Here is a 121,896-nt window from a genome sequence, read left to right as displayed (position 1 = left end):
CTCAACTCTTGCAAGACGGGCTGGGTGGGAATCGAACCAGGGTCTCCGGAGTGTGGGACGGAGACGCTACCACTGAGCCACGAGTACGATGCTTCAAAGCGGTACAAAAGCGCCTCTAGTGAATGCGGTGTTGCCTTAGAAACGAGCTGTTTCTAAGGCGTTCGTCTCTTGCTCAGGCGCACATTTCGTTGCCGCGCCGAACGCTGCTTTGCTCGACGCTCACCGCGTCCAATGCGGGGCGCGTAGTCGCTGCCCTGTAGCCCATTGTCTTACACCCTTTGGCGGGTCGACGGGAACGCTGTCGCGTTCCACTCTTGAAGGCGAAGCAGTAATGCATGAGTTGTTTCTTGGTCTAGCCGAACCAAATATAGCCAAGGAACAGCAGTTCACCAGGCTAAACAGTGGTTCAACAACTAAAATAAAGGCTAGTATGCTTCGCATCCTGGGCTTAACCTTACCTAAGCCACAGCCATTTTTTTACCTCTTTTGTCACATTGGCACATACCCATTCTGGAAGCTGGGCTAAGAATAGGCTCACGCCCAGTGACACATACAAAATGGCTAAATTAAAGAAAATTAATTAAATAACCGAATTTGTGTAGTATAACGCTCTATTCCCTTATGAGGTCTATGTTCTTTTGTGGTACCTATGAGCCGACAGTGTATGTTCAGGTCTTAAGTCCATAGAAATTTATTTTCTTATTACGCATAATTGAGGTGCGCTTACTGACACTTTACTACACCTTACAGCAGACAGGAGCTTGTCCACGAAAGCGGAAAGCCGACCACAGTCACGCCATACACACATATTGCATACTTTACAATCCTGGCACAATCTTATTCCGCAAGTTCTCTTCTGCGGTCTGCTACGCGGTTGCGTAACGCATATCGCTTCAGGAAAAGGAAAGGGTCCCACCATTCTCCCAGGAACCTACTTTGACTAATCGTAAATGTAACAGCCGCCTTCTGGTTGATCTAGTCTTCCGTGGTTCCCTTTCTCGCCTCTCTTTCACGACACCGATCCGCAAAAGCTTTCTTTGTTATCTCGAACTTACGTCGCACGTTCGCACTTACCACGTTCTACGGACTTCGAAAAAGAGCCAGCGCGGCCGCGGGTTTTGAAAGTCTAAATAGACATGATCGTGCGTCAACCAGCTTCCACTCGAACAGCTTCCACCAAGTATCACTCGCCCGTCGCATCTTCCGCCCCTTTCCCCGCCTAAATGCTACCGCAGCAGTCGCTATGAACCAGCTCGGGTCATCGACGTGTCATTCGACTTCGACTGCACAACCGACCTATCGGGCACTGTAAGTCGACGCACGTGACCACCGAGGAGATGGCATATCGCGGCACCGCCGTAATGATGACGTCAGAAAGAGGGGCCCACGCGGCGCGGGCCGGTAGGCCGCCGTGAAAGGGAAAGGGTTTCCTCCCCCCCGGTCGACGAGGGTGAAGAGAGGCGTGCCGTCGGCTGCGGCATCTGATCTGGGTCAACGAGGAGAGTGATTTTTCGGCCCCCTTTTTTCCGGGACACGCAGTGCACAACCTTTTCAGTCGGGCCCGGATCGGAAGATCGCCGCCCGCGTCCCCCTAGTGTGCTCCGACCTGCCCGCTCGGCGGAAGTTACCGTCTGCCGCTGCTCGCCTGTTGCCCCGCGGGACGAACGCTCCACGTCGCGCGCTCCGGGACCCAGCGTCACGTGCACGCACGCTTCTTTCACCGCCGATTCGTGCACCCGCCTACGGTCAAGAGCACACGGCGCTCGCTGCTTGCCAGCCAGCGTACCTGGTAGTGCCGACTGTTCAGCAGTTACTCTTGAGAACTTCGCAGTAAACAAAAACAAAGAAAAGCGTATCTCGAGTTGCCTTGTTTTAATTTCGCGAAACTAAATCGCCACTGAGTCGTTCATGACGAGTATAAAGTATAGTGAAGCAAGCGTAGCGTATATATCGTGAAGTCGTGTCCGTACATTTGCCGCGCTATCAAAGTACACTTCGGAACGAACCACGGAGTTCTGCTGCAAAGGGCGTGTGCTGTCGGCTGAAGGCGCCTGGGATCTCCAGCTGTTCCGTGCCGGAGACAACAGTGACGACGACGTCTTCTGGATTTTTGAAAGCTGTGATCGTCTGACCCTCACTGCAGGAGGGGCAACCACATCGAAGGTGTACTTCTGACCAGGAGGAGTCACAGGTAAGCATTGCCAGCATTCCCTAGCGCGATATTTCGTTCTTGGTGCGCATGGTAGGGCGTTGAGTTCGGCACTTTCTTTTGGTTGGCGTTGGCAGATGCGCTGCAGGCTCTGCGAGAGTCATAACAAGGATTATCAGGTATATTTAGTTCCCTGTGATCAGTGCGTACATAGAATTCCAGGGCTTTATTGTGAAGGGTCAACTATTATGGCAATTAGATAAGTGTTCGCTCCACTGCCCATCTGGGGGATAAACCATAACTACCAACTGTATTTGAAGGTAAGAAAAACTACGAGATGAGAACGCCGAGACTTGAAGAGCAAGAAAGCTGAAGAATAGGGGGAAAAGAGAAGTGAAACGCAGATTTCAAGGATTTGAGGAACAGGAAAGCTACCTAGGAAATGAAAGCTTTTGAACCGCTACATTCGCTACAATGTTGTCTGTCCTCTGTGTCTGATTCGGGAAGCAGTATTGAGCTAAGATCAACTTCAGCGCGCAGTTAAAGTATAGACCTATAATATTTTCACTCTTGGTACGTTATGCTTTCATGTCCATTAGTGAACCCGTGCTGATGACCGAATAGATAGCGTTGTTTAGCTGTGTATTTGTCTGCTATGGGGATTGGCTTGTAAACGACAATACAGTGAATTAGGATTTTCGGGCCGAGAATACGCTAAGATGAGCCTATAACTGACGGGTTGGCTATCATGTACCATATGGTTCAGAAACATAAGAGGGTAAAGCTTCTATTTGCACTCACACAATCGTGCAGATTGCGATTTTTTACCAGCGTATGCGTCGGTATACGCTTTATACCACACAAATGAGAGCCACAGAAGATTAAAGCTTGAATCACTGTAAGTGGTGTAACATGGAAGTGCCATACAGTTCACTCTATGGTGAGCTAGACGCATTCGCACTGCGGCCCGTTTGACACCATTTCTAAGAACCGTAACATTAAAATGTGTGCTCAGTGACGATCGCTGAAACTTTTACGCCAACCATATCCATACGTTGTGACCTCTGTGCTTTAATGCACCCAGAAGCAACCGGAAGCAACTCTTGCCACCGAAACAATATATCTAATTAGGAACACTCTGTGGAACCTATCAAACAGAATGTGACGTAGTGATTAGATTTGCAGTGCAAAATTACGAAATGTAAGCCTTTGCATGGAACAGATAAAGGTGTCATATGCCTAGACTAAGTCTTGCTCCAGCTTAATGTTGTGCAATAGGACATGGGGCGCATATTTCGAAGCCGCTTTCAAGCCACAATGTCGCGAGGCAGCACAATTAACTTTGTTCCGTAATGTACCGGACCACTTATTAAAAAGAAGTATCGAAATTCAGGCGTGTATATTTTGTCTGCTCTTCTTTTTCATATCAAGCAACAGTTTCACATTTTCCTTCCTTTACAACCACGGATATCTGGCTGATTGGCTGCATTGTAGAAGAAAGCAACATTAGAATTCTCGAAGCATGCGATAAATATTCTTTATTTATTTATGCGAGTTGCCGCTTTCAAGCAAATATTTTTTTATGAGAATGGTTTTACACTTTAACTTAAAAAGTGTGATTAGCACTGACCATAACACTGGCTGCACGGTCACAGTCATACATGGTTTACGCACTGGAACAGCATGCAGTATAGTGCTCTGCCGCCTATAGTACCGCACTCATATGCAAAAGGTTGTAGCAAAAGGTTTTTCATGAGGCAACACAAATTCAAAAATATAAGCGCGTTCGAGATCAGGGGCACTTGCCAATGTTCCCACTGCAGTTTGGTTGAAGCGCACAGTTCGTAAACCATTTTCATGAGGGATTTTATACGCATGATGTTTAGTGTTGCTGAAGATTAGTCACAACGTCTGATCAAACACTCCAAGAGTGCCGAGGTAGGAATCGCATATGCACACATTTCCCGTGCAGAGGTAGCTTACGTTGGTCCATTGAAGCCAAAAGTGTATAGTGCAGATTATTGTTTGCCAGCCAAGAAATTTTTGTGCTAGATTTTTTAGCAGCGCTGCATCGCGTGCATTTCCAGTTTCCTTATGCAAATGCCACCAGCTTCTGTGAATTTGACAAGTGCGAGGCGCGTGAAGGTGGTTTCCATAATCTGATATTTATATTCAACGAAGTTTCTCGACAATGTGAAGGCTTTTTCTGAGCTACGAAAAAGTACAGTAATTAAAGCTAAGATCGGATTATTAGGTGATGCCAAATTAACCTAAGCCGAGTGATACAGCCTCAGTTTGCGAAGAATTCGAAGAATGTGAATTCGGTAACGTGATCTGCAAGAGTGCGTAGACCTGCAAAATATTGTCTGGATGCTAAGTCAACGAATACGTTTCCTGATGATTAAGTATATTTTGCTGCATAGCGCATTTGTCCAACTAATGGCGGCACTGCTCCCCACTCAAAGGGAGGCCAAGGGTCATCTGCGACTGCTGTCGCTTGACCAAATGGTCTATTCTTGTTACGGGAATACCGTCTATGTATTTCACCCCGTAAAATACAATAACTTCGTTACACCGCCATTAGCTGGAGAAACTGCCTTTCGTGAAAAAGTTATTAAAGTTTCATTTCTTTCTTTCTTTCTTTCTTTCTTTCTTTCTTTCTTTCTTTCTTTCTTTCTTTCTTTCTTTCTTTCTTTCTTTCTTTCTTTCTTGCAAGTGGAAGGACTTGTCGTAAGGCGTAATGACGTAAAGCACAAGCAGCTCTCCATCGTGTATTAACAGAAAACTTGCCTTTCAACCAACTGTCACCGGAACTGACAATTTGCCGTCTTACGCTCAAAGGTCGCAGTTCCCCAGTACATCTCACTTTAATCTGGCCCCGAGACTGCCAGTTTTGAACAAGGTGGAGATGCAACAATATACAGAGGCAACTGTGTTGTATATATTGCTCAGGCACAATGTATTAAAATATGTTTATATTATTGAAGCCGCTATCTGCATTGTGCGCAGTGTAACATCTTCGTCACACTTTACTGAGCTTGTGCAACTATTACGGAAAGAGAAAAACTGTAACATCTAGACCTATAACCATAAGACAAGTTTTAGTAAAAGCCCCTTGTGAGATATAATGACGCGTAGATTAACTACAAACATACAATTCTACCAATGGCAAATGCTTGGAGTTGCCCACACAGAGAGGGTACAAACAAGAGATGCTAAGATCCGAACCAGGTCTCCGTTTTCATTGCTTTAGCTGTAGAAAGAGTTATTGTTCTGTTAGGAATTCCAGCTAGAACGTGCCCGTGCAACTTTATTGACATACTTTTTGTATTGTTCTAGCTAATGAAAGCACTGTGACATATCTTCATTGGGTGTTAACTCGTTCAGTAAGCCATTGTCCGCATCCTGTCTCAATGTCTCCAATAGTATACGAGCATCGAATGACTGCAGAGTCAACAAAGCCTATGTGGCTGCGCGGTATTTATAACAGCTGGTGAAGAGAAAGTGCAGTTAAGTATGCGTATTTTCATTGCAAAATGAAAAATAAAGAGGTAAAACTTCAAAGGGACAAATATCGGCTACTAAAATGACCGGTGCCCGTTCAATGAGCCGACTTATGAGGCAGATGCAGTACGACTGCGTGGTCGTTACCCATTCCATATTTCGTAAGGTACCATCTCAGTACATCTCCTTCCTAGCAATTGGGGCATTGAGGGGCCTTCAGTGAGATACATGTATAACAAGACCAAATAGAAAAATGTTGGGTGAAGAAAGGGTTTCTCACTGCACATGGCAGACTGAAGCCTCAATCTTCGCCGGTTCTGTTTTCTTTTTTTTTTTGCTGTTGTCTTTCGATGCACTGCGGGAGATATATTTAGTAACCTGATGCTGGTGGGTGCTGGTAATCAACGTCACGTTTTGCAATGGAAGCCCGGGAAAGTCCCAGCGACAAGGAAAGTCGCATGGTTTCCTTTTCTTTTCTTTTTGTTTTTCTTTTTCTTTTGCGCAGAAAAGAGAAGTCCTGCGTCTTCAACATGTGTACACGTCTTGAGGATTACCGATGCAGGCAGCACCTGTGGCTCTCTCCACGTCCCTCTTGGCAAAAGTCATTGAGACTAAATGGGAAGCGAATGAACCTTCCGAATCCCAAGCATGACTTAGTGCGGACAGAGCGTCGTGAGGCAGCAGGGCGATATGAGGATACTCGTTGTTAGTACGCAACGTGGCCTGGTGTTTACCTCCCTGGAGTGGTGCAGCTATTAATATTGTTATAAACGCCCGCGAATAAGCGCTTTGATCATGCACGCCATGCGACATGCATGACCATGCATGATCGCCATGCATGTTTCTCAAGAAACAAAACAAACATCAGCCACCTACAACGAAATTATTTCGTCAACTTTCGAAACTGATCTTTGGCGCTGGCCAATGTTATCGTCATCATCATCGACTTTATAAATCACCCACGTCTTGCGTCAGTGAACGTCCGCGAATTTCGTAACCTTATTATGCCACTTAATCCTCTGCCGTCCTCTATTCCATTTCCCGACCTCTTGCACCTGTTTTATTCCTCTGAAAGACTACCGATTACCTGCTTTGCGCTGTACATGACCTGCTCAACTACATTTCTTCCTGTTAACTAGAGCACCTGCTACAACCGGTTTGTCTGCGGCATAATAATCACGTTCACTCCTAGACGGTGCTGGCTGAGGCTTTCAATCACTTGTCGTAAGTCTTAAAAGCAGATTGTCACCTGGAAACCACAAGTTGCTCAGATGCTGCCCGTTTATCCTGACACTTGGTACTTCTCATTCTAAGAACGTGAATGCTTCTTCAAAGATGCATCATATGGAATTGGAGAAATTTCGTCTTCTTGCATAACACTTTTCATATCGGCATTTTTCCTGCCTGCCAAGGTATGGCGTCTTACTACCGCAGCTATAATCGCAATCGGATACATATATGTACAGTCTATAATAGTAAAATATATAGAGAAATTTTATTTACAGAAAAGGCCAACAGAACATTAGCAGATATATTACTTGGCAATTCATAGTATAACCCGCCGTGGTTGCTCAGTGGCGATGGGGTTAGGCTGCTGAGCACGAGGTCGCGGGATCGAATCCCGGCCACGGCGGCCGCATTTCGATGAGGGCGAAATGCGAAAACACCCGTGTACTTAGATTTAGGTGTACGTTAAAGAACCCCAGGTGGTCTAAATTTCCGGAGTCCTGCACTACGGCGTGCCTCTTAATCAGAAAGTGGTTTTGGCAGTTAAAGCCCCATAATAAAAAAAAAATGCATAGTATACGCTGAACAATAGAATGCCGCGCAGCTTTCTCTCTTTCGATTACGATGACGGCGCGGCGTAAAGGGTTTCAAATTTATATCTAGCAGCACAAACGTTTGACACGGGTAGCCCAGGGCGCACTCTCCATCGTCGAATGGCACTTATCGGTGCCTTGGCCTCTTCTTATCAGCGGTAACACCAGCTTTCGCCCTTTTTCCAGGAGTAAGACCGATGTCGACGGGCTTGACGCTCAATATTACAGACGACGCAATTCGCCGAGTGCCTAGTTTTCAGTTCCTAGGTGTCACCATTGACGACAAGATATTCTGGCAAAGTGCTGTTGAAGATGTTGTGGTTGCGTCAGTTCAAAGGCTCAACGCACTTCTTCGCATGGCAGGTGCACGTTGGGTTAACTATCCCATGTCCATGCACAACTCGACGCTGCACTGATAACAAGCCGCATTATCTACCAGCTGTATTTCATATCACCATGAAAGAGTCAATTGAAGTGCTTGGATGCAGTGCATAGAAAGAAACACCGTTTGGTGATGGGTGTTTCTCAGATGGCTTCTCACAAACGAAGCCGATTCTCTTCCACTCTATGCCTATTGGTATTCCAAGCCTTGTTGAATTAACTGTTAAGGCTTGGTCAGCCCTGCGTATAGACAGGGTGTTTCTCTGGTGACTGTGAACGAGAACACGCTCCCACTTTCTCGCAGCCTTGATAACCTTCCGAATGTCAAGTTTCAAATATCCCAAACCCACCATGGTCTTTTCAAGATGCTACCTGCAGCGTCGTAGCACCCCAGATACCAGCGAAACGCACCATTCCAACAGCCTGTGCAAAATTTGTCGTGCTGAACCAATTGAACACAGCACATTGAAGCCACTTTCAAGTCCACGCCGGCTGGTCGGCGTACACAGAGCTGCACAGCGGCATTCTTCACACTTTCCTTTGACGTGCAGCTTTTCGAGAGTGGTCGGGAGCCCCTTTCTTGCCACATTGTAACGGGGGCAGTCACACAGGAGGTGCTTGATCGTCTCCTCGCAGCCGCAGTTGTCGCAAGCGGGGCTGTCGACATTCCAATGCGGAAGGAATAGGCGTTCGTGAATGCCACGCCGAGCCACGGGCGGCACAGGAATGTTCTTTCCACTCGGGGTACCCCTGGTGGAAGACGAAGTTGGAGACGGGGATCCAATCTGTGGATCGCCACTTAACAGAGCAAGAACTTCTAGGACATTGGTCCAGGCGGGTTTCGGCACTCAAGGCTTTAAGTGCTCTGCTCAATTAATAAAGGGAGCATGCCCTTTATTATTTCGCCTACCACCTGCTAGCCGCCTTGTTAGCTCATATGGTAGACCAGTGGTCTCGGAAAGGCGATAGTCCCGGGTTCGAGTCCCAGACCAGGACGAATTTTTCTTCAAGTGCGAAGTTTTTTTTTCGAGGAACCCCTATGGGTTTCCTTTGTAGCAGGCACCTACGTTTGGGTGGATGTCTCACTTTCCCTTTATTAATTACTTCTGTCCACCTTGCGGGTTTCCACAGAAGTATTACGCCATGCTCTGCTCAAGTTCTAAAGGGCTAGTGAATTGTGCTGCTGTCATTGAAAGTTGCTGCACGTACATCGCGTTACTGTGTGAATTTTTCTCACTCCATTTTCATTTGTTTCTTCTATCACCTTTATGCCCCTTCCCCAGCACAGGGTAGCCAGCCGGTATGCTTACACTGGCTAATCTCCCTGTCTTCCTTGCCTTTTTCTCTGTCCATCTTTCTCTTGACGTATCGTGGTCTGGACCACTTAGTTCTGTTAACAACTGTAGAAAGTGCTGCAATCACCACCGCTTTGCAAAAACAAAGTGTTTATCCTGCACAAGTTGTCATTATTCTCACAGACTCAATGTAAGCGCCACAACGATTATATAGTGGCGTACATAGGGAGATGTTGTCTTGCTAATTTCTGGCGCTTCTTAAATTTCTATTTTTTTTTAATTTTAGGCACATGATAGCGCTTCGCGCGCAAGAGCGCCAGCTATCTCATTACCTTCAATTCTAACATGATGGGATCGAAAGTAAAGCTTCAGTGGATCCCATCACACGTTGGAAATGAAAGTAATGAGATAGCTGGTGCTCCTGCGCGCGAAGCGCTATCATGTGCCCCAAAATTACGAGCTCCAAGGAATTTTATAAAAACTAAGAATGCAATTTGCAATCATTTTCGTATGCTCCACTAAACTCCACATCAAGCATGTGTGGTCCAAGGACTTACTCGCGTGACGCTACCCTGTTGTATCGCATTCAAACCAACTCTGCTTGCATCCCGGCTTGATTGTTTAAGACTGGGCGATGTGCCTCACCGCTGTGTGCTGCATGTGGTGAGATCGGTGATGTTGGACGTTTTATTTGGTTAAGCTCGCAGTTTGCTCCACATTCTGCAAAATGACGGTCTTACACATGCGAGCTATGAGGTTGTAGTGTTTCCTGAAGGGCTCGCAGTAATCAGAAAGAGAGATGCACAACTGTCCCTTGCATTCCATCGAACCATGTAGTACGGCAAAGTCTCGCGAAACACCCTTGCTCAATATGTATAAGATGCCCAGGCGGAACTGCTGCCGGCTAAGATTGGCAGTCCAAGCCCGCCTGCTGCTACACCACCGCCGCCACCAGCATCTATCGAGCCGAAACGCTACATTGATTATCGTAGTCTGGTCCAAGCCTCAGTTATATAACAGCTTCAACATTCGAGTCCTTATTACCATTGTAGTATGTATTCTGCCATGTCGTGCTGAATAAGCCAGTTTTTGTCAGAGCACCGAAGTTAAGCTGTAGTTCTCTCGATTAGAGGGGGCATTGATTGCTACCTTTACCGCGGTGCTATATATTAGTTGTCCGCTTCGGCTATACTGCTACAGTGACCACGACAGATTACACCACTCCCCAACCCATACGCCAACACAGTTGATATACGTTACCTCTCTCTCTCCTGCCATTGTCTGGTAGTGTCCGCGGTAGACACAAACGCCGGAGGATTTTTACTACCGATGAAAAAAAGTAAGCATACATAACATCGCACTGGCCCACGGTGTTGATCGATTCAAAGATGTCGTTAGAGCGGCAGTGTTCTTGGTTCTCGGTTGACTCAGTGTCGAAATGCCTGTCACGAAAAAAAAGTATATATATAAAAAAACAATATTTCTCTCTGAACCGCATTTAGAGAAGCAGCTTCCTGGAAGAACAAAAGATAATCACGTCGAAGGGCAAAAGTGCGGGAGAGGTGTCTGCATGGGAACAGCTACTCTTTACCAGAGTGCCGGTTTCGCGTTTGGAAGATCCGTGTCTCGTCAACTAAGACAACGCTGCGGGAGACCCCTCTTTCGGCAACCACTGCGGCCCCTGAAGCCCCTTAGGACGCGTGACCCACTTGCTGTGGAAGGCGAGGCGGCCGCAGAGTCAAGAGAAAGAGAGAAGCGCAAAGAGAGAGACGGGACATGCGCTCAGCGACGAAAACGAGACATCAGCTCCCGCAGGCCACACGTCGTCGTTATATTCGACGCCGTAAAAGACAGACCACACTGCCACGCGATCATTCCTGTACCCTTTCTCGGCTTCGCAGTTCCTGCTCAAAATACACATTAATAAAAGCAAAAAAGTACAATTAAACAATGAACTTGAGAGGCCGCAAAGAAAAAGAGGGAGAGAGAGTAGCGATGTTCCGACGCAGTTGCAGCTGGACAGATATAGGTCCTACGCCGCAAGCGGTCCCCTGAGCACACATACACGTGGGCGAGAGTGCGCATTCGTGCTGAATACTCTTTCTTTCTTTCTTCCTTTCTTTCTTTCTTTCTTTCTTTCTTTCTTTCTTTCTTTCTTTCCCTGAGAAGCGCGCAATGCACACACACGCACACACGTCTCTCAGGTCGGGAGCCCTTCTGAAACAAAGGCAGGCAGCCTACGCATAAAGCGCCACCTGTGAGGTTTAAATATAGTGACGGCCCGTAGGCCTGCAGTCGCTCGTCGTTAGCAAATATCTGATAGAGGCTTGCACGCAAGACCCGAGGACTTTAAACGCGGAAATGAAAGGGCTTATCTGATCGTTAACCGGAGCAAATCACGTGCGCAGTTCGCACACCGATCCGCGCGGTTTTCAGAGACCTTGCCAAGGGGTTGTATGAGACATGCTCTTAACCGTATTTCTCGGTGCCGCAAATCGAATAAAGAGCAATTGGATGCAATGAATTCAGCCTGCATAGGCCGTAATCACTGCATCTGTCGTGCCGAAAATTTCTTTTTATGGCATATAGAAGCTTTTCCTGCAGGTCTAATTGTTCTTACAGACTCTTATTATAGCTACTTTCTTGGGTATTTCTTTATAACCGGGAGACTAGTATTGAGCGATACTAAATTAGTTTAAACTAGTAAAAGTATTTTTTTTTCAGAGATCTATTTTCGTCTGTTTGGCGGGGAAAGCCTGATTATTACTGCAGAAAGCAAGGACCAAATTTGCCTTATTGAAAACGCGGGGAAATCTGAGCGCCGGTGTGACATGGTTACGTCACGTATCCCGAAGTTTTTTTTTTCTGTTTTCTTCTATGTAGGTCGCATTGCTGAGCGAAAAGTTCCCGAGCGTTGTTAGGCTGGGTCACTGGGTGTTTTAGAGTGCAGTTCACTGTTTCTTTTACCAACGAACCATTAACTGTATACCTTGGTCAACGCTGTCAAAATCCGTGGCGCCACATCGACATGTGTCGAGAACTTCAGCGCGGCGTCGCCACTCGTATTTCACTTTCGTGCGTTTTCCGGCTTGCCGATCCTCATGTAGATTACCTTAAAATGGGTTGTTTCGATATTGCAAAAGCGTACTGCAAAATATGCAGCTGAACATTGGAGCTAACCTCATCAAACCTATTTTGAGCCCCTTGTTTGAGATCACACGTCCATGGGACAAACACGAGTGCCTCTTGGCGCTCTTCTTCGTCAAGCGGTCTTGTTTGCTGCATACGCTTGACCTCTTACAAAGGCTCTTACGTGAGCATGTTCGAAAAGAGGGGACACAACTCCAACCAAGTTGGTGGGACGCATGCGTTTCACTACAATCTATCTTTAGCCGCGGCCCCCCATCGATATTGCCCGTGTGCCGTCACAGACCGAGCCGGGTCGCTCAAAGTGCGCCGCCAGCTGGAACAAAGCAGCTTCCGCCCTTCCGCCAAGCGAGTCCATTCCCATTACGTAAAGAAAACGTACGAAGCTACACGTACGTACGTGTACGAAAACTCGGAGTCGCTTCCGTGCACCGGTGAGCGCGAGCGAAAAATAGCAACCACGGCGGAGCGCTCGGACTTACGCGTCCAGCGGGATGCACCCGTAAGGTGCCCGCGGCTGCGGCTTTCCGCTGACACACGTGAAGCTGTGCGAAGGAAGCGCAACGCAATCGCAAGTTTGAAACGGTGACGTCATGTGTACGCGACGGCCCTGCCGTGAACATATTCATAGGAAAAGGGAACCGTCGTTTTCACTGAGTATACACGCACGAACGTTGGACGTGTATTCTCGAGCGCAAACTACGATGAACCTTACTAGTGTCGTTGTTTTTTTTTTCTCTTTAAAGTTGCGATCAGACAGTTGGTGGAAGATTTCGAAACTCTCCTATCAAAGATTTTCATGTTGTTCGCTATTGTTACAAAAGTAGGCTGAGAGGCCAGGGCACGCGTTGCACTGCGTATGTTTGTTTCTCTGTGCGCGTGCTCTTTCCTAATTATATAGTTTTATCATAACAGCGGATCTTTTCCATGTTTATCTAACTGTCCAGCCGGGTGTCAAGCTTTAACCAATTACATGTCAAAGCTTATTGTTTGAAGTGGCAAGGGACGAAAAACTTCGGTGAGTTTCACTCTATATCGTGTTCAGAGAGACCGTGCCAGCAGAGACCCCGGATTCTATACTGCTCATTCGTTTAGGTTCGGTGTCTAAGTAAACAACTCTGGTCCTCCTTGCGGCGGCCGTTTCGTGCAACTGGTTTATTAAATGATGTTATCTTCGCAAAATAGGCCACTGAAGGGCCGCCTATCCCAAACATTAGAAATAAACTCGAACGACTAAGAAATGTGCGGAAAAATCAAAAGAAGAAAGCACAAGTATATAGGGACCGACATCACTGCACGTAGGCATGGCACACTTTCGTAAATAAAATTACCAAGCTTAGCCGTGCTCTCCTACTCCAGTGGTATATAACACCGTCGAGAGATGCGCAGCGATTTCGACAGTGCAGCCTTCGTCATCTATTTTTGCCTAGTTGCGCTCTTTCGCTTTATCAATAGTTTCACGTTTACATGCAAACACCGTACAGCATACTTCATGTGGTAGGCACGTGACCCAATTTCCTGCTGTCAAACTGTGCATTTCTCACATTGGCACGAATGTCCCACTACAATGTTGTTAGAAACACAATGACAAACCTACGTGTAGCACAGACACAAGCCGCTTTCACTCGCGTTCTCTGGCACGCAACATCCTATCGTTCCGCTCTCGCCACCACTGAGTGGCTCTGAGTGGCGTTCCGGTCTATTTAACGAATGCCGACGAAATCAAACAGCCCTTGTAAGTTAAACGCGCGCGCTGATTAATTTCTTTACGTAGTGTTCGAGCACACATAATTATCACGTGCGGCGTGAGCTCCCGTAATTGCGCGCACTCGTTTATCTTTAACTGACCTATTTCTGCAGACTTACTAAACTATCCGCCCAACGAGCCTTCCCATGTGCGGCTTCCGCGGTAAAATTAGCCTGAAGCCCATCTATTCGTCCCCTTGGTTCGCTTTCGCCTCTTGCATGTGCGTAACTTTCCCACACTGCGCCTGTGCGTCGCCACCAGTCCTTTGCTTAAAACAAAGGAGACGCGACCGTAAAAATCCCAGTACAACCACGCGGCGATTTCCGAACGCACGCACCCATTCACAAAAGTTGATGCCGAAGATTTCCCTTAGATTGTGCCGGTGTCGGCCGTTATCTTTCGACGAACCGCCTCCCAACGAGTGTTACGCAATCAATCAATGAAAGCGCACGGTAAACAATAATTAAACGCGTCGCCTAGAGTAACGTAAAGGCAGAAAGCAGAAAGTGACAAGAAAAGAAAGTGCGCATAGGAAGGAAGCTGCGATGAAGTAACGCGTCCAGCGAGGGGCGTATAGAAGGAGACAGAGGAAGAAAGCGAATGCTGAGAGTGGACGTAATAGGAAAACGGCCGGCGATAATTTCCAGGCCGCTATGCTGTTCTTTTTTTCCCAGGAAGCGGGCAGTACGGAGCTACGCGGCCAGCGTCTTTCCTCCTTCCTCTTCGAGGTCCCTGGTGAAACTCGCTGGTGAACGTTGCTCCCTGCAAAAGAAGCCGCCACGTTTTCATTGGTTGGGAATTCTTAGCGGGGTCAGCACTGCGCACGAAATGAAGTCAGAAGTGGGCCGCGGCTGGTTGCTTTGTATAGTGAAAGTTCTGTACTCGACGTTATTTCCGGGGCTCAGGAGAAGGTCTTTCAACTTGCTTTCGGCCACGAACTCGCAGTCGTTGGAGGTGAAAACTTGGCGCCCAGTACTGTTATATCGTTCTGGAAACCAGACCTTAGCCGGATCACGTGGACAGGCTTGTCTCTGCAGGTTGGTACGTGATTGGCGCACGTGTTGTGGGAACACATAGGTTGGAGGCTTCGCTCTTTGCTTTCTTGTGTACTTACATTCACAAGTAGCACCTTGTGCGTACGGCCGGAAAAGCCTCTACTGCTTGCGAGGGGGACAAGTCCAAACTTAATCTGTAACCCGAATGAGATTGCGTATAGATGGTAGAGCTAATCCACCGATTTTTAAGTCAATATCGTATACTGTACAGCGACAGAGCAATTTAAGAGAGGTTCTATAAAATGCATGGCCCTGTAAACAATGTAGCTGCACGGAACAAGTTTTCACGTTTTTGGTAACCTCGCGATATCTCTTCGTTTCACCATGCGCAAGGCCTACCCGACAACCTTGTCGTGTCTTTTTCTTTCTTCCGTTTCTTTTCAGTGTAGGCAGCGTGTCAATTTTTTTTGCCAGCTCTCAATGACAGCTTTTCTTTTGTTTCACCTCAGTGTCGTTCGCATGCTCGTACCTCTAAGATCGCGAAAACGTCGTAATCCTCGGGTTCTGCGTTAGAGGATGCTTATCTCTCTGCCATCTGCATCGGTGCGTTCCGCAAGAGCGCGCAGCGGAGCTCCACGTAATTGGCATCATTGAAACGTCAGAACATGGCGGCAGCGTTCAGGAACAATACGGACAAGGCTGCATCGCAAGGATGAGCCAGAAATGAAAGCGGCAAGAGGTGTTTCGGAAGAGCGTTCGCTTTCTTTTCTCCCACCACAATGGGCGGGCTGAGAACAAAAGGCGTTTCCGGAGAAAACTAACGCATAGAGGAAAGGAGTAGCACTTTCCCTCGCGACGAAAAGCGCCTAGAGAGGAAAAAGAGGGTTGAGCGTAAACAGGAAACGCTCCTCGCCGTTATAAAGTGACTGAGCTCGAATCCAATGTCGCTCGCGGAAGTCGGAAGCCCACCATTTCCGGTCACGGGGATTCTTTTTTTCTTTTTCTTTTTTTTTTTTACGCGCAGCTAGCGGCGGGCAAAAGTGCGAAGCTGGGCCCCCTATAGCGCGGCACGCAGGTAGGAGAGAGCCGTGTCGGAACTTTCGGCCGGTTAGCGCCCCGGGACTGCTGTGAGGGTCCCTTCCTGCTATAGACTTTGCAGGAAGGAAAACTGTCGGAGAATGCATTCATGGCATCGATAAGATCGGGCGCCTGCTGCAGCCGCGTGCGCATACCCTGTAACCTTCTTTCTTTTTTTTTTCTGGGTGCCTGTAATCGAATGTATTATATCTGAGGGTCGTATATTGCGATTACCGGTTGCGCCATGTTGCGCAACGGAAAGGGGAATCTGAGGGAAAGATACTGTGTGCCCGAACAGGAAGGTCGCCTAGTTACGGAAGGTCTCACCATAGCGAATATCGGAAAGAGATACTTTCCACGTTGATACCGGCGGCGCCATCATGTTCGATCGCATGGTGACGCGCGGCATCCTTTGCCTCCGTGTTTATAAGAGGTGTGCATGACGCCATTTTACCGCTCAGCAAGCCTCTGTCTCGGCAGTCATCCTAGACAGGGACAGGGTGAAAGGACCTTTGGCCACAGCTTCGGAGGACATGTAAGCGCTCCTGGAGTTCATCACACCTTCTCCAAACGGCGCGAATAGCGTATACGCTGCTTGTATACTAGAAGCGGGGCTAGAGATGTATACTGGGCTATCCAAACTTTCCGCTTCTGAAGCAAATCAGGATTAGTGTCTTTTGCCTTTCGTTATCTAGTTTCAAATCAATTTGAAGCCCAGATTGTCATGTTTCTGACTCAGTGACGTTTCTCGGTGTGGTCAGGACCTTATTGTAGATTTTCTGCCTGTTCGTTCCCGGGTGTGCTCAGTTGCGGTATATTTTCTCTTAACTTTTTGCACAGTGCTTGGAACGTACATGTTCTGCACTTCGTAATAGCTTGTAGCAAAGACGAATCATCGATAGTCACTCACTTACATTGTGAACCGTCACGAAACCTTCAGCTTCGAATACTCGTGTGCTCTTGGTGTAGTCCGTCCCCCATGCTTCGGTGCATTGATTCAAAACTGTGACCAATCCCTTATCTTTGATAAGTGGGCAATATAGTGGCATAAGTTTGAGTGTGAGTTGGAAGGGATTTTTGTAGATAACGTGCGAGAACCTTGCTATGCCCGTAATTTGCGACATGTACTCCTTTTATCACTGCAACGAGAGGTACTCACTCTTGCCGACGTTCGGCGGTTGAATTCCTTTCTTTTGGAAGTTAGCAATCCAACTCTGGCAGATGAGTGAATATTTTTATGCTCTAGGCAATCCGTGCATCGCGAAGCAACGGCAACACAGGCAGTCCCTGTGAATCTGCGGTGAACTTGGCCACACAGATTCATTCCTTTCCTTAATGTGTCGGTCGCTATTTTCCATGCCAACTATTGCACACGTCTACTCGTATACGGTTCCTCAGTTTGCAGCATAAATGAAGCACAGTGCGTTAGCGATTACCCAGTTGCACTTCCTACAGCTGATCGCACAGCATAGCAGTGTAGAAGCGCTAATGATTTCGCATTTGGGCGCTTTCGCTTGAGGCAATGTTATGGACGCCGCCACAATCGCCATCTCATTTTTCTAGAGAAATTACTCCGCGAAGAGGGTTTATAGACATCACGCATTTTCATACATTATATCTAGACATGTTCCGAAACATAGGTTACACTATACCTTGTCAGAGTGTTTAATGAACTGTGAAGTCCTTGGTCGGACAAGACCTGTTGACCTTCCCATGTGCTTAATAACACGATGAAGGTTTTGTACTAACCCTGATAAACTCACTTTGTGGCGATAGCAATTATAGGGGCACTCTCGGCGCGTTCGCGGACCCATCGGCATCGTCCTGCTGTCGTGGTATCGACGACGCATGCGCGGCCCGCGGGTGGCTCGTTAGGTGTCAATAGAGAGCCGACATACGTTCAGTGAGGTTGGCTGCAAAACCGAAGAAGCCTGGTGGATGCGCCTTAACGCTCAAATGGCTTTGCGAAGAAGAGAAGGCGGCGTTCTGCTTGCGCTGCTGGAGCGAGCCTCATGCATGGAAACAGTAAAGTTCTTGCTGTGTGCACTCCACAACTTACAGTGCGTGCAGTGGTCTGAGTAGAAAGAACGGTAAAATTCTAGCTACAAAGGCCGACAGTTTTCTTTCGGCGCCATCTCATCCACCACCGAGGTGCGACGCCAAGTGGCGTGCTGGTGGCATTCCTCATGATGATGATGATGATGATGATGATGATGATGAAAAAGAAGACGAAGAAGAAGAAGAAGTGGCATGTCCTTTGAAACGGGGAGGTGACAAATAGCCACCTAGCCTGCTTGAGCAAATCAAGTATGCTTTACATGCTTATCATGCTAGCATTTTTGTGTACATCTTAAACTTGTTTGTCTTCCTCTTAACTTCACCATCTACCCTGCAACGCTACCTCATCATGTCAGTGGTATGAGATGCGTGTCGACTACCCGCGACACGCCGAACACAGCAGCAGTTGCCCGCCGCAGCAGCAGCACGCCGGGCAGTTGCCCGGCGTGCTAAATCGCGCCATCGTTACGTCCCCACGTACTGCTATAGCGCCGTCGGAAGATCTTTAGTGAGACCTTAAAATTTGCTAACGCTTTCAATGTATTGCCCTTCCAACGAAAGTACATTTCTTTTATTTTCAACTGAACTTCACGACTCCACAGCAGGGTAGAGGTTTCTGCTTCCAGAAAACCTTGACCGGTTCCAACCTTCCTTATCTCTAACCCGCTCTCAACAGTCCGGTTGCTGCGTTGACGACAAAGCAGTTCCGCACACGGGTGTACAGCGTGTCACGGAAAGTTGCCCTCCGTCTCGCCCTGCTTCGCTTGCTGCGCCGTGATGCCACGCGCTTGCGATCCACGACTCGGGGCGAGAATGGCACGCGACCTGAGAGCGAAGAATACGCACGCACTGGGACGCGCACGTTTTTTTTGCCGAGCGCACTGGTTCAGCCGGGCGGGAGTTTTAGAAGGAAACGCAGCAGGAGACGTGCCGGAGTAGAAGGAGTGTGCAACCTCGGGCTTACCACGGAAAGCGTTGTCAGGGGAGCCGTGCCGCTAAACATGCCTTCGCTTACTGTGTCGAGATTGAGCGCAAGCTCCTTGAAGTGAATCCCGTGTGCTAATACGCGTTTTCGTCGGTGAAGTTAGCGCACAGTGCTGTCTACTCCACGCGGCTTCGGCGTTTTTCGCTCCACCTTCTGGTCTTCAGTGAACCCCTTCGAAAGCGGCATGATCCCACAGACATCGCCTGGAGACGATCACTTCGACGAGCAACCTTTTCACAGTGACGGTAGCTTGGAACAAAAAGGGTGAGGGCCTATGCTTGGCGACTTCTCACGCCTTAGTGTGTCAGAAGTATTGTGGATTTTTATTTGGAGATTCCATTTTAATTTATTCAGTCTTCACGTCCAAGGCCAGCGCTCAAGGAAAGCTATTTGCTAGAATCGTTCGTAAAAAAAATCATATTTAGCCAATCCTGATGTTGGACATATTCGCAAAGGCCGCCGGCGAATGGGAAAATGCATGTGCGAACGAAAATATATATTTGTGAAATCGTCCTGAGATCTCGTCATACTTCGGCGAAACGGGTATTATTCACATGGTTACCAATGTTCGGATGCAACAATGTGAAGATACGCCAAAGTGTGCTGTCAAATAGTATAACACGCAAGACAAGTGGCTTGTTTACGAATGTGAATGTGCAGCACTTACCTGTGTTGTACGTATTCAGAGGCAACGTATCCAACTGCATGCTATCTCCAAATGAAAACTGTAATGACATAAGCACCCACGTAGCCAATTTAGAAAGGAGTTTTCACTGAACTACCCGCTCCATGCGCCTACCATCCAGTATTCCGTTTCTGGATTCATTGGATTTCTTGTGCCAATACAACTGCTAGTAACAAAATATGTCTGGTCCACTCTAGAAATAGCGCTAAATGTAGGACACTGAATTTCTTCTGTTTGTTTTAAGAAAGAATGTGTGGTGTCTGTCGATGTTTATCCTACTTTCCGTACAATGACATGCCTGTGTGTGTTGAGCCGTGAAGATGCTATATGCGGTGGCATATTCCCCACTAAAGCCAATCACATTGCTCACAGAACAGTGAGGATAGCACTGCCACCCTGAAGTCATTGCAGAATGCATTCTTATGCAACTCACTACAGCACTATGTAGAACAAGATGGCAGAATTTTCCCACTATTGAGTCCTTTAGGGGCAGCCATGGGGAACGTATAGCCAGCCTTCGTGGCATCCAGTGTCGATGCGCATATACAAATAACGCCGCGCGATGACCGTGTTGTTATAATGGTCGAAATGCGCACGGAAGTGTGTCCGCTTTAACTGTCCACTACGTGAGACGTGAGATGCATTCTCTCCAGGATTACTGCGCGATGCTGTTGCATGCTGAAGCGAACGCGGTGACTATGCGTCTTCTATACGAAGGATATACGTTGTATTTGGTTTAACTATACTTGAGTTTCTCACTTTTCAGAAAAGCCTCAGTTACATTTGGCATGGTGTATCACGTTCACTTTCTTTCTGTTCATAATCTCCCGCAAGCTGCTCAGGTCAGAGATGTACGAGTTCCTTGTACAAATACCAAAATAAAAAGAAAGTGACTGACACAAGTCTTATTTCTATTATATCAATGTGTCTTCCTTACCAGGTTGGATTTGATGGAACTCTTGACTAAGTTAATTGTTCTCCAAACAGGCGCACTAACGTTGCTGTAGTTCATGTCCTATGCCTACTTTCCCGCAAGAAATCGAGATGATGCACATGACACCCACGACGAGAGCAACGCCCTTCATTACGCAGGCGAACGCACGTACGCTACGCTTCTCGGTTTCCGTCTGCTTCTAGAAACGTTGAGCAAGCATTAGGACGTCATTACTAGAATCTCTGTTGTCAAATTTGTCCTTCCCACCAACGGTCTTAATGTCTCGTTCCACGCAGAAGCATGCCTCATCGTGAATTTATTTCGTACGTAAGCACTGCCTTGCGGTGCGACCCCCGTTCTCAAGCTGGAAATACACGCTTTCTTTTGTGTGGTACCCACCTCCGATGGATGAGGAGAACAACGAATACGCCCACTTTTGAAGCGTCTACGTAATTTGGGATGTTCGCGTGAAGGCCGTCAAAACGTTCAACGCTCGCACAATGTGACGCTCTACTCGCCAGCGCCACTCACAAAATGCTGCCAGGAGACGTTCGCGAGACAAGATGAAAAACAATAGCAATAATTGTCATGACCGCAGCCGCCGCCGCCTGTCGTTTTCTCTTATGCAGGGCAAGGTCGGCGATGCCAAATGAGCAGAGAAGTCAACGGCCGTCGCTCGTTACGTAACGAGAGACCGCGTAATCGCACTTCTGCGACGCGGTGGCCGTATGTCAAGGTCCAACGGCGACGGTGACTGTAGTACGTTGCGTGCGCAGTCGTGGGTGTGGCAATGCTTTCCGCCTGTGCCACTCCAAGTGCAAGCGGCAGTGGCTTCGCGGCGCATTCAGTTCAAGGCGAGGGTGTACGCGCTGAATGGCATTGTCTAATGAAGCGACGCATGTTTCCGCCCTCTCGTCCTTACATACGACGGCGTCCGCCTACACTGTCAAGCTGCTGTATATACATGAAACATTTCGAGACGACGACACCTTCTTCTAGATACAACCACATGAAGCAAACAGATAATAAAGCCGCGGTAAGCGCAGGAGAAATTAGGTGTTAATATAAATATAAAGTTCTAAGTAGTATGGAGAAATGTAATAAAGCAGGACAAAAATAACTTTCCGCAGGCGGGAGACAAAACCACGTATTCCGTATTACTCGTACGATGTTCTACGGCTTAGCTGTACTAGACCTAGCCCTTGTTACTCATGCAGTAGTGTTGCCCGGGGCTGGTTGATCATTGAATGGCAATATTCAAATACAAAAAATAGAACTGCACTTGTTGATCTGCGATGCGAGCGTTCGCCTTTAAGGGGACACTAAATAGAATAATAAGTTTAGCTGCATGTATTATAGTAGGATGCCCTTCCAGTGACCTGGAAAATACGGTTATTAAGCCAGAAAAGGCACGAGAACGAAAGACTCCTGGCGGCATCGCCTTGACGTTTCCGTACCAGGCCGTCTTGAAGTCAGGAATTTGGATGGTTTCTGCACGGGCCTAATTTATTCGTTATTAGTAAAGATGGGCTACATTGTAGTCTAAGAGAGACAGAGATTGAACTTGGCAAGTTCCAAGAGCTTTAACGAAGCCGCAACGGCCCTAATGCGAAGAAATACTTCGAAATTCGTGACGTAATACTGACGTAATGCTGCTGGGTTTATGGTACGAAATTAATAAAATGGAACCCTGACTTTGATTTTCTCTTTTATTAAACAACCTCTTATCACTAAATTAGGAAAAAAATAAACAAGAAATAAACAAGAAAATCCTAAAGGAATAATTTATCAGTTTAAACTGACTTTGTGTTTCTCTAGTATCCCATTAAATATTTGGATTTAGTCACTCCGTTCCTGAGATGAACTACACCTTTAACTCTGGCTTGCCTTTTGTAACATGAAGCTTTCGCAAAGCTCGCCTGCTGCATCGATTTTTAATGAAATAAAAGTTTGGAGGTGGTGTGCCTCATGCAGAAATGGCCATAGTACCTCAACGAGCTTATTTTGGATAAGCCAACGCCTACAACTGTACCTCCGATTCGTTCGTAGCCTGTCATCTCTTACTATCTCTTGTCGGGTAGTCTTCATTACTGGATAGAGCCACAAGAGGCGGTGAATGTCCGCGATAGAAGATGGAACAACCCACATTTGGTCACTCCACTGATTCTTTAGGTGTTGGACCCCAGACTCAGGTGACGGAAGATGTAACGGCTGCTCTAGCCCGTATTTTCCAAAGAGAGGCTTCCTCCACCGGATAAATATTGTGGGGATGGGAGTAGACACAGTGTGGGATTAAAGAGGGTGTGACCCGACGACGGCGAAGTGATTTTTTTTGGCAAAACGGAGAGAACTGAGATCTCGACGAAAGGCATCAAGTGGGATTTCTGGTGCCAAATATTAGAATGCATTTCTGTGCGAAAAATTGCTCTGATGGTGATGTACAATTGTGGGGTTTTACGCTTCAAAAACATGATATATTTATCAGGCACGAGGGTTGCAATGTGGGCTTGTTGGTAATGCATCTTCAAGGGGAGTACGGTCGCGCGATTAAAAGACGGGACAAAAGAAGGCACGTAGGGACACGCACAGCGCTCGCCAGTGCACGCCGTAGTGGGGCACTCCGAATATATTTCACCACTTCGGGTTCACTAACGCGCACCTATACCGTGTTCGTGAGCATCTTTGCATTTCGCCCTCATAGAAATTCGCCCGCCGCGGCCGGGATCGCACCCTTGACTTCGAGCTCATCAGCGCCAGGTCATATATCAACTGGGCTATCGCAGCGGGTTGTGCTTGATCTTACCGTATCCCTCCACCCAGTGTACATAGACGATGAATGGGGATGACCTGCGAAGATTGTATATATCTTGGCAAACACGTGACGTTTTGCAGGCTTTCTTGAGGTATACTGTATACAGCGCCATTTTTCTGGCTCTATTGGCGTACTCGAGATACTAGACCAGAGCACAAATCACCGCCTCATGATTGTCTGAAACATTAAATCGCTTATTAAAGGTTCGGGACACCTATTCGTAGGTTAACGTACCAGAAATTTTACCTGCCTGACTGCAATCAGAGCCCTTGCTTTGTTACACTCTCTGTCGATTATTGGGGAAGAGGAAGACGAAGTGATTCTCGTAGAGACCACTATTCCTTCGCGCTGCAGTATTTTCGGCTTTTTCCCGTGTTTTACTGGGAGACGCCGCTCTCATTGCCACGGCAATGGAAGTGGAGTCGGCAGAATGCCGACGCGACGTGACTGCTTCGTCAGGTACCGGCCCGAGGAAGAGAAATTGCCCACCGAGTCAAGCTGACAGCGAGGACACTGCGCTGTACTCCTACTCAAGCGATGACGCCTCAGATGACGAAGGCTTCGAAAGAGTGGTACACCGGAAGGCCAAGAGAAGAAACATCAGCGGACGGTCTTCGTCAAGTAAGTCTACCGTCATTCCACAGCGCAGGCCATCGGCGCACACAATTCTTTTTGTGCCGGACGCACCTGCCGACAACCTCAACCACCTTAATCGACAAGCGATTTCCGTTTCTCTGGAAGCTCTTCACCCAGGAGAAATCAAAGATATCAGAATTAATACTCGAAAGAACATCCTGGCTATTGACGTCCACAACCGAAGCGCAATCAATGCTTTGATGGTAGTAAAGCTCCTGGGCAACATTAATGTCCACTACCTCATTCCGCAAGACAACGAAACAACGGCCGGTGTTGTTGAAGTCACACAGTGGCCAACAGCCCACTGTGTGACTTCTGCGGGTGCAACGAAACGATCGAGCATCTTCTTTGTCAGTGCTCTCGTTTTAACCCACAAAGAACTGTCCTCTCAGCCACCTTAGACAAACTGGACAAGCGCCCTATGACAGAAGACAAGATCCTTGGAACCTGGCCTACGCGAACATCAGCGCGATCCGCTATGAAGGCGCTGCTGCGATACTTGAAAGACACGGGACTTTCTGACAAATTGTGACAGTACACTGTGTGGCGCAGGACTGTACGGTGACACTGCGTAAGACTAGGAATGCCTTTGCGGGTTGCGTGACAGTGCCCACAGAAATAGTTCGTGTGTACGTGCGTGTGTGTGCTTAGGTTTTTTTTTCCTTTTTTTTATCTTTCTTTCTTTCTCACCTATTGCATCCCCTTTCCCTTCCCCCAGAACAGGGTAGCCAACCGGAGATAATCTCTGGTTAACCTCCCTGTCTTTCCTTTGCCTTTCTCTCTCTCTCTCTCTGTCGATTATTATTCTTATTAGTACTTTTTGCTTTGAAAACGTATATACACTATAGGTGAGAGGGAAAGCGAGAAGCAGGCTGGCAACTGGCACCCAAAGGGGCACAACACCTGCCTACTCTTCAGAAAGGAGCAGAAAGAAACATAGAAATGGAAGATATGAAGAAGGGGAGGGAAGTGGAAAGAAAGGACAATATGACAGATGTTAAATAATTAAGCAGAGCACACGTAGACAGTACGGCTAGTCACTGCAGGTCGCGCCAATAAAGAACGTCAAAATAGAAGAAATAGTTTTTGAGGCCCCGTTACCCCCAAAACAGAAATAGGCTAGAAACATGAAAATAAGTTAGTTCCTTTTAGTCGATTGGGTAACTAATTCATTCACCCATTCTTCGCACATCTGTCTTCGTTTCCCAGATAATTTTGGCAATATAGAGAAGTACTCCTCTCTTATGTCAATATTGTCGGCGTTGCGCATGTTTTGTCTGTTCTTACGATGCCATACGCATTTGCTTATGAACTTCTTCCTTGGTGGGGCTTTCCGTATGCATGAAGAGGTTTCTGGGATTAGAGTATGCATGTTGTAATCTATATATGTTGCGCTCTCATCGTGCCGTCACCATGGTCGTTATTGTGGTGGTAAACTCAGCATCGTTGCCATGATACTCATTGTCCTAGTCATTCAGTCGTCCTCGGACCAAGTTCTGTCACTCACCTACGCATTTCGCTAACCCATAGCCCGTTCGCACTTTCCTAGTTTGAATCTTTCAAGTTACTAGCGACATCGTAAGGCATCCTTGAATACTAACTTACCTTTGCGGCCACTGCCTGCTTTGATATAGAGGACTACTGCCTGTTAGCATTCTCGAGTGCAAGTTAGAACTCTGTATGTGCAACACGAAGTCTACTCTTTTTGTGCCTACCGCCACGCATCTGCACCACACGTGAGAAGCAGCATCACTCCCCCCGGAGCACTCTGTTGTACAGCTCTAAGTATCTCGGTTGGAAACGTATCCCCAGTGTTCACATATTAGTCCTTGCATATTTTCCTTTAACAAATCAAGTAAAAGGCAAAAAGGAAGCAGGCCGGAAGTACTTATGATAATGCCCAGCACTGCAATTACTCTTACTGTTCGCATAGAACTAGGCGCGGCTCGAGAAATAATTGCCGAGAATTCGTGGGCACCACGGCGCCACGTTGGCCTATCCGCTCTCTCTCTCTCTCTCTCAACGAACCCGTTACACCGTTCGTTCAGTAGGTCAAACAAAACACGCGCGTTTATTATTCTACTGCATGATAAAGCACGCCAATTGCTAGAAATAGAAAATAAGAAACGAGAACAAAAGGTGAACGCACAAGAAGTGAAGCCCCTAAAAGCTTGTTCGGAAGTGTCTTTCGGCGACGTAAGTTGTTCTTTCATAGCTACGATGGTGCAAAAAGCAACAGCATGAACTGATATTACAAGCAAAAATAATGTAGCTCTTTTGTTACTTTGTATGTGGTGCGCATGCCGAAATTGCTCTCAAGGTATATATCAGATTATCGCGCTAAATACATAATCATCCACATCTCCAAAATGTGTGCACCACTTTTCCAATACTCGTGCAGCGATGCTATGTTTCTTGAACACAGCTGGGCGAAAAGCCAACTCCTTTAATGTGATCAGAAACGAGAGAAGAAGTACTCGGGGAGGCTCAGAGACGAGGAAGACAATCCTGGAGTGGGCTTTGCAACTTTTGAAAATGACACTTACCGCGATCGTGGGGCGCCTGAGCTTCTGCGACTGCGCAAGCTACAACGTTGTATTTTAGCCTACATTGACCGTGTATGTTGTCATCGTGACACTTTACCCGGGTAGGAAAACGCGCAGGGCCCGTTTGGTGCATACAAATAGTGAGGCGCCATTTTTCAAACCATTGTGCATTCCTCGTCTCGCTTATCATGTATGGACAAGTTGTCTTTCTTGTCTAGAGTTTTGCCACTCTGACACCCTTTCCGAAACTCCTCAACAAAGTACTAATAAATGGCATGAAGCTGCATCACATTTAGCGTGAACACTATAAAATGGCTCGCAACGTTGAAAAAGCAAGAGCGCGGCTGTACTATCGATTGAGCTTGTGTTTATTTTGGTTTGGCCAACAGAAATTATGTGCGGAATAGCGTCAATCGTTCCATTGTAGATATGAACCCATTGTAGAAATGTTTCCGTTGTTTCTGCTTGCTGTAGTTAATCACGTTGCCGCACAAGAAATGTTTCATGCACTTCGCTGGTAAAGTAAATTGAGACACACAAACTTTTACGTGCTTTCAATTGGTTGCCACCTAGTTATGCATGGGGTGTTCCAGATAAAAATTCGGCTTACGTGTGGGAATGCGAAAATATTATAGTCCCTTCCCTAGTCTCTGTGTACTGCATACGTAGCAGCACGCCGGGATATCTCTGCTGCACCTTCACGTTACCAATGACGCACACACTGGGCCACACCTTTAGTCAGTCAGAACCGTGGAGCCACCGTGGCGTCGGGGAAGCGTGACCCCGGAGGCCAGGGTTACGATTCCCACCCAGGTCAAAATTTGCCAAATTTTGCAATTGACTTTGTTTACAGGAACCTCCCTGAGAAATGTGACGTCAATGCGAGCGTTTTTGAGGTGCTTTTACTCTTTGCGTCATCGGCCATTTTTGGTATACCATTGCTTGGTCACGCCACCAACGACGACGCTGGGTTTTCGGGTAATGGGCCATATAATGCTATCGTATTATTAAACGTAAAATCTGGTGAGATAACGAGGAATCGGACAGCGCAGATGGCAGCCTCATTATTGTCACTGAAAGTGAAGCTGTAATGGCGTTCCGTTATGGCTTCCTGCGCTGACTTCCGTGCCTGTGCCTGAGCCACCCAACAGCTAAATCGGTCATCACTGGGTCGCAGAACATCGCAGGATATCGTTGGGCTGTGAGCTAATTGGTTCCTCGCGACATAGACATGCGGAAAAAAAGTGCGAAAATGTTTAATGGTTTGTGGAGATGGAGCTTAAAGGTTTCCCTCTTAGTGACAGGCTTGATATGCTGCTCATCGTGAGATGGTGAGACGGTAAGGGATCAATGAAAGGGATTTAGATGAAGAAACAAAAACAAAGTACACCCCAACTAATACATACAAGTGTGCAAAATACGCACAAATGTTATTTAAAGACTCTCATTGGGAGTTGTATTTCTTAAGAACGCTATATAAGCGCTTTAGCGGGCTGCAGTTCACATCCCGGGCATTGAAACGATCCAGAATCGTCACCCTGAAATCGCGTATTATCTCACATGCTTAAAGCGTTCCTCGAGACAGCCATTGAGTGAGATTGCAAAGCATCCGGAAATGTAAATTAGGTTGTCTAAGTCCTCGTCAACGCCGCAGGTCGGACACAGTTGCGCTGTGGGAAACTTAAGTTTAGATAAATGCGTAGCGTCTCGTGTAGGCGACTTACAAGCGAATGCGATGTAGGCACGCTCGATCGCACCTATCGAAAACACGTGACATGTGAACGTCACAGTTGGGGCCGAAGCGATTATGCGACCTATACTGCTGCTCCGTGCCACGTACACCACAAGCCCACTCCGCAAGAACCACGCAACGGCTGACGCAAGCGCCACTAGGTCACTTCCTGAAAATGGTATCCGGGTCGGCTTGGATGAGTCACCGCGCGGTTTCAGCTGCAAGGCCGGCTGCGCGGACGTTGCCGGCTATGCAGCAAGGAGCACACCATGGCATAGCCCGCGGTGGGTTAAACTGCGTGCCATTGTGCATGAGCGTACCCCTAGTGGTGGCTTAGTGGCTATACTGTTGCTCTGCTAAGAACGAGATCGCGGGATCAAATCCCGGCTACGACGGCAACATTTCTACGGGGGCGAAATGCAAAACGCCCGTGTAAATGGTGCGAGTTAAATAACCCCAGCTGGTCCAAATGAATCCGGAGTCCCTCACTACGGCATGCCTCATAATCAGATCGTGGTTTCGGAACGTAAAAGCCTCAGAATTTTATTTAATTGCGCGTGAGCAGTTCATTAAGTGGTGTTCTTACAGGCGTGGGGTCCTTATGCGTTGCAGAGCCGCCCATGAATTACTGGAACTTGCCCATCCGATAGGTGGCTGCTGCTAACTTCAAGTGAACGCTGCTCGTAGTACAGGCAGTTCACTAGCTGTGGTAGATGTGTCTGATGCCTTATCTTTTCTGCGATTGCAGTCTTCGCTACCGGGATCCCGATTCTGTATGGCTGATGATGCAGCCATAACCTATCCACCAGTGGAAATGTGGCAGCGAGCAATGTATGATTTGTAATATGTGCTCTAGTGCAAAATATACTCGATCTAGCCAGTGTATATATGCTTTTCTATTAATTCTAGGCATAGAGGGGGAAATGTGCCATGGAAAATACTGCCATGCTACAACTTAAAAGATGGAAATTTGCTGATATTGTAGAGGAAGCAAGCCTTGCACTTCATAATCACAAATGGCACCATGTGGATGGCCCCCGTTCTTTTACCCACTACCGCATTTCAGCGCGAAAGAGCTCCTGTGTGCGAAAAATTGGTAGTTACAGACGCCTGAATTCCGTCACGGTGCCCAAGGTCGATGCATTCTTGGGGACGTCAATACATACTCTAAATGTTTTGGCTTGGATTCCTTCAAGAAGTTTGCAGTTTGGTTGAGAGAGGCTTTGGAGGCCAGAGAGAGTATATTGACGCACGTCTTCAAAGAGCGCAATGTATACCTGAAGGATAGAGTGATCACAGCATCCGCTTGAACTGCTGGAAAGGTTCCGGAAGGTATCGGCAGACGAAACGAACTTCACCTTCAAACTCCGCACTTGTGCCTACCAGGTGGCGCATTCGTCAAACGTTACTCCCGAGAGCCTATGTTTTGCAGCATAAGGTATATGACTCCTTGCAATATGTAGAAAGTAGCGACACATATCGTTTTCTGAACGCGATGGCACAACGCTTCTCGAGCGACATTTTCTTGTCCTCGGGATAGCAGATACGGTAAGCTTAGGAAAACGCGTTGCACACTCCATTCTCGAGTCACACGTTCTGTGGTTCTGATTATTCTGAAAGTACTCAGACCCTGACTCACGCAAAATCGAAGATCGCATCCCGCATTCAATACCAATAATCAATGCACAAATTACAGATTGTTCTTCACGTAATGCCTTCTTTTGGTCGGTCGGCCATCATAAAATATCCTGGAGTGTAAAAAAGTACGTAATCATTTCCTCCGCGTTTGCTTGAATGCATGACCTATCGGTTGCCAGCCAGGTGTTCAAGCCATCACAGAAGGTCCTGTGAATTGATATAATGGTATATGAGCACATTATGCAGTTCGACGCATGTAGAGCACTATACTATATCAGTATGAAAACATCGGAGCGCTATGCGCAACATTGAAAAGACACTTTTATTGTGCGTGCGTGCAAACGTACTCGTCGACTGACGAATAGTAAGTAGGAAGCAGTTGCCCCAGGAAATGGCTTGAATGAACACTCTTTACACATTGTAATATGGCGTCAACTCCTTGTAAATGGCATAGACAAATTGTGAAGTGTATGTGTAAAATCATCTATCAGAGGAAGCAGTGGCTGTCCTGAGCAATTGCCATGAAGTCTCCGTCACTCTCATAAATGAAGCAACTCGTGATTTAGCATTTGCCTTCAGCTCACCACCACAGCGAGGCGGTCGCTTCAGCGTTGTGTCCAAGTGCCCGTGAAAAGGTGACGGCAGCGTTATCGGCCCCGTGCACGTAAGACGTGCCGTAACTCGTGCCATCTGTGGTCCGTACGCGCGTGTCCGTTCTCCGTGTTTCTTTCCTGGCACCAATGCCAATGGGAGCGTGAGTGTTTTTTCGAGTAGGCCGTTCGGCCACAAGTGCTTCCTCCGGCTTGAATGCTGCTTAGTTACGTCTTCCTGGCCCTGTTGTTTCCCGGATGCCGATGCGCAGGAAATTCTCATACTCACGTAGAGTACGGAAAACAATCAACTTTCCTGACAGCGGAACACTGGTGCACGGGAGAACAATGGGGTTGTTTTGTCTTCAACGCCGGATAGGTTGCATTTGTTTAGGCTAAAGTACACATCGGAGAATGAGAGGGCAGCGCGGTTTTCACGCTAGCCTTTTTTCCTGGAAGTTAGACGACGATGCTTGTTGATTGCATGGCGCGCTTGTTTACCCGTGATTGCATAGAGCCTTTACCATAAGTAAAATATGCTGCGCGCTGCATATTCGTGAAATTATTACCTCTTGTTTAGCAGCTGCGACGGAATGCGTTGTTTATGCTCAAAACTAGCCTCGTATCCAATGAGTATTAGGTACAGCTAAAAAGCAAGGCAATAAACAACATAGAAATACACTCCTGAGCGGTTAAAGAATGAATGATCGCCAACAGAACTATTTATATAAAAAACAACGAAACAGAAAACAGCCACAAGCACATGCATATTGGAAGCAATGTAAAACCAGCGCGTGGCTTGTGAATCTGTTTATCATGCCTAAATAATTCAGTTGGCGCCAAAGTGCACCAAATTTATTTGATGCGAGAAAGTCATCGTAGGTTTATATTGGGACAAACGGGAACGTACTCGGTGCCAATTCTTTAGCACCATTCTCAAGGAACAAAATAGGTCACATTGTACGAGAAAACGACGCAGGGCTTTCTTCTGGAGGGGCGGGGGGGACCCAACAAATTTGTTAAAGGGTTGACTTTGCTCTTTGCATAAACAACGCCAAAAGTTTGTCAAATCAGACGCCAAGAAAAGTAATGTAATATACTTGAGAGCGAGCGTTATAAACCGCCACGATGCTGTGAAGCATAAGATGATATTTAACTTCATTCACTTTCTGCCCGTTCAATGTTACCAAATTTGTTCCTGTAAAAAATGATGTTAGATTTATGTTTTGGTGGTGGGTTCGTACTTTCGTACGCTACATTTCCATTTCTGGCACAATTCGCATAATTCGTGGGCCTAATTTCTGTATGCCCTTCTTCCAGCATCGTATCCTCAGTATAGATGAGGACAACCCTACACTGACTTGCACGTTCACCCTCATTTGTGGTTCACAGGTAAAAAAAGAACATCCGCTTGTTTTTCGTTCATGAGTGTTGACACGCACGCTGTTCAGGCGCAATGAGCTCTGTGCGCATGCTTTGTTTACTGTAGGACACCATGACTTCTCTGCAGAATCTTTTTGACTTCAAGAAATAGTCCTCGGTGTGTTGGGTACCGGAAGCTTAAAGTTTAACTTTCCTTGCAGTTGAATTATTTTATAGGTAACTTTTATTACTACATTGAGTAGCACAAGAATGTATACCATAGCAATTGGTACTCGCACGTACTTGATGGCGGTGTTCTTGTTTATTTTTTATTGCGATTAGGATTCTTAGGATGCGTCATGACTTTACGGTGGCTATTTGTCTACCTGTGGGACTATCAGGGAGTTCACGTGAACCCGACAGAAGCGGGTCGAGTCGGCTTGTCGGCATGGAATTGAACTGTCGAGTTCATGTACACGCTAGCCAGCTTGGCTGAATGAGCGTCGAGTGGGGCTGAGTCAGCCAGACTGAATGGGGTAAGTTGACCAAGCCAACGCGGTAGCAGCGTAACGGCTCAGTCCGGACAGCGCTGAGGCTTGCGCGGAAGCACTGTGACATTGCGATTTATGCGCCGGCAGCGGTAATGGCATCAGCACCAGGCAAGCACAAGCGCTGCGTAGTGCAACCTAATCGTATATATATATATATATATATATATATATATATATATATATATATATATATATATATATATATATATATATATATATATATACTATAGCGATAACGACCATGAAATAGATTTGTTGCACACGGGTGCGGGAACCGGAAGCCCAGTTTGAGCACATCGATGTCTCGGCTCACGACGCTGTGTGCCGTCGTTGTCGGACTCGCCAGAAGCGAGTTATGTAAACGCGGTCAGGTCGGGCTCGGTCAGCCCTATTTATAACTCGACCCGCTCGCGTGGGGTTCATGTTAGCGTAGTCTGTGTCTCTAGTCATTGCCCCACAAACTACGGCCACTGGGTAGTAAATGGTATATTGGGCAGCTGTGCTCAGAAAACAGGGTTCGAAACCAACCGCCGGGCCAACTCGGATAACTGGGTAATGCGACACCGGGCATGCGCCGCTCTTCAATGAACCTCTTTGACCCCAACTTATGTCCCTGGTTATATGCCACTAGGTTGTTTTTCAATGAACGACCATGTCGCCAACTGGGACTCTTGTGTATGTTCCACAGAGTATGTGCCGCTCTTCAATGAACTTATTTGACCCCAACTTCGGTTCCCGGGTATGTGCCGCCCTTCAATTAACCTCTCTGAGGGCTCTTGGGTCACTGGATATGTTCTGCTCTTCAGTACACCTCTTTGACGTCAACTTTGGTTGCAGGGTGTGCGCCACTAAGTACACGTCGCTCTTCAATGCCAAAAAAGACATCAATTAAAATTTATTCTGTGCTAGGCCTTCGCTGCTTCCTTGGCCCTGGCAACGAGGCGTCGTTGTTGTTCCAGGTCCTCGGAGACGAGCTTGGCCTCTCACGTTTCGATGAGGTCTTCGCTTTCTTGTCTGGCGCTACACCAGTCTTTCGAGGAAGGCCATGCGTCTGTGTCTGGATGCCATGGGCAGAGGGCTCCTGGAATGAGGCCTCCTACCTAGAATAGAAGTGGGGCTTACCCCGGGATGCTGTTTCGAAAATAAACGTTTATTCCTCCTCCTCCTCCTCAGTGCTAGGCGGTATTGAACCCTCGTCATACATACTCAGACAATCGTGTCTCAATATAGATTCACACACGCGCCCCGCGCGAACTTCGTTACGGCGGCGCTAAATGACACATCGTATCCAGCGGGAAGCGCGACAAAGGAGCCAGGCTGCATAATAACAAATAGAGTGTGCCGACGTTGCTAGATTGCTTCATTGCTTCAATGCTAATCGCAATAACGTCGACATCCATCGTAAGATGAGTACTGCCGGATTTATTGTTTGTTTTTTACGTATTCCTTGTACAGCTGTTGTGGCTTCAAAAATTCGTAACCGGCAACAGAAATTTACATTTCTCATTGGGCTTCTTTTTTTACTGTAGCAACGATGCGCAAATTCTTACGTAGACCCTTTGGCTACTCAGTGTTACACTCATGAGTACTCAAGACTTTGCGGAGCCAAGCGATTGTCCATCTTAGCGCACGCAAGTTCCCGATGATCTGATAGTGTGATTGGTGGAGCCTTGATCGAAAATTCTGTTGGAATGCTGCGTCTTTATTTTTGCTATACATTTTTTCCTTACATTTACCTAGGGACTCTTGCAAACCCCAGACGCGTTCTCAGTTTCACACAAACTATCGCCTGTAAAACGGAGGGAGTGAGCATGGTCGTATACTCCCTTCAAGTCCTCGCATCACGGAGAAGCCAACTTTGACGAACCCTTGTTAACCAGCTGCATGGGTATGCTCGCAAGGAGTTTATGACACGCCCTCTGTGTAGCTTATAGACTAGACAACTTCGTCCAGGTGGCGCTGCTGTTCCTGGCTAAGCGCCTCGTTGTTGGAAACATTTTGCCTCGGAGGTCGTACACGGCGCTCCGTCGGAGGTTCGTTTACGTTGCGCCTGCATGCTCTCTATCCCGTTTATCGTGGCGCTCGCGCAATATGTTAGATGGCAACGTGTGGTCTGATTGGGAAGCGGCAAGGTGTAGACTACCGTGTCGTTTCCTAGAAACTGACGAATGCAGAATACTTTTTTCGCGACGGGAACACCATCAGTGGTGAGCGTCTGCTGTACCCTATCATTTACGCTGTCATAAAAAATGGGGCCGTAAGACGCTATTGCAAACGCCAAGTAGGTTTCGCACTTCAGCTACAAACCCATCTACAATATTGGGCTTTAATTATAAGCCAATTCAACGCCACAAAAGCCCCTGTGCTTACAGATGAGTGAAACAAAGACGAGTAATGTTCATTTATTTCGGATGGTAGGTTAAAGCAGCAGAAGCCAACGGGCCTAAAAATTTCTGAAACGAGAAACAAGTACTATTTATTTATTTCCGACTTGAATCACGCTGCTAGCATTCATGATGTGCTAAGCGCCATTCATGTTTTGGTAGATCCGTCTACTTGTAAACTGTCGCTTTTGTGCTCCTTTGCCTCAAAAACATTGTCGCGGTGTTTTCTGCAACCGATTTTAATGAATTTGTACACACTAGTGACATGTCTCACTACGCCTAAGTACTTTAAGACGGAAACTTCATCCCAGAAATTTCTGTTATCCGACTATAAAGTCGTTGCAGGCCTTAAAGGAAATAAAGGTCAAACACATTGTACTCCTGATCTGGGGTATAGTTCAAGAACACTTAGCACCATTTCGTAATTAAATGGCATATTTAAAATAATAGTACATTATTTTTGTTTTGACTATGATTACATGCAACTATTAGTGCAAATACTTTGAAATGCTCATGGTAACATAATAAAGTAAGCGGTAAATGATTAACTGTGTACCATTGCAAACAGTGCAATTGGTGCCGGGTAGCACACGCTCCAACGCAAAGGGGCACGCGTTCGCTCCGACGGGACAGGAGGCTATACCCTCGACGTTCGAATGTGCCCGCAACGAGAGAAATCGGTGCTGCGGTCGAGGGCAGAATTAGGGCGAGGAAGCTTGAGGTTACTTCGCCTTCAGAGTCTGTTGCCTACCGAATAATAAGGGTATATTACTCAATGACTGACAAGAAGCCACTACTGCTTCACAGTTGTAACAGTACTACAACTGCGTCCATTTTCTATGTCCGAAAGCATTACCTGACTTACAAAATGAGCTGGCCTTACGGTACAACTTTCCTCTTGGCAGAAGGCAAGCAAATTCAATGTTTTCTCCTGCATTTACGGTAACATATTGTCTTATATCATGCAAGAACAATGAACCGCATATCCGTACGCCTCCCGGTAGATGGCAATGTTGAGACTCTTAGCCCGCAGGAAGTGCTTACACGCCAGTCTTTCATTTCTATCCTGATGAGCTTCCTAATATACTTTCTCTCTATATTCGTAAACCAATAGTGTTTATGCCATTTGAAATCAATTTATTAGAAGGCAGTGTGGATTATGTTGTAAGCGGAGGTAGCCGATATTCTAGTTGAGATTAAGCGGAACAAATGAAGTTGAAGATGCCATGTAAAGCGTAGGGCAGATAACCGGCCATCTAATAGGGTCACATGATGGATACCAACTTAAGGTATGCACAGCAGAGGGCAGCAGAGAATTAGATGTTGTGAAGAAATTGGGAAATTTGCAGGTTGGGGTCAGCTAAGGCAAGAACGAAATAACTGAAGATCACTGAAAGTGGCCTTCGCCCTGCAGTGGGCATAAGATAGGCCGATGATCAAGATAAAGTTATGAAACACAAAGACCCTCTAATTTACAACAGCGTGAATGACATATACAAAGACTGGACAATGCAAGGACGCGTTCTTACACTACCAAGGTGAGGATAGCTATCGTTTGCACATTCAGAGCTGCTTTCATGGGTATGGCAATTTTCCACTTTTCGTAATCGCGAGCTCAGTATTATCGAGAGAGAGAAAAAACTCCGGTCTGCAGTAGCTGTTGGATGACGACGAAGGATGCCTGCGCGACTCTTTCTCGTCCACAAACGCTTGCAGCCGTTGCAGCGCTCCTTCTGCGTGTACCCCGGGATTCCGAAACATTTCACGCCTCCCCCCCCCCCTCTCCTCGCGCCCTTCTCCCCCACGATTTCCGCATTATCATCATTAGGCGAGCGCTCACGTGGCAGTGCGCGGTCAAGCGCATGCGTGCTGGCGCCGCAGCCGCTGCCACGCGGGACGCACATGACTTCCCGGTCGTCGCCGTCGTCTCCACCGCCGCGCGCCGCCCTTTTCGGCGTCTCCGGCCGACAGACCGGCTTGCCGGCTTTTCTTCCTTCCTTCCTGCCCCATCGCTTCCTTCCGAAGGAGCGTGCCAGCGCCCCACGAAGCACGCAGGCCGTGCGGCGCTGCTGCGGCTGCGGCTGTGGCCCTCTCTCTCTCTTTTTTTTTTATGTGCCCCTTCAGAGATACAGCCGGGCGGGCGGTGTTCGAATGCGTGGAAAACAAAAGGAGCGAATGAAAAAAAAAAAAAAAGAACGGCCAGATAGTCCGGTCGCCTTCAACCCCCTCCTTTGCGCGGTGCGAAAGCGCGTAGTATGCGGAATCGTCTATTGTGTAGTGGTGCTAGTACGAGCGCGCTCTGGGTCTCACGTGGGGGCGAGCAATGGCACCGCGTGAGCCAGAAATGGATGAAAATAGCCGGGCCCACCAGCGAGAGCCCTTTTTCTTCGGTTTGTTTCTTATTCCTTGTTTGTTCCTTCGCACCCTCTAGACTTCAGGTGCTGGTAAGAAGGAGAAAAAAACGTAAAAGAAAGGGAACGTGAACAGGCCTCCACGTCTATAACGTGCCGCGGTGCGTGAAAACGCGTCGATTCGGACGAATACGAGGGTCGCCATAAATGCCGCCGCAGCTCGGTGCTGGTCAGAGGTGTATAGATATATATAGGTATTGTGGTAGGGGGGGGGGGGGGGGGGCATCCCATCGGAGAAGATGAATGGGTTGCTCGTTCCCGCTCCAACGACTCCAGCTGTCGAAGGAATCAGTCGCTTCAGCCTCTGCGGCGATGCGTGTGTAAGCGAGAGATGTGCACACGTCACAGGGCCAGATAAACTGCAATCTCGGAAACGGATTATGATAATCGCAGCTTCCACTTCCGCACTTACCAGATGCACCGGGACGAGATATAAAAATGGGCGGAACTGCGGCGTGTTTCTAGTTACGCCAAGGCCCGTTCATCACAGAGGATGCAGGGCATACATATAATCGTTCATGATCGTGCTAACATCACTTATATATAGTATCCCAACCGGTTCATTCCTGTGGTTGAGCGCACGCTTTTGTAAGTGTGTGGGGCGAATCCGGCGTGATATTAATAGTAAACATAGCGTTTTTCTCCTGGAAATAAGAAAAATTTAAGAGCATATGGTAGACCTTTATCGTATGCGCGCACCAATGCACAGTCAAAGCTCTATGAACATGCAATCAATGTGGAAGCACTGAGTACCAGAATACGTAGCCATCAAAAGGAGTGAGAATCAACACATCGAGTTGTGCGAACTTGTAAAGAAGCGAAATATATATGGGACTGTGCAAAAACTATGAGGAAGTACGACGCGCGCCAATTTGGATTCCACGAACGTGCCACGTATGTTCGCTCATCTTTCAGTTGGAGGAGACCACACGGTTTAAATTATTCGTCGCAACATCTGTCTCCGTATTGACATTAAAAACGTAATGAATGTGCCGCTTTCATCACTGCATGTTACGCTCCCGTGCAGTCACCACGGAAACTTGTCACTTTACGGTGTCTCCTCTCACCCATCCTTTCTTCGTCGCATCTGAGTATCGCAAGCGAATTACGGGGCGCACCACGTGACACGCGCACTTATGCGCGTAACGGCATTTCCTCAAAAACGGAGCTGTACGCGTCACCTGTACCCAGAGGCATGCACTCACGCAAGCGCGATGCAATCGCTGACCCCAAGAAAAATAAGAAGAAAAAGACAGGGGGCGGGGGTTTGGATAGGAGGAAGGAAGGAAGGATATAGAGAGCCCACCATGCGTTTCCTGGAAGAGGATGCACGCATAGCCGATTTCCTAATGAGCATCTGCGAATAGCCGCGTCGGAGTTTGAGCAAACACGAGGGAGGGCCGGTTACACGTGGCCAAGCGACCGTGTCGACTCAAAACAGTGAACGACAAAAATCGTCATATCCGCGACACGGATACAGAGAGACGCGCGCATGCATTTCCCCGATCCGTTCCGCCGCCCCTGCTTCCTTGCTGTAACTCAGTCCTCAACTTCAGCACGAGTGTATCTGCCGTTCAGGCACTTCGCAGTTCTCCCGCGTATGTGCGAGCGTGTCTCCATGAACCTCTATGTCTCCTCTACGTGTTCATTGCATTCGCGCTCCGAAAGCGCGCTGGGCTGCGATGCGTTTGCCACGGTCGACGGTAGCGGTGTTCGTATACAGTTAGCACGTGGAGGGTGCGATGCGTGCAATGAGCAGCACACGGAAACGCAGGTGTCGCCGCGGCTGCCGCTGCGCGAGTTCCACGGGGAAAAGACAAAAGCTGCCAGTGGTCTCCGTAAAGCCATACGATTGTGCACGGCCGCTTTCGCGTGCTTCACGCCCCGGGAAAGCGTGGCATCTGTGTACGCGCCAGGTGTTCGCGAGTGCAGGTCAATGCTTCGCCGCACCGAAGAGATATGCAGTGGAAGCGGGAAAATCCTGCGTCACTTGGTCACGATCAGGAAGGAGAGGCGGTCTGCCTGGAGAGGTGGGGTCGTAGTGTTCGCCGAGGTCTTTCCCTTACGGCCGAGAAGGAGGTACTCGCTTTGAACGAGTGCAGAGAGAGAGATAAGCAGGAGGAAACGCCTATTCACATCTGTGAATGAAGAGATTAGCTCGATTCACAGCTGTCAATAAGTAGACACATTTGGGATATACTTAACACCATGACTCAGGAAATTGTGAGAAAGGCATGATCAACACTTGGGGGCTTAACATTGATATGCTGTCGTTTTCAATGCGTACGTACTTGTTCTTAAACAGAAGAATCGTAGTCCTTCCTATATTCTAGCCGAGTTGTCTCCATAAGCTCTGTAACGTTTTATTCCGCTTCTTGTTCTTGCTTCTCCGTTCTTCGTTGGAACGTCAAGACTCTCGTGGGATGATCGGCAGCGATGATCAAACGCATACAGGAAGGACGCGATGTAGGCCAGATGGACACCGAATTTTTATATCTAAGCGTTTACATGTAAATAGATTACGCATAAAGCACATGAATTACAACTAGAACAATAGAGCAGGCATTGTCTCACTCTTCGGCTGTCTCAGTGACTGTTAGAGCTGAGACTACTATACTGTGCCTCGCTGATCGATCAGCAAATCTGAATACAGCCCAGACTCCTTTTAACGTACACTGTACGGAGTTGCACGATCTATCAAAATCCTGATTTCAGCCACTCTGAAATAGAAGATGTCGTCCGGGTTTAAATAGGTCAAACATACAAAGGAAGCCGGTGGTAGGGCCGTTGGCCCGTCCCACAGATGCAATTACCAATGAGAGTCAAAAGTTTGTTAGGCCACAAACCACAGGGATGCACTTACTCTTAATGTAAGGGCACCGGAACATAAAACACTTTTCTTTCTTTCTATGACTACTTTTCCTTTCCCTTTTCCCCTTTCCACGTAATCAGGCACCGCTTCAGCGAGAAACGCTAGGCATGAACAATTTATTTCCATGTTATTCTAAAGCTCGACGGCGTCTCTAGTTAGCAAAGGATTCGGGAGATGGCGTCGCAACATCGGGTGCACCAGTCTCACTCGACGTTTGCTCACGGAGACAAGTAAGGACCATCAGTGGAATCCGAACTCTGTGTTTACAAGACCAAGTTCTCCGAATCCGTTCTTCGTAACCGTACCACACCTCCCCAGCGCGCACGGTGACTCGAACCCCGACACCACGCGGCCTTTTCCGAGCACTCAAAAATAAAAATAAAAATTCACGCAGACACTCCTTTCGGAGTTGTTAAGTATGCGTAATCATTGTGGCGCTTGCTCATGTCCGCGTAGCTTGGTGTCATTATCAATGCTGTGAAACTTGATCCGGCCAGTACAAACGACAGCGCTGCCGCGACATGAACTGCTGCGGACGGCGGCTCAAGGTGAATTGGTGACGCAAGCAAAGTACTCCAGGTGGCGGCGCCGGGTGCGCTGATGACGTTCCGATCATTATCAGCCGTTATCGCTATTTACCGCCTTATACATCCGCGTCGAAGCATCATGAACCGTGCTCAGCCATACACTGGCGGCGGCTGCGTATGGCACGGTCGCGTGGGCCGTACCTTGAAAGCAGTCTGTGACGGGCACAGTGAGCACTGACTGCTGATAGCTTCGCGCGCTGTGTTCTCGCCGTTTAGTTCGCGTTGAAGAGATACGCGTGAGCCGCTGTCTTGAAAGCGATCTGCGATGTGGGCAGAGTGCGCCGAGAGCTGATAGCTTCGTGAGCGCTATGTTCCGGCTGCTTAAGCGAGAAGCCACCCGAAGGTGAATTTGCTCGCTGCTGCAGGCGCTATCTTGAAAACGATCGTCCTACGGGACGGGTGGAAGGACAGACGGGCGGTTTTTCACGTTGGGTAAGCATACAAATGCTTACGAATTTAAAATCCAAGCGGTTACCGCCGGGCACGGAGTAAGACATATAGGAGGTGAAACTCCCGTCAGCGCGAGCGAGCGCGGGCGACCAGATAAAGTCACAATTGTTGCATGCGCCGACGCTACCCTATGCAGTGGCGGCACCATGCGGCGCGTCGTAGAAGCAGCAGCGGAAAAAAAAAAAAGCAGCGCCCGGCGCTCACTCCGGCGGCACCCGCTCAAAGCAGACGACAAGCAGACGACACGGGTGTTTGCTTCAGCGGGCACGCCGTAACCGAACTGCGTAGGTGCGCGCACTCAATAAAACTGTTTTGTTGTGTGCCCATCAAAAAAAGCAACACGTGTGGCAAACTTCCGCTAATCTTCCTCTTATCGCCAAGCACCTAGAGCAACTAGTTTTCGCGAGTCTTAAAAAAAAGAAAAGGAACGGAAACACATGCACGGCGGCATCCTTCCTACGCGCAACCCTGTGAGCACTAGAGCGAGAAACAAGCGGTCGCCCTTTGAGCGAATAGGAACGAGATAGCCATCAGTTTCGCAAGTGCAAAAAGCCGAAAACCGCCCGCCACGGAGCAAGATAGCCCTGGCTACAACCAGAAGCTACGTATCATTTTATAGCTGTCATGGAGAACGCGTTTTATTTTTTACTGTGCTCAAATGGCTGAAGCGTAGCAGCAGTTGCTCTTCGGGCTACAAGCGGTAAAGAAGCGCGCGAGAGTTCCCTCAGTAGAAGCAGAGTAAAAAAAAAAAAAAGTCAGGCGCGCGCGGCCGAATGGGAGCAACACTCGACCGGTTGCCCTGGCAACCGAAACAGCGGTAATTTCTTCCCATGCCGCCAGGTGCCGCCAGCATGAAAATATATCCGCGGGCTTGTGACCTTTTCTGGTCGCCGCAAACAGCGGAGTTTCCACTCCTATATTTCTTGCTCCGTGCCGCCGGGACGCGTAGTAGAGTAGACCTGTGCCACGTACACATAACACGCGTCCGACTCGGGATGCTTTGAAAGTATACTAAACAAGCATGCAACCTTACAAGTTCGATAACATTTCTAAGGTAAATTTTTTTTAAAGTGAAAAGCCTGTAACCATAATGCACCTATAGGTGCGGTACTAGGAAGGCCTCGCACGGAATAACATACAACAACGACATGTTAAAAATGGTAAATTGTGGCAAATTTTGGTAAGCCGTACCAAAAGCCACCGGCAAAGATTTAGGCAGCTGGCTGGAGATCACCCGTATAGGACATGTCTGCCTTAAGTCTGCTTTCCTTGTCCTTTTCTATGCGTATATCTCGTATATATCCCTCTCGTGATAGACCCGAGTTCCGATAAAGGAGCTCTACAGGAGCTGGGTTGGAGACTTACCGAATCGTTCTGCTTTTAAACAAGATCGAGAAGAGGTGCATGTCGTCAGTCTGCGTCTCGGTACATTCAAGCCTTAAAGCAGAGAGAACAACCTGCATGTCACACGGCTGGGAAGGCCTATTGTGCCACATCATAGAGAAAGAAGAAACACTATAGAAGCTGAAATACAAATATACACCAAGAAGTAGAAAGAACGCGTTTCTTTTCTTTTCTGAGCCGGAATAGCCTCCTCAGCAGCCGTTCACTCCGAAGTCGCGTTCAAATCAGTGAAAGGGACGCACTTGCACAAAGCGGCGTGAGCTAATGGCTCCGTCCTCTGCCCAGCCTCCATACGCACATACGGGAATGGACCATGGCCAACTGTGAAAAAATAAAAAAAATACAGAAAGGACCCCTTACGACAGCGCTCTACGGTAACGGGTTCTCAGTGTCCGTGGTGAAAAGCGAGAGGAGTGCACGCTCACACGTGAAAGAATGCCAGATACGCACAAGCAAAGACACGCAGTGGCAGTAGAATAAACGAGCACGCGTACACGTAGAAAGCGGGTCACAGCGCACACGCGACGCACCCGCGGCAGTAGAAGCCGCGGATCCGCAGGATGGCGGGACGAAAGGGGAGAGCCCGTTCTCTTGCGCCAGCGGCGACGCCGGATCGTTCGCTTGGTTTCCTGGAGTCTCTCACGCGTGAGCTTGACTATACCGCGGCCGGCCACTACGTCAGGGTCGCACAAAAAGCGAATCTCGACCAGGAGGGCACGGAGACCCCCACGACCGCGTGACCGGCGGAGCACTGCCCCAGCCGCTACGGATACGCGCCTGCGTGCACCCCTTCGCGCTAACGGCGCCGTATACTTGGGTTAAGCGAGCGGGCTGTGCCGGCGTAATGGCTCCTCATGATAGGCACCCGCGGACCTCATTGCTTTATCCACCGTATAAAGACTCATCCAAACACAGTTTTGTGCAGTGTGAAGGATCACCCGAACAGACTCGGTGGAGTAGCAGAATAATGCCAATGCTCTCGTTCAGTGAAAGATGGGTGCACCTGCTCCGGTGCGACGTTTTGGCTCAGATAAGAGCTTTCGCTTCAGCCCGGCGCACCTGAGGGCAACGGAAGAACTCGACGGTGGCAAGACGTGAAACGATGGCGTGCTTGAACTAATGCCGTTAACAGTACAACTATTCTCACTTAATTAGCGATGAGACAAACCAGGCTTCAAAAAAGTAATCATACACGAGAAAAATAAATCCAGAGCTTCTAACGCTCTTCCAATTGTTCTGCAATTTACGATTGATCTTTTTGTCGCTAGAATAAACACGCTGAGCAAAAACAGTGGCTGCTTCTAAAGCGCATCGCGCGGAACCTGCAAGTTCGTAGACCTCGCCTAGACTGTGCCAGAACTTCGATGGTCTGCGTAACCTCTGCCGAAGCCTTCTTGACTTCATCTGTAAGCTTTTGACACTTACCCCCCCCCCCCCCCCTGGCAAGGAGCATAAACGACCACTGAGCCGGTCGTTCAGTAGTCACCAGCATCCGTAGCCCTATTATACTCGGGCTGCGTGAGTAATCAGGCGGATGCCCTTGCAGCTTTCACTGTGCTGCATGCTATTACTGCGATGGCGAATAGTAGGCGCCTCATACGAACATGCACGTATGCCCAGGTGAAAGAAAGTTGACCGTGTTTGGAAAACATTTGCGATCGCCCCCACCGCTTCACCGGGCAGGGGTTCAGGTGGGAAAGGTCTCGGGGCGTGGTGCGGGGTCATCTTGCAATACTGGACAGCATGTTTCCGCATGGGCCCTCCTCGTGCCGGCAACTATTTCGGTCGGTCGCAGCACGCCGGAGGTTGTTTGCTGGGACCCTTCTTTCTTCCAGCGCTCACAGAAAGAGGAGGAAAAAAATGGCCCAGCCGGTAGGCACTTTTCTTTTCGGCACCATCAAGAGAGGGTGATAACGGCCGACAATACAATAATGGCGGCTACTACGCAGAGAACGTTCCTGATTAGAATAAGCTTCTCACCATTGTTCTTTCCGTTCGCGGACGCATCTTCCTTTATACATGGTTGTTACTTTGCACAAAGTATCGTAAAATGACGTAGGAAGCGGAACTACGCGCAGCAAGCGAACAGTGTACTTTCTGTGGGGATTCGCCGGTGGGTGAAGACGGAGTGCACTGTTACAGAGACATATATATTTCGCTGTGCTGAGCTGCAGAGGCAACGACCTATAGTTCTGCTGCTGCACGCGGTTTCAGAGGTTAGATACCCATGGCGAGGAGGTAGAATCTGAAATTAGAGTGACCTGATATTTTGAGCTGGCCCTAAAAAGCTAAAATTAATCCAGGAAGCTCCACGAAAGCGTCCCTTTTAGCCACGGTGTAGTTCTGGCACGCACAAGGTCGTCATGTATTGTACTGTCACTAACTAACAAAGTGATTTGGTCTTGGGAACAGGAGTGACACTAATGAAAGCGGTTTGAATATAGATGTATTTTAAATGTGTAATTGTTCTCGCTCAAACACGGGCAATTCTACTTTTGTCAATCTAACTCACTGCTGGATGTGACACATTTTATGCTGGATTCATGGTAAAAATTTGGCTTTCGATACGTTCACGAACCGTGGCCATGTTTCTCGAAGTGCAGGTTGCTTACCAACTAAAGTCGTTTGGTGAGAAATGCGAACATTCGGGCAAATTGCAGTAACTCTAAATGCTGCTTCCGTTATGCCGCTGTTTCCCCGTCAAAGGTGTATATATATCCAAAAAACTGTGCGTAGAGTTTACTCAAATCATGATCATTCTCAAATTTTGTTCGATCTTCAGCTAAACCTAGTTACTTTTTTATTTGTAAATTACAGATACGATTATCTAAGAAATTGCAGACTACAGATACGAATATTTAACAACAGCGTGCTTGGAAAAGCTTCCTTGTGTTCTTTATCTTTATATCTTTTAGGTTATGTTTGGTCAATAAATGGCAATATTTAGATCTTAGCAAGACCCTGCTAAGGTCTTGTAATAGATCGCACTATCAATAAATAAAAAATAATAGTAAAATATACAATGTTTATTTTTATAGAGAAAGCACAATCGCGCCGATGACGTTCCCTCACTTAAGAAAGATGATGCCAGTGCGAGTTCGCAAGCTTTGTTTTGACACCTGAAGAGCATGAAGACATCAGTGACCAAACTTAAAAGCGTTGCCGTAGGCTTAGCACGCAGTTTCGTAGCCGTCCTTCTGACTCCTGCCTTTGCGCTATGTCTTTGAAAAGGCGACGTTGAGAGACAATCACTTAGCGTCAAAGTCAAGACAAGCTCTACTAAAAGGTTGGCAACTCCATCCACTGGCATTTATAGTACATCATAATATGCCAAAATCATCGAAGCAGATATTATTTGACTGTGTTCGATTGCTGAAACGTGTTGGGTGTTGGATACTTAGGATAACTCGTACATTTGAGCTGCACTAATTCATTCAGTCTGCACGAGCAATTATACTTATCTGACTACATATTCTTATTTACGAAGTGAGAAAGCTGGATAGACTGCTGCTGAGGATTGAGAGATTTGATTGAGAGATTGAGAGTTGACTCACTGAGCAGCGATGTTTTGGAGAAATATCCGTATTCAACGTGAAAACTTGCTCAATAGGGATTAAGTAGCTGCGCCATTTTAGGGTAAAAGCATAAATTTTGTCGTCACCAATAGCAAGGTCTTAATAGACGTTGTGGTTACCCTTAATACAGCATCAACTCAATATGTCTTCCCCTTTGCCTAGGGCAGGGTAGCCAACCTGGCTACGCCTGGCTAATATCCTGGTCTTTCCCATGTCACTTTTCTATCTCTCTATCAGTATCTTTCCAGGACAATACCTGAAAATCTGTAACTCGTTTCATATTTTCTTATGCCTAAAAAGCTTGTGTGATTCAGTTTTACTTCGAAATAGAGAAGGAAAGTCAAGTAACTCGGTGCTTCTATAAGCACGTAGCCAGCACTCTTCTGCGGGGCACGAACACGCCACACTTCCCACAGTGGACCAAATGTGTTATGGAAATCGGGCTTTTTCCCGCGCGTTATTCGACTGCTAACGTATTTTTTTATGTCCCAGTTCCTTTAGTCTGAAGTCCTCATTAGTTTGCATATGCATTAGCCAATTATTCTAAACTTATTCTAAACTATTCTAAACTTATTCTAAAATTATGTACATTATGTTACATTAACACAGATTGTGCAGATTGTGTTTATTGTCCCTGCATATTGCTTTTGTATTTGTGCTCTTATTAGTTCCTCGTTCTTTTTATGAATGTATGCTCAAAAGCAGTGTTTTATGTATAATTTGCGTGCATTGTGTATAATGTACATTATGTTTTTCATTTTCTGTGCTGTACCCCAGCCCTGTAACGGCCTTCGGGCCAACAGTATGACTAAATAAATAAATAATAAAAAACTTCCGTAACGTAAAATTCAATCACCCTCTCACCATACGAATGGCAACATTCTACGCATTAGTCTGTCCGCCTGCCAGTCTGCCTGTGTTTGAGGGGTCGGGGTGGGCATCGGTTGTTATTGCGATAGCAATTATATGGACACCACAGGGGCATTTGCGCAGTCACGATGAGGTTATGTATAAAGTCCAAGTGCGATAACATCGTGGCCGGACGCCCTACGCTGTATGTATGAGTGTAAGGGTGCGAAGGTGAGCCGACGACAGTGACTCGATCTCTCGCGCGTTGAAGAGGAAGGCGGAAAGGAAGCGCGCCGTCTTCCATCGCGCTCAATGGACCGAGGGGGAGGGGAGTCGGCGTCCTACTCCGTCGGCGGCTGCACACGGCGCGGCCAAGCGGGCTCCATCTTGAACGCGATATGCGATGGGGACAGAGTGCTCCGAGTGCTGATAGCTTCGTGTGCGCTGTGTTCGTACCGCTTAGTTCGCCGTTGAAGCGAGAGCCAGCACGAAGGTCTATTCGCGCGCTGCTGCTGCAGCGCTTCCTAACGCCAGTGTTTTGACAGCGAGTGTTTGCGGTAATGGAGCGAGATGTGTTCATGTTTACTTGTGCGCACGTGACACCACGCTTTTAATTTAATTAGTAAGCGAATGCTTACAAGTTTAGAAGGCCGACAAATCTATAACCCTTGCTTCGTATAGCTGTCTAATAATTTGCTGTCGCAATCGACGCTTCGCCTTTCGCTCGAAACTGCGACTGTTTCTTTACCATGGTTGTGTAATGTCTTTTCTCGTGGGTGCGTTTGTTTAATGCAGAAGCAACACAGCGGGCCCCCAAGGCGGAGCAGGTGCCACAAGCGGGATGTCAACAAATAACACGGCCGTCGATCCGGGGGAGGAAGCCCGCCGGCGGGCCAAGGACCGCAAACTGATCAAGAAGTTCGAGAAGGAGAAGGAGCGCATGCGCAGGGAGCTGGCTATGGAGGACGATTACGCGGATCCCATCAAGGAGTTCTTGCCGCCTGAAGAAGAGGAGGACGACGACCTGCGCATGAAGGCCATCCAGGCTTTGCGGGAGTGGGTGCAGCAGCAGCCGCACTTCGTCAACTGCAGGACAGGTACGTTGCCACGTACCGCGACCATCGAGCGCGAGCTTTTCGGCACCGCCAGTCAATAGACCGTCGTTTCAAAACATCGGTCTTTGAGTACTTGAATTAAAATCTCAAACAGCATGGGTATTTATATGTGGCTGATAACACCACTGCGGCTACTCGCATGGCTACTGTTAGAGCGGTATCAAGATGACTGAACAATAGCACTCTAGACAGTCCCAGTTGCCATAAGTCTCTGTAGAGTGACGTCCGACACTCCCTCATTGTCGTCGTCACACATATGGGGCCTCCTCGTAAGCAAACAGGTGTCTGCCTTAAAGCGACTTCGGTACCTTGGCTTGTCCACTTTCTGAATATAAAAAGCTGGCATGCAAGATAACAGGAAAGTAGAGGAACACTCGTTATTACTTCATCGTTGGGAAGGCAGACTCACTGAGCGGCTACGTTAATTACTACGAATGCTTATACCGACGTGGGATGATAAAAGGAAAGCAAACAAGACAGATCCTTGCCTTCTCTTATCTCCTCGCCTAGCGTCGCGCTCAGTGACGACTTCACCTTGTGACTACGGGCAAGGTTTCGTTTCTGCTAAACAGCTGTTCAGACAAACAAAGAAAATTTGAAGTACATTGAATGGAAATGCGACAGAAATGTGCCAGAAATACGTGGCACTTCCTTTGAGGTCCCGGATCCATGATTTAAACTGCGTTCACCACACTGCAAAGTGTTGCATATCCTATCTATAAAGTGCTGACCGGCTTCCCGCACTTCACACACATACACATTTTTTCCATTTTGACACGCACTCCTAATGCTAACGCACTAAAAAGGAAAAAAAAATAAGGATTTGCTGCACCAATGCGATACTTGAACGCCATGATTTTACTATGTTTGACGCAGTTCCATTGTGAAATTTCGATTTTCTGTTACACTTGAAAACCGCAGTTTCACACTAGTAAGCGCTGGAATGATTTCACTAGCATTACTATAATGATACTTAAACCAACCTAATATTCTTTACAACTATAGATGGACTCCGACAGCAACCTCGACCGTTCCCTTCCGTAGCACAAGCCACAACTTACAGCGTCAAATGGCCTTGGTGGTGGTGGTGGTGGTGGTGGTGGTGAGTTGTAGCAACAGGCGGGTTTAGCCTGGCGAACAAGGCCGGCAATTGCTCCGCCCGAGCGTCTCGCACAATACCGCTGATGGGTTTCACCATATGTCCATCAACCCAGTCTCTCTTAGGAATTCGATCAGGAGACGTGAAGTTTCTTTGCGGGCCATCACTGATCCCTCGGGAAATATAAGGTGTTGCAAGCGCGCATGCGGAAGGTCCTTGATTTGCAAATTCTTCAGGAGAGTGTCTCTTTCATCTTGGAATTGCTGGCAGGACCACAAAAAGTGCTCAATGTCTCCTGTCTCGTTGCATGCCGTACAGTTCGGAGAATTGATTCGCCCCGTTTTATATAACCAGGCCGGTGTGTTAGCAGATCCTGTCCTTATACGATATAGAAGTGAGGCTTCCTCTCGGTGCAATCTCTTGGTTACGCAGGGCATATGCGGTGGAACCCAAAGCGACGCAAAGTGATTTCGAATTTCAGATTTTTGCACGTGGTTACTCTTTGGAGCCTTGATTTTGGGAGGATGATATAGTGCTGCGTATGCAAGTGCATCAGCTTTTTCGTTTCCTGAGATACCAATGTGGGAGGGAATCCACTCAAATTTTACTGTGAAGCCTTTGTTGTTGAGTTCTTTCACGATGGCTAGGGATTTGCGTGGTAACTTGAGGGATGGCAAACCACGGTATACTTGTTGTAATGCGGCCTTTGAGTCCGTAAGGATAACCACATTCTGCGGAGCCAAAGTCTTTAATTTGCGCAGAGCAGAAGCTATCGCTACGCCTTCCACAACTGTCGACGAGGCTATACAGTCCAGACGCCCAGACCACGTATATCTTAGAGAGGGAATGTAGTATGCAGCTGCACAGCGGTCTTCGTCTGCCTTGACAGAGCCATCTGTGTATACTTGTAGGTGATTCGGGTAAGTCGTGCTCAGGTGTTCCAGGACCAATGACTTGGCTTCTGCAGATGGAATGCAGCTCTTTGATTGCAATCGTGGTACACCTAAGTTGCATGTGATGTCCTCGAATGTCCAGGGTGGTTCTATCCTTTCCCTCGGTCTCGAGCAGCGCAATCCTAATACGCGAAGCGTGTTCAATGCTGCATAAAAATGTGAGCGCGGCCTGTTACCTATACGTCGTAAGAGGGCTCTACCGGGCGTAGACTCACTCAAGCGTAGTAGCTGGATCATCAGAGCCTCGGAAGCCTGAAGTCGTAGAGGGCGCGACTCAGCTTCGTAGAGCACTTTCTTGTTTGACGCTGGCTGAGGGACTCCAAGGCAAAGTCGTATACCTTTCCTGTGGATGGCTTCTAAGCGCTCGTATTGGCTGTCGGAGGGTGACATCAGAGGTAGCTGATACAGGACTCGACTGGTAACCAACGCTGTATGTAGCCGTAGCATTGACGTCGGGTGGTTGCCCCAGCGTATGCCAGCGACTCGCTTGAGCACATGTAGCCTGGGTGATGATGACGCCACAACGTGGTCAACACCGCGGCGCCAGAGTAGCCTGTGGTCTAAGGTAACGCCCAGGAATCGGACGTTGGTGACTTGTCGAATCTGGTGTCCGTCCAAAGTCAGCGTCAAGCGTGTAGATTTTCTTTTCACTCCAGGAAATAATATGAATGATGATTTCTCTGCTGATAGTGTTAATCCAATCGTTGCCAAGTGGCCCTGAATTGCTTTTACTGCTCCCTGGGCTATTCGTGCGAGGCGGCGATGCTGGTAGCCGGAGACCCATATGCAGATATCATCGGCGTATATAGATATCTTCACTGGTGTTCGATGGTTTAGTACTGTTGGGAGGCTACTCATGGCAATGTTAAATAATAAGGGAGATAAAACACTCCCCTGTGGCACACCACGAAATATACGTATTTCATCGCTCAAAGTGTCGCCAAGGCGAACTCTGATGCGACGATCATTGAGGAACGTATGTATGAAGTGCAAGAGATTACCCGTGACGCCTATAACTTGTAACTGGCTGATGATGGCTCTTTGAGACACGTAGTCGTAAGCTTTAGAGACATCCATAAAAACAGCAAGTGTCGACAGGCCGTCCGCACTGTAATGTTCTATGTGGCTTAGCAGGTCCAGCACATTGTCTTGAGCGCTTAGACGCTGCCGAAACCCAGTCATGCATGATGGTAGTTTTCGACCCTGCTCGACATACCAAGTGAGTCTTGTGCACGCCATCTTCTCCATTAGCTTCGCTGCACACGAGGTCAGTGATACCGGTCTGTATGAGTCCAGAGCTGCAGGATTCTTTCCAGGCATCAGAACCGGTACCACCCATGCTACCTTCCATAAATGTGGGATAGCCCCACTGGCCCAGACTTGGTTGAAAAATGCCAGCAAATCACGCCGCCTTTCAACCGGTAGGTTTGTCAGCATCTGATTACTGATAAGGTCAGGTCCCACCGCACAGCGACGTCGGAGGCTGCTCATGGCTAGTTCCAGCTCTCTGAGTGTGAAAGGAGCATCCATTAAAGACGACGACAGCGGCGGTGGTGGGTCGGTTGTGCCGGCTGACCTGCCGGAAGAGTATATTTCAGCGAACGCATTCGCAAGACAAGCGAGTGTCTTGCCTAACTTCAATGCTAGGGCTTCAAATGGCTTGTGTGGTCGATAGTTTCCAGCAAGGTTATTAACGACCCACCATATCCTTGGAACTGGTGTGAAGACCGATAGGCTTGCACAAAATGATGCCCATTGATCTCTTCTTAGTTTCCTTGTATACCGCCGAATCACTGCGTTAATCCTGTTGTATATAGTCTTCATTGGTGGGTCGCCCTTCGTCCTCATCAGCCTCCGTTCCGCTCTTCTACGGGCAGCGCATAGATTTTTCAGCTTTAGATCAGGAGCGGGGAAGTGGTCGGGTAGCTTCAGCTCAGCGGTAGCCAATATCTTGCTACGTAGCATGTCCGCGAACAGGTCTCCAGATGATTCGCTTAGGCCGTCCCTGTACGTATCCCAATGCGTCACAGGACAGGATCTTCGGCCGTTGGTTCTATATCCAGCAATGTTAATGAAGAGAGGAAAATGATCACTGCCCATTCTATCCTTGCTAGTCGTTGACGATGCGAGGATGTCCGTTGATTGTAACGTCAAGTCAATGACACTGTAAGAGGCCGGTGGTCGAAAAAACGTTGGCTGTTTGTCATTTGCCACGCAGAGTCCCTCGCTGTTTAAAGCTCTAACAATTTGCTTTCCACGTACATCAGTCGTCTTGTCGCCCCAGAGAGTATGGTGCGCGTTAAAGTCCCCACATATAATCCTCGGAGCTGGGCAGCGGCTGCAGAGGTCTCTTATAATTTCTCCCATCGGGACCTTCTGACGAGAGCTCACATATACGGAGGCCACGCTGAGACTTCGATTTCCCAGCCGCACTTGTACAGCAGTGACTTCCAAAGCACTGCTGCAAAGGTCTTGAACTGCTAGAACGCAATGTGGTATATCCCGTCTCACATATAGCATGGCGCTTCCGTTCGGAAACGTCGGAATACTTTGGTTTCCATGTGCGACATAACCAGCAATTGATCTGGAACTTGGAAGACCAGCCTCATACAGGGCCAATATTGGCACAGGCATGTTGCGTAAGAAAAGCGACAGTTCAGGTAAGTGGCACGCAAGACCCGCACAGTTCCATTGCATAATAAGTGGCACCTGTGGACGAGATGGTGAACATTGTGTCCTGACCGCATCCATATTGCTTAGTGCTTTAAGAAGAGGCAGAGCTTACAATCACTGACTCGAGAGCCAGGACTACTTCGAGCATTTCCTTCATCGAGCTCGCCGGCATCTTCTCTATGTGTGATCGCAAGGCCTTGAAGAGAGCACGTAGCACCTGCTGACAGTCCTCCTGTTGATTTTTTTCGTCGCAACGCGATTGGGGTCCCTGCAGTGCAGACACATAACTTCGCTGCTCCGGTTGTTCAGCAGTCTTCTCTTCCACGGGGCCTCTGTTCACTGATTTGACTGCTTTAGCCGGTCCGCTGCGCGATGGCACCACTGTGTCCTGGATTCCTGGAGAAGGCTTCAGGCTTGGAAAATCAGTTTCACTCTTTGAGCTCCATTTGATGTCGTCCGACTCTCTGTGACTTTCTGTCTTTTTCTTCGTCGTATTTTATGTGAAGCATATTACGAGAGCTCAACCCAGCTCCTCAGGCGCGGCGGTGTCGCCATGAAATCACGTGACACCGTGACGTCACGACAGAGGAGAAGTGGCTTTGGCTCAACTCTTGCAAGACGGGCTGGGTGGGAATCGAACCAGGGTCTCCGGAGTGTGGGACGGAGACGCTACCACTGAGCCACGAGTACGATGCTTCAAAGTGGTACAAAAGCGCCTCTAGTGAATGCGGTGTTGCCTTAGAAACGAGCTGTTTTTAAGGCGTGCGTCTCTTGCTCAGGCGCACATTTCGTTGCCGCGCCGAACGCTGCTTTGCTCTACGCTCACCGCGTCCAATGCGGGGCGCGTAGTCGCTGCCCTGTAGCCCATTGTCTTACACCCCTTGGCGGGTCGAAGGGAACGCTGTCGCGTTCCACTCTTGAAGGCGAAGAAGTAATGCATGAGTTGTTTCTTCGTCTAGCCGAACCAAATATAGCCAAGCAACAGCAGTTCACCAGGCTAAACAGTGGTTCAACAACTAAAATAAAGGCTAGTATGCTTCGCATCCTGGGCTTAACCTTACCTAAGCCACAGCCATTTTTTTCTCATCGTTTCCTGTTGGCCCCAAGATAAACGTTTTCTTACGCTTTATTGCCGCTGCACGAGTAGGACACTTGCTATAACTAGCGGGATGGCAAGCACTACAGTTTGCACATAGAAAGTTCTCGCTGCGCGCGCATGTTTTGAAATCGTGCGGTCCTCCATATCTCTTACACCGCTGCTCACCACGGCAGTACTTGGCCACATGTCCATAGCGCTGACACTTGAAGCACCGAGGTGGTGTCTCAACGTAGTCAATGGTCTCGTGTCTTGTGAAGCCCAAGTTGATCTTCTCTGGACGGTCTGTATTTGGAGCGAACGTAAGAACCACGGAGCTGGTTCGCCTGGACTCCCAATCGGTTTCGGAAATTTGGACGCGTCGCGTGACTCTCCTTGCATGGTAAACACCTTGTGGTTTTAGGTATAGCAGCAGTTCCTCGTCAGTGTACCACTTCGGTACTCCTCTAATAATGCACGTGTTTTGCAGGTACGAATTGGGCACTCGTGCTGATATTGCAGTCCCTGAGATTGACTTGCAGCTGAGAAGGGAATTCACATGCTCTTCTGTCTGTACATCTAGAAGCAGGGCTCCTTGAGCAGTAAATCGGCTCCTAACTGGCGATGTGCCAAGAATCTTTTCAATTTCCGTAGACAGAACAATGGGATTTACCTTTTTCATGTCGGCTCCTTCTGTGGCAGGGGTAATAATCACTGGATTCCGACGGTCCTCTTCTTGCGGTGACGCACAAGCCTGAAGCCTTCATCGTCCAGATCTGTGATGTCAGCTATGTCACAATCGTCAATAAGCGTAGACTCGTCGTCTGTTTCTGTAGCCTTGTATCGCTTACAACCACGGTTGCTCTCAGGGTCAGTCGGTGGCTTCTGGCCCGGTGTTCTGGCCTTGTTGATACGCTCTATCATTGTTCCCACGACCATTTCAATCGCTTTGTTGGCCACTTTCTCTCTTCATTTTCTCTAGCGATTGTTGCTGATGAGAGCAATCTACACCTGAAGCACTCTTTTATACCTTAAGGACCGCTTTTTTGGGTAAGAAACTGCATCAAAGCGACAACACCGAACTGACACACAGAGGGACAAAGAACAAAAGCAGTAATCCTCCAGATTTACAAGCATTTGAATATCTGATGGCGAAATATTACAAGGCGGAAACTGGTTGCCTTGCGTTGGCGCAGGTGGAGCTCGAATTGATGGCTGTGATTCTGTTCTGGAGTTCCAAGTTTTTTATTTACTCCACGTGCAGGGAGTTAATATTTTACGATGCACACAACGCGCGCATGCAATGTCAAGTGAAGACGTTGCCCCGGCTTCTCCAACCGTTATGCAGGCCAGTCTAAAGTTAGACTTCCGCCTTGAAACGCCATTGATCTAGAGCTGTTTCCACGGGACGGTCAATGCCCTTTCATGCATGTAAGTGGGCCCTGGAACACCATTGTTCATTTTTGCCTGCGTTCCTGCCCCTCGTAATCTATTGGCCACGCGTTTACGTCAGCATGCTACGAATTGCGCCATTGAAGGTAAAAGTCACCATTGGTGGATTTGGTGATGCTGGATTTGGTGATGGTGATTCGCCATTGGTGATTTGGTGGTGATGCGTTCGGGGCAGGCAAAATAAAAAGAAAGATTGTTCAGGATATGCACGACTGGTCACGTGTAGAAAGTGCAGCACGAGCTTAACCAAATCTTATTTATTTCACTGTTAATGACTGAAGGCCAACAGAAGCAGGCAGACAAAACTTTAATTCGCAAAGCGCTTCGTTCTTAAAGGATGTCTGTAATTGTCCGTTAGCTTTCACTTATATGTTCGCTATCTCAGTTCACTCATGCTTCCGCTCACGAACAATTTTTTTCGCAAGCGAAATTATTTGGAAAAATGAGTCCTGGTATCGGGAAGCTGTCTATAAATGAACAACATGGGGTCGGGTGTTATAATGACAAAGCAGCTGGTGTTCTAGAATAATTCGGAATGAATGATTGTAGCCAATCACTGTTTCAAACATACGATAAGTGAAGTTGGCCAATCAAGAGAAAATGGTCCTGACAAACACACTCTAAAAACTAAGAGAGTGCCGGGCACTCCCTTTGAGGGAGTAGCGGCTTGTCCCATATTTCACTCTCTTTTCGAGAGTAGATCGACCCTCTTTGAGAGAGAGTAGGTCAACTCCTGTTGACAGAGTTTTGTTACTCCACCGCAAGGGATTGCTAGTACTCTTCTGCAGAGTGATAATACTCTTTCCACAGGGAGTGCTAGTACTCTTCCGCAGAGTGGTAATACTCTCACCGTAGGGGTAATGGCACTCCACCAGACCGAGTACTTCTACTCCCCCAAACAGAGTGCTAGTACTCTTCCCAATACCCTCTTAGCGAAGTCCTGGCCACGCATGCAGGCAGGAAATCAGATCAAATTAGGGTCGCTGATACACCGTTCCCTAGGCGGCTCCTCAGACTCAGTGGCCCAATTCCAAGCGGCCTTCAGAATAGGCGTGAGCAATGTTACGCAGGATTTTAAAGTCATTTTTCCTGGCTATTTGCTGCCTACCATGAGTCGTGACTGCTCGGAATCGGCCTATGCGTCTCCCGAACGCCACTGCGGAGAAAAAAAAAGCCAATGCACATTCTATCCGCAAATTTCACAATCAGGAGACCTATATAGTCTAATTAGAACACAGTTAGTCGAGGGAATCACACTCTTACCTGGAGAACCATATTGCTCTATACATCACGTGGATTCGAACCCGCGTACACTCGCATCCATACAATTCAAAGCACACATCCTAACCATTACACCACAGAGCCATCATGCTCAGTCGTGTTGTTTTAGATCTTATATACACAACAAATGTATTTGAGGAATCTGCTGCAGTGGGTGGAGTTTCTCTGCAGTGTGCTGTGCTGTTGTGTACTGGAATACGTTTGCGTTTGCATCATTTCCATTCCTTGCTACGACTAACGGAGGAATACAACGTAGACGACGACGTGAGAACTATTCACGGCTTGTCGTCACCCCAGGAAAATAACAAATGTGCCGTTCAGCTCACGATCGAGTGCTTTTCCAGTTCATGCATTATATGTTCTCCGAAAATACGCGGATACAAAGTATCGTGCCAACCATCCACGTATGTGAATTTAAGTCGCGCGTATACTGGTGAGCATTTCTGTTTATTTTTTCCGCCAGTTCCATTCGTATGTGGTCAACTGCGACGCCAGTATCAGGCATTTCGACGTGCCTCACGCTGCCGTGTAGACGTTCTTTTCAAGTGCATTAGTTTAGAGTTTGGTTCAGTCCGCTGTGAGCTGTTGTCCTGCATTAGCAGCGGATCGTTAGCGTTTTGAAGAGCATGTATTCCAGCATTTGGAGACTGCTTATGCCGATAGCCGCGTCACATGCATTGGCACGCATGTTTAAATGGCTAATGTGTCCACTTGTTACGCGTGCACTGCTCGTATCCTGTGGCAGTGCTCGTTCTAAAAGCTTCGAAGACCATCTACATTCATACGTGTGTTCAATATATATGCACAGGATAGACTTGCCGGCTAGTTGGTTGAGCATTTTAGAAGAAACAGCGCAACACAAGGGCGACGCAAAAACATGGACAACACCACGAAGCGCTGGTGTGGTTGATGCTTTTTTTCGTCCTGGTGTTTGCGCTGTTTTTTCTTCCACGATACACGCACACCACAGGTAGGCGAAAGTTTAGGAGTATAGGGCGTTAACTTTGTTTTCCCCGTTTCCTCTCAGCGTCAATGGCACAATGCGCTGCCCGGAATTGCGCACGCTTACCACCATATTCAGAAATGCATCATAACTTGAAGCCCATGCTTGACTTGATATAAATGACGCAAGTCGTGAACGCACCAAAAGAAAGGCAGTGAGCGTCTGGGGGACGTTCGCACCAGGCGTCGTTTATATAAAGTCAAGCATGAGCTTTGTATTAATATACATTGCTGAATACGGGGGATAGTCATCTACTTCTCACAGAAAATGTCGAAGAAACGCCCACCAAAACCAGGCACATTCGTAAACCTAACTAGGCAATACGAAGCTCCATAGAAAGAGTGGTATTAAAAGCTTTCAGTATTTTTATTTACTCCAAAATGGTTGCGCTCTCGTGGCTTCAATGTACAGAGATTGTGCAGCGTTAGCTAAAAAGCATGAATTTCCGAACTCCATGCCAAAATAAGCTTGTAAAATTATTTAGGTGCTAGAAACCAGCGTTTGTAGCGATCCTTGATTTCCCTTTATTTCTGAAACCCTTTATTTCTAAAATGCCATTTTGAAGGCATTGAAAACCCTGGAATTTTTAGAAGTACTGGAAAGTCCTTAAATTTGTACACTTGGCTAGACATAGCAGACATTGCCAAGTGTTATTTTTTCCCTTCTGTGACACTCTTCGCATGTCACAGAGAATTGTCTGTGGAGGTAATAGAAGGAAAGCGACATCCTTAAAGTTGAAATTACAAAGGAGCTGCAGATACCAGTTTTAGGCACATGGAACCGGCGACAAATGTACTTGGAGGAGCAGAAGCAGGAAGCTCAACAGTTGAGGCATTCAAAGAAAAGCCGTGATGAGTAAATTGAGAGCTACAGACACAATAAAAGGAAATTACAAATGACTATTGCTTATTTGGTGGTGAAAAGCTGAGGCAACAGATGACATCCCATACACTGTCAAACCAAACAGTATTCAAAAACTGCAAATGTTGCAGGTCCAAGTAGTTCATTGTGCTATTGCAGAAAAACTGAGCGCTTTCTTGAAATGCTTCCTTGTGTGCATTTAGTGATGGGCGGTGAAAGGCAAATTAGCAGTCTTTCAAATTTTTGAAATCAGTGAATTGCGATTTGTTTTGTATTCTTTTGTTTGCATTAAAATTAACGATGTTGTTGAACAAGTTATCGCCTGTCCAAACTACTAAAAAAATCGCACGAGGTCCTTGAAGTTACTGTGTCGGGGCCTCGAAAGTTCTTGAAAACCATTGCATTTTTTTCTTCAATATTGCTACGAACCCAGTTGAACAACTGTCATGGAGTAAAAACCTTGGCTGAACAGGGGCTTATACGAAGAGCACAGGAAGACTAGAAATGCAGTAGTAGGCATGGAGGGCCCTGAAAAAAATGTGCCACATCTGCTCGTCTGCCTTATGTTTCTGCATTGACTGTCACATTTTTAACAGAAGCTCACTTACTGTTCTACTCCAATTAACGCAACATTACCAACTCCAGTGTGGGGCAGTCCTTCAGCCAGTGCAGAACTCTTTCTGTACATCCCTGTCAGCTCTGTCATTTTTTCAGCATTGTAGTACAGGATTTGTTAAACTGGTTTCGCAGAATATGAGCAGTATACTCTTAAATTAGCTGTTTATTTCTATGCACAAGTTCAGGTCCTCAGTTTGGTTGCATGACAAATTGCCATACCTCAATAGATACAAGAAAAAATGTTATTAGAGTTTAATAAAATCCAAGCAGTAATAATCACAACAATATAATGACATACATTTCTTTTGGTACTTATACAGCCCATGTCTTGGCACTGTATAAATTCAACTATACATCGCAAGTACTGTATCCTGACCACTATTATTCACAAGTGTAAAACCATCACAGCAATTCTTCAACAAATATCACAGTGATTAGTGATATACACTTTGTAACTGCTTTACATGAGCATAATCTATACAAATGGTCCCTGTGTACCTACACATGACTAGTGCCACCCGAGTACTATTACTCACAGGTGTAAAACCAACAAAGCAGTTCTTTAAAAATATCATAGCGCTTAGTGACGTACATGCTGTAACTCCCTTGTAAAAGCTTAATACGAACACATGAGCACACAGAAAGCTAGCAGTGGGCCTACATGGAAATACCACCGCCTCAATACTAATTCACAAGTGTAAAACCAACCAAGCAGTTCTTTAAAGAATATCACAATGTTTAGTGACATACATTTTGTAACTAGCTTATATAAGCTTTATACAAACATGAGAACATACACAAAGCTATCGGTGCACCTGCATAGAAGTGCGGCCATCTGAACACTATTATTTGCAAGTGTAAGCTCAACAGAACAGTTCGTTATAGTGACGCCCATTTTGTACTTGCCTTATACAAGCTTAGTGCAAGCACAAGAATGCGGAAAAAAATAAATTAAGAACTTGCTCTATGAATACACAAACAGATCAACACAAATGGTAAACACCGCTTTGAAGATACATGACCGTGACAAAGCGCAGTGCTGTGCCGGTTGAAACTGCCATCCACAAAAGTATTGAGCAATGCTTAAACCACACGCAATAAAGTGCTGAAAGACTGCGTCTCTAACGTACCTATATTAATTCAAATTTCTTGAATATAGGGCTCCCTTGCAGATAAGGCATCTGATCCAACTGACCTGATTTTACACCTGCTAAATGCATACAATGCACTCAGATATAACTGGTAATAATAATTATAAAAGGCATTTAAAAACTTTATAGTATGATGAAGATGCATGACTAGAAAAGTTCTGTCCCCCTCGTACGTGTTAAAAAGGTGCAAGTACGACACATGTTCTTTTTTTTTTCGCAATTTTTGCGTTAATGGACACCCGGGAACCTCGAACCCACAAAAAAAGAAGATACTGCTGTGTTAATAGTGTTATAATTTTTTGTGAAAGCTTTTTACAGACAAGTTGCAGTCTCGTTTCTGGAGGTTGAGCTGTATCATGCAAAATAACATGGAAAGTGGTCACATGGGAGCATGACACTATGCCATAATGTTCATTTCAGTTGACTCTCTTGCCCTACAAGTCACTGCTCACTGTGACCAGTGATGGAACAGCAGTGTCTATGTGATTCATCACACTTCTGTCCTATGCCATCCTTACCAGAGTTGTCGGCACACAGATAGCCAAATTTCGATAGTGTTGCTTTTTCAGGTGCTTGTTCTCGATTTGCTCAATATCAGTTGGCACTTCAGCTGCATCAAACTTCTTTTTTACCTCTTCTACAACAACATAAACAACAATCTTATGACACCTGTGTTGTCCTTCTAGTTGCCTACAAAGACCAGTTAATCTAACAACAACACTGACAGTCTCTACTATTTTCTAATGGGGAAGAGGTGTGTCCCACCATGTGTTCCACATTGTTGTCGCTATGTGGGCTGGCTGGGGAGGCAACAACTGTAATATGTTTTCATATCTTAAAGTGATGCTTGTTGCACACTTTGCACTTGCTGCACAAGAACAATGGCTCACAGTCGTGGTGAAAAGCTTTCGTATGTTGAGCAAATGAGTTGTATGCACTACAGAAAAAGTCACAGTGATAGCACACATGTTGCTCTACCAGGCCTGGTGCGGTTCCTTCTGACACTGCTGCTGATGCTGACACACTGCTGCTTGCCTCGTACACTGTTGCAGCTGCAGTAGACATGGCCGTCTCTGTATCTATTGCTGCCGTGCCACCTGTCATGGTAACTTCAGGTGGTATCGGGCTCACTTCTGCAACAGAGATGTCGTTTGCCCCTTGAGGGCTCTCATCATCAGGGCCAATAATTTCGTAGGCATTGTCTCCTGCATCGAAGAACCAATAACAGCGTGAATTAATAAACATAGCTCTAAAAAGTACGGACATCAAAACTTAACCACAAGCTTTGCACATCAGTGACCAGGCTTAATGAATAATACTTGCAGGAGGAGTTACACAATTGTGTGTGTACATTACAGTTAAGCCTCAGAAGAGATACTCAAGAGGCACGGGAAACATGTCTCTCAATACCAAAAATTTTAAAACACTGAGGAGCCAGACTAGATCACTTTATTATGCATCATCACTAAAGTATGTTTAGATATATCTGAAGGAATAATTGCTCAGGGTGGCTTAAAGGGCCCCTAAACCACTTCTCGACATTTTTTGAACATTTCAAGTAAACACGCGCATCAAAATCAGAATGCCGTCACAATTGACGATGCCAAACGCCACAGTGCGTAGCACTGTGGGAGCACCACAATATGAAGAAAACGACTCCGTGCGCCTCTCTGGACCTATCCTGCACCCCCCAGTTTGTCCTGACATCACCAGGCTGTCTCTGATGATTCACCAGTTTCCGGTGCTGTCGATTGGTCGAACGAAAGTGTACGACTGCCGGCAAGGCCTGCAAGCAAATACACACTCCTTCCTCGTCGCGTTGCTCGCGATGCCATTGTGGGCAGCCAATGGGGGCAAAGGACAGAAACGCCAACAGAAGGGTCTCCCTATGAGGCTCTTCAACTAGAGTCACCATACAGTTCCATTGTATTGGCGAGGTCATTAGCGCCACCCCTCGCAGGACGACGGGCCTGCGCGGCAGCAACAGAGCTCGTTGGTGATGGCCTGTCCCGTAACATTTGGAGGTGTACTAGGCGAGGAAAAGACGATACTATCCAGATGGCGTGTACCAGATGAAAGAGTAAAATGAGCGGGGACTACTTTTTGATAATCAAACACGTAGCTCCACTATTACTGCACCGTTTCGAAAAACTCTCATGGCTACGTGTTCGTTGCCTTAACATGTACAACTGCAACACCGCAAATAAATTTCAACCTCGGTGGCTTAGGGGCCCTTTAAAGAAGACATTCACAGCTTTTTAGTGACTGTAGATTGTGTTAGCTTCCTTCCTAACTTCTGGAAGTTAAACACTTCACTTTGCAAGCCTTGTTGCTCGCAGTGCCTTTGAGGTGCTCTTAGACGCTCGTCAGCTTCAACTGTCAACACTTTCTGCCCTGCACTGTCTTCGTTGCCTTCCTTTTCTAGTCCATGCTAAAGAGACATGCGCAATTGACTTGTGTGAGGATTGCGTGATCTTTACGCCCTTCAGAGCACACAAGGTGCATGAATTGAATGTGTCTGGGTTGTGTCCCTTCGAAGTAGTGAATACTTAAAAAGTCGTTAGTAACAAAGGTGTCTCTTGTGTACAGTGTTGTTAACGTGGCAAACATCGAAAAACCAACCAAACCATTTTAATATGTCTCTTACAACCAAGTGTATCTTGTAATGAGATTCTACTGTACTGAATATTTTTCATCTATGGATCATCTGCATGTACATATAGTCACAAAGACATGTTGTGTGGAATGGCGAATCAGGAAAGACCTCGTACTCTTACTTTTTGTCCCTAACATAAGCAGCTGATAACAATATGATAAAAAGCAGGTAATGAGGCTAGCATGGAACATAATCCTTCAGCTCTAAACAGTTTTTTGGGCCCACATCATTCCCTCATGACATAAGGAAACAACTTGATTGCAGTAATGGCTGCATGTGATCTGAGTTGATTGAAACAAACAATACGTAAGGTTGCCCTGTATGTAATTTTATCAGAGTGCTTTTCAGATGTCCTGCTGGCGATCCTGGCTGCACGATGTTTCTCATGCTTTTTGGCACGATTCCTTTCTTTTCCACTACACTTTTTTCTGGTTTTGTCCCCTTTCCCTTCCCCTGGCGTAAAATAGCACACCTGAAGTATCAAATCTGTTGAATTATTGTGTGTATCAAACCTGTTAACATGTGGGCTTCTCTGTGGTCAGTGTTGTATTTTTGCGCTGTACAAGTCAATTCAAAATGAAAGATGGAAAGTCCCTGCCTTTAGTTTAATTGTATATATATATATATATATATATATATATATATATATATATATATATATATATATATATATATATATATATATATATATATATATACATAGATATATATATATGTCTCTCTCATGTTTTGAAATATATGTACATTCAGGTGTGCCTGCATGCTCTTCTCCCCTGCTCCAGTGACGAAAAGGAGAGCCTTTTTATTTACCATAGTAAAACATTCACAGGTTTTCACTGTGCCCATTACATCACTTATCATATGGATCTGTCACAATACAGAGTAGCAGTAGTCCATAATACTAACCCATCCCAACATAACTATAAATTAGCACATACCGACATGCTGTGAAACAGCTGTTGCAAAGCCGCTGGTGCTGGCAATTTCCACAGCACTGCAGTGGTACAGCCGAGTGCCACCTGTATAGTGACAAATGCATATGCATGTTAGTAACTCACTAGTTGCTTATGGTTTCATAAGCTTTACACTACACAATAAAGTAATCTAGACAACTTTGTTGGAACAAATACACATAATTAGGACACCATTTAAAGACTAACACAATTAATTGCCCCCAATCTCTCACTCACTAAGGGATTCACTACTGAAACATCGGTGGAGAGCTCAGATTAACACAGCCCGTAAAGGACAAGCTTTCTTCGAGGAAAATAGCTATAACAGCGGTTAGTTTTTTTGATCATTTTATGTGCTAGCTTTGATTTAAATGTCATGCAGTACTATAAAATATGAAGTGCCGCATTTCTAGCAGCAGAAGGCGTCGTCAGCCTCATGGTACAACTGATTTTTGCACTGTTTGTATCAGTGAGCCAACACATACAAAGAAAACCGACTTCACACATACATATACAGTGCCAAGTGCACTCCTCCTTCTGAAAACGCAGCCGCCAGTTCCAATGGTGCTAAAAGGAAAGGTTATATAGAGTGCGAGACTGCATGGAACTACCACTTGTGACTGTAAGTGTATGATCTGCTGATTGGAGAGGTAGTCACATGCTATTTCTAGTCTCTTTTAGAAGCATTACTAAAGGATGAATTAAAATCTATTCATAAGTCACGAATTTCGCGCATCCACAGTTTGGTTAAATACCTTGTGAAAAAAAGACATGTTTACCTGGAATAGCAACCTTTTTTCCCGCTGCAAAATTTTCCTTCGAATTAATGAAATAACTTTACAGCGTCATAATATATTGTGTTTCTCGCAACTACTTGCCGGCAGTGGCGAGTTACAGTGTTTATATCTGACTCATTGGGCGACAATACTGCCAAACACAAATGCTTCACGAACACGAGAACACGTCCCTCGCAGAGAATAGCAACCATATATGCCTCTGTGAGACATGATCGCACCTTTGTGGTCAAAATGTACATTAGAACGACACCACCATCTTATTAAAAAAAAAAGCCTCAGTACAAGGCAGTAGCCAACTTCATAATGTGAAATTGCAACTGATGTCCACTTACTGGTGGCCTGTGTTCAAGTCACTTCTGGCAGTTGACTGGGTGCTGAGAAATGCACGTCCTGGGTTGTCCCTACAAAACATACAGGGTTATGTCAAATGTTGAAAATATATATACACCGGCATTTCATAAGTTGCAAAACAAATGAGTAAACTAATAAACAACTGTAATGTAAACAGAGTACACATGATAAGATAGGCTGTCAACAGGTAATGCATTACGCGAAAAACCTAATGCATAGGAATGACTTTATGTATACACACGAAGCTGACACACAATTTAATTCGCTCTAGGTTTTTCCGTGCAGTATATTCAAATCATTATGTCTTGTGGTTAGAGCAAAATTAGTGTAAATGACGCACTAAATTATGTACCCTGGAAAACTTTTCTTCAATATGCACCTGTGTGCGCTTCGAATGAGTAGCGTTGTAAAATTTACGTACATGGCATTTTTGCTGAACACGGATTTCCTTTGCCCTGTGTCGTGTACAGTGAGCTACATATATCTGAGCCCCCCCCTTTTTTTTTGTACTAGCCATACTGCGTGCCATTGCACCTATACGCACGTAAATAAACCTCACGACACAGAAATAAAAAAAAAGTGCCAATCACCCATGTCTGCATGTTGTAGTGGGCCTAACCTAACCAAGCATGGGCTGTTGTTTTTTATAGTAAACACAGGCACCGTGCTCATTGCAAGTATGTATCATGTCACTAAGCAAATATGCAATTTCATTGTACCACTATTTTTTTATCATATGGATGTATCTGTTGAGAGGCAAGACAAAAAGCAGTCACTTCTCAGAACTAATCAGCTTTTTTAAAACACATTTCTAACCTTTCAATGACACTTGCTGCTATGTGTTTGTCTCCAGAGAGCATACTTGATTTGACTTTCCAATCGGAGACATTACATAAATATACCATGTTAAGATGACTGCCTGGAGCACGTAAGAATTTTCATCTTGGTGTAACATACTGTATCTTGATTTTGTTCACATTTGGTCAAATGGTACACCCAATATACCCACATACTAGTTTTCTTGTCCAAATTGTATGCCAATGTGTTTTGATTTTTTGGCATTGGCTCCTCTGCACTGGCTCTTTCACATCCTCGTGTCCTTGCAGCTGCTTTCTTGCGTTATATAAAGCGGGTGCCTGAAAAATATTGTATGCAAAAGTCAACACAAGGGCATGGTGCAAAACAACATCAAGACAGTCAAGGCCATGGCAATAAAAGAAAGTCTTAGCTCTTAGTCTTCTTAGTGAAATGCATGCAAAACATCCAAATGACTGCAACAGTCAACTGCTAAATTAACTTCAATTTTAGATTTAAACAAACAAGAAATAACGGACAGTTCATCCTCGTTTGGCACGAATGTTAGAATACTCCTGCTAATGAATAGAATATTGGTCATTCTCAGACATCATAGGTCTGTCATGAGTCTGGTGTATCGCAAACACCACTTGTGACACATCTTAAGCGCGTGCCCAGTGTGCCCCCCACACCATCCCTGGTTGTGCCACTGCTGAAGCCATAATTTGAGGATTATAGCTGCAAACATGATGCTCAGTAGGGATGAAAATATTGTCCTTCAGTTCAATGGATATATGGATGTGCCTATAAAAAAGGGCAACAAGGCTTATTATGGCAAGCTTACCCACATTTCAATACTAACAAAAAAGCTCACTGCAGCCTGCATCTAAGCTTACTAAAAGGCATGAACTTATTTTCATGTATGAGGTGCGCAATGGAGTTCATTTTTGACAGACCCGACTACTGCTGCAGTTTGAAATTTAGCATTTTAGATTCTTGAAGGCATGTAAAAGTTGCAGTTAAACCGCAGTTATTAGTTTATTACACCAACCTGTTCTTCTGTGTACGACAGACTGGTAACACGGAATCAAAGCAACATTTTATTTTGATATTATTTCTCTACTAAAAATATTCAAGCGATAAACACATTTTGATCTGCCATGCAATAGCAAAATACACACATTACACTTGTAACCCCCAGAGGAAGGCTGATTTAGCTATTCATATGACATAACTCTGACACGCCAACTCATATTAGCAAATGCACAGGCATGTTCAAAACAACAAGCGTATGCAAAGCGCCCTTGCAATTGTAATTCCACACAGCAGCCGTTATATTCAATGCCGATGCATAACTAGCTGCTCGACAATTCACCGAGTTCGTAGACATAAGCATCCTTTCAGTTTCGCACCGTGCACGAAAACCGCAACAGGAGACAAAACCAGACCTACCTATAATCACACCATTTCAATACATGAGCAAAAACAGTTCAGTCTTAGAGATAAACACTGTGAGACCGATTTAGTGCGCGACGGCGACGAGCGACGGCTTCGAGCGACAAAACGGGCCGTCGCTTGAACAGATGGCTCGGTTCTGGAAATCTAGAAATCGTCGCTCGTCGCCCGAAAGTGCTATGAGCGACTAGCCAATAGCGCGAAGCCGGAACTGGATGTATGTACATCGCTCAAATACTACCGATTGTCGCGCGGAACGAGCGAATAATTCAATTTTTATACGTGCAAAAATAAGAACCTACGGCAAGACCTCCGCAAATATTTTATGCTACTTTTTATAGTAAAATACATCAACGTAAATTACTAAAGCACGCGTCACGCGTGATTGCAGCCCTCATGCCGGCAACACCGGGGAGGCGTCGCTCAATATCGTCGCTCGTACGGAGTACGACTTGTAGGCGACGAGCGAACGCGACAGCCATCTCCATCGCGTCGCTTGTAGCTGCCGCGCGCAAGATCGCTTATATATGGTGTTTATACTTTTTTCAGCATAAAACATGCATTCCTCATGCGTTTTCAGAAAGTTCAAGATAACGCGCCTAACTAACCTCTTGCAGCATGCAGCTGAATGCCTGCGGCAAAGTTCTTCTAACTAGCACTGGTGCTGCACGTAACTTCAGTGGTCGCAGATTCCCCCTGCGCGAAACACCGTCAAGCGCGCGGTTTATTTATAAAAAAAGCACGCTGCCAGCAAAACGACGCCTTCTGTTATGTGATTCCTTAGTTCAACAGCGTTCCGTACACAGTAGACTGCCAAACTGAATAAATTCAAACACACAAAATGCACGCTAATCACGCTCCGCATAGGCTCGGAATCACGGGCTGGTGAACGAACCATTTTAAGCGTCCTCTCGCCTAGCGTCTTATTGAACATACCATAGTTCTGGCAGCGTTTGCGATCTTTAAAGCTCTTACGGACAACGGCAAAGTGATAAAATCACATGCAGTTATCGCCACGACTGGCTTTTTCGATTGACATCGAGAGACACAGCGCGTATGCCTAGTCCTTTGTCAATCGCGTCGGCTAAGCGCAGCGACGACTTCCTGGCGATAGCATGACATATACGGAGAATGTGCACCTAAGTTAGAATTCACTTACCGTGGAGGATTTGTTGTTATATCCAAGGCATGACGAACGACTGTCGTGTTTTCGTGGCAACGCGAGATCACTGATACACGATCTCCCCTGGCTGCAGGCCTGCGTCGGTGCTCGCTGTACGGATCACCTTTCTCCGGTGCTGTGTTGTTCCGCGATCTTGAGCGCGCGCGCGCGCGGTGGAGAACTCCGAGTGAAAAAGTAGAGCGCTCGCTATGCATTCCTTTGAACTGCGGCGGCCTGTTCTCTTAGAAGTAAAACGATGTGTTCTTTGCTCAGCGAGCGTGCATGAATGATACATTGCCATGTTCGGGGCCAGCCACCTACAGTTGAAGCAGAAGATTACGCTACGTTTTGTTCTCTATTGCCGCAAGAGTAGAACTACTCTCTCTCTCTCTGAAGGGGAGAGTGAAAAGCACATTTCACTCTCTCCTTGGTGAGAGAGTGAACAATGCATTTCACTCTCCTCGACATTTTGCGAGAGTAAAACGACGCTTTGAAGAGTGAACCGGCCGCTTCACTCCTGCGATACCCTTCCTAGTTTTTATAGTGCAGGAACATTAGGGAATTCCGTCCCATCCACGTTGGGTGGGCACAGATTGTTAAAATTTCGCGCCATGCACATAAGAGAGCTAATATCAGAAGTTATTCCAACGTGCATATTTGAAAACGTGGTGCTCCGTGCATTCTGTTCCTAATTTCTTCTTCCGTGACGCGACAGGTTGTCATAATAAAGGAACATCGCGACGAGCTCCCACTCCATAGCGTTTGCTATTACTTCAGCCAGTTCTTCTTCGCAGAGTGATGGTCGCTCTGCTTGAACTCTAAAAGCAAAGCGCTCTAATATGGCACATCGTTAATTCGTTTGTTCTTGCTGTCTGAAGCTTCAAAGTCTTTTTACTTGCATTTTTTCTGCTTGGCTACGGAGTGGTACTTCAGGACGTACAAGCGGCTTCCATACAAATACGAAGGGCTGCACAGCTGTCAAGTACAGTAATCTTGGTCGGGGTGCGGCAAGTTTGACGTAATGCCGCTGGCTAATGTCGCACCGGCAAGGTGGCGGCATAGAAAGAAAAGTACGAGCGCTCCTCAATGTGCGGAAGTCGCACCGTACTTCCGGCAGCCGCCTCCCTGCAAGAATAGTTTTATTCTTCTTCCTTTGTTGCAGCCTGATGTTTTAAGATCAGACTTTCGAGGCTGTCCGGGCTGCCACTGTTTTCGATGTTAGGCCGACGTGCCTAACGACACCGTACGGTAGGGTAGAAGAGAAAGGACAAGTGGTAATGCGGATATATAGTATTTGAAGTTTCCACTAGGTCATTTGCCGTACTTGCTGCAGAAATGCTAGAACCTCCAGTACACTAAACGCCAGGAGGGAAAGCAGTCAGTTTCGTGGTCAAATTTCTTGATCTTTTTCTTCGCAAGCGCTCCTTACAATTGACCGGCTGCCTCCACTAACAATGTGTCCAGCGTAGTGATTGGATAGTTTCCAATCATATGAACAGTTCTAGCGTAAGGCCTTCATTCCGATAATAATTATTTAATATATGGGCACAACTCTATAGGAATGCCAAGGAGTCCTCTTCCCGAATATGGACGGGTGGCATACTGTGATTCATGCAAGGCGTTCGAAACAATTTTGGTGAAGTATACGGGGAAGAACAGCAATCGATGCATGGAATTATTCATAATGAGTGGAAAATTTACGTTCGCTGTATGGATATTCTTCCGATGAACAGATGGCTTTAGGCTCAATGCACTTCTATATACTGTGCACGCGCTCTCTCTAGCCTGTTCCCTAACTATTCCCTAATGTTTTATTTCCCAACCCTTTTGCCCCTTCAGAGTGGCCAACTGAATGACTGCCTGGTTAATACTACTGCCTTTCCTTGTTTTCGTTCTCTTTCTTCCTCTGTCTTTGCAACGACCACGAATAACGCAAAGTATCAATGACTGTGCAAATTGACTTCGCGACGTTCTGTAAACGCGTTCAGCTATGTTAGCGCCTAAGATTCCACCAGTTTAGCCTCTCAAGTTCTCAGCTTTTCTTGTCTTAAAAAAATCTCTTTCCACTCCTTTCGTGTTGCTCGAAGTTCTCGTCATCACTCTGATTATTACACTGCGTGCCTGGAGCCGGCGAATGAATATGTTTTGATTAGGACGGCAAAAAGAGTATCGTAAAAATAAAACATTAAATGACTCAGCCACAGTATCCAGTTCATTGCTTCTTGTAGTTATTGTAAGGTTAGTTATAAGCGGAAGCAGTTGGCGGTTGCGTTGTATCCAAACAACCAGAGCGTATAAGTCATCACTTGCGGTGCATAAAGGGCATAAAGGCGAAAGTTATCATTTTGTTCAAACATATTTCTCCCTCTTTTTCCTAAGTCTGTGGAAATAACACGCACACCTTGGCCGGCGACGTCTGACCTTCCTTTTATCGGTACCAAAGTTTCAGGCAGGCAAACTTTCTCCGAACACGGACACACGTGAAAAGAAGCCAGCAGACAAAGGCAGCACGTTTCTAAGTTCGGTTGCAACGCGTGTACTCAGCGGAAACAAGAAGCGGCAGTATGACTCATGCGTGCTACTAAACGAAAATCACATTCATTTCTATTCTTGTAACGCGCGCGCAGTCGACCACGCAGAAAGCAGGATGCTGTCGCCGCGTGCGTTCTGCGGCCATTTTCGTTTCCACCCTTTGTTTTCGTGCCGTTCCCTGGCTTAGCGGCGCTCTAGCTCAAAGACAGAGTACCGGCATAATTGCGGCCTCCGAAGCGCCGCCTGCTCAGCGCGCTTTTTCTACAGCTCCCGCGCCCTTTCCTAACCGTAGTTTTGCTCGCTGCCATCGAAGCTCGCCATAAGCTTTGCTCGGGCGTGTTTCTAGGACAAGCAGCCGTGTGACCGGTCAGGGTCAAGTGTGCAGTCGACATGAAAACTGAGGGTCGTCGTGGATGGAGCCTCTGCTCGTATAGCTCTGCTCGTATAGCGCTCGAGTCGACCACATGATTGCCCGTCACCTCGTGCCTCGAATGCACGAAGCACGCGCCGTATTTGTCGTTCGGATCTACGACGAGGGCGTCGCTTGCGATCACCGAGGCAGCACGTTTTCCCGGTCCTGAGTGGCGCGATCAATTCTTCCTCTCAGCACTAAACACATTCGTCCCAACTGCCTGCATGCAGTTTTTACCATGCACAGGGGCACAGACGAGCATCTGATTGCGCATAATGCTATGTGATCAGACGGCTTTTAGTGTACTCCACCCTATAGTTGCAGAGCAATTTCACACGCTAGGACGCATGTAAACTGCACGAACTTCTGTTTCATCCATTCGCCACAATAAAGCAGCGAGTTAAGAACAGACTGTAGTGTCAATCCCTCAAGGCACACTCGCGAAGCTGCCCCGAGGCGTTCTGCAGACAACGGAAATAGGTAAGGAACGCGGGCACGAGCAAGAAGGTCTGCCGGCGATAATAAAGGTGGTTCTTTTATGTCCCAAACTTTCTGGTACAGCTATAATGGATGTCGATGAATGCCCCAAAATACTTTTATCCAGCATGATTTCCTCAAGTTGTAACCTGCATATCAGTACGAGTGTTTTCGAATTCCGTCAGTACATAGGTGCGACAACATTCCCAAGTGTTCAAACACTTCAATCTCCCTTTAGAGTATGCCGTATATATGTAGGGTGTTTCGCACAGTAAACTACATAATGTTTGGGGTAAGAGATCATTTTATAAAGGCTATCACGTTATAAGCTCGCATAATTGTCAGCTGTTGATTCTTGATGCCCGTGTTGTAACGGCCGTCCCCTTCTTTGCTTTCTGTGCCAGGTCGCAATTGCTTATCTACTTAAAAACATGGGGTAAACGAAATATTTTAGGCAACATTTTTAGCGCAATCATTCTAGGAAAGAACAGCATGTTTGAGAACCGACACAAAGATATCAATAGGAGAGCGTCAATGATAGTGAAGGTTGAAATGATGGATTTTTTATGCTCTGGCCTCACGTAACTGGGAGAACTTCCTACAGAACCATCATGATTAACTGCTTCGTTTGTATGATTGAAATAACGCATGAGTGCAATCTACTATTACCTTATAAGCAACGAGCGTTTAAATATTTTGGCTCCTTTTTTTGGGGGGGCGGGGGGGGGGCATTATAAATCTGCCAGGGACACCTCTCAGCCACCATTATTTAAGGTTGTGTACAGCTATGAACCTTGCCAGGTGAGCGCCGACGTTATACATTTCGGCTGCGTGCCAGCACCGCATGTCAGCAGTTTTGTGGTTGTAGTTTAGTTGATTTGCAATGGTATACAACAGACTTCGACTATAGTGTACTTTAAAGAGTGTTAATTTAGGCGAGGTAAAACACGCAACTTGTGGCTTTCATGAACATTGTATACTTGAAGTCGACGCAGAAAAACTAAAATTGAAAACATTAACGTGTGAGTGAGCAGCAACGGTGGCGGGACGTATTTCCCACGAGTCTTAGTTGGATGTGTGGATGAGCTCCTTGGCGCTTTGATTGCCGCAACGTACATTTTGAATGCTTCTAGAACGCGCAAAGTTTCGTTACCGTGCGCGGGAAGCAGGGCTTTTCTTTTTCTCAGGGAAAATTGCCGAAAAATCTCCTTGACAATTCTAAGATTAAAGGAAAAGAGATGACATTCCTAACAAAAAGAAATCCGTAGACTTCGAGTGCTAAATATGTATTCACAAGGCAGTTTTGTTTTGTTTTCTATAAAGCGATCAGTAATGATAGGAAGCGGCCGATGCAGATAGCCTCCATACGACAATAAAAAATTGCGAAGTGTATCATTAACTCACCAATTCGCTCCTGCTTCCTGAACAAGACATCACTGTGCCTCTTATTACGTTATAGAAGCATTGACTGTGCTCGCACAATTTCTCACACTTTTGCCTACTTTCTACTGCGCTTAAGCACCAACCGAGGTTGCTTAGTGGCTATGGTGTTGGGCTGCTAAGCACGAGGTCGCGGGATCGAATACCGGCCGCGGCGGCCCCATTTCGACGGGGACGAAATGCGAAAACATCCGTGTACTTAAATTTAGGTGCACGTCAAAGAACCCCAGCCGGTCGAAATTTTCGGAGTTCCCCACTAGGGCGTGCCTCATTATCAGATCATGGTTCTCGCACGTACAGCCCTATAATTTAATTATATTATTATTTTACTGCGTTTAAGTGCGGTAGTACAGAGATAATCGCCTTCATTTACTCGTATACATAGAGGCTTACGTGCCTTATATGCTCACTTGCTCTAGTGCTCTAGTGCTCTATGCAACATTCCGTAATAACTGCTGCCTATACTGTGTATTTTATAATATTAGTACAACGTAAGACAGCATATCACCGAGGTTTCGAGGAGTACTGCGGCCGAAGCCATTTTTCACTATGGCTACGTGTCAAATGCTCACGTTGGCCCCAGATGCCGTGTGTAAAGCAACAATAACCTAACGTGTAGATAAAGGTAGTTTGGCGCCCAGTTTCCCGCTTCTCTCTCTCCACACTCTAGCTTGATTTATTCCTGTCTTTGTCGGCCTTTGGGCTTACGATTCCTCTTTTCTCTGTTTTAGATGACAAATTCCTGCTCAGATTCTTGCGGGCACGCAAGTACTGTATGAGCTCTGCGCAAGAGACCCTGGACAAGTACCTTACGGTCAGATCGACGTACCCGATCTTCTTCAAGTGCCCCGATATCTACGATGAGTCCTTGCGTGATCTCTTATCGAAGGGGTAAGCTCTGTGGTGGCGAACAGTGGACTTCACATGCACGGGGACACAAAATGCTGTTTTTCTGTTGTTGCACATTTGCAGGCAGAAATATTTCTCCGTTTAACGGGCAACAGCGTAGATGTCAAAAGTGTAGCAGGTAAAGATTGCTGCTCTAAAATCCGAGCCATGAGCTGCCGCAGCAGGGAGCAGAAACCGTTTAACAAGAACGTCTTCTCTTTCTGCAATATAAACGTTGAGTGTAAGGCCTGGACTCCGCGACAGAGCAGGAATTGGTATATTCGCATTCACATGTGCGTACCTATATATTTATTCCTAAACTAATTTATTTCAACACATTCAATGCCCGCAGATGTTACAGAAGGCAGTGACGAAAGAAGAAAAAAAATACATGTCGTAAGTGGTTAGCTCGTACAGTAACCTTCAACAGGAGATTTAAATGCGGAGACGTTGAGAAAGGGGAATACGGAGGTGGGCACTTGATGCCATTCTTTGGCTGTGTTGGGGATGAATGAATCAGAAAACAAATTCGTGCGACAAAAAGGGACGTCAATTCTATTATATTACTGCGACATGGCACAGAAGTTGGCTCGCAAAGAAGCTCATTTTTCCGAAGCGGATTATGAAATATATAGTGGAACATTAATAAACTTGACATTGGCCTGCGCAAAGAGAGGCTGGGGAGCTGCAAAGCGAGTTTCATCGACGACACAATGAAAAAGTTTCACGAAATGAAACGCGAAGTACGGTATTGTGCCGATTCTAGTTGATTAATAAGAAATTCTTTATTAGGATTTCACAAACTCCAGGAATATTCAAGCTCAGACCCTACACAAAGTGTTTTCTGTAATGTTAATTTAGGAGACGACGGTGCCCTTAAAATGTTTAGGTGTAAATAACCTACATTTCGATGAGCATTATTAACAACATAGTTAATATGAGATCGCCAAGATAGGTTAGCATTTATGGGAACTCCTAGATAACTATAAGAGGTTACGTCGTCTAGCAACAAACCGTCACTCTTGCAACAGGAGAGCTGCAGGTGGCCGATTTTCCTTATATTCTGATTACTTTACACTTTTTAAAATTAAAACTTATTTGCCATGCGTTGCAGCAGTTATTTGGTAGAGTTAAGGTCAGACAGAAGTGCTATAAGGTCAGTGTAAGAAGAAATTACATGATAAAACTCGCGGTCGTCAGCATATAGCCTAATAGATGATCGAACTACGTTAGTCAGTTCGTTAATATACAATGAAAATAGAAGGACACCGAGCACAGAACACTGTGACACACCCGAAATAACCGGACATGAAGGGGAATCGAAATCGCTAGCTCTCACAAATTGCGCTCAATTAGAAAGAATGTTTTCAATCCAGACAATACTGTTAGGATCGATGTTTAATTTGCCTAATTTGAAACCTAGTAGTGGGTGAGAGACAAGATAAAATGCTTTCTTGAAATCTAGAAATATTCGATCGATGAAACACCCATTGTCAGGAGCAGTGAATTCTTAATTATAAAAACAAATTGCTCGCGTTTCACATGAAAATTATTTATGAAATTCATGTTGTTTAGTCGTAAACAAAATTTTTAATACTCGAAGAGGTTCCATAAACTTGAGCAGGTGGCATGGTCAGAGACTTTTTAGGGGATGCTGTTAGTGACATAGGTCTCTAGTTAAGAGAACTATGAGCAGCACCAGGTTTGAAAAGTGGAATCATGTTGCCCACATTTCCCTCACCGGGTAAATGGCCAGAAACAATACACTGTGAGAAAAGTTATGTTAACGTCTTGTAACTATAGATTTCAGTGTTCTTCAGAAATTATGAGCTAATATCGTCAGTTGCGCATCAGGAAGTGAATTTCAACTTTTTTTATTAAGTGCTAAACACAAGAATAATCTGTGGGAACTGAATCTATCGGTAGGTGATTCCTTATAAAATAACTAGGAAGATTAGTTGTTAGAGTATGAGAAAAAATATGGCGACCATTTCATTTAATACAGAACAACATCGCGAATGCACACTGTAAAAAATTTCCGTAATTTTACGGGGGATTTCTGTCATTATACGGAGAACTGCAGATAAAAATACGGAAAGTATGTCAAATTTCAAAAATACGGCAAAATCTGCCGTTAATATACGGAAAGTGCTCTCCATATTCAGCTTTACGGACATTTTCACTGTAATCATATAACGGCTATACGCTGTTTTGGACGAAACAGAGAGAATCCCGTATTTTTGTTATGTGAACATCCGTATATTGTGAGAAAATTTAAGCTGTCTGAATGAGCGCTCGTACTCATAAAGTTTCAGCTAACAATACTTTATTGAACACGCAAACTGTACGCATTATGAAGTTGCGTACAAAATGTGAGAGCTAGCCTTCTACCAAAAGCTGCAATAACAGATCGTATAAATATATATACGCATCTTCTATTCCGGTCGCAGTTTGCCGCGCATATGGGCTTTGTAACGCTGATCATATGCGCAAATATATGCGTGTTCTCGCAATGTTCTCAAATTAAGCGCTTTGTAGTTAATAACGCAGCATATATGTTTAAGTGAATGAAGAGCCGGGGACATACGTGCATGCGTAAACAAGCTTGCGGCACTCAGGTGCTGGTGCACTGGGAATGACATTGGTGCTCTATACGCCAAAAATTGTGCGCACTCTAAATCAGTACCGAAACGCAGGGAGTGGTATAATGACCGTAACTGCGTTTACATTTGGCAATAAATGGTCTCGAAGGGGACTGGCGGCCTATAGATCCAAGTACAACGGTCGGAGGAAATTTTCGAATGCGGCAAGCAATTAACCCAAGTGTCAAAGGGCACTGCTGAACTGCAATGTAGTTGGTTGAACTCATTCCCATGATATTTACAAAATATCTCGTCTCTGACAATAACTGCCCATTCATTGAGACAAATCGATTACGCATAATCTTCACTGTTCATGTGTTAATTCTTGCGGTAAGATGTAATCGCAAACATTTGGCGCTTCATCTTGAAACAAGACCGGTAAGCGTGCTCGTTCTTGTACGGTAGAATAAAGAACGCGAACATGCACCGACATGTGTGTAAACTACTGGAAGGTGACTGAAGATGAAGGACCTATTACCGTGCTAGTACTGTGTATACTGTCAAAAAGAAGAAAAAAATATTTCGGAAAGAAAGAATGCCCAGTGTCGAGATGTAACGATTCAAGCTTTATTTCTTTTTGACCTAGAATGCAATACCATTAGTTCCACGTGCTTTATGCATGGGTAATGTTATGACACAACTCATTATTTACCCGTTCATTACATGCACCAACCAGCCCAAATTATCCCTGTACTAGAGCTTATGGACGCATCGCAGTGCACTGCTTTGCACTTCATTATAGCACAGGGGTTTGCTATCGCCAGTAGCGAATGCTTTGGTTGACCTCCCTGCCTTTCTGCCTTTTGAATTCTCTCTCCCTTTGTATAAAACGCACTAACTTGTGGGAGAGAATGCGTTCTCCTCTTTTAGAATTCAATTAATTGTCAAGCAATTATATTGCAGTTCCAGTAACAAGAGCAGAAATGCGAAAACGAAACCGATTCTGTTCGGTTCTCCGCGCTCAGAGTGCGACACCAGGGGGCAGCGCGCGCTGCGCGTCCGTTAGGAGTGGCAGACGGAGATGCACATGTGTAGTCAGCCGGCATTTTTCGAGTCGTGTTGTAAATGTTGTTAATTCGCCGTAAATATCTCTTGATTTGTACTCAAGGGTGGAGCAAGAGCCCAAGGAAGAGAGATTGACGCATCGGGAGCGAAGAACAGAAACGATGGATGGTTACGCTGCTTGGGTCTCGGCACGTTCGAATTGGCAAAGTTCCGAATTTGTTGCTGTGTTGTGTACGCTTGTGCGCTCGTTATTTGCCGTCATCGCGCGGAGATATTTGCGCTGGATGTCTTTCACTTCGTGTACAAAACTCTGCTCGCTGCGGCATCGAAGAAGTTGTCCTGTGTTTGGGTGCACGTATGCGCTTGGACACGGCTAGCCTGCTTGCTCTCAACGGGTGTTCAACAGTCTACGCGCGCTCGTAACTTGCTCATGAGGTAAGCCCATTTTAATCTTATTTGGTTTGCATAACGTAGGGGTTAAAATGATGTGTGGTAAGCCGGTGTCGCGAACAGAAATATTGTTTCAGAAGACCACTATGCAACGTCTTAGGGCAAAAATGACGCATGAATGGGGAAAGGGATCAACCTATCTTTTCAGATCGATTCCAGTCGTAGCGCGATTGGCTCGATCGCAATTTCCGTGAGGTACTTCTAACCTTTTGTTCACTCGCGTTAAAAGCGTAGAATAAAACTGCGTTCAGTTGAGCTCTTGTATTGACGCTTGTATTGGCTTGAGAGCATACTGTATCCGATACAAGAACTTCTGTTAAAATACGGAAATAAACGTTCGAGGCAATAGCAGTCGCTCACTACCTGTGATCGTTACTTTCTTGCTTGGGTGCACGTTTTAATTGTGACCAGAAAAAAACGTCTTGCTGCACCGTTTGCGGTGCAGCAAGACGTATTCCTTCGAATGATGTCTGGGCAGTCAAGGCATTCGTGCCACTAAGCAAGCAGTAAACGGGGTATCAGTGCGAAAAAATTTGGACATACAAGAGATGCGAATGGTATCATCATAGACTCTTTTATTTGACGAATAATTCAGTTGTATTACTAAAGCGGAGAGTGGATATGCATGAAAGTCAGATTGTATTGATACTCAGCAAAAACAAGGTAACTTATCATTACTAATCAATCCTTTTCTTTTACTGAAAGGCAAGTTGCTGTTGTGCTGGAGCTGAGAAGAGGTCTGCTGCCTGCAATGGGTCCATCTCTCTCAAGTTATTGCAGTATTATAGCTCTCAAGGTGAGTGGATTTTTTTTTCTCATAGCTATTTGCCACCTGAATCATGACCGTTTACTTAGCTGTGTAGGTGATCACTGTTAGTGACATTGGAGTGCTGGTGGACCAGCACTCCTTTATGATTGCAACGCATATGACAGAGTGCAGCTGTGGCAGTATGCAAAGGTGTTAATCTATAAGCCAAATTAGGTTCTTTGAGGTAATATGTTAATATATTGATGACATTGGATTGTGGTCTAGCAGGCAAAAATGCTAAACAAAAAGAAATTTTAATTTGCACTTGGTAAGATGTGCAAGCAATTCAGGCTGTTATACATGAAATGGGACATTTGTAGATGTCTTCTACAGTGCTGCAGTCCTGAATTGCTTCAGAGTTGAGTGATACCACTCTAATTTCTCTGTAGAGCATGCAATACAGTTTAGCATTGGGAGAGGCTGGCATCAACAGGCGTCGACTTACTGTGAAGTTCAAATGAGGTGTTACTCTTAGGGTGACTATGTATAATTTATGGTTTAATTCTAATCTTGTGTCAGGCACACATAGTTTACCCACTTGGTTAAACAATAGAGATGTAATATCTATGTATACAAGTATTACCCATTCATTTATGCCATTTAGACAATGGCAGAAATGCGTGGGTAATACTTGTGTACATAGACAATACATCACTATTGTTTAACCAAGCGGTGCCCCTGCATGTTAAATTTTACAGGGCTATTATTAAGTAATGTCAGCTTTTGTTGTAACATTAAGGCACCTTTTATATTATTACAGATTACCACCATTGTGCATCATCATAGTGTCATATTTACACTAAATGTATTTGACTTTGCTATAAAACCTTGCACAGCGGTGCATCATGAAATTTTTTTTTATAGTTTCTGGCCTCAGAATGCACTTCACGTTATATTCTTGTTTGCAACAAGACTATAATGCAGGTTTCTCTCCTTATGTTTTGTGGCACTTCATACTGCGGCGAGCTAAACCACTGGGCAGCAATACTGGATACGCTACTGCGTGTGGAGCTGTCTTCAAACACACACAAGGAATACATCATTGCTTTTTTAGCACAAAACAACGGACACAAGAAAGACGACAGAACAAGGCGCTACTCTCAACTGACATCACTTTATTGCGTCCCTCCTTTGTAGACAGCAGAATCTAGAAGAACATGGGCTGTGCAGGAACCACCAACATCTGATCAAAAAAGCACACTCATGCGACAGAATCCAAAAAAAACTATATTGAGCACTTTACAAGGTTAAAGAAAGCACACTAATGCACTGTGGCCCCAATGACTGTATGAAGAAAACTTCCGATAACTCTCTGGCAGTGGTATCACGGCTCTTTTTTCAAAATCGTAGCATCACGAAACATTGCGAACCTAAACGATCCATACCAACAGGCACAGGTTCCCATTTGGCTCAACATTGTAAAATATAAAAGTGCAAAGCCATGTTTCGTGATACTACGATTTTGAAAAAGTGCTGTGATACCACCGCCTGAGAGTTATCGGAAGCTTTCTTCATACAGTCATTGGGGTCACAGTGCATTAGTGTGCTTTCTTTAACCTTGTGCAGTGCTCAATATGGTTTTTTGGATCCCGTCGCATGAGTACGCTCTTGTGCCGGTCGTCTTTCTTGTGTCCATTGTTTTGCGCTTAACAAAGTATTTATGGATTCACACCAACTAGCCCGCCAACACATTGTGTTGCGGGCACTTCTCAAGTACTGTCTGTCCAATAACCTTGGTGGCATGGAAGCGCCGTCCACTTCTATGCGTTGCTTTCTGTTTCATTGTGGCATCACATCACATTATAATCATAATGTGTATGTACTTTTTCCAAGGGACCCATATTCCTATCCTTGTGTTATATTTGCTGTCGCATTATTTATGTGCAAATGACCAGTGCTCCAAGCTCCATTTTATCGCAAAGTAAACTACTGGTACCTAAACAGTTCTGTATATCAGAAAACCAAAGCTGAACTGCCGAACAGTACCAAGCCTTAGTGCAGTGTCAAGCAGTCAGATTTTATTGGTCATGCAGAGGTGCACAGGATAGCTCTTTATTACTTGCTGAATAATTAAGCTGTGTGAAAACTGAGTAATTATGTAGCTTCAACCACATGCTATTGGTCATTGCTCCTGCCCTCATCAAATGTAGAAGATTATCACGGCATTTCCTATTCTCTTTTTCCTTATTACAGTGGGATTACTGCATGCGTAAGTAGGAAACGGATCACATAGGCAATCAAAAGCCAACATTGTGTAAACTTGGAACATTGATTGTACAGTTTGATGACCCAGAATAAGTAGAAATACACCACAAATGATTGACAATTAACTTTTACTTGACACAGGGCTAAAGCATACAGTAAGCATAGTGTATGCTCATACGGTGTCACATCAATTTAAATTTTAGTGTAGCTTTACAGTGTACGCTTCTATTGTTGCATTCTGTCAGAGGAATGGTAATGTTTGGCGTGTATAGCAACTAGACTGTCTATATACAGTAGTAAAAATGTGTGAACTGTATTTTTTAATTATTTGATAGAATGTGTAGCACAATAAAGCCGTACAATCAATGCACAGTGATGTGACTTTCTCTGCACATGTTGCAGGTTCAAAAAAGTATGGTGGAAGCTGTTGCCAAGGTTCCGACCAGAAAAGACAGCCAGTATAAAAGGGTCCACGCCACTGATTTCTACTACAGGGGATGAACAGCACATCGAGCGCCCTCGACTGAAGCCGGCCTTGTCCCGGAAGTTGGTGCTTCACAACTTTGCGGCAGCACTTTGTTGCACGGGTGTGTAGCATTTCTTCCCCTAACATGCCTGCCTGATGTGCCATAAACTACCCAAGCAGTGTTTCGAGGTGTCCAGAATTTTTCCATTGTAGTGTCTACAGTGTCGCTAACATAAGTGGCGTGCAATGGAAACACTGGAAAATCAGAAAAAACTTGATGTAAGAGAACACTATCGTATACGGGTTCAGATTGTCATAAAAGTGCTTACCAGACATGTAGAGACCTCCTAAAATGTGAAAAACCACAAAGTTTTTCGGCAGCAATATTATCTGATCGCACGCACTAGTTAGTCCACCATATGCCCTGCTTCCAGGACAAGCGACTGCATGACATCGCATTTCCACTAGCTTCACCTGCATCCGGTGCGGTGTGCTGCATCCAGCGAAACATGTTAGAAATCAGTGGTGCACAGTGTTTTCTGTCCCCTTTCTCGACGCCTACTGAACACATGTTAAACTGTTTCCAAAGCAGACAAACAGAGGGAAAGGGTTCTGAACACATTGCATTTTAAAGTGGCTGGTACTGGGTAACGCAAGTACTGTGGCATAGTAGATTTGCACCAGGCAACCTGGGTGCCAAAAAGGCTGCTGTTTACTTGCAAATGGTCAACATATTGTGAGCATGTTGAAGTTATTTTTTTATTCTCATCGCTTATTTAGCTAACGGAGACAGCTTTCACAACTGAAGAAGCCTTGGAAGCATGAAACACTTCACAAAACCAGCTTCAATATATCGTGTCTGCATCACAATTTCATGGCTGCATGAGTGAACCCTCTGGTTAACATGTAAGAGAGTTCATGATGTTTGCCATGCATTATCCACTTTATTTACAGGTCAACCCTATCTTGAGATTTAAGCTGATGTTGCGTTTACAGAAATTATGGCCGAGAGCCAGCTTTTGAGAATACAGATTGAGCTTGACAGATTAAACACCAGAACAAGTCGTTGAGGATTTCAGATCAAGAATCTTCAAAGGCCAGTTCATTTAGTGGTATTAATATTCTGCTCGAAGTTGTTGATTGTTACGTTCATATGGTGCCCAAGCATTGCGGTAACAACTTCACTTGGAGTACATAGCAAGGGTGTATTCGATGTAAGCTGCTGGCTTTTTTTCTGTGTTTTCAAACACTGGTTTCTTCTTCAGTTTAAATTTTCAAATTTTGCATTGTTTATTAGGTGTTGTGTCTTGTTTCCTTTTCCTGCAGCTTCTTAGTTAAACATCTGAATAGTGAACACAACTTGACCTTTTGCTTGATTGCCTAGATTACATGCCCTCGATGCAAAACAATTTCACTTCAAAACTGCTTGTACCATACTGAAAGAATAACTTGAAGCAGCCATAGCCACCAATAACACGCAAGAGATGATTATGAAAATATTAATATTGTTTTTTGATCTACAGGGTGTCTTAACTATCATGCACCAAGATTTAGAAATATGTAAATGCGATGTAACTAGACAAAATGAAGGTAATGTTTGCCATCGCTTGGAGATACTCTGATTATATTGTGCATTCTGCCTAATTACACAATTCTTAATTAGTTATTAAATATCTCAAATAATTAAATTAAATGTGTCAATGAAAAGTTGTAGAGCAATATGAAAGCCTCCTGATACATTTTTTGTTACTGTTACTCATTGTGTGCTACATAAAAGTGTTTTTCCAAGGAATAAGCCTGCGAATACACATAAAGTGTCTTGAGTGGCCAGTCATGTGTCAGTTTTGTGGTGCAAAGCCACGAATACAACTTAAATGGGTTCTTTTAAGAAAAAGACTTAGCTCAGCAAATTATCTTTCTTTGTGCAGCCTGTGGAGACAAGGTTTCTTAGACATGGCCGTGGCCCTCAAGGAAGATGCCGAGGCCACAGGCAGTTCCTCCAGTGACCGTGAAAAGGTCCCCTGGGGCACAAGTCTGGTTTGGCACCCCCACCTTTCTCCTGCAGCTTTTCTGTCTACTTAGCTAACCAGGTGGGTCAATGATGGCAAAGGGAAAAAAGAATCAACAGCATCAAACGCAGAACTTGCTCAAGCTCAATGCATTTTTGGTGCGAAGTTTTTCCCTTATCATTTATCAAAAAACGGGTAATAAGTATATGATATGGTCTTCATACGGACACCTCTTTCCCACAGAGAATTAGCAGTGAAAAAAGCAGCTTATGAAGGCTTGAATATTAGCTAGGATGATGTGGCATAGATAGGATAATGATTATGAATGTTTCTAATGAAGGTCGTGGTAGTAGAGTGAATAATCAGAGTTTATATATAGATTGAAAGACATTTCGTTCCAATGTCAGAATTTTAAATCATCCCAAATAATTCTTGCATTTTATAGTCTTCATTTTATAGTTCTTGATGCTTGCTTCTTGCTGACATCATTCTTATGCTGCATAATTCACCTGTTATAAATTCCCTATTTCTCCCATTCAAGCAACTTTACATTCATCATAAGAAACCTCGTAGATGAGTTCCAGAAACTTGCTGATGAGATTAGGGGGCGGCGTGTACCCCAGGCTGAGATATGCATTCAAGAGCCTCATATCTTGCAAATGTTAGAAATACTCCTGCTAAGCAAGTTCTTGGTGTCATACAAGGTTATTTGCGAATACGAATTTGCCTGAATTTAGAAAACAGTCAATATAAAACATGTCAAGCGATATCGCTGACGATACACACACATTCCAACTGAACTAAATACAAATAAATATAGCACCAAATGCAGAATCATTGGCATGATGCCATTCTTTCAGTGGAATAAAATCTGTCCTGCATTGTAAATCTGGAATCCTTCATAATCCAGACTACTAAATACTTATGAGGGTTGTAACGTGAAATATGCATGTATTTATTCCTCGTTTCTTTACTTTAGGACCCGATAATGCTTAAAAAGCAGTGAAAGAACTGAGATCACAGCACCTAATACTTTATATTGCTCCAGAAATCCGTTTCTCTGCCGATCGCAGCATTCGACACTAACGAGAAGGCACATAACACTTAGGGTGGTGCTATTCACTTTGATTGTTTGGGAACGAAACCCGTAATGTACATGTTATGGCCCTACGTGTCATTACGTTTGAACAACAAAAAGGTAGGGGGTTTGCATTTTGCAAAACTGCATGGAGGTTTTCACTGTGTGCAATTAAAATTAGGAACCTTCCCAGCTCATACTAAATGCATTCTCCAAAGCTTTAGGTTATACAGGTGCACTACTTTACACAGAACACACTCTTTTCCCTCGTCACGGCTCACACTCTTAGGCAGAGTTACACCCTTTGAAGTGCCCCTTCTTCCACACAACGATAATTGTCATCTGCCTTTATGCATTTCCTTTCTTTAACGCTGCGAGCCCTGTGCTTTCCAGTAACGAACGGCATGCGCGTTATCAGCATGATAGCATTCCCGACAACAAAGTAGCGGGCGTGGCGTCTTCAAGAAAGGAAACGCATCAAGGCAAATAACGATTATTGTTGTGTGGCAGAAGGGGCACTCCAAAGGGTGTAACTTTGCCTAAGAGTGCAGGTGGTGATTCAGATTCTTCAAAGGTGTTTCATTGTATGGGATGGCACATCGCGCTTCACTTATTTGCAGAATATTGCATTCCAATTGTGTCATATGAGATAAATCCATTAGAGAGCTTTAGCTTGCCCTAAATTTATTACAGCTGTGTACTGTTAAACTGGCCGCAGCTTGCAGTGCTTGTGGAAAAACAATTGTAACTGCCATATTATATGTAACTGCTAGTGCACAGGCATCGGCAGCAGCAATGGTTAGGGTACACTTGTTTCTTCTATTCTGGGGTATGCATCCTCCACCAGAAAGTAGTTTTTTTTCGTCTTCCTCTTCTACCATATTGGAATGTGAAATGGGGTGTAATTTGTAGGATATACTCGTGCATAAACTTCATGAGCATTTATTCTTGTCTGTGCCACAGATCATTGTTGCTACCACTGTAAAAGAAGGGTGCCTGTTTACAGCACCCATAGGGAACAATCTGTGAATCTTTAACAAACAGTAAGGATAATGAATAATCGAATAATTTTTAGTAATTTTCAACAAATTTAGCACTCTTTGCTTTCCACTATGGTGTTTTTCAAACTCTAATGTTGGCACAAGGTTTGAGTGCAGGATGTCATTTTGTGTGAAAGAGTACACTTGTGTGCATAACACCTCATCGTCAACATTCTGCTCCACAGAATGTCATTAGCTTTCGTATGCATTGGTCACTATCTCACAAACCGGTTGCTCCTTTGTTAGTTGGAATGTAGCATTTATGTAAAGCACATTTGATGTTCTACCAAAAAGCATTGTTCCCTCTTATCCCCTAATTCTCCTCACTTGATGCCTAGTGTTGTAATAGCATGGTTGACACCATGAGAGTCAGTGGGGTGAATAATTGTGTCTGGTGGAGTAGGGGGTGTACGTTAACTTAAGCAACTTTTCCAGACGACTTGAATCAGTATTGTGGAATGCTGGTTTTTTTTTGCAATCACTGTTACCAAGTTTCACTTTGTTTGTGGCAACAAGTATAATGTAGTTCGCTAGCACTCCTGCCAACACATATAATGTGCAGGCATCTGTGTTGAAAAAAAGACCAGCTAATGGTTTGCCAGGAGCTAAGGTCCATTTAGACCATTAAATTTTGAACTTACACCGGTGGAAATAACTGGTGAATGAAAGCACACCCAGGAGAACTGAAGCAAGACTGCGAGTCGGCCTAGTTGGAACAAATTCATCTTGAAACTTATTGTGCGCAACAAACAGGGACGAAGAATAGAAGAAACACAAGGACGAGTGCTTAACATTGTGTTTCTTCTATTCTACGTCCCTGTTTGTTGCGCACAATAAGTTTCAAGATGAGCAGGAGAACTGACCATAATATTTTCTTTCATTATAACACCGCTGAAGCTTTGAACTGCATTTGAACTGGCTTGTTTAAAAAATGACCCATTTCCTTGTTCAAGTAAGACAAAGGTTCCACAGGAAGACAGAAACTTGAAGCCGTCAACAGCAGCATGAATATAAACAGCACTCGACGTTTTGCAATCTTGCACCTGGTTATATTATCCATCCCATTTTTTTCCACAGGCTGTTCTTTACTGTTTTATGGTCATATCCAGTTTAATTTTAATGTCCCTATTTTTTAATATTTGGTTAATATATGTTTTCTTCATCGGCTTTCAACCAAATATATATTCATAATGCGCCTTCATTTACCACTTGCAGTGATCCTAACCAGATGCATCTTGATACAAAATTTATTTTCCTTAATTCTTCGTTTTCCTTTTCCAAAAGTGCAAACTGTTTATCTTGATACCTATTTTGTCTTCTGGGAAGATTAGGTCTACTGGATTAATGACTGCTTACATGGGTACATCGTTTTCTGTTTTGGTCACCCCTACTCTTGGCAAGTACTGACAGCATCGCTCATACCCGCTCCATCACAATCACCACTGCTAAGCACACCCTTCCTTCCTTTATTTTAACACTTTGACTTTTCTTGACCTATTATACGCACCAGTTACTTCTCCCCCAATGAGGCTAGGGGCCAGTGAGATATGCAAAATCCAAAACAACACAGCCAAGGAAAACATTTGCTACCCTAATGACAAGCACCTATGTCAAAATGTTGGCTACAGCAACATCCCTTGTTCCAACAATGTTGATCTACTTACATGTTTTTCTAACACAGAAGTTACTGCTTTGTCGTGTTCTGTGATTAAACTTTTTTGCCGCTTTCTTTAGGATGGATATTCACGAATACTATTTGTTTCTCCTAACAGCAGCAAGTTTATCCTTGCAAGCGTTTGGAGTCAAGAACAACTTTCACCAGGAAGAAGTTCAAGACGAGTGATTGAAGAAAATAAAGTTGCTTCTGTGATCTAAGAACTTGAGGACTGAAATGTTGCACCTTTTTGTATATATGCTATGCAGTGCATTCATATCACAAAGTGCAAAGTGTTTTATCTCTGCAGCCATGTCAGTGTGTTGGCAAGACAATTTTCTCAATGGTGACCTGCTGCTTTGACTATGAGCTGCCTTCATGACATTCGCATTAAAGGAGATGTACTATCGTGGACAAAAGTACCCTGGAAGTGCGAGCGTTGACCAAATTGCATTTCTGCTCAAGACCGCTGAAAACAGTGGGTCACGTATGCACATTCCCAACGCAGATGGTGGCACGGCTGATCCCAGCAAATAGCACACCAATGAAATTCGGTCGACTCTCGCACGTCCTGGGCAATTTTGTCCCCGATGGCACATTCTTCGAATGGATATGCTCTGCAAGATGAAATACGGGAAGCACCTGTACTTTAACGGATATAGTACAGATTTAGCATACGGAGTCTATCGTTTTCTGAATACGGCAAGCACCTGTTTTTTAACGGTTATAGTACAGATTCAGCATACGGTGTGTTCCGTTTTCTGAATACGAGAAGCACCGTACTTTAACGGTTATAGTACAGATTCAGAATACAGAGTCTTCCGTTTTCTAGATACAGAAGCACTCGTATCTTGTATTACGGTCTCTTTTTTTACAGTTGTCCGTTCTACGGAAATGACCGTTCTTAATTTACGGAAGAGTGTTCGGTCACAAATTACCAGCAAATTTTCTGTAAAGTAAGGCAAATTTTTTTTACAGTGCAGGACAGGGACACCGTTACTATTGTTCAAAGTTATTGTATTATCTCTAGAACCACCTGTAATGTCGCAACACCTTTTGGGTTTTACTTTAGGCAGTGATGGAAGAGTTTTCTAGAAGAAAGCAGCTTTCGCTCCAAATATAACATGTATGTTCTAGAGCAGCGATGCGGTACTTTGCCACTGCTCAGAATTTTCGATCGCCTAGCTTTCTTTTTTTTTTTCGTTAATACGATCGCTACTTTTTTTTTATTTACAGAAGTACTGAATCAGGCCATACAATGTTTGCAGGGAATGATGTTTGCAAGAATGGTGAACTTTTTATTTCACTAAGTACTTAGCACGCTGTGGTCAGAACCTTAGAGTTTGAAATGTATTTGCAACGATGATGTACACATAGGTTTAACTCGTGTGTATTTGCCTTCTTACAGGTAAAAAAAAATATTCCCAATAACAGTGTGCATGTGGGTTCAACTCACGAAGGTCTGCCTTCTTGCTCCCTTCTTCGTTTAGCTACTTCTTCCCACTCTACGAGAAGGACAGTCAGGGCCGCACAGTCGTTTTTAATGTAGCAGGTAAGTGTGTCTGAGTCACATTATTCAAAGAACATTGCCTGTGTTAGCTTAAAGCTTCCCTGTTCGGGCATGTACGTCGAACCATGTAACCGTTTTCTGTGATTGGGTAGAACAGTTCTACCGTGCACGGGACGGAACGAGCAGCACACAGAGACGGCGCCGTGCCGGTTGGCTCCCTGTTTCGTCCCATCGGGTAGCGCTGTTTTGTTCTGATCGCGAACCAACCAGCAGGACGGTCAACCGTCAAGAAGCTTTCTTTTAAGGCTATACCTGTCGAGCATAAGCTGATTGGTAGGAGTGAGTGTTGCGACTCCTGCGTATCCTACCGTGTTTCAGATAATCGGCCACTTGTGCGCCATGTAAGTGAAGCTGTAAGCTTCGCGCTGCTACATCACCTTAAGAGATGACAAATTGCTTTAACTGATGTGGTGCAATAGTGTTCCTGTATATGCTCCCGCAGGGAGCATATACAGGAACACTATGGTGCAACGTCCCAAAGCGACATCTGTGATAAACGAGACGCCGTAGTGCAGGATTGCCAATTTATTTTGATCGTATGAGTATGGGTGCAAGAGCGTCTGCACTTTGCATTCAACAGAATACAAGCGCAACGCGCAGGCCGTTGAAATCGTGCCCTCAAGTGGAACAGTGGAACTGCTAAGCTCGGTTTTTTTCGTTACTTCTTTTCTTTTTTTGTCTTGCTTGGGTGCAGAGAATAGGTACTCATTCCTAATGTCAACGCGATGGCTGGTGCAACGCTTGTTCCTTTATCTATTCTGCACATAATGAGGGTACATTTGTAGGGCAGTCAAAATCTACCCTCAACTATCATTGCACATACAAGGAACTCACCCCATGCGAAACGGGTTTTTTTTGTTTTCAAGTTTTCTAGGATCGAAGTAAGCTTATGCTTAACTTATGCTCCTATTTCCCCTGCTCCGTGAGCACTGGACATCTTCCTACAACTTCTGAAATGTTTTCCATTTCCTATTCTATCTGAGAAATCTTTTATCGCGCTAAATGTCCAGCTCACACACAAAACAGGTAGGAAGGCGAATTTCTCTAGTCTCTAATTTTGTGTTTCTACGTCTCGAAAGACGAGATCGAGTTCTGATTCGTGGCTGCTAACCCTCAAAGGATTTCAAGGAAAATCTCATGATTGATTAGGAACTTCAGCTCTATTGTCGTAGGACCGGCGTTCGTTTCAGGACAACCTACCATGGTAGCTTAGTGACTATGACGTTTCGCTGGTGAGTTCGAGGTCATAGGTTCAACCTAAGCCGCAGCGGCCGCTTTTAAGACTGTTTACATGCAGAAATGCTCGTGTACTTAGATCGAATTGTACATTAAAGACCCCCAGATGATCAAAATCAATCCAGATTCCCCCAATACGGCGCGCCTGATAACAAGATCATGGTTCTGGCGCGTGAAACCCCACAATCTATTATTTAATATACTAAAAAAGATTTTACGCCAAAACAACATACTCAAGAAAGACGACGACACCACGGGCGCTTGTGTGGGTTGTTTTGGCGCAAAATCTTTTTGGTATGCAAGATCACCAGCTAGCCCAGCAGTTAACTCTTCTGTATTATTTAATAAGTTTGAGGAGAATACAGGAAGCCTAACTTTCCAGTTTAAGCTGATCTGCAATACAAGAACGTGTGATGTGATGAAACGTCTGCGCTTTGTTACAGCAAGGGCAATCCATCCAATGTGCAAGAAATCCCTTGGCTTCCAATCAGTCTTACAGGGGATGTCTCCGTATGAAACGGATGAAATAATTGCTGTATGCTGACAACCAAACGCACTCTTTTGAACAAAAATTCTCTTTAAAAAGGAAAGAAAGTCATCACTTTAAAAATCCTACAGATCGCGCGATTTCGTGACAGTACCTAAACTTGTCGCTTCTCCTTGCGACATTGGAGGCGGTCACCGCCCAATGCAATATAGAAATTGTTCCACACTGCTATACTTCACCGCCAATCGCACAATCTCTAAAGCAAAGAGGTGTAGCAGCCTTTATTCTCAGCGCCAAATTAACTAGCGCAAATCCACCAGTTTCGATACTTGCAAAGGATTTCTCTGCATGTTTTCCGCAATCGATGCCTACACTTACTAGAAGGATCACGTTCTTTCAAACTTGTTGAGCGCCATTTTATGAATTGTCATAAGAACATACGCTTGATATATCAAACTAAAGCCATTAAAGCATAACGATTAGTAAGAAATCGTTTTTGATAAGTCAATCAAAACCTAACATAACATAACCTGACCCTGAAACATTAAACCTGAAGTTAACTGCTAACTAAACGTTCCTTCCCTTGCATGCTTCAGCTGGCGACACTTGCTGACTTTTTGATCTCGTGCTTATTTTGTGCAGCCTGATATCAGCAGCAGAACCCGCAATGCCGGTGGACGCTTCGTATAGATATACACAATTCAATTTGCGAATAGGCAATACACTAATCACTGCTTGTAAATATGCACATTTACATCCCTTTTATAGCCAAATATTCTTCAGGAATAAATTGTGCTGCCCATATCGAATACTTGCTTGTGACAAGCACTTTCTTAGAAAAGAATGTCAAAAGCACAGCATGTGTGGTCCTGTGTCCGGAAAATACCTCAGGTACAACAGAAGGTACTTTCTCACTAAGTGAATAAATGTAAGAAATCCCTCTTCTAAAAATGGTGAGGTGGACTGTAGTTGGTTGCTGGATTTCGCATGCAATGTTTGCCGCGCGGATTTTAAAGACATCTATATACGGAGGGAAACGAGTAGACTGGACGGGTTCTGGATATGGACTAAGTTTATCTACACCGCTGAATTATATCAAACATCAGCAACAAGGTTTTTCACTGTCGCGGCCACCCGATCAAGAAACACGTGGCCATGCTACATATTAGGCAGGGAAATTTATTCCCTACAGTTGACGAATTGTCGTTGATTGACGCAGGCGCCCTGGAGCCTCGCATCCACAAAACGATCGACATCTACCGGGCGTTCTCTATGAGCTTCGAGGCGCTGCTGGAGGACGAAGACAACCAGAAGAATGGCCTCACCTACATCCTCGACGAGAGCGGATTCAGGCTAAGTCACTTGGCGCACGTCAACCTTAGGGATGTCCAGCGAGTCATGATCAACGGCGAGGCAAGTGGTGCTCTCACTGATAGCCTTGTACAACGTTTTAAAAACTGGGCGTGCAAATATGCATGTGACACCTTGCACTCCCTTCAATAAGGGGTCCGGCACTGGCCCCCACTTTTGGAGTGCCAAAAACACGAGAGGGGGGGGGGGGAGACGGAGGGGCAGGGGTGCGGCCCGGAGTTGCAGGACGTCACGTGAACGCGGAACACGGCAATACATGTATGCCACCACCCAAACTCTATTTTTTGGGTGGGTTCAAGAGGAAGCAACGAGTAGGGCACTCTTCAGTACCGGTCGAGGCGGAGGCGGGCTGAGCGACGATGGCGAATGGCAAATAGGCAGAAAGAAATAGGTCGCCCACTTGAGCTCCTCTAAATATCACTGCGACTGCCAGTTCTCGCATGAGACTGTGGGCCGCGGCACATGCCTCGGATGCAGCGACGACAGCGAAGGACATGTCAAATGACCAAACTGATGGACGAATAACAGAAAGTATCTGTAAGCAGTACCACATCATGTAAATACCATGCAATGGCATAAGTATATGATGGGTGAAACGTTTATATTCGAACCAAGTGCGAGCATTCTGAAACATGGTTTTTCAGTACCCAATAGTTGCAGCGCTTCAACAGAGCGAAGAGAAATACCGAAAGAGGCTGGGGGAAAAGACTAATTTATTTGTTTTAGGCGATACAATCAATGCAGTTACCTCCAAGTCCATATGTTTCGTACAAATCAGAGCGTCGTTTCACTTTTCCAAACTTACAGGAGTATGAATAAAACGATAGTGGAAAAGACAACATCACGGGGCCAGAATCCCACCATGCCTTTAGATATGGTGATTGTTCGCGTTAATGCCGGATAGAAACTGGTTGTACGAATCTTTCTGTTAAGTACAACTAGAATGTCGCGCTATTTCCCTTTTTCTTCATTCTTCAATTGGAGTTCCCTCTTGCTTGTTCTCCTTTTCTTTATTTAGATGAATGTTAGGAGATGTTGGCACCTTTATGGCGGCACCGGCTTGTCACTTAGCAAAGGAAACAAATTTGCGTAAACAGGGAGAAAATTGATACAAAATATGGCACTCAGTAGTACACCAGATAAATAAAAACTATACAGTCTCCTTTTCTTTTCCTTTCTTTTCTTTTGTCACGTTGGAGCCGAGTAGTAACCGGAGCTCCTAAATGCTGCCGACATCTCCTCACATGCATTTAATTAGGAAAAAAGGAAGAGCGCCACGCATTCAGATTAGTTATGCAGGTGAGCGAGTGCTTTCAAGAAAATGCACCTTCGCATCATTCAAGCATAAACTTATTTACAGCCCCAAAACACCACACGCTGTTTATGTGATTGCACGCCACCTTGGATAAAATGAAATTATTGTCCTACAAGTTTCTTGGGTAAGTGCCCAATCGTTGCAGAAACAATGCCTTCTGAAGGAAATTGTCCTTGTTTCACTCGTGCAAGAGGTGGCGATTGTACTAATAGCAAATCATTTCCAACCACGCTGGTTCAAAAGCCACCAAACACAGAAGCGAATAGACGGCCGCTATTATGCCTATTGCTCCGGGGAGACGCACTGAAATAATCCAGTAGTCTCTTATATTTCTCTGCGACACAAATATTAGAAGAAACAGTATATTCGTTTCACAAGCCGTGGGTGCCTCTATTAAAAATTAAAATGCACATTCACATCTGAAATCTTGAATATCTGCGCATCCCTCGCATATGTGCATTGCAGTTCTATTCTACATAAGGAACCGCAACTCACTTCGTGCGTTAAGTTAAACAATTAAAGATATCTTCAAAAAAGCAGTAGTGTCAGAGCACAAACTGAAAGATAAAACGAATACGTTGCCTTTAAATCTAGATGAGGACGAGAAATTCTGTTACGAGCACTTAACGTGTGTTCACATCTTTACTTCCATCAGAGATTTGCTGAACCAGAATAAGCTGGCTCATCAAGTGGCAATTAATTCCACACAACACGTAATGGTTTCACCAAAAACATATACCATTCCGACTATGAAGCTGCGAACAGTGTTTGTGAAAAGCGGGACACACTTCAGATATTTTGCAGAAAGGACATCTCTTTGATACCGAGCGGAAGAAACATGGATGAAAAATAAGAAATGTTATTGTAAGTATGTGCGACTGCTGAGAAATCTCGGATCCACCATCGACAACTGGCAAAAGCACTGATCTTGTTGCAATGTTCCTGTGATACAATACAATGTTCCTGTGATACAAAGGTTACACGGTCAAAACATACTAATTCAAGTTTACGAACATAACCTCTAACGCTCGCGTAGCTTTTTAATTTCTACTGCCATGAAAGTAAACCATCAGAATTCCTCCATTCGAGTACATCTATGCAATATCAGAATTTTTTACCTAAAATATAAGCGTGGTAATACTCATAACAAGAAAGTAGCATTCCTTTCACAAGTTCATATCTGGGTAAATATGAAGCAAACTAAACACGTCAGCTTGCGATTTCATTGGTCCCCACTAATACTGTTGTCACTGACCATAGAAAACAGGAAGCTGATGTTATTAACATAAGGAGCACCGCAAAACATGCACTCGATATATTATTGATTGTTCTAATACTCATGTGAACGTAAGGCCGCATAGCATGAAACCAGGTCTAGTACATAAACTGCATGGAAATCTACAGATACAGTAAAAGCTCGTTAATTCGAACCGCAAGGGGAAGCCGCTTCAGTTCGAGTTAACGAAAGTTCGAACTAACGAAAGTGAAGGAGAGCAACAGTACACTGCGATTTGGAAGCAGTAGGGCATGTCAGAAAGTGATGGCGTTTGCCGCGGGCACACGCCATCTTCAAGTCAAGCTCTGGGTCCGACTGTGCCCCACCACCGATGTCCACCGAAACGAACGTTAGCCGAGGCTTAACACCATCACAATGAATCGCGACGGCCGATACCTCCTAATCTGAAAACAGAGGTGCACAAACGATGAAGACTGCCGAGACAAAGACGCTGAACATGTGAAGGTGGAGAAGGCCCTGATTCGTTGGTTCTTGATTGCAAGCACTGCTGCGACGTACTTGATTCGCTGTGTTTTGGTGCTTGCCGTGCCATCTCCGCGCGACATTAGTAGCTGTATAAGATTTGTAAAGCCTCCGAGATTCGCAACGGGCAAGAAGTCTCGGAGGTTACGTAGAACGGAGAGGCGGCAGCCGCCCCTGCCTTCTGGTTCATTGCGCGCAGGTTAGATTTTTTTCCGATTTTGCCTTCTCTCGCCGTTCTCTCCGTTTCGGAGGCAATACAGCCTTGTGTGTAGGCAGTAGGCGTGTTTCTCTGGCCGTGTGCCAGGCGAGCGTAGTTCGAATTATCCGTGAGGGAACCTTCTCGCGTTCGAATTAACGGACTTTTTTATACATAGACTTCTGTGGAGCTTGGCCGGACCAAATCGTACAGTTCGAATTATCCATAAATTCGAATTATTGAAGTTCGAATTAACGAGCGTTCACTGTACAAATAATCTGGAGCACTGATCTTGTTGCATGAGTAAATATAAAGGCTGGCTGCAGTGCATGACGATTTCCAGTCAGACAGCGAGGTCAACTACTTCACTGATGTTTGCTTTCACTGAAGTCACCAGCAAAGGAAACAGAAAGAGTTAAAGCTGAAGTCATGACTGCTGTCACTGTTCTACTGGTAGAGCTGAACACAATCCAAACTAACAAGCTAAAAAAATCGCCACAGAAAACGTGTTAGTTGAAGCCATGTAAGCAGTAATGACTGGTACTAGCAAATGTGTTACTATAGACAAGCATTTGTGACCTGGCGGAATTATTTGTGTAACCTATAAAAGTAGAACGAGACCAACCAATGTCTTATATGTACTAACAGTACACGGCCACTGACAACAGCTGCTGTGCCACCTGCCTACGTTTGTTCCCCGCAGAAAGGCTGGCCCATGCGCCACAAAAACATCCACTGGGTGAACGTGCCGAGGTACATATCGGCCATCTACGAGCTGGCGCTGAGCATGTTCAGCAAGAAGCTGCAGAGCAGGGTAACAAGTTTACACTGCCACTCGTTCATAGCGCCGATTTCACGTGACCGAATTTCGTCATACAGATGTTCGCCCACTTCGAGGTGTCCAGTCTGCACGAGCACATAGACCCCAAGATCCTGCCCCTGGAGTTCGGTGGGACCATACCGGTCAAGGAGATGGCGGGTACGGAACTCAATGTGGCAGCAGATTGCACGAAGCATAACAACAATTCACAGTAGAAAGGGTGAACCCGTTGAACAGAGCAGAAGTCCAATACTGAATATTTAAAGGCCAACTGCAACGAAATTTCACTTTGGTTAAATGGATAACGAATGGGTGGTATATGCTACGGAAGCAATCTTGCCAGTGCATTAGGGCTGGTAATTGCGTAATTTTATTATTATACGCCTTCAATAGTGCCTAAACGGACGACGCCTGTCCCTGGTTGTTAGCGGGTATGACGCAAGTCCCACCACGCCGCCTCCGAGAATTCTCAGCGCGCTGCAGCCAACGCAGGCGATCCTGTTCTCGGAGGTGGTGCATAAAGGTCGACAAGCGGTAAAGGAAGCCTTTGCACTTTTTTTTAGCTTTTGGCATCAAAAATCTCTATTTTGCGAGCCTTTCATGTTGCATCTACTCATATTTCTAACGCAAAATTATACGCGGGCGTGGCCCTATATTCACACTATCTGAAATTAACCTTTATACAAAGTCCAAAATTGTGTTACCGTTGGCCTTTAAAGTGAGGAACACTGGTCAAAAGCGAACAAGAGGAATTTTCTTCATGAAGAAGACAAGTCCCCTTATGACGACAAGTTTCCTGGCTAAACGTTGCGAAACGTTGCCTCCAGCCTGAGACAATCCTTGTTCGATCATTGTTGCTCACTCCAAGTGTCCATTTTCCTGTGAACCTCTGCCCTGTTTAGCAATCAGCCTGTGCCACGGAGCTTTATAAATCAGTCGGGAGAAACCCGTTAGAAAGCAGGTCAAATTCCAGCAACTCTGTCCTTCCGTCCAACGGACGGACAAGGACGACTGGAGCGTTTTTACGCAATGCTAAGAGCTGCAAAAACTGCTGTTGTGATTTTATGCTTATGAGCTTTTACTATTGCAATAATTTCTCTTATAAAGCTACTCTTTGCAAAACGGAGAATAACCGGCACACAGGTATATCTGAAGTGCAAAAAATCCTGAAAAAGCGAACTTGTGATGCTTTTATTTGAAAATATACCTTACAAAATTCACCTGGTACAATAGCCAAGGTTATAATAAAGATTATCGTAGTTCTCGGGGACTACGTCTTCTAGATCGTATATTCAAGGCGATGTGAAATCAGCCGGGATCAATGGTTACAACTGTGAGGCTGTGTTTTGAAACTATTGTTTTGCTTATATTCTAGATTTCTCTGTATGATGCTTTGCGGTGGCGCCATCGCACGCTGCTTCGAGGCTTCTGAAGTCAGTAGGCTTGGCAAAGGTGTCCCGCTCAGCATGAAAAGTTTTAGGCGCAATGCATCTTAAACAAGTTTTGCCCCGATTTGTTTCACATCACTCGGTCGCCATACGTTGCACTTTGATATCTGTATATCTGGCACATCCCTATATACAAGATAGCAAAGCTTTACGTAAAGAAAATTTCTGCTATCGTTGGGGATTTTTTTTTGTTATTGCATCACCCTGCTAAAAACTGGTTCCGCAGCTTTATTTTTTTTTTCTTTAGCGAAGCGGCTGCAGTAAAGTACAACTAAGCAGAGAAAACTTGTGCTTTCTGCAAAGCTGATCGCCGGAAGAGAGCCCAATGAATGTGTAGGCTCTCTGTACTATTCAAGCTGTCGACAACTAGACGGGCCAATTCCCGCATGTTCTATTTTCTTTTAATTGCTCTTGAAACCGGAAGTCTTACAGGGTCAATGGTCTCCTTCGATGTTTATTCATAAAGACTTAATTAAATTAGTTACCTTCTTTGGCCAGAAACGCAGGAATGCGTTATTACCTATTCACCTAAACCACTCAGAGAAAGAAAGGAAAACAGATATTTTTTGAAAGATCAATACCACTCACCTCACTTAAGCTATCAGAATTATCTTTGTACAGAATAAACAATTATGCAGTGTTGAAGTATTACCAAAGCATTCTTTTTTAGCCGTTTCTAGTGTTTAGTGAAGATACGTGCTTCTTATGAGAAGTATTTAAACTCTTTCATGTGTCAAAGCTTTCGATTGCAAACAACTTGGCAGCGAGCATGGTTATCCAAGGATTTGCGCACATTCTGAGCACTCGTCAAATAATGGAATGCGGGTGCTTCTCTCAGCATCCAGCCCAGCGTCTGTACACGTGCCTGTCAAAGGTCCAAAGAATAAATTTCGATACAGCTGTAGATCTAATAGAATCAATGGTGCACCTTAATTGCAGACATTTTCGATAGCGTCATATATTGAGCAAAATGGTGGTGAATATGCGATGTGTTTAAATGTGGTTTGTTGGTGAAGTTCTTATAGCTCTAGCCGTCTCAGCACAGTAAAGAAACTATCATTGTAATGTTCACGTTGCGCGGTGTGTGCATCAATATCTGTCAAATATCACCGATGTTATACTGGGCATGCAAGAGAACCAGCATAGTGCGCAATTTTCATTTGTTACAGCGTAAAAAGCCCATGGGACATACGTGTGCGACAACCTGTCACTAGAACTCCCCGGTTATTTACGCTTTCTTTTATTTTTTTTAAGTTCACGTAAATGAAGTTAAGCTTTGTGTTAAGTTTGAATCAAATTAAACAATCAGCTATAACATATTGAACAACAACATCGGCTAGAACTCGCTGAGCTGTCAAAACTGCATATCATATAGACCGCAAATAAAGACGGGGACAGAGGGAGAGAACACATAAAAATGTTTATGTGTTCTCTCCCTCTCTCCCCGTCTTTATTTGCGGTCAATATGATATGCAGTAAACACCAACTAGGCCAAAGTGAAGTTCTTCTGTCAAAACTGATCAACAAGAAGAAACTAAGCGATATTCGAAATTATAACGTTGGAAAGATTGAGGAAGCAGTAGAAAATGAACGCAGCATGAAATCAGTGAGAAGAAAACTTGGCATAGGACAAGGCAAGATGTATGCGGTGAAAGATAAGCAGTGTAATGTCATCAGTAATTTCGATTGTATAAGAAAAGCAACTGAAGAATTTCATACTGACCTGTACAACACTCAGGGTAGTGATGAACAGAGGCTCCTTATATAACTAGCGATGAACTTAGAATGGCCTTGCAAAACATGACCCGCGGAAAAGCGGCAGAGGAAGATGGAGCAACCGTCGATTTAATCAGAGATGGAGAAGGTGTTATGCTGAAAAGCTTATGGCCCTTTTGCGCAATGCCTCAAGACTTCAAGTCTACCAGGGAGCTGGAGAATGCTAACATTGTACTAATCCATAAGAAGGCAGGTATTAAAGAATAGAGGAATTATAGGCTCATTAGCTTGCTTTCAATACTGTATAAAATATTCATCAAGATAATTGCCGACAGAATCGGCACAGTACTTGACTCCGATCAACCAAGAGAACAGGCTGGCTTCAGGAAGAGATATTCCACACTGGATTACACCCACATCATCAATCATGTAATTGAGAAATCTGCGGAGTACAATCAACCTCTCTGTAAGGCTTTCCTAGATTATGAAAAGCATTTGATTCTGTAGAGATACCAGCAATCATGGAGGCATTTCGTAATCAAAGAGGCATACGTGAATACCATGGGAAATATGTGCAGATATCACACAGCTACCTTAGCTCTCCACAAAAAAGTAGAAAGTTACCTGTAAATAAAGGGATCAGGCGAGGAGACACAGTCTCAGTAGTGCTTTTCACTGCATGCTTAGAAGAAGTATTGAAGCTGTTAGACTGGGAAGGTGTATGAATGATAATCAACGACGAATATTCAGCAACATTTGGTTTGCAGATGATATTGTCCTGTTGAGAAACACTGGAGATGAACTGCAACAAATGATTGAGGAACTTAACTGAGAAAGGGCAAGAGTGTGGTTGAAGAATAATAAGCAGAAGACAAAGTTAATGTTCAATAGACTGGCAAAGAAACAAGAATTCATGATCGCCACTCAGTCTCTAGATTTTATACAGGAATATGTTTATCTAGCTCAATTACACACAGGGGACCTTGGCCATCAGGAGGAAATTTGGAAAAGAATAAATATGAATCGGAGTGCCTACAGCAGGCATTTTGAAATTCTGATTGGGAGCTTACCAATGACATTGAAAAGAAAAGTGTACAATCATTGCATTCTACCAGTGCTATCATATGGGGCTTTAGCTTGGAGGTTAATGAAGAAGCTCGAGAACAAGTTAAGGCCAGCGCAAATATCGACTGAATGAGAAATAAGCGTAACGTTAAAAGACAGGAAGATAACGGTGTGGATCAGAAAGCAAACGGGGATAGCGAATATTCTAGTTGACATTAGAAGTAAATGAATGCAGCTGGGCAGGCCGTGTAATGCATAGGGTCGATAACCGGTGGACCATTATAATTACATATATATGCCAAGGGAAGGGAAGCACAGTCGAGGGCGCCAAAAAATTATCTGAGGGGATGAAATTAGGAAAGTAGCGGGTGCAAGTTGCAATCGGCCAACGCAAAAGATGGATAATTGGAGATCGCCAGAAGAGGCCTTCGTCCTGCCCAGTGCACATAAAATTAGGTTCATGGTGATGATGATGATGACGATGGATCAATAAGCATACTAATGCAATATCAATAGCTCTGTTGGATCCGCAAATGAATCTGGCCATGAAAAACTGTAAGGGTAGAATCAAACAGAGCGGGTCTTGTAGTGCTTTCTGTACACAGTGCTTCGTAGTCTTCGTAGTCTTCGTAGTCTTCGTAGTCTACGTAGTCTTCGTAGTCTTCGTAGTCTTGGGCAAAGTCCTTAAGGCTCTTCAGCAGAGCATCAAGGACTCGGTTCAAGTTTTCAAAGGCTTGTGAATTGTGCGACCGTCTTTAGATGTTGTACCGCGTAGCATCGCGTTAAAACCTGAATTTTTCTCACTTTTTTTCTCTTTATTCACCTTCTATTCTCTTTGCCCCTTTCCCTAGCACAGGGCAGCCAGCCGGTACTTACACTGGCTAACCTTCCTGTCTCTCCTCCCTTTTGTCGCTCTCTCTATGTAGTCCACATTAAACACATGTTCAGTGATATCCCTGCATCTCTTAATGCTGGCCCTCTGAATACTCACTCATCCCTTGATATCCCTTCACCCTTGGTTGCACTATTATACGCGCCTTCGCCCTCGCAAAATAGTGTTTAAAATATGCAGCCCATGGCTTGTGCGTTATGCGTATGCTACCTTGTTCCTGATGCGAGTTAGAGACCCTTTCTCTACGTCAATGCACTAATGGCGCACTGCTCTATACCCAAGCTGCCTGGATCAAGAATCTCGAGGAGAAACGGGAGCTGCTGATGTCTCTTGACCTGATGGGCGTCGACGAGAGCAAGCGGCCCAAGAAGGAGAAACGCCAGGGCTACAGCCTCATGAGGCTATGGAACAGCATCACGCGGTTAGAGGTCTACTGATCACCCACCCCGGACGGACTTGACACTGACGACACCTTCGCAGCGCCACAATTGTGCTATAGAAATGTGGACATGCGCGCCCACACTTTCTCGCTCATGTGCACACCTTCTTTTTTTTTTCTCATGCAATTGCAATACTCTCGCCTCACTGCGGGACAGCCACTCAGCCAATGCAAGGAAACGATGCTTTTGTTGATTTAGAATAATAAACATACACAACTTTTTTTCACTCTTCAATAGGACAGCTGTACTTTCTGAAAGCTCGACGGGGCCAGTGAATTGCACCGGCCAGTGAATTGGTAAGTACAACGTAAAGATAATAAAACGAGAAAAAAAATGGGGCGGGGGCAGTGGGGGGGAGAGAGACCAGTGCAAGCCCCAAAAAGAAGCCACACGTCTGATATCCGGGATACAAATAGTTCAGTTTGCTACTACCATTCGGAGCTGCTTTCGTGAAAATGCTATCCAAAAGGAAATCACTTGGACAACTTTGTTGGAGCGCTCTTTTATGTTCACAGCTGTCTGACCATGCGTGAAGTATCTGTAATGTTATTCAGTAACACAGGGGATGGTCATAGCAAGCATGCTTTCTTTACTGCTGGACCTAAAGTGTTAGTGAAGAAAATTTATACAGAAAACTGTCAAGGGTAGTAGAAATAAACAAGAAAATACAACAGCACAAGAGCTCGTTTGAATAAGAAGATACGCCCCTTGAAGAATGGGACGAAATAATGCCAGCCTGTAAGTTCGGAGCTTTTTATTGAAACACTCATTTTGGCTGTTCATCTTGACGGTTACGAAAGAATCAGATATAACGCAAATACCGACTCTACCGACTGGGCCATGAGTTCAAAGTCACGACGTCCCGGTAAGGCCATCAATTGCTCATTACTAAACACACAGCAATACTTCATGTGTTGGGTGGTCAGGGGTCCCGACGGCAAAAGGTACGTACGAGGTGTCCATTTCAAGTAGTTTAAGTTTCAAGATAGAAATAATGGGGTCAAAACGGTCCAAAAAACCTAAAAGACGAGAAATTTTATAGCTTAATTGAGGACCAGGAGAAGGAAGGGGGCAGGGAGAAGTTTCTGTTGGCGAAAGTATATGTTATGTATAGGTCGACAGGAGTCACCACCTAATCAGTACTGCTGTAAAGAATGAGTAACGGAAAGTAGGAATAGAATGAGAATGACGACAAGATGGCGACTTCGAAGTGAGCCCATCGAGTTTGCGCTGTCGGAACGACTGCACAGTCGTTCTTGTAGAACTGCAGCACAGATAACTTTTCATAATATTGTAAGACATTTCTGTGTCAGCCAAAGAATCAGATATGGACTGTCATTCTCGAGAATGTCCGAAGTGTACACGTTACTAGCAGCAAACAGTCTGTGTACCTTAACATCGTCCATTTTTCAGCTCGGACAGTTTTTATGTCCAAAAATATGCAGATTCAGTCGACTAAAAGCAACACTGAGTCTGATTTTCAGAAATTATTGAAAGGCATATGTGGTTTCTCCTTGTGCTAGATAGTAGTTGGAAGCTAAGTTTTCTCTGAAGTAGCTCGGCAACTTCCAGTTGACTTATAATACACGATATAGGCCGAAGTGTCTTATGTGGAAACTGTCGAAAGAAGTGTGCATGCCAAACTACAACATCGTCTGCTCTTTTTACTAGTAGAACTCTGCGCTCTGCGGTGAAACATTTCTATGGACAACCAGAACGCAGGAGATAATAATGGTGTGTATATTTATGTTGCACTCACCACTTCTTTTTTGTGAGTGCACGTACCTTCCCTGTGTTTCATTAAAGGCACTTCTGTCCGCGTCTAAGAGCGTCATGATGCAATTATAAGTAAACGATATGAGCTGTGCAAATATAGCATTGAACATATCGAGAAGGTGGCGGCATTCAAGGTAAAAAAAATGCTAGCTCTCCCGTAATCGACAGTAGATGTAAGCATGAAATGGCAAACGGATAAGCAGATTGGTTGCAGATGATACTAGCCACAATCTCAAAATGGGTGTAGTGCATGTTCCCAACGGCACACCCCACCACACCACGCCGCACCCCACCGCACCACGCCAAACTGTGCACTGGCCCATATGGACGCTGCCCAGCTACAAGAAAACCGGCTGAAGGCTGCACGACAGGCAGCGACAGACAACCAGTAAGACAGAGCGCACTGCCGTGCTAAAAAAGAAAATAACCAGAAGAGGCGCCTCGCGGCGTGGCGCCACCTCTCGAGGTGACGCTAAACCCATGCCGTGGAACTCACGGACTGCTGGCGTTCAAACGAGCAAAGGCAACCCCATCTCAGCGCCATAAGATGATACTGAATTGTATGGTGCCCTGCACTTGCCTTTAGAACGTCGCTATCGGAAATGACAAATAAAACTTCAGCCTACTAGAAGTTACAGCTTGAGTGATATTGTGAACAAACATTAGGAAGAACTCTGAAGCAGTATTTTTGTAACTTGTTTAGGCAATAAGTGGCGTATCTAATGAGGTCCTGTACAAAGGGCTGGGGGCCAGAGACCACTTTTCTTAAGTTTTGACTGGTCGCCCGAATGATGTAGTACTGTTCTTGCAACTTGCCCGGATTAGGTTTCTGGCTTTTGGTTCATTGAAGGTAGCGGGAAACGGAAGCTAAAAGCATTTCATGCTTAAAACTCGAAGATGCAGGCATCAATACAATAACTGAAGGAATATAAGCTCTGCAGGAAAAAATACCAGAGATAGTACTGGAATTGGATGAGAACTACGGTGACTCTGATACTACCTGCATTCAATTTTCTGGCTCTATCCGTTCTAAGCAGCGACGGGGGTGACGCTTTCCTTTCTCAACTGTTTTGTTACCCCGCTTATTCAAGTCAGTCACGGGAGATCGATGATTTCGAGTGCCAATTACTGTACATTCAAACAGTTTGGCAGACATGCATCCCAAATCTAGTAGTTATCTCAAGACACATTATATTTCCTAACAAATAGCCTACCCCCCACACCCAACCCCAAAAAAGAAAGAAACCTGCGATTATTGTCATGACGAATCATCATCGGGTTTCTGCGACCAAAGCAACAGCAGTACAACTGGACGCCATTATATAGTCCAATTTATCAGCTATTGTAGTGCCAGTAGCATTATATCTCCACTAACATTATTAATACTTATGTATTACCACTGCTGTCAATATTATTAATTAGAGGTGCGTGAATATTCTTCATTTCGAATACGAATCAAACAAACTATTCGATCCATATTCTATTCAAGAATTTACTATTCGAGATTGTGGAATATTCGATTCTTTCCAAAATATAAGGCACAACAGCACGACCAAAGTGAGAGCTTTTCCAAATAATTCTGATGCAGTAAAGCTGCGGCTGCTACCCAGAGACAAAAAGTTTATGCGCGATAAGCACGATATTTTTTTTTTCATTCACTCATGCTGCATGTATCACTATTAGGCAGCCTGTATATGAATTTGTTTTCTCCATTTAGGCAAAACATTTTATTATTTCTCTATTCGCACCATGTTTCAAGCCCTTCAAAACGCTGTGTGGTGCTGTAGCAACACACTTCTCTCTTTGACCGAACACTAATATGCGTATAACACGTGGCGTTCCGTTCCAGTTTTATTTTCATCGCTGTTGCAGCGAAGAACAGGAACGCTATAGTGGGCCATCCTATCCAGCACTTTCTAGTCGATCAATCTCTCCAGCGCTCGCGTTCGGCCAACGCCGCTCGTGCTGGGAGTCCGTGCCCTGCTCTGACGGTGCACCCAAATGCTGGTGACTAATACCTTATCAAAAGGACTCCCCACAACCTTTTTATTTTACCGTGTTTAAAAATAAAATATTCGATATTCGATTGGACATTTGCGGGTAGCCTTTTTTGTATTTGTGCATTCGTATTGAATTCGATTCGGATATTTCTGTAAGGTCGCTCTGATTGTTCGGGTTCTTAAGTCTCACGAATCGGCCTCGTGCTTTGTGTATAGAGAGGGGGTTCACTTCCCCCCATGTCAGCGGGGCGACAGTTGCTGTGTTATGTGGGGTCACAGGCAACGCGCGGGGTTAGGTGACGCGTCGCGGCAGGTGCCAGGCAGGCGTGTGCCGATTCCTGGAAGTCAGTATTGTGCGCACGATGTTGGCAGTCCGCCGACGGGTCACACAGACCAGCCTTGAAACGAACCGCTGTACAAAAGGTATTGTGGGTCTGGCGCCCGAGTCCCTGACTAATTGGAGGCGCCGCCGAGGTTAAGAAGGACTTAGCAACTCTGACTCCGTGCCGCATGCAGTGAGCATGGACCTAATCCTCTACGCGTCCGGAACGTAATCGCCAGCCTTGTTGTTGGGTGCGAATGCCTGCGTGGTGTCGAATACCAGCTTACCGTGCACGCTGTAGGAATGCGGTGCACACGTAAAGAGTGCATTCGCACGACGGCGTCTTGGAAACACGCACTCAAAGAACTTTGTCTTGTAGACAATAAGTTTGAAGGACAAGGAGGGTCATCCGTCTCCCAGACGGCCAAACTTTGAGTACAGCGGCACTTCGTGGTGCCGGTGCCCCTGCTTCCGAGACATTTGCAGCCTAGACGCCGTTGGGATTTGAAACGGTCTAGCGATAACTTGTTCGGGCCTGGCGTGTTTTGCTGAGCCGGTCACTCACTACGGAGAAATGAGAGGGCAACGGAGTTTTGGCGAAGAAGGAAAAGAGCTTTGTTTTCCAATATGTTTATTTTTGAGAGTAAGCCCATCCCTGTGGGTTGTGGCTTAACAAACGGTTGACTCTGATTGGCAACTGAACCTGTGGGACGGGCCAACGGCCCTACCGCCTTTTTTTCTTTGTATATTTGGGCTATAAAAATCGGGAGGACATGTTGTCCCTCAGACTTGGCTGAAATCAGGATTGCTGATAGATCAGTGAGCCTCCGTACTATGTACGTTAAAACGAGTCTGGGCTCTAACAGTCATTGAGACAGTAGAAGAGTGAGACTTTGTTTCTCAATTGTTCAAGTTTGTAATGTATTTGTTTTACCTGCCATGTATATAGAAAAGTTTGCCTATAAATGTTTCTTGTACATCTGACCTCATCGTTTCCTGCCTGCGTTTGATCAACAACTGCCGATCATCATCCGAGAAGCTTCAAGTTCCAACGGTGAAGCGAGGACGGAGAACGAACGAAACTTTACTATTTCTATATTACAACACCCTCACAATCATTGCATTAAAATGTTACAATACCATTAGTAATACTTATGTCACTGGCGTTCCACTGTAATCGTACTGACAGGGGAAAGAAAGGTGTGAAGTACACGTGATGATCACTGTTCACATTGCCGAGCTACACATGGTTGGCATGGTCGACGTTGACAAGTCAGATCAGCTGATTGCTTGCTACAGCGTCTTCGTGAATTGTGTGAGCTGTTGGAACGCTAGGTCATTTTCAATTACCGTGTTGAGATCGCTGTCATAAAAGAGATATTTTTCGAGAGTACCGTTGGGCCGTCCAGCGAGCCGAGGAAGCCGCTTCGAGACAAGGTCTCGGAACCGCGTCCGCGGCGGGTGCCCAGACCCACTAAAAGACGCCGGACTCAAATCTTGCGGATTTGAAATAAAAGTTTACGCTCTCTCTCGAGAGTACCGTCAATATAACCATGAAATACTGCTTCAGAGAAAGACATATTTTGACCCGTTGTCATTCAGAATCATACTCATCCAGCACTTGTGGTTTGTCATCGACAATAAAGAATACCGGAGACACGGGTCCCACCTGTTCAGATGCGAAAGAGTCGAAGCTGCAAGAAGCGCTAACACAGCGCTATGTGTACCAAAAAAACGAACGTTTCTATTTCTTTTTTTTGTCTCTTTGTTTTGCCGCTTAAGCAGTTTATTTTTGCCTCACGCCTTTGGGGAATTGCTTAACGACATTACTCCAACACTTGGACATTTTTTTAAAAAAAAAACTGTTATTCTTTAATTTTTCTGCGATGCACGTATTGTATTCAGGTTTCCGTTGACATCAGTTGTTCTCCAAGTATATCTTTCTTATATGCATTTTATTTCAACAGCTAATATGCCGGCTCTTAAATTTTTTCTTAGTATATAATAAATATTTATATTTGAATTTTCCGCGGCTGGAACAATAATTTTGGTTTGTCTAAATTTTTTAGTGCTGTTACATTACATGAAACTTTAACTGTGGCGACATAAAAAAATATATATATATTTTACGCTATTTTCTCCTGCGCATTAAGCTCTACCTATAAGCGAACTAGCAATGGGAGCGAGCCAACCTTCAACATCATCATAATTTTTGTTGGGTGACTTTTTCACACAGCTTAGCGGCTGAAAGACACAGCCCGGCGCAGCAGCGGCTTGTGGGCTGTGTACATGACTGTTTAAAAAATGGTCATTTTCGCGCAGTTAACGAGTTAATGAGCTAATCGCTGGGGAGGTATAATATTCCAGTCGATATAGTAATATCTATTCATAGGTAATTTGCAAGGGTGATTGAATGGGCATCTTGGTAATATTGCATCTTTGGTTAGCAGCACGACGATCTACATACGAAGTACGAGAAACGACAGCAAAGGGCTTTTTCAGCGCTCTTTCCGTTCAGTTTTATTACTTCTCCTGTAAATCGTCGCATGCTAACCAAAGATTCATTCACAGAGGGTGAATATTTTTGACGCATTCGGCTAAATCTATTTTTAACAAAAATCTATTATCCCCGCCTCCTTTATGTTCCAACAATCCATTGAACCTTATATATCAATTCAAAAAATGTATAACGTACGCCATTTCACTCCTACAAATACGTGAAATCCTATTAAAAGGCCGTTGTTCTAAAATAGAAAGAAAATAAAGAGAAACCGGCATACAGTGCATGCAATTCGCTATTAAACGCTACTTTTTTTCTGCGCATTAAGCTCTACCAATGAGCGAACAAGCAATGGGAGCAAGCCAACCTTCAACTTCATCATAATTTTTGTTGGGTGACTTTCTCACACAGCTTAGCGACTAAAAGGCGCAGCGCGACGCAGCGGTGGCTTGTGGGCTGTGTACATGACGGCGCGTAATCGCTAGTGGAGGGAAGTAATTCAGCAGAAACCACGAATACATTTAACCACTAGCTTAAATACATTTATTCTACAGGTAGGCTATTACGTAATTTGAATAAGCAACCTGCTTTATCTAAGGGTGAAATTATTCAAACACAAACAAAAAAATTCATGAAGGTTCTGAACTAGAAAATAGAGTGGTCAGTAAAGCCACAGGCTTGACGTGCCACATCAGATGAAAAATATTTTTTAATGATATGGTACATGTTCCATGAACAGGCTTTTTAACAATAAAATATTTTGGGGGCATAAAGTAACACATCAGTCCAACGAACTGCTCTAAAAGCATTAGTATCGTTCTTATGAAGACAGTGGCCTAGCATGGAATTTTTATAAAGAGTGATCTTGCTTGCTCGATTATTTCCTTATATTTTACTTAGCCTAGTTCCTGTTATTTATTCAAACTAATTTTTTAAAGCGATAGCTCCCATAGGCTCAGGAAAAACATATTAAAGATCACATAATCTTCAACGAGCTCAATTAAATATCTAAAGACGTCGGCAGAGTGGCTATGGAACCTTTAGTCAAGATGGCGCATCGGTTCAAGGCATCTTTGCCGGTGCTACAACAGTGCAGAGTACTGATCTTGGAGAGTATGATTGCGCCAGCAGCTGCCAGGATTGGCTAACGCCCGCTTAACATTTCTTTGCGTACTGGACATAACCGGCGTGCGCGCAATCTTCACCGTCACGTCGCCTTACCAGTTGAGGGGGTGGTCCTCAATTTAATTTTCCACTTCTACATGTATTGGTTGAGCATGTGTGCCTCTGATTAGCAGCGTACTTTGATCCTTTTTGCCGGTCATGAAAGTTCTGTCCCGCTATGGGAGAGCTTCATACGAGGCCAACAGTGACATGCGCTGCAAACAGTGAAGTATGAAACAACTGTGGTGTTAGTGTTCTATTTCAAGCGGTCGGCTTCTTCTCATGTCTGCTGGAAGGCGCTGCCGCCGTCTTGTTTTCTTCAAGAACAGCGTGAGGCCTGTTAGCTGGGTAGTCTATATATAAGTTTGTGCCGTGTTATGTGCTCTCTCTATCTCTTCTCCACATCTTTCATCCCCCCATCCCGCTCCCATGTGTAGGGTAACAAACCGGTTAAGCTAAACTGGTTAACCTCCCTGCCTTTCCTTCCCCACTTTTTGCTTCCTTGAGAAAAGCCGAACGAATCCAGCAGTGAGCAGCTAAAGCGTTGTTTCATTGGAGACCAGTGGGTAAGTTCAGCTAGGTACAGCGGAGTCTTCAGCTAGAACAGCGGAGTCTTTCCGCATCACCACAGGGAGGCGCAACTTCCAAAAACGAATATGATTCACACTTCGTTTGCTTCGCGAAGGAAGACCGCTCGTCCCGCCTGCGAATGTTCACTCCAAGAAAGACCACACAAAACAGTCTAGGACTTACTGCGCATATTATTTTGCCAGCTATCGCACAGCCGCTTCGCGTTACGGGCCAAACAATATGTATGTTTGTTCCTTGCTTGTTACGTTTTGAATATGTTCGATGTTTCTCGCGTGGTGTGGTAAAATTGCACGGAACCTCTGTCCCTTTTCTTGTTCAAGGTAACTCTCCATGTATAGCATCTGCGAAAGTGTCCTTGAACTTTGTGGCAAGGCTTTTATATGCATTCCATAAGGGCGAATTTGTTTTGGTAGGCTTCAACGCAGTATATATATGTATTGCGGTAAGAATATCGAGCATGTGAAAAGAAAAATACTGGAAAGCGGAGGCCTCAGGAGAAGCACCCGAGATTATATAAAAGCGCGCGGCGTAGGCCATCCTAGGAGCAACGGGGAGATCAATGCTGGAACCCGGGTGGTTCGTGAGCTGGAGTCGCCGACGCCGAAGCATACCGGGAGGTGTTCGCATACAAGATCGGTTTTCTGCAATAGCGTAAAGCCGATGCTATACACTTCCATCATGCAAAGGCCTCGGCGAGTCCGCAACCCGTTGACCAGTCCGTATTGAAGCTTTGGTGTCCCCGTAGCCCCTTTGTAGCCCCTTTGACACCACTGAAAAAATGGCTGTGGCTTAGCTACGGTTAAGCCCAGGATGCGAAGCATACTAGCCTTTATTTTAACGCGACAGCGTTAAGGAGCTCGCGTCGCAGAAAAGCCGGTGTCGTCGGCGTCGGCTCAGGCGTGCGTCGCTTGCTCAGGCGCACATTTCGTTGTCGCGCCGAACGCTGCGTTGCTCGACGCACACCACGTCCGATGTGGGGTGCGTAGTCGCTGTGCCGTATCCCATTGTCTTACACCCCTTGGAGGGTCGACGGGAACGCTGTCGCGTTCCACTCTTGTAGGCGAAGCTTAAGCGTCCGCTTTGCAGCTGTTATGACGTCATATGGTAGCTACGCGGCCGTGCGCGGCGCAGCAAGGAAGAGCGTGGTTGTGCAGCTAGTATGCTTCGCATAATATACTAAATTGTAACACGTTGTTTACACTTAGGACGTGCGGGAATTATCGCTTCTCTTCACCGCAATTCAATGGGTATACTTCACCGCATTTGTTTGTGCATTGAGGTAAAGCTATCATAAAATGCGGGTGAGGCTTTGGTTGTTTCTTTTGCTTCGGCCTCATGGAAACGCGCTGTTTCTCTTTTACGGCGAAGCTATGTGCCACTCGGTGGTTGGCGTTTCTCGTATTCACGTATGCCGATGTGGGCTGATCCCGGCGGAGCAGTGGCTCCTACCCAAGTAAGGCAGAGGCTTCAAGCATTCAGCAAAAGGAAGCGAACAGTATATACATTCTTTGAATCACGCATGCAATATACAGAACAGCATACGTTTCAATAATTAACAAGCACAAAACAAGCCTCCGAACCGCATAATTGGTGATAAGGCGCTCCCGATAACAATGCGAAGCACGTATCCGCACGCGTCAAGAAAATATTAGCGACAGCTTAGCCTGAGTTAAAAAAAAGGAATTAACAGTAATTTTAGCCAACAATTCATGAAATGATAATCCAGAGGCAGAAACTGAGCAATACTAATTTCTGCAACGACATCAAGAAATCTGGTACTTAACTGTGCGCGCTCATCGACCCTTGCTCATAGCAAGGTTTAGAGTGTGCTTGAACTCTTCGGATGGTGTTCTAACCACGGAGGAAGGAAAAAAGTTTCTGACGATTATGATACTCCCTAATGCGAAATTCGAGTGCACCTCGATACGCGTTTTCGTTTCTCAATATATTGAGGCAAAGAATTTGAGAGCGAAATCACCGCACCGACTGCCGCTAAGTCAGTGACTTCAGCGCCTTTGCAGAGGGAGGGGCAGTATGGGAAAGCTGGCATGATGAGTGGCATCAGGGCCAGCTGTGGAAAAAGACGGCGACGATAGCGCGAGCGAACAGCGAACAATTTTTCGGTTCCGCTGCAGATGTCTTTACAAGAAAACGAGGAAATATTACCGAATAAAATTTTCACAAGCCATTCTTAGTCAACATGACGTGTGAAGGGCCGCAGAGGACGTACTGAAGGAGCCAGTGCCGCTCATTCTATTTACTATATTTGGACAACGGTAATAAAGGTAGCTAGGGTGAAAAGTAACGTGCAAGTAATCAATTAGTTTTTAGTCATTGTTCATTTACTTTCGTGATGTTGCAATATAATTTATAACAGTAATCAATTACATTTTTGACGGAGGTAATAGTGATTCTATTCAGCAACCTTTTTTGCGTGACGTGTACAATTCCCAGTCACACATGACGCGTTTCTGTGGCTGAAATACGGTGTGTCGATGCATTACTTCAATGCTAATCGCTCTAACATCAGCGTTCATCGCGAGATGGGTTCTGTCAGATTTTTTTCCAGACAAAAATTTACTTGGAGAGGGATGAGGACGAATGATTGACCGGCGTAGGTTTCATTATAATATTCTCTACCAGCTATATTCAGTAGCTTTGAGAAAGTTAGTTACGACAGCCTGTACAAGCGAATATATTGTTCCTGAAACTGACTCAACAAAGGACGAATGCCCGACAAAGTGTGAACAAGCGGTTACTGTTTTTCTGGCTTTCATGAATAAAAAGGTTGCCACTGAACGCACTAACGATGTAGAAACTGTTCGTGGTGGCACCAAAGGAGCTCCGAATGTATTAATTTTTATACCCTGTTCATGTAAAATTGCGAGGAATAGGAATGCTTTATTGGCGCGAATTATGTTACGCAGTGTACACAAATGATCGACTCATGAAAAAGTGCAAGCCACCTGGGCTTGTAAAACCGGTCACTCCGGTTATTGAATACGAATAACAGGCGAATCGAATAGCAAAATAGCCGCTTTCGCCGCAAAATTATGTTGCTGAATCAGTGTATTTGGGCTCCTGCTGCTGAGCACGATGTCGCAGGTTCTATCTCCGGCGACGGCGGCCGCATTTAGATGGGGGGCGGGATGCAAGAACGCTGGTGTGTTTAGGTAAAGTGTCCATTACGATCCCCACGGGATAAAAATTAACCCGGAGCCTGTTAACTTACGGTGTCTCTCACAGCGAAAGTTTTGTTCTGGGTCCTTATGCCCTGGCCTGATCAATTCACAAAAGCGTGGACGCGCGGATGAAGTCTCCCTAAAGAAAAGTGTACGGTGCCGGCGCGGCTCGGGACACCGTCGAACCAAGTACTGCCACCCGTTGTCAAACTACTCGAGAGATGGCAGCACGGCAGCCGCGTTGTCTGTATTTCGTGGTATTGTAAGAAAATGGGGAAAATAATTGTTTTGCAAAGAACACTACTGACCATACGGTGTGGGCGCTTGGCGCACAATGTGCTTCCTCTAAGGTTTTTAAAACTTCGCTTCGATACTCTTTCGAGCCGTGCTACAGCATGACTTTGCTTTGAGGTGGGCTGGCGGGAAATATTTCGTAGTCTCGGAGGGCACAAGCCGCTGCGTGGTTGCACCTGCCAACAAAAAGTCATAGCGGAAATTTTGAACGATCGCAATTTAAAGGAGAAGCCTTATCTCGACACAAACTCCAAATTCCGTATTCCGCATTCATATGCATATGAAATGCAAACTTTTTTTTAACTGTAGGCAATCCTTGAACCAGTTTAAACGATATTTATGGAACTATAAAAAATTATGACTAGTGAACGATAGTCGCCACATTTTTCAACACCTTAGTACGACCTATACGCAACTCATAAAATGTTTAAGTCTTTAGAACTTCAATCAGGACATTTGCAGCCTTGCAACTAGCAAATGCAACATGACAATTGTGAGAATACAATCATATCTACACTTGTCTACGATCGATCAAGAGAATAGGCTGGCTTCAGGAAGAGGTGCTCTGCGATGTACCACATCGATCTCATCAATCAGGTAACTGAGAAATGTGCAGAGTGCAACCAAGCTTGATTGTACCAATCCAAGGCTTTCATAGATTATGAAAACGCATTTGATTGAGTACAGATACCCGCATTTATAGAAGCATTGCGTCATCAAAGAGCACAGGAAGCATACAGAAATGCCATGGCGAAGATCTACAAAGACTCCACAGCTGTACTTTTTTTCTCCAGAAGTGGAAAAGTGCCCCTCAAGAAAGGGGCCAGGCAAGGAGACACAATCTCTCTCGTGCTATTTACTCCATGATTGGAAGTATTCAGGCTATTAGGCCAGGTTATGTGTGAGGAACAACGGCGAATATCTCAACAATCTTTGGTTTGCAGATGACATTGTCCTGTTCAGTAACACTGAGGACGAATTGTAATAAATGTTTGAATACCTTAACGGAGAAAGCATAGAAGTAGGGTTATAGATATATTGATATGGAAAAGACAGAGATAATGTCAAATGGCCTGACAAGAGAACAAGAATTAGTGATCGGGAGTCAGTTCGTAGAATCCATGTAACATTACGTTTACCTAGCTCAATTACTCACAGGTGCCCTGATCATGGGAAGGACTGCATTCGGCAGGCATTAACAAATCATGAGTGGGAGCTTATAGCTGTCTTTGAAGAGAAAAAGTCTACAACAATTGCATTCTACCCATACTAAAGTAGGAGACAGAAACTTAGTGGTTAACAAAGAAGATTGAGAAGTTGATGAGCAGGCAACAAGCGATGGAAATAATGTTAGGCGTAAATTCAAGAGGTAGGAAGCCAGCGGTATGGATTAGCGAGGAAACGGTGGTACCGATAGAATAGCTGCCATTAAAGGAAATAAAATGGAGCTGGGCAGGTGATGCAATGCGTAGGGCTGATAACCGATAGACGAATAGAGTAAAAGAAGGGTTACCAAGGGAAGGGAAGCAGTCGAGCATGACAGAAAACTAGGTGAGGAGATGAAATTAGGAATATTGCGTTCGCAACTTGGAATCAGTCAGCGCAAGACACATACACAGTGACTCAACTTGGCGCGAAAAGGTCCACTGAAGAAAGGCACATAACCAGTGGCACATACCGACGTGAACGAGCAATATTTTAAGTGCTAAGCGGTTGCTTGCCTAGTCGGAGCCAAGGTCAGAGCAAGGTCACGCGCAAGGACTCGCCAATTTCGCCTCGAAAAAATGTGGGCCGATTCAGGGGATAATGCAGCTTGAAAGGTCCTTGGGCATCTAGCAAACGCCGAATATGGTGGGAATTAGGGCGGTCCGATTTACCACTAACGGACCGAGTACAAACATCGAATATAGTGCGGCTTAAAGGGACCCTGAAACGATTTTGTACAAACGGACTGAGTCGTTAGAGTAGGTCCTTCTGATCATTAATTCACGCACCTAAGTGCACCGCATAAAGCGTGTAATTTATTATAAGGTTTTAAAAATGTACGTCGCTGGCGATTGTAGCACATCGCTCGGGTGAATTTTAAGCCACCCCTACCCATTTGACGTCATTTGCCCCAATAACGTTTGCAGGGCGAGCTATTCGATTGGCTGTCCAATGCGCGTCATCAATAATTTTTCCAACTTTATGGTGAACAAATGTTCGTAATACTTGAAATGACAGTTAATCTGTTTTTATGAAAAGAAAGTAAACAGAAAGAGGATGCACATGGACAATTTCTCACTGCACTAAATTGCCAGGTGGTTGTCTTGTATGCGGGGGATATCGCGAAACATTGGAGGCGGAGCCCGGTGGAAAGGTGCAATGTCATGGGCGGGATTTTGCGAACGGTTCTACGATTATGATTGGCCCAGGCACAGTCATTAGATCCTCTGGTATCGTCACCTAAGTGAATGAACTGCTTTAAAAGCGGATACCCGCCGTGGTTGCTCAGTGGCTATGGTGTTGGGCTGCTGAGCACGAGGTCGCGGGATCGAATCCCGGCCACGGCTCCGCATATGGATGGGGGCGAAATGCGAAAACACCCGTGTACTTAGATTTAGGTGCACGTTAAAGAACCCCAGGTGGTCTAAATTTCCGGAGTCCCCCACTACGGCGTGCCCCATAATCAGAAAGTGGTTTTGGCACGTAAAGCCCCATGATTTAATTCTTTTAAAGCGGATGCCTTTGATGCAGTGAGTTTACCCCGACGTGTCCTGACGTGTGCTCACATGTGCTGACATGTGAGCTCGGGCATATATAATATATGCCTGAGCTCACATGTGTGAGCTCAGGCATATATTAGCTCGGGCATTTAAAGTGCTCCTTCATGGAGTGAGCTCCCATACCTGGAACCAGTGTGAATAATGTAAAATAAACTTTTTCCCTTCACTCCTACTCCCTGACGTTGCCGTCCCTGTGCTTGGAGAATTCCTGGTGGACACGCTACCCCGAGGCGCAACACTGGAAAGAAAACTGGTCTCATATTGCCTAATGCTATTCTCATTAAAACCTAAAACGTTCCAGTCTAAGTTGACTGCAAATATATGTCATTGTTGTGTGTTTTACCCGCGCACTTAGCATACCTTCGAGAGCACCAGGGTTGAAAGATATTGTGCCTAAACACATATTTAACATCTACCAAATTATTTAAGATGTTCGCAATATGCCTTAGCCCCCAAGGATATTTCACTTTTCTATACACTCAAGTTCTAACTATTTTTTTCAGATGCAGCAAGGTTGAATCAGATCTCAGATAATTTTCAACCATTTGCCATTCGCCATAAAATGTCTCTCTTATGTCTGTTTCACAAGTAAGTATGTCTACAGCAATAAAGTATCCCTGGTACAGCTGGAACGCCGCCTTTACTTGTCACGCAAGTCACGCTTTAACACATCCGTACTTTCACAAGCCAATCCGCATGTGGAATTATTTCCCCCATCATATTGTCTCTGATAACAACCTGAATACGTTTCGCCACGAGCATGAGGTACATTTATTGCAATAGCGCTGAAACATGGTTTCATCGTTTAAGTTGTCGCTTTGTTTTTTTTTTGCGATGTGAAGCGCATTCAGGGGGGAGGGTGTAAGGCGGGTGGGTGGGGCAACGAGGGAAGGTGTGTTAGCGTGTCGATTTGAGAATAAAGGAATGCTGTGCACAAAACCAAGGCCAGGGCCACCCCTCCCCCCCTCGCCCCCCGTCTCTCAACTATGTGTCAACGCACGCGTGTTCGCCGCAGTGCCAACGGCAGCTAACACGCCGGCTGAAAAAAATAAGGAGGAAAGGAAAAATTAAAGGGATACGTCAAGAAGCCAAACTAAGTGTTGTTGCTTATAGCTTGAAATTTAGCATAGCGAATAGATTCTAAAGCTCCCTTGAAACGTTTATGCCTGCTGGTTGCAATGTCTTGAACTTATGGATAAAGTATGATTCTCTGTATTTTCTTTCTCGTTCAGAGCGGAAATCTGACTGTAAGATGTAGAGTTTAAGTTCATCAAAGTTATGACCTGGTTGGTTTGAAATGCTCGGCGACGGCATTGGGAAACATTTTAGCTGTGTCCGCGCGATGTCCGTTTAATTTGGCTTTCATTTATTGTCCTGTTTCATCGATATATTGTTTCTTACAGAATGAACATTCCAGCATATAAATCACATCCGAACTTGTACAAGTGAAGCTAGATTTGACTTCATGTGTATAACTATTTGCGGTGCTTTTAATTTTTATGTCACTTTGAAGGTTCCTGCAGGTTTTGCACCTGGGGCGACAACATGCTTTTATTAAGGGGGAATGCTGTTGGCGGACGTTTGCGTGCACTAACATGTCTTTAAAGTTCCTGTTTCGGTGATAGGTAACCCTAGGTACATCCGGGAACGCTTTTCTCAGACGCTCGTTGCTTCATAATATCGGGTGGTATTTTCGTAGGATGTTGTTTATGTTTGGGAGTGCATTAGAATAGTTTGTTATAAAGGCCGGCGGTCTGTCAGATTCTAGTGTGGGCTGTTTCTTCGCCAATTCCGACTCTCTCTACAATCTTGACGCGGCATCGTAAGCTCTAGGTTTCTTGGCGTATGCCTTTTTTTTTTCCTTTCCTTTCCTCCTTTTTTTTTCAGCCGGCGTGTCAGACGCCGTTGACACGCCGGCTAACACGCGTGCGTTGACACGTGGTTGAAAGACGGGGGGGGGGGGGGGGGGAGGGCCTGGCCTCGGCCTTGTGCACAGCATTCCTTTATTCTCTATTCAACGCGCTAACACACCTTCCCTCGTTGCCACACCCACCCTCCTTACACTCCCTCCCTTTTAGAAGAACCCCACCAATATATACTGTGGCGATGAAAGCATACGTCGCCTCGAAGAACACAAGTCCACTTGTCAAAACGTTGGCTCCTGCTTTCACCTTGTTCTCGTTTTGCTCATCGTCTTAATTAAGCAATATCATTTACAAACTGTACACGAGTGGTGTAGTTACATTTTCCGCCGCCGTCGCTGTGGATCAGTGGACTGTGCTTGCCTGTCTGAAACTCAGTAACAGCAGTCTTGTCGACGAAAACGTTCGTGTAGAACCGAGGTCAAGCCTCGTAACTCCTGATATTGGGGCCGACGCTCAACTGACAGGGTCATAAGGGCAGTGACAGTACGGACGCCCCAATTGTCATTCGAGCAACGGTACCGTGCTTCAGCATACAATGAACATACCGGCATTCTTGATTCTTTAGTGCATGTGCTACTTCACTCGGTTGTCTGGAACCGCGACATTCAAGTTATAATATAAAACTAACTTGTTCATTTCCATCGACGATGGAGGAGACTGCGGGTAAAGGTCGCTTGAGAAATAAGCAACTTGACTGAAGCCCGCAGCCACCTCTACAAAGCAGGCAGCGATAGCACACACATTCAGAATAAAAACGATTCAAAATTAATGCACTCTCACACGAAACAGTCACAGAAGCTAAAAATAAGAAAGCCAAGATAGCGTTCTTCATTTATTATGTGAGCAAGGATTGGCGATATGTTTGCGTAGTGTTCGTACAGAAGTTGTTTGTAACTCAATATCTGATCTATGAAATAAATTTAAAAGGGTTGGCAGTGCGTATGATATTTCTTGCATAGAATGATTTGCCCGTGCAGTAACCAGCTCGAACTGTTATGTGTAATGAGTAGCGCATGAATGTGTGTTTTTGTCGAAATTAGATATCTCATGAAAAAACATTAAATTTTCTGTTACCTCACATTGGAACGGCATACTTAACTTATAAATAAAAAGATTAAACACGCGGATTATATTTGCTTTCAAAAATAAATCTGATGATGAAATAAATAGCTTAATTGATCCATGATAAGCTTAAGATTGACAGTCAGTCAGTCAAGAACTTTATTGAAGTCCTGAGGAGTTTCAATCCGTTGGAGATCCCATGCGGGGAACTCCTCCGGCAGAAACCGTAGGCGACACCCAAGTCGGGACGGGAACGTGGTGACGCTCCGCCTGTTCTTGGGCCCTCTGGACGGCCTTGAGTTGGAGTTTGAGGTCCGGGCTTTTGAGGGCTTCTTCCCATTCGGGCTCACTGGAGAGAGGGCCCTTTGATAACGCGGTACATTGCCATAGCATGTGCGAGAGTGAGCAATAAAGTTCTGGGCAGTCTGGGCAATTTGCCGGGATTTCTGAGTTATAGTGACTTAGAAGGCCTCGGGACGGATACGAGTCCGTTTGTAGCATTCGAAACGCGGCCGCCTGCGCGCGTTCGAGTTTGGCGTGTGGGAGCGGGAATTTGGTTCTGCCTTTCCGATAGTGGGAGGTGATCTCTTGGTAAGTGAGCAGCGGGTCATTAAACTGAATGTCCAGCCCCTCGTAGGCCGTGGGACCGTCGCGGCGGGCAAGTTCTCGCGCACGGTCGTGGGCCGTTTCATTGAGGTTAGCTTTTTGCGGGTGAATGTCTTTCCCCATGTGAGCGGGGAACCAAGAGAGGCACCGTTTGCTCTCCTTTGAGCTCGCTAGTAGTATACGCGCTGCTTCTTTAGATACGTGTCTAAACAGCCGCGTGCAAACTCCCCAAAGCTCCCTTCGGACTCGCATAATGAACGAACTAAACAATTCCTCAAACTCACAGGATTGACGTGCTCCGCAAGGGCCACATAAGCAGCACAGACTGATTAACGTTAATGCCCGCAGTATTAAAGATAGACCGATGCATTGGAAATTTTATTACTGAAGCATGATCCTCATATTGCTGTCTTAACTGAGACTTCGCTACATGATGAAATAAGCCACGATATATTTCCTTCTTCCTATACAGTGGTCCTAAAAGACAGGCGCACCAGGAGAGGGGGGGGGGGAGGGGTGATGTGGCCGTCAAAAATGGCATTTCTTCCCATCTCTTGGAAGATATCCCTGAGATTGAATGTTTGCGCGTCAAGATAAGCTCTTGGCGTCACAGCTTTATTGCTTACGCCATATGCAGACCTCCGGATACTACTCCCGAATACTTTAAAAATTAGGGGATGAAATGATCAGGCACAAAAATAATAAGATTATATTGGCGGGTGACTTTAATTTACCAAGCATCGATTGGGAGCGCCTTAATACTGGAAACGCATTCAGCAAGCAGACCAACATTGTCTTCCATATTATGCTGCGTTATAACGTGAAGCAGATGGTACACGAGCCGACACACGTACAGGGCACTCGCAGTTCAATTCTCGACTTGATATTCCTTAGCCAGAATTTTTCAGAATATTTTGTTTGTGTTGAAGAAGGACTTTCTGATCACCGCCTGGTGAGCATTAGCTTACCAGTTGTACAGGTGGCGCAAAACTATTCCTCAGTGCTTAGCTACAAAGAATATTCTCGTGGCGATGATGTGTCCATCATAGAGCACATCGAAAACAGTCGTGTTGATTTTACCATCAATGATGCCTGTTCTCTGTGGAATCACTTCAAAATTATAGGCCACTACTGCATGAACAAATTCATCCCCAGTAAAAATAAGAAAGTTCGCAAACATACGCCTCCGATGACACGCGATGTTATTCATATTAAACGCAAGGTAAAAAGGTTAAAAAAAGCATGGGAATCCTGTTAAAATAAAAGGCGCAAAACTCTCTCAAATAGACGGTGACTGCTGCAAAGAGTTACTATTATGACAACTCTCTGCCTAACTTTATTAAATATGATCCCACAAAATTCTGGAACCATATGAAGGAAGAAAAGAAACCTCTTTCACAGATAATAATTGAGGGCGCATCAATAACTAATGACGAAGACATAGCACAGCATTTTAATGAGTACTTTCAGAATACCTTTGCAGTGTCAGATGGTTGCATTACTATGCTTTCAGTGAAGCAGGTATTTGATGTGGATTCTATTTCTGATGCTAGAATTGGCAACATGTTGGTAAACCTGAAAACCAAAGCTTCTTGTGACCCTGACAAAATCCCAACCATCTTTCTAAAACGTAATCTTGAACTTATTGCCGGCTTTCTTGTC

The 121,896-nt window shown here is 45.3% G+C and overlaps 1 protein-coding gene and 2 long non-coding RNA genes across 5 annotated transcripts; 2 read left to right on the top strand and 1 right to left on the bottom strand.

The window, feature by feature from the left end:
• The first annotated feature begins 1,238 nt into the window (after nt 1-1,238).
• Nucleotides 1,239-102,281, top strand: LOC139054714 (clavesin-2-like). Of its 2 annotated transcripts, none has more exons than XM_070532188.1 (8): nt 1,239-2,191; nt 47,972-48,273; nt 74,219-74,378; nt 89,223-89,284; nt 92,245-92,438; nt 96,370-96,480; nt 96,546-96,645; nt 101,890-102,281. In XM_070532188.1, exons 2-8 carry the CDS (start codon nt 48,018-48,020, stop codon nt 102,042-102,044), a joined length of 1,038 nt encoding a protein of 345 aa, XP_070388289.1. In that variant the 5' UTR covers nt 1,239-2,191; nt 47,972-48,017; the 3' UTR covers nt 102,045-102,281. The 2 variants fall into 2 exon arrangements, with proteins under 2 accessions (XP_070388289.1, XP_070388290.1); XM_070532189.1 differs by lacking the exon at nt 1,239-2,191 and adding an exon at nt 16,493-16,650.
• LOC139058313 (uncharacterized) lies at nt 59,535-68,696 on the bottom strand. Its single transcript, XR_011513308.1, has 5 exons — nt 68,624-68,696; nt 66,224-66,350; nt 65,196-65,264; nt 64,052-64,132; nt 59,535-61,662 (listed from the first exon to the last, which is right to left on the bottom strand). It is a non-coding gene; the product is annotated as an uncharacterized lncRNA (long non-coding RNA).
• LOC139054715 (uncharacterized) lies at nt 74,391-88,095 on the top strand. 2 transcript variants are annotated; one of them, XR_011511447.1, is made up of 5 exons: nt 74,391-78,457; nt 79,178-79,268; nt 81,888-82,072; nt 83,880-84,041; nt 87,854-88,095. It is a non-coding gene; the product is annotated as an uncharacterized lncRNA (long non-coding RNA). The 2 variants fall into 2 exon arrangements; XR_011511446.1 differs by having other exon boundaries at nt 87,851-88,095.
• Nucleotides 102,282-121,896: the final 19,615 nt, after the last annotated feature.

Source organism: Dermacentor albipictus, chromosome 1 (assembly GCF_038994185.2).
Source record: "Dermacentor albipictus isolate Rhodes 1998 colony chromosome 1, USDA_Dalb.pri_finalv2, whole genome shotgun sequence".
In the NCBI taxonomy this organism is placed as follows: domain Eukaryota; kingdom Metazoa; phylum Arthropoda; class Arachnida; order Ixodida; family Ixodidae; genus Dermacentor; species Dermacentor albipictus.
The sequence above is the reverse complement of the archived record's forward strand: the minus strand, read 5'-3'. Positions and strand labels throughout refer to the sequence as shown.

What these genes read in the sequence shown, in the direction of transcription:
- LOC139054714 (XM_070532188.1), top strand. Translation starts at nt 48,018, where the DNA reads ATGTCAACAAATAACACGGCCGTCGATCCGGGGGAGGAAGCCCGCCGG. An exon ending in CGTGATCTCTTATCGAAGGG is followed by an intron (nt 74,379 to 89,222) that starts GTAAGCTCTGTG and finishes TTCTTCGTTTAG; the next exon opens with CTACTTCTTCCCACTCTACG. An exon ending in ACCGGTCAAGGAGATGGCGG is followed by an intron (nt 96,646 to 101,889) that starts GTACGGAACTCA and finishes TCTATACCCAAG; the next exon opens with CTGCCTGGATCAAGAATCTC.